This window comes from Lutra lutra, chromosome 10 (genome assembly GCF_902655055.1).
Source record: "Lutra lutra chromosome 10, mLutLut1.2, whole genome shotgun sequence".
Taxonomy (NCBI): domain Eukaryota; kingdom Metazoa; phylum Chordata; class Mammalia; order Carnivora; family Mustelidae; genus Lutra; species Lutra lutra.
This window is the reverse complement of record NC_062287.1, coordinates 82,954,720-83,098,898: the sequence shown is the minus strand read 5'-3', so window position 1 is coordinate 83,098,898 and position 144,179 is coordinate 82,954,720. Positions and strand designations below refer to the sequence as shown.

The 144,179-nt window shown below is 37.7% G+C and overlaps 1 protein-coding gene and 1 long non-coding RNA gene across 2 annotated transcripts; one reads left to right on the top strand and one right to left on the bottom strand.

Moving 5' to 3' along the window:
• Positions 1-21,731: 21,731 nt before the first annotated feature.
• On the top strand, positions 21,732-29,694 carry KCNA4 (potassium voltage-gated channel subfamily A member 4). The gene is made up of 2 exons (XM_047693981.1): positions 21,732-21,772; positions 24,884-29,694. The coding sequence occupies exon 2, from the start codon at positions 25,660-25,662 to the stop codon at positions 27,622-27,624; it is 1,965 nt and encodes a 654-aa protein (XP_047549937.1). The 5' UTR covers positions 21,732-21,772; positions 24,884-25,659; the 3' UTR covers positions 27,625-29,694.
• Positions 29,695-59,662: 29,968 nt separating this feature from the next.
• On the bottom strand, positions 59,663-108,514 carry LOC125079933 (uncharacterized). The gene is made up of 3 exons (XR_007121170.1): positions 108,446-108,514; positions 88,467-88,536; positions 59,663-59,908 (listed from the first exon to the last, which is right to left on the bottom strand). It is a non-coding gene; the product is annotated as an uncharacterized LOC125079933 (long non-coding RNA).
• Between the last annotated feature and the right edge of the window lie 35,665 nt (positions 108,515-144,179).

The window sequence follows — 144,179 nt, the reverse complement described above, 5'->3', positions numbered from 1 at the left end:
CCATCTTTCACAGAAGTTCTGATAGTATGATATAACTGCAAATGAAAGAAAGGGGAACATAAAATTACATGCTCACGACAATACGTAAGAAAATGTAAACATATGGGGTAAAACATGGATAAGGATATGGAAAATTTAAGTGGCCACTTTAAAGCATAAAATGTAGAAAGGTTCAACATATATCCTTAGATGTGGTTAGAATGTTAGCTTGGTAATAGTTCTAATAACTATAATACTATAATACTTTTAAATAATAATAAAATTATTGTATAGTAATAACAACATATAATTATAAAATAATAATAATGAATCCCTGTGCCATATACAGGGGATATAAATACTTATATGAATCAATTAATTGTCTAAAGCAATTTCCACTAATGATACTGGGGCTACATTTGATGTCAATTTCCCCTCTCATCACTCCTAGAAGGCTTTGCTTTGGCTAACCTACCTCTCATTCCTCCAAAATATCATTCCTGTTTCTACATTGCCTTCTTATTGGAGCACCTTGCAAGAGCCCAAGTGGGAGAATCACGGTCTCAGACGTCCTAGATAGGCCAAGAGACAGGTGGAGAAGTGTGGTATTCATGTGCTTGTGTAATTCGACTCCTTTGTTTGTGGATTGCATCTAGTGACTTGATTCTAAGGAACTGAATATGGCAAAAATGGTGGGATGTCATTCCCTATGACTTCCATTTCCATCTTGTCCTCTCTCTTGCTTGCTCTGATGAAGTCAGCTGTCATGTGGACAGGACCATGTGGCAAGTATTTCAGAGAGCCCTCGGTTCAAAACCAGTGTGAGAAAATGAATTCTGCCAACAACTATGGGAGTTAACTTGGAAATACTCTCCTACCTGAGCTTTAAGTTGACTGCAGCCTTGTGGGAGACCCAGAACCAAAACATTCAATTAAGCTCAGTGAATTCTAGGCCCAAAGAAACTGTGAGATAATACATCTGTTACGTCTTAAGTCACTAAAAAAAAAAATTACTTAAAGATGTTCCCCTATAGAAGGATGCCACTATAAGCAATCTACACTTTACAATTAAGGGTTTAAAGGGTGGTTTCCTCTTTAGGTTTCAGGTTTCAGATTGTGGTCTGGCCCTGTTATTTCTTTCTATATTCATATGTACTTTTATTGAAGTCATTTTACTTTTGGAACAGGAAAATTAGAATTATACAATAAATTCAGTACAGAGTAAAGTTACTCATCTGAAACTACATGAAAACACCAATTAGTTCCTTGGTTCTATCAATTTTGAGCCTAGAATCCCTTCAACAAATCTCTGATCCTTTCTTGGCTAAGATTTTATAAGTAGCTTAATTTTTTCATTTACCAATTTTGCATTTCATAGAAGAACTTGGACCAGGGAGTACAGAGATTAAGAGAAGGTTTAAAGTCTGACCTTAACCCTTGGCTCTAACAATTTTATTGGGAAGAGCTGACACAGTTGAATCCAATCACATTCAACCACAATGTTTTAGGAAGCTGAGTGTGTGAAAGACAGGGTAGGTGTACAGATAAATAAGAACAGTCCTGCTCTGGAGGGGTTGTGCATGCTGTAGGAAGTTGGACAGACAATAAGTATCACTGAATAAAAATGTAGATCTAACTGGGACTGTAGTTAGGGAAAACTTCCTGAAGGAGGCAGCGCATGTGCTGGATGCTGAGTCTCAAGTAGAATTTAATGGCTGAAGATAAAGGTAGGAAACAAGAGAGACAGTGTATTTGGAATAGACAGAAGAGCAGGAGACACTAAGATCTATTCTAGGCAGCAGGAGTCTGAATTAGCAAAACAAAGTAAGAGGCAAAGCTATAAATATAAGAAATGATAACAGAGATGTGACTGGAGCTCTTGAAAGAGGTCAGAGTTAGAGGTATTGAACTAAGAATTGTCTGCAAGGAGGTGGCATGCAAAGTGGACGATATCCCTGAGAAAGGAAGTAAAGAGAGGAGCTGAGGATGGAACCTTGAGGATCACCCACATTTAGCCACGGGACAGTATGTTGAAGCAGCAAAGCAGGATAAACGGTGAAATGTTTACTAGTTTTCTCAGGAGTAGGAACCCATTTAATCCCTGAGAATTTTGTTTCAAACTTCACAGCCTAACTTCCATCTGTAACCTTTTTTCTTCAACCACACATCCTGGCCATTAGCTCTCCAGTATTCATTTCTGCCTCTATCATAGATCTCAGTGTGTTTGTCAAATCACTTGGAATCAGGGGTGTGTTAAGTCCCAGAGCTGCCATATTAAGCTGGGCAGCTACGCACAAGTGAATGCACTTCTCTGAGCATCAGTTTTCTCATACGACAAAAGCTGACAATTATGTTTTCTCCATACGGTAATTGTGAGAAATAAGTAAGATACCACGAGGCAGTGTCTAGCACAGCACTTGGCATATAGTGAATGTTCTTTGAATCTAAGCCTGAACTGCCAAACGAGCTACCCTGTGGTGACATGATTCATCTGTAACTTTGGTCTACAGCTGAGAGATTTACAATTATAGCACATTTACTGGGGAAGAGCTATTTATCACAATGAAAAGTATGTTTTTCATATTCCAAGAGAATTAACTTTCCCCTAAGTTTCATTTCCTGTTCCTTTTTCCCCCCTTGTCTTGACCTTAGTGTATCATGGAAAACATTTTTTCCCTTGCTTATGCCTCATTTCATGATAGGCAGTCATGAGCATATAAACACAAACCACTAGAATATCAGGAAAATGTGTAATTAAAGAACTAGACTTCAACTTCATAACTCTGGTTTAGGGAAGCTTTATATCTTTTCTCTATGGAAATTTCATATTGGAGGGTACATAAAAGTGGTTTGCTCTAAGAGTTTAGGAGTGATTAGATAACTTATTCTCTGCCTCTGTCAGTATCTGCTTTTTGTTACATTTTATTCATAAGCTTTTCTTAAACACCTATTTATAATTGAGATGTTTTGTGGCCCCTTGTATACCTTTTATTGGCTGTTGAATTCACTTTAAATCTTCTCTAGGAATCAGCCTGAAAATAATGCTTCTTTATTTTTATCTTCAAGATACCCAACCCAGCTGGAAGGGGGAGAAAAAGAATATTGTAGGATCCTGTTAAACTTCTATCCTTTCCCCTATAGCTTCATCAAGATCAAACAGATTCTCCATAGCAGCAGCAACATAGAGCAGAGAGCAAATCAGATGCATATGTGAAGCTGTGATAAAATAGAACTTTACAAAAAGAGAAGAAAGACCTAGCAGGCATGCCTGCCTGGCAGCTGAAGAAAGTGTTACTGTCATTATTAAAGGGAAATGAATATACTGCCAAAGCTCTGAGAACATAGTATCAAGTATTGCCTGTGGACCCAAAGCTGAGTGACTTATTCATTTGGTCTTTCTGTACACGGGAAAGCCAAGTGCCCATTTAGAAAATCTGTTGATAACAAGGTATAATATAAAACACTTTAATAACTGTTGAGATTTGAAAGATCCTTACTTACTTTGTTAATGTTCCTTTGTCTAGTCCTAGCTATAGCTTTGTGATGGAGAAGCTAGCCTTAGTCCCACCTTATAGGTGAGAAAAATGCCCCCCCAAAAGTTTATATTTGGTAAATACCAGAGCCAGTTTTTAAACCAAAGCCCATTGGCACCAAAGACTATGCCCAACCATTCTGCTAAAAAGTTCACTCTACTTTTTAAGTTTCTGATTACTTATGGGCAATTCTATCCAACTAGGCTAAAACATTGTAGGAAGCCAGTACAACCATTAGAAAGAGGTTATGTCATTTGTAAGTTTATTAAATCATGTGTTTTAAAAAATTTATTTCAGGTATTTATTTTATCATATTTTAAGGTACTAATGCAGTTTCATGTTTCTCATCTAGTAGGCCTTGGAAGTCTAAAATGTATTTTGATTACTTATAAATCTAGTGCAATCAGAATTATATTTGATCCTTTTCTTCCCTCCCTTCCTTGTCTCCTCCTTCTCTCCTTTCCTTCCTTTCTTCTTTTTTTAATTTAACAAACACTTATTGCACTCTTACTAAGCTTTGGGGATAGGGCAATGAAAATTTTCTTGCATTTAAAAAGCTTTCATTCTAAAAAATTAAACAACAAATAAATACAAGTCTTTCAGATAATGATCAATGGCATGGAGATCATAAAACAATACACTGTGATGGTGACTGTGTGGTGGGCTTCCTCTAGATTGGGTGGGAAGAAAGGGCCTGTGACATTTGGCTGATGACCTAAATCATAAATAGAAGTTAGTCACCCAAAGAACTGAGGTCAGGTGTCCCAGGTAGAAGAAACTGCAAAGACTGAGGCCCCGGGGATGGAATGAGCTTGATGTATTAAAAGAATCAAAAGACAAATATGATTGGTTCATGATAAGAGTGAAAGAGAGCAGTAGATGAGACTCAGCTCAGAGACGGAGGCATTGTCTGGTCCTTAGAACCTCGTGTGTCCTTGCACGGAGTTTCGACACTGTTCCCAATACCTGGTAAATTCAGTTAAATAGGGTGGCAACATGATCCGATTTAAGTTTAAAAGGTTAACTCCTATGAGAAGAAAGAACTTAGAAGGATAAGAGTAGAAGTGAGGGGACACATTAGGAGACTTTTAGAATAAGGATGGGGGTGGACAGGTATAAGGCCACTCAGTCTGTGATATAGTTTCTAAGAGGGAAAGGACTAAAGGATGGTAGGTAAGGAACCAACAGTGTTCACTTCAGACAAAATAAGAGATGGTGAGAAAAAGGAAAGAATCATATTTAAGAAGTGAGAAAGTAATTAAGCTGGCTCATTCTGTATCATTTATGGATTACTGTTTATTATGACAAGAAAGAAAGTTCCCTGTGGATATCCCAGTCTACTTCAAAACTTATTTCCTTTTCCTTCAAGTCCCCCACAGATAATCCCAGGTAGCATGATTTTCCTCCTCCTGCCTTCTCTCTTACCTCTCTTCTAGACAACTTGGAAGTTAGGGGGACTTAGTGAAGTCTAGATCTAAGACTCAATGCTAAAGCAAACTTTCAATAAATGAGGTTCATATTTCCTGTAGAGGCCAGGAAATTTCCATGTTTAAAAATGATCATTCTGGTAGATACCACCCTAGCCAGGTGATCAAAGTTAATATCACCAGGAATACCTATGGACACCTTATGCCCCCAAGATATGTTACAGCAAGAAGGGCTCATCACTTCTGCAGTCTCTTAGTCTTGCCCCAAATTCATAACCTCAGTCTAATCATGAGAAAACCTCAAACAAACCCAAATTGATGGGCATTCTACAAAATAAGCAACCAGTACACTTTGCAAGTGTCAAGGTCTGGAAAGAAAGAGGAACTCTCACAAATCGGAAGAGACTAAGGAGATACCACGGTTTAATGCAATGTTGAGTCCTGGATGGGATCCTCGAACAACAACGCCAACAAAAGGACATTAGTGAGAAAACTGGTGAAATCTGAGTAAGTTTTGTGCTTTTGCTAACAGTATTATGCTAGTGAATTTCTTAGTTTTGATAAAGTTCACTATTGGTTACATAAGATGTTAAGGATAGGGGAAGCTGAGTGAAAGCTATATGGGAACTCTCCATACTATCTTTGAAACTCTTCCAGAAGTCTACAAATATATCTAAAAGGAAAGATTAACTGTTAAAAAGAAATTGCATTGCATCTTGGTTTCTGAGGGGTTTCTTGTGGGAATCATGTAAGAAAATCTGCTCCAGAAGTTCCCTTTTAATCCTTTTTGACTTCTCAATACCTGTACTATTTTTTGCTAATTCTCCAAATATAAGATTCTCAAGGCTGACAAAAAAAAAAAAATCATCCAAGCAATGGAATATTCTTCAGCGCTAACAAGAAATAAGGTCTCAAGCTGTGAAAAGACATGGAGAAAGCCTAAGTGCATATTTCTGAATGAAAGAAGCCAGTCTGAAAAGGCTACATACTATACAATTCCAACTCTATGACAGAGACAAAACTATGGAGACAATAAACATGTTAGTGGTTGCCAGGGGTGGATGGAGAAAAAGAGAGATGAACTGACAAAGCACAGAAGATTTTTAGGGTAGCAACAGTCCTCTGTATGATATAATAACAATGGCTATATGTATGTCATTATCTATTTTCCCAACTCATAGACTGTACAACACCAAGAATGAATACTAAGGTGAACTATGGACTTTGGATGATTATGACATGTCAATGTAGTTTTATTCTTGGTAAAAAATGTACCATTCTAGTGAGAAATGTCAATGAGGGAGGCTATGCATGTGTGGGGCAGAGGACATATGGGAAATCTCCCTACCCACCTCTCAATTTTGTAGTAAATGTAAAAGTACTCTAAAAAAATGAAGTATTAGAAATGAGCTATCATAACTATATATTTTTTGAGCATGCTGGAGAAGTTCAACTTCATTAACCATCATTAATTATTAGGGAAAGGTAGATTAAAGTTACAATGAGACGCTGTTATTCCACCATAACTACGAAAGCTAAAAGAATGGAAAATTCCAAAATATCATGAAGGGAGGATATGGGGCAACTGTATACACTCTCATACATTAGTGGGACTGTTAATTGGTTGAATTACTTTAGGAAATTGTATACATTATGACACAGCAGTTCCATTTATGGGTTCACAGCCCCCAAAAGTGAGTGCTTATAAAACATATTTACAAGAATATTTATAGATCCTTTGTCCATAAGAGCACAAAACTTAAAATAACCGAAATATGCATCAAAGTGAAATGAATAAATAGTGATATCATTATACAGTGGAATAACACACAGCAATGGAAAAAAAATCTACTGCATATACAACAACATGAATGAATCTCACAGATAAAATGCTGAGCAAAGGCAGCCAGAAACACACACAAAAAATAACATATGGTTCCATTTATATTAACGGGAGATGGTAGGAGGGAGTCTGCTGGGTTCTAGAATTTCATAACTGTATTTTTTAAATGATAAAAGTTGTGATCTCTTTTAGTATCTTGGGTTTGATATGAATAAAAATAAAGTGTAATAAAGTGTAATAAAAATAAAGTGTACTCATTCTACAAAAGGACAAAAAAGAAGAATTTTATCTTGTCTAAGGTAAGAGGTCATGTAGAAATTGCCCCTGGCAGATAATTTCAAGAACATTTTTACCATGTGCCTACAATATCCACCATGCAACATTTAAGATTTAGAAATGCACAAAAGCAAAAGGGAGATTTTTTTTCTTTTGATCAGTATTAACCTCACTAACATAGTGCTTTAACGTTCGAGTATATTCATTATTTTTGCAAATAGGTTCAACTTGACAAAGCTAGCCAAACATCTTCCTACCAGCTTTCACATAACTCTGCTTATATTGAAGCTAATATTGCTCCCAGATTTCATTATTATTGTGACTACAGGAACATGGCTGAATTTATTTGATAATCTTCTCCAAATTCAGTTAATTAAATGGAAAAATGTTAGTGAAATAAAACATTTGTTACTATAGTGAAAAGTTTATTTGAACTGAATTTTTCTCTTTTTTGGACTGGTGGTTTTGGCATTGCAAATCTGCCTTCCAAATTCACCCGCAAACATGTTTCTGTGGAAACAGAGCCACATTTAGAAGCGGTGGTTATTGATTTTCTTTTGGAGCTACCAACTGGTTTCTGAAAAACCCTGGAGAGCATAGGCCAATTTCCACGTGTATTTTGCCCCCTCTCCCCCGCTATCACTTCCATACCTGCGTGGCTTTAAAATAATCCAGGGCTATCTATTATTTATCAAAAGGCTACTGGATTGGCTGATAAAGCAAAGAGATTCTGATCTCTCCTTGTTATTAGAGTCTCCTAGATGCTGCCTCTCCTATGGCCGGCCTCTTTCTGTTTCTGGGAACCCTACCCAGGCCCAGGCATGATCTTCCTCATGCTGCCTGCCTTTCCAAACTGCTCAGTCTAGGCCATTTCATCTAGGCCCTCCACCTGCTTGTCGTGCCTCTCTGTTCTTGGGTCAGTTAACTCTTCCCCATCTAAATGATTGTACCTTAGACATTTCTTCCTTTGAGAAGCTTTTCTTGATCGTTCTTTATACTAGGTTGGATGTGCCTGTTAAATATTTCTGTAGCTCCTGTACGTGGTGATAATAACGCTTGTATTGTATTTTAGAAGACCGTAGAAAGCTTAGGTTGAACAAAGAGAAGGCGTGGCATAGTGTACTCATTACCTGTGACTGTTTTTTGTTTGTTTGTTTTTTGTTTTGTTTTGTTTTGTTTTGTTTTCAGCTTTGTTTGTCACACCAGTAAACAGAACATCACAGTTCTGGAGGGCAGGATTTCAAAACCAGTGTGTCTTTTTTTTTTTTTTTAAAGATTTTATTTATTTATTTGACAGATCACAAGTAGGCAGAGAGGCAGGCAGAGAGAAAGGAAGGGAAGCAGGCTCCCCGCTGAGCAGAGAGCCCGATGTGGGGCTCCATCCCAGGACCCTGGGATCATGACCTGAGCCGAAGGCAGCGGCTTTAACCCACTGAGCCACCCAGGCGCCCCAAAACCAGTGTGTCTTTAGGGGAGTTTCTGTGCCTTTCCTCTCCCAGCTTCTGGTGGCTGTTGGTAAACCTCAGCTTGTGACTGCATCACTCCAGTGATGCCTCCATGGCCATGTTGCCTTCTCCTGTTCTCTGTGGGCCTCTCTTCTGTTTCTTTTATCCAAATACTTGCTGGATTTAGGGCCCACCTGGGTAATCTGGGATGATCTCCTCATCTCAAGATCCTTGACATGATTTTATCTGCAAAGACCTTATTTCCAAATGAGATAATATTTATAGATCTGGGGATTAGGACACAGAAGACATAGCTCTTTGCAGGCCATCCTTCAGCCTACGACATATTGTAACTGGAACCTAAACACACTATAAGGATTAATATTGAGGCTAATAATGAAAATGACTTATTGATGGAGAAACTGAAGCATATCCCCCCTGGTTCTCTTCAGAACAGAGTCTCACCTTAGTGGACTATATCATCCTAATTCAAATGTCAGAGACATCAGTCCAGGAATTGGCTTCATTCGGGAGCCCTTTTGCTACCCTTGTTTTACCCATTCTTTAAGGTTCAACTCAAGTTTAACCTCCTCTACAGAGCCTGCTACAATCTAATAGCAGTGATAATAAAATCACCTAGCATTTTTCAAGAACTTACTACTTGCCAGGCCTGGTACAAAGAACACTAATTTCCCTATTGATATCCCCACTGCTCTGCCTTGCTTTGACTTGCCACTGCATTTATATCTGTGCCTCCATAAATATTATTTAATTACATACTGTCACATCTACTAATTGTAGGCTATGCAAGTAGCCTACATAAAATTTTTTGTATAATGTATATTCCTTATGTACTATTTTACTATTACCACTACTACTATGGCTAACATTCATTGGAGTCCTTACTATAGGCCAAGAACCGAGCTAAGCAATTAACTTTTCTCTTTCAATCCTCAAAGCAATTCTGCAATGTAGGTATTTCCTGTATTCTCACTTTTCTGATGAAGAAAAAGAAGTTTATTGTCAATAACCCCTGGTCTATCAGTGATAGAATCAGAATTTGAGAAGCAATTCTGCAATGTAGGTATTTCCTGTCTTCTCACTTTTCTGATGAAGAAAAAGAAGTTTATTGTCAATTACCCCTGGTCTATCAGTGATAGAATCAGAATTTGAGAAGCAATTCTGCAATGTAGGTATTTCCTGTATTCTCACTTTTCTGATGAAGAAAAAGAAGTTTATTGTCAATTACCCCTGGTCTATCAGTGATAGAATCAGAATTTGAGCCAAAGCCAGGTAACTTCAAAGACTACATATATGTATATATGTATGTATATATATATATATATATATATATATATATATATATATATATATGCTACAAATCCATGAAGTGTTGGCTTTGTCTTCTCAAGCATTTAGGTAGATTTGAAGCTTCTTAAGGCCATATGTCTGCTTTCCATAATCATCTATTAGGACGCTGAGTTCTTGGAATGAAAGTTTTGTCGTGTTTTTGAAGGCACCAAATGTACTGGATAATTTAAAAAGTTCTTTAGCCAAAAGCTGTAAGTTTGGTCTGCTTTGCAAGTCGGTAATATCCCTAAACTCCTTTGTGACATGGATGTGAAGTGGTTGAGAGGATCAGCTCAGAATGAGAAAAAATGCTCCCTCATCTCACCATCTCCTCACCCTTTTAAGTCTCTCCTCATCACAGGTAGGGAGTCCAGGAAATCAGCATAAATTATTTTCCTTCTTGATATTGTAAAGGTCATTAAATTAGGTAACATTAATAGCATCAGTAGGAGGCTGAGAACCGAAAGAGATACAGACTTTGAATCCTGTGACAAAGCTCTCCAAGCTCTAAGTAGAGGAACAGAATTGCTTGGTCATTCAAGAATTTCTAGGACTGCTTTGTTTGCTGTTCTTCAGCAACAAATACTTTGTCCTTCCATAGACAGTCATATGGTAAAATTTCCTTGCCATTAATTTCACTCATTAAAAGAAAGAGAAGATGACGAGATTTTAAACATTTTCTTCCTCAAACCACATATAGTTTGCTAGTTTACATCAGTTCAGCTGGAAAACAGCAGAATTATGAATTTTTAAAAGTACAGCATCATTGAGTTTGCTCCAACTTTGGTTTTGGTTTAATTTGTTAATATTCAGTTAAGTTTTTAGGGAACAACTTAACCTCCTGTTTCCTCTACAATAACATCATTTTTTAAAGAAATAAATCCAAAATTTCTCTCTTTCTCAATGAAATGATAATCACATTTAAATATTACATTAAGAAGTATCAAACTTTCTGTTAAAATTACCAAACCAATCGGACAATTAAAAAAGCAAATCCTTGTGCTATAGAAATGTTTACTTCATCAAGCGGATTTTAGGAATAAAACAGTGACCTCTATTTTTTAACAGCATTCACTCAGTCCTATGTGGTGATGAAAATAATAGTTAACCATTGTTTATGGGAGTGTAAGAGATGAAAACCTGGTCTTAGAATTTTTCATCTTTATCATATTTGATCTTCACAACAGCTTTATGAAGAGACCACTATTTTTATGAACTCAAAATAAAAAATCAGAGAAATTATGTAATTTCTCTAGAATCATACAGTTAGTAAAGGATAGTCAGTATTTGACTTCATGCAGAATATATAATTGTGCTACCATCGCCGTCTCCAGTAATAGCTGCTAATACTTTTTCCTTTATGAGTAAACATTTTATAAAACTGATCATTTGACAATGCTAAACTGTATCTGAGCCCTTTGGTCCAAAAAAAACAAAACAAAAACAAAACTGGTTTGGAAATCCTCCCACCCTTTATGGACCACCCTGCATCAGACTGTTTTAAGATAAGACCCATTTCTGTCCTCCCTCAGGACTCCCATAAAACTCTGAGATAACTGTGTTACTTGCCATTAAAAAGCCCCAGGTCCCCTTCTGTTTTTTGAGTCATCCCTTATCAATGAGCACTCTCCCTATTGCAATAGTTTAGATAAAATAATCTCCTTGCCTGGTGCATTTGTCTTTCACAGTTTGGTGCTGTAACTCAGATAGGGCTGAGAGGATCAGCTCAGAATGAGATCTTGCTTTGGGGTCCCTCTTTACTTACCCAGGTAAAGAAACCTTTGCGCTCTGCTCCTGACAAATGATTAGTGACCCAATGGAGAGTCTGTCTCCTGGTCCTGTGCTATGGACTCATGTCCATGAGTAGCATGGTAAGGTGCCAGCTTGATTTCTGGGGTCAGTCTTTGGGTTTTGTGGTCTTTTGCTGGTCTCTGTAAAGGAATTGATCATTTATAGAGATCTTGTCTCTTTCATGTGAAAGACAACAGAGACGCTGGAGTGTTAGTCTTTTGTTTGTCTTGTTTGTTTGAGTTCAGATTAAGAATTTATACCCACTGGGAAAGGAACAGCTCTTTAATGTGGATCAGTGAGTTCTGTATTTCTGTATTTCTGTTTGACCTATGACTGAAATTTTAGAATTGAAACTATGTTTCCTTTCTCTCTTTGGATATTTAGGTCGGTCATTCAGAAAGACTTCTACCTCTCATATAATGTAGTATTGCCCTCTTTCAGATGGAATTACGGAATTTGATTACAAGATCTCTTTACTGAGTTCTATTTTGATGGGCTTAGTGGTAAATTATTGAGTATATAAATTGAATATTCCTAAAGTTCCCAGAAATTAAGGAAATGGGATTACTAAGACTCTCAATGTGCTGGATTTAAAAAATATCCTTACAGAAAGCAAATCAAATATGTTTCATTATTTCAAGTTCACATAATTTAGGCAAATCTTTGACAAATGACAGTTACATAATATTTTTAGTTTAATAAAAATAGCTATGTTTTCTCATCAGTGTTAAGTATAATAAACAGCAGGTACCATTCTCACTTTGTAGATGAGAACATTACATTTAGAAAACTTAAACTTAATCAAGTTTATACATCTAGTAATGGATGGATATTTGCTGATTTTAGAGGCTGTGCTTTTAGCCTATACTCTATATATCACTGTAAACAAGCCAGGTTATTCTTTGCATACATCACATTCAACTTAGGAATGAAATATTCAATAATTTTCCCAAGTGAAAGAGAGTATATTATACTTTTCTTTAAGCTTAAAACCAGAGCCAAAGTTCATCACTTGATGGATGTACACTGCCTTGAAAATGGGGAAATTAATTATGTTATTAAATATGTTATTAGGGGCGCCTGGGTGGCTCAGTTGTTAAGCATCTGCCTTCAGCTCAGGGTCCTGGGATGGAGCCCCATATCAGGCTCCCTGCTCAGCGGGAAGCCTGCTTCTCCCTCTCCCACTCCCCCCGCTTGTATTCCTTCTCTCTCTGTCTCTCTCTGTATCAAATAAATAAATAAAATCTTTAAAAAATAAAATTAAAAAACACGTTATTAGTGCAGGGACTCTGTTAAACTAAGTTTGAAGTGTGTGACTAGACCACTAACTACATATACCTTAGTTGTGGCAGAAAGTCATGTGAACTGGAGTTCTTTTGAAAGATTGTGCTCAATACTGGATGGAAGAAACTATTTTAGATTATCACATATCAAGCCCACTTCTCTGTATGGTGATTTTAAATTTAATTATAATAATAGTATTATTATTGTATTATATAATAATTATATCATTATTATTATAGTATTATTTAATACAATTTTAATTGTTTCTAAAGTTTGGAATGTTACCCTTCCTAAGAATCCCGAATTCCCTTGCAGTTTTTAGGAAGTCCTTTGCTACAAGTTCCTCAACTTCCTCACTAAATATTTCTGCAACATATTCCCAGGCCAGAATGAACTTTGTAGCTCTAATTTAGTCTCCTTTTTTAGTTTTATTTTTTTCTTCCGTGTGAACCTGAACAAATAAAACACTAAACAATCATGATGTTATTTTGAAGAGTGGCCTTTACATTTTTAGCAATGTAGTATTCTAAAATAATTGCTAAAATAATCTTTTTTTAAAGTGCTCTGCTTCTCAGAAATGACGCTCTCTTTTAACTGATAGAAGAATATGCATGTGTAAAGCTATTCTAAGATCAAAGCAGTGGTTCAATATGGTCTTAAAAATAACTTTAATTTGGATCCAGTCAATTTTATGTCACTCTTATTCAAATTATCTGCCTTTGCATACAGAAGATTTAGTATACTTAGTAAAATTCTAAAAAACACCATAATAATATCCTAAAGAAATCTGCTGTTGTTTAGAAAACTGCATGAACAATTCCCATCTGCAAATGGTTATTTATTACTTAGTTATTTTTAGACTTTCTTTTTTTTTTTTTTTTGGATGCATCGCTCACAGTAGCCTCTGGGTGCGTTTGCCGATTTTAATAATTAGCTTTCCCATTATAGCTTACACACAACATGGAAGACAACATAAACACAGGATGCATTCACATACATCAACACATACTCGTGCGCAAATTAACAGGTGAGTGAGGATACCTTTAACCCACACTTTATCAGCCAATGAGATTATTTAATAATTCCTTAAAAACCAAGAATCAAGGAGCTACTTCTTTGTTCAGGGATTATGGTTTTTTTCTGGGCTGTGCCTTGTGCCTGTAAGCTTTTCACAAGGTTGAGGAGTGTTTATTCTCTGAAAATAAAATTATTAGCTCTGAAACACAGGAAAAAGAGCATAAAATACTGCAAAATGTCAGCATAATAGTGTCTACTAGAGTTGCAACTCAATTGTACAATAGTTGACATAACCTTTAAAGTGGAATGTGTAAGCACTTTAAATATGCTAGATATGATGCCAGTAAGGTCCTCTAAAAGTAAGAGTACCAAAGATTTCCCAAGATTGTAAAAACGATCTGGAATGTTGCTGTTAGAATGAGTTGGCTAGACTTGTGTTGGCCCCTGTTCAGAAAATTTCATCTCACCCACAAACTCAGATGAATGAGTCTTGGGGGCATAGGTGACTTGACCAGTTAAGCTGGTAACTTGTGACTTGAGCAACCTGGTTCAAAAAGATGAGCTAAATCAATCAGATTCCTCCTTGTGGGGACAAAGGATTCAGTTCATAACAGACGGTTATTATTTTAAAGCAACATTATCCTCTGTTTATGCAGTAGTTTTACTACATACATTTCCTGTATGATCCACACTCATGACTTTGAGACCCAGGACTGATAGTATAGTTTCCATTTTTACACACAAAAAATTGATGTTCACAAAGGTTAGGAGCCTTTCTGGAGGTTCCACAGCCAGGTGTTTGGAGGACAATCGTATAACCCAGTGTCTGATCCCTGCTTTAGCCCCTTAAGCAGTCTAAGAGTAATTTCTTTAGTCCAATGTTAATCCCCCCCAAGAGCTGCTGTAAATCATTAGAATTTCACTGTAACTATTATTAAGTTTAATTATTAATTATTAAATTTACCTTCAAGTTCGAATCTATGTATGAATTTGAAAAAGGACTCATTCTAAAAAGCATCCGAAGGAAACTGTTAGTTTTTGCAGTCTTACATGACCTATGATCTCTGTGCTTCTTCAGGGTAAGAGCTAGCTTGTGAGATTGACTAAGAAATAAATTAGAGTTGCTTCTAGCATATGTAAAACCTGATATGTGGTACCCTGTTCTCAGTAGCTGCTGCTGAGAAACCATAAGTTAACATCCTATCACACTCATACTCTCAGTCTTGTTCGTTTCGGCTTTTCATTCTAAAATATAATCAGGGGCGCCTGGGTGGCTCAGTGGGTTAAGCCGCTGCCTTCGGCTCAGGTCATGATCTCAGGGTCCTGGGATCGAGCCCCGCATCGGGCTCTCTGCTCAGCAGGGAGCCTGCTTCCTCCTCTCTCTCTGCCTGCCTCTCTGCCTGCTTATGATCTCTGTCTGTCAAATAAATAAATAAAATCTTTAAAAAAAAAAATAAATAAAATATAATCAGTTGGCTCATCCCCAGAATTGTGTTTTTATCTTCAGCTAGGAGTGGAGAAAACTGAGCAAAGAGCAGAAAATTTGAGGTGTATTTGTGAACTGATCTGTACCCAATAGAAATTTCTTCTACATGAGAACATCCTTCCTAAAACTATGACGCTTGTTTGGGGAAGCATGTACTAGACAAGGGCTTTCTAACCGTCAACCAAATCAGGAGAAGTAGTCAGGGCTCCAGTGGGTGAGGTGATCTTGGAGAAAGTGTATAAACATTCTTGTGCTACACAACAGAGACCTATTATAGGCTTTGATGATACCTGTTCCAGGGAGTGAATGGTATAGAACAAAATCAAAGTGGGGAGTTGGTGGAAGGAGTCAACTTTCATGATAACAGAATGTAGCCTGCCCTATGGTTACTGACTAAATTTAAAGGGGCTTTCAGAGAGTTTGGAATACAGTTTTGCCAGGAAGTATGGCATGACCTCTCATTTTTATGAAGAGGTTCATATGTAGGTATATGGAAAAGTTCCTTGATATAAACTATCAGGACGGGGCGCCTGGGTGGCTCAGTGGGTTAAGCCGCTGCCTTCGGCTCAGGTCATGATCCCAGGTCCTGGGTTCGAGCCCCACATCGGGCTTTCTGCTCAGCGGGGAGCCTGCTTCCTCCTCTCTCTCTGCCTGCCTCTCTGCTTACTTGTGATTTCTCTCTGTCAAATAAATAAATAAAATCTTAAAAAAAAAAATAAACTATCAGGAGTTACTACAGAGGGCAAGGTGCTGGTCGTGTCTGTGGGAAATGAAATACCATTTTATGCCTAAACCTTGCTCGATTCACCTCTGCCCCAAGTTTGCTCCTGATTGTGCCAAGACAAGGTTGTAGGTGATTCTTATTTGCACCCAGGTTCATTTTAAGTGAGCCTCCACGATTGCCCTGTTTTCCAATTATATAAAAGGAAAGCAGACTAAAGAGCTAAAAGGATGACTCTCCGTTGGTGGAGTAGAACTGACAGTGGATCTCAGTAGCAGTGTCACAGCAGTGTCACCCCACATCAGGTGGGGTGCTTTGCAAATTCTTGGTTGCTTCAATTAAAGAAGGACATTTTTGATCTATTTGCACTTAGAAAACTAAATCAGAGATGATTTAAGCTTATGCTAACTCAGTTTCACTCACTTGGCCTCTGAGATGCAATCATAGATGGCGAGAAAGGGCTGCCGTTACAGCCAGGAAGCGGAGATGCCTGCAACTCAGTCTAGGAGATGACTCTACTGCTGTTCTAGTTTGCCCAGGGGAGTGGGTTGTGCACATGAACTACATCTGTCCTGTGTGCGGAGATGGAAGAAGGGTTGTAAATGCTTTTATGCAGTGTTTTGTCACAGCCCCATGTTCAAACTTTTTTTTTTTAAAGATTTTTATTTATTTATTTGACAGACAGAGATCACAAGTAGGCAGAGAGGCAGGCATTGAGAGAGAGAGAGGAGGAAGAGGCTTCCTGTCGAGCAGAGAGCCCGATGTGGGGCTTGATCCCAGGACCTGGCATCATGACCTGAGCCAAAGGCAGAGGCTTTAACCCACTGAGCCACCCAGGTGCCCGCCCCCCATGTTCAAAGTCTTGAGCATGGCACATCCATGTCCACCTTTACTTCCCTTTCCTAAACCATATTGGACCTCTGCTTACCTTTCTCTGCTTATCCTCACAGGTGCCATTCTTGTTCAGTTAGCCTCTACCAGGGGGCTTCTCCTGCCCCATGGACTTTTCTTTCTAGCCTCACTTAAGTTCTGCTTCTCTCTGCCCGTTGTGTGTCTTCTCCCAGATCCCTCATCTCATACCCCTCTAAACTACAGTTGTCCACCCTGAGGCAGGTAGTGTTGTCTTGTTGCCCAACATGCTGGGCACAGTGCTGTGATCAGGAAGTCAGGAAGAAAGGGGTCCATCTTACTCTGCAGGGGTGATGTTTCCTCACCGTTTAAAAAAAAAAAAAAAGTGTTAAGACCTGACCAGTACTGGTACACATAAGATGGAATAGGGAATAGTAATGTACAGTCATTGAACAATTCATGAGGGATGAACTGTCTGAGGGATCCACATTTTATAAGGAATAATGGGTAGCTTAGAACATTGGTATACATAAAATCTGGGAATGGGAGGAATGGCATCAAGTTTTCCAGGACTTTCTAATTTTCACATCCTTCAGAACTTTAAAAGTCAGATAGTTGAGAGGCTGAGAGTAAGCAGGCAGAAAAAAAGAAACATCTTTTTTTCTTCTTTCTTTCTTTTTTTCCTCCCAACGCACACACTGAAATTTCTTGGTAAATGGAAACAAGCCTCTTCCATTATTCATTCATTTTATTACTTTCTTGTCCAGTGCCTACTCTGGGTCAGGTGTTGCGCTAGTTGCTTGGGATACAGCGCCTGTTTTCAGGGAGGTGTTGCAGGCTTCTCAGGGAGAGAGAGAAGTAAATAGAACACTGCAATTCACTGGGTACTGTAGTCCCCAAAGAGAACAAAAACATTTATAATGGGCTTAGTTTGTATCCCTCAGGGCCTCCTATCTGCTTTGTACAAAGGAGGATCTACTGCCCTTTGCCCCTTTCTATATAAACAAAGACTTCATAGTGTGGTCTGGAACATTTGTACCACCACTGAGAGAATTCAAAGCCAGGGAGAAATTATTTGTGGTAATAGATGTATATGGAGGTGAGGAGCTTAAGGAATGTTGACTAGTGGATGACTAAGAAAGGCAAGAAAATAATTTCTTTTTCTCCAAAGAAAATAGAGTTTGGGGACTGAGACAAGGTAGATTTTTTTGTTGGTCACAAACAAAGAATCTTCCTGCAACTGTTTATGTGAATTTCTAGGAATCTTTAAGAGAGTTTCAGGGAGAGAAATGGAATGTTTCTTGTTTGCTTTCTAAAGAAATTATTTACAAGGGCGAAGAGGTGTGTGTGTCTATGTGTGATATGGGGGGATGGGGAGAAGGCTGGGGGAGCGCACTGTTCTTCCCAGTTGGACACCACCTGTCTTTCAGGTTCCAGCTCCTCTTAGTCCACGCCAATCCCACATGTCTGCATAAATTTTATTCTTGCCGTTGTTCAAACACATCTCCCCTTTCCTTGTCAATCCTTGCTTGCTTCCTCCAAATTAGATGCTACTCCGTTCTTTTCATCCTTGAAACACCACTCTCATACTTTCATCATTGCACATACCCCCTTGTTTCCTCATCTGTCTATGTATCCATAACAGCCACTCATTTGTGAGGACGAATGGGTATAGAGCAAATGGCCTTATCATCACTAGCATGGGGTCCATTCTCCTTGCAGTCAGATGTTACAGGCCCAGTTCTGTTACATAGTCAGCTATTCAACTTATGGTACGTTTGTTAACCATCGTAAGCCTCAATTCCTTCTCTGTAAATTGTAAATAAAATAGTACCAACCACATAAATTGTTCACTTATGCAGATGAAATTTAGACAATATGCATGCAAAGAATTTAGCACAGACCCAGGGCCCAAGTGGGCACTCAGTGAGTGTTACTTGCCTTGATCAAGTGCTCAGTAAGTCCTGCTTGTATGACCTGAAGGACTATCTTGGCAAGAGTGGTTTTTCCTCAGGTGCGTTCTCTCATGGTACTTCAGTAATTCCTGATACCTAAGAAGTACAAGTATTTATAAAGTCCTCAGGCATTTTTAAACTTTAAAATTCTCTGGGCCATGAAAGGAACAAACAATAAATGGCACATGGAGGCATAATTCATAAATTCTTAACATGATCCAATGAAAATGTCCAAGATTCAAAATAACTGTCATCTTTTGTACTTCATGCAATCTCAGTTTTCATCTCTCTGAAAGCTTTCCACAGTTGGTCTGGAGAGATCTCACAAATTGCTTCCAGGAAGCTAGTCCCAAGATCTAGAGCTCTCAGACCTGCTTTCTACCATCCCAAGAAACATGGTTCTGGGAAGACAACAATAAACTCAAATATCTACTTTTGGTATGTATGAAACTGCACACTGTCTACCTCACACAATGGAGGTACAGAAAGAGGGTTTTAGGCCAGTGCATGGGACCATTTTTATTTTTGAAGAAATCCACCTTCCCTGCTTGCTGGAATGAACTATAATGGGGAATGAATTGCTGTAAAGAGCCTCTCTTGACCCAGGGTGGAGGTACCTTTTTCTCAATTAGCCCAGAAGATCACAGGTAGATTTATTCAGGACAAAAATTCAAGCTGCACTAGCTAGAAGAAGTTAGGACAACTAGGTCCCACTTCAGCTTCTTTCTTTCCTTCCTTCCTTCCTTCTTTCTTTTCTTTATTCTTCCTCCCTTCTTCCTTGTCTCCCTCCTCCCCCCCCCTTTTCCTCCTTCCTTGTTTCCTTTTTTCTTTCTTCCTTGTTTTTCCTTTTTGTTTCTTGTTTCCTTTCTTTCCTCCCTCCTTCCCTCCCTTCCTTCCCACTGATTACAATGTAAATGTTTTAGTTATTTTAAAAGTTTTTTTAAAAAAAAGAAAAATCAAACAACAACGAAAAGGAGTCCTCCAGGTGCCCTTCGCTGAGCCAGCAGCAGTTAGGTGAGACCAGAGCATATCTATAATTCAGCTCAGGAATATTTCTCTTAATAATTAATCGAGCGCCACAAAAGGAGGAGGCCCAATAGGGCCATCGAACAAAGATGCCAGCTGAGGCCGACAGTGGCCGCCTCAGCGCCAGCTGACCCGCCCAAGGTCGGATTTACTCCAGCAGTCCCGGTGCGCGTCGCCACTGCTTGCTTGGTCCATCAGAGGGAGCTGGAAGAGGTGCCTGGAGCCCGGGTCGTTACCTGGCCTTGTCTTTGTGTGCGTGTGTGTAAAAAATCGCACTTCCCACCGCTATTTTTCTTTGAGTGGATGTGTGGGAATTGCAATTTTACATCCATGTCTATGGGCATTTCATACGCCTGCCACCTAAGAAGCAATGTGGGGGTCCATCCCAGGGTGGACGCCAAGGCAGGCGCATTCGCCTGCCCCGCGGGGTACTGTGGGTTTTGTTTGTTTGTTTTTGCTATTTGAAGGGGGTGCGTGGTATTAGAGATCCGACTCTTATGATAAATACCTCCCTGGAGTCAGACCCCTAGCTGAGTTGTATTCTTGCAGCAACAGGTTCGGGGAGGGCTCCTTCACCCCTTCGAAAATCCTCCGGCCCCGGGCGGGACTTATAACCTGCTCAGAGTCCTCGGGCTCTCTCCCTCTTGCACTTGTGCCTCCCGTGCGCAACCCCTAACCTGGGCCTGATTCCCATTTCTGCAGCCCGCTCCTCACCCGAATCCAGCACACTTTGAAAGTCGGCCTCCTCTGCGCCCAGAGGCCAGACCCCCGAGTGGAGGCGGACAAATTGTACAAGGGAGGCGGAGACCAAGGGGAATCGGCCCGTTCGTAGGCGACTGGGGGGCTCCCAATTAGCGGCCTCGCCAGAGATGCACCCAGGCTCCCAACCCTACAAACCCGTTAAGCGGGGCTGTGTGTGAGTGTGAGTGTGTGTGTGTGTGTGCGCGCGCGCGTGTGTGTTGTATGTGTGTGTGGGCGCGCGCGCGCTGAGCTGTAGAGAAAGCGGGTCAGGGAGAGACGCGCAGAAGCACCCTGTTGGCGAGACTGGACCTCCCGTCGAGGTCTTCCCTGCCAACCTCTCTCTTGAGCTCCCGCTCTGCGGTGCGGACCCCATTTCAGCGCCAACCGGGACGCCTCTTCCTCCGGGATTAGGGCTTCTTCGCCTCTGGGGACGGCGGCCAGAGACTCCCGGAATCTTTCCCTGTTGCTCCCCAGCGTCGGGGAGTCGGCCAGGGGGGCGGGCAGCGGCGGCGTCGTGACTGTGCCCGCCCCGCGGCGCGGGGAGGTGCCCCGGGCTACAGCCCTCTCGCCACACCCTCGGCACAGCCCTGGCCCCGCCCCCGGCCGGCGCGCGCTCCCGGCCAGGGGAGGCGTGTGCTGCTTCTGCAGCCAGCGAGAGAGGGAGAGGGATGGATATTGGAGGAGGAATTCGGGCTTAACAAGTGATCGCTGCTGTCTAGGATTTTGTTTCTTTTTCTGGGGGAACCTTGACTTCCTTTTCCGATTGAGCCCTCCTCTGCTGAACTCCAGAGGAACCAGAAGTCTTGGGGTCTTCCCCGGGGTAGCCCTGATCCCCAACCCTGGCTCCAGCAGCGAGGACTCTGTGCCCCCCGGCCAGGCAACAGAACTTGTTTCGTGGATATTTTGGAGCTTCCACCTGCCGCACCTGAGTGATTCCTTCTACCCCCCAAGAACATTCTTCCCCTCCTCCAGCTGTTGCAGCTTGAGGGAGAAAGACAAACCGAGCGGGGGATTTTCTTTATATTTATTTTTCACTCCGCCCGGGAACGGTAAGTATGATACCTCTCTTATCTTTTCCCCACTGTTCTCTTTTGGTTGTTAAGAAACAGTGGACATTTGAGGGATAAATAATATCGGGAATGTGACAGAAGGGCATGAATGGAAGGCGGTTAAAAATAAACCAGGAGGTGGAAGAAGGAGGGTGCAGATGCTGCGCGGCGCTCCGGGGGGCCAACAGTTGTTATTTTCCTAACCCCAGGGATGGGGTGCGTGCGCCCTGCTTAATGTGCCCGAGCGGGAACCTAGGTCTGGAGGGGAGGGTGCGATTAAAGATGTCGTTTTCCAACGACATGGGGTTCAGATTTAGCATCGTTTTGCCTCATCCCAGACTCACCGGTTCCGTTCCTTTGGGAACAGCTGGCGAACGGGTTTGAATTGCTGCCTCTCCCAGCATTTGGATTTGCGTGCATTTTCCGAGCATTTCAGTAGAACATAGGGACTGTGTAAATGGCGTGCATTGAAGTGTCCATTTCTCACGGTGTTGGCTTTTTGATTTTTTCAATCTCTCTCTTTCTCTCTGATAGGTGCAGGTACCACCCTAAGACAGTTGCAGGAATTAGCACTGAGGGATGAAAACAGCCTTGTTGTTGGGGGGCAGGGGAGGAAGGCAGGGTTGGCAGGTTGGCTGTTGTTTGGGGGGCACAAGGATTGGGGGAATAGGTAGTCTGCAAAATCCGATTAGTTTAATGGTGTTAAAGAGGAAGGGAAATTTCTATGCAAAGGTCTCCCCCATCAAGGCTCCTGGTACTTCCAGGCTTGAACAGATTCCCCTAAGCATGAATACCTAGGGGAGGAAGAGAGATTTTTAAGCCAGTCTTGCTGTGTGGAAGGTTTTTCCTTCTCTTTCCTTTTTTTCTTATTCTTTTCTTTCTTCTCCCCCCTGCTCCCTCCACCACCTCCTCCTCCTCTTCTACTTCATCATCATCATCATCTTCTTGGTTGGGGATAGTGAGGTAACTGGTAGCCAATTAAAAGGAAGGTAATCTGCTTTTTGTAAGGTGGGGGAGGGAGATAAACAAAAATGACCAAACCCAAATAAATAAATAAATAAATAATTGGCGCAGAGCGAAGTGAGGGCAGGTCTCCATCTCCTGCAGAGTTGACGGTGAATTAAAAGACCTGCTAATTCATGACCTTCTGGGAGCACTTAGTTGGGAGAGGGGTGTGCATAGTATACAAAAATACAGATACTTTGGTTCTAGGGTTTTATTTAAATAGTGTATTCTAGCTGCTTTGAGGGAGTTGGAGGAAGAAACTGGGCAAACTCTCAGGCTCTTTGGCCTGTGAAAGTCTTTTAAAGGTGTTGGTGGCCTGACCTTCTAGAATAAATGTAACCCCAGGGTGGTTTGATAAATAGAGATTTGGAGACATCCTGAAGGTAAACGTTTCAATGTATTTCCTGTCATTAGGAGTCAGGAAAAGGAAGGGGCTTGTCATTTGAGATACCTTCAGAGGTATATTTTGTGTCCTAATCAAGCTCACCTCTTGCCTTAGGAGAACGTGTGATGATAACTGGAAAGTGCTCTGTTTACCACTTCCCTGCTTTGTCACTTCATAAAACTTGGGTGGGTTTAGCCTTCTAGGCTGACAGGATTCAGCAAGGAGCAGCAGCAGGTGGTCAAGGGCTGAATCCCTTTAATGGCTCCAGAAAGCCATTTCTCTTGTGCTCCCCAAGTGCTTCCAGTAATAGAAACTGGTAGATGCCCTGAATTCTGACTGTCATTATCCTCCCCAATTCTCTGGGCTACTCTGCATTCTTGGAAGTCCTGTTGGACAGAGTGAATGCAAAAGCACAGGAGACAGAAGATTAGGGCAGTTCTTTTAGGTCCTGGCTGAGGAGATGAATTAGTTGGACCTAGAGAGAGCCAACTAAGAAGAAAGGCCAGGAATACCAAGTGACAGCGGAGACAGATCCGGGCTCCAAGGAAGAAGTGATCAGCAAGTGGCAGATTGGAACTAAAAGTGGGCAGAGAGAGGCAGGGGAGGCAGCGGGGTTTGGGAGACTGGAGATAATGGATTATATTATGGGGGGGGGGGTATGATAGGCTGAAAATAAAATCCACACAAACTGGGATTTAATATATAAGGAAATATTCCCTTGAGAGGAGTGTAGGAGGAAGCATTGAGGGGAACATGGAGGAACTGCAAGGAGAAAAGATGATTATCAGAGAAGTGGAAACTGGGATTAGCTCCTAGGCTGTGGGTGGTAGGGAGTGTTCTGGAGTCTGGGGAACAGAAAAACAACAACAAGGACATGCTTTAGGGAACAAGGAGGTGCCAACCTAATATAGGCCATTGGTGTGTCTCAAAGTGTCCTAGATGTCCTCACATTCTGTCGTCCCCGTAACTGAGACTGTGGTTTAAGGACATATACATTTGGGCGTGAGTAGATTGACAATAAAATCTTAGGTTACAGTCACGTTATTCAGAACTGCCAGCATTTATTGACATTCATTACGTTTGTGTTATTCTATTAACATTCAGAGCCTCGTTCTGGTCCTCAGTAATCGGGATGGGGATGGGGGAGGTTGTATTATTACCTACACTTTGTAGATGAGGTGATTGAAGCTTGTTGAAGTGGTGGAGACTGGATTAAAAAAAAAACTGGTTTTTCCAACTGCTCTGATCCTGAATCAAGACAGAGAGGGGTGGAAAGGCACTAAATTCAGAAATATCTGATGAGTGGAAATTAAAAAAAAAAAATGCCTTGAGATCAATGAATGATGGAAGCAGCTGTAAAGTGACAGCATTATTATTGTGGAATGAAGAAAGTGACACCGAGAATTAAGACCTGGCATGAGTGAAAGGGAGAGCCGAAGGAAGAGCCGTGTGGGTCGAGAGTGGAGAGAGGAAAAATAACTGAGTTGCCATGAAAATAGACTGAGCTGAAATAATAACCAAAGAAGAAGGACAGAAGGATGATTTAGTGAGGAGATTTAACCACCTGCCTCACACTCCTTGGAAATTTGTGGTCACTTGGTGCTTTATGTGGTTTGCTTGAGGACAAGAGAAAGAAGGTGTATGGGACGGAAACACTGTTTGCTCTTTATGATTTGATTCCTTTTATTTTTCTCCTATGCTTGTTTCCTTTCCTTTTTCAGGTGAAGTGCTTCCTCTGCATGATTTTAGCTGAAGGATGCTCTGCATTTCCTTGATTTCTATGGAGACCTCAGAGCTGGGTTTGCCCCTGCTGACACCTCATCTTGTAACTTCTCTACCTCCCAAGGTCTTTGCCCCTGTCGATAGCTTGGCATTGGCCCTGGGTCCAGGAAGCCTGTGATGAACTTGAGGGGAGCACCTGGAGAATCACCCTGATAGGCTTTGAGCAGCCATGGCTAGACGTACTTCGAGCCACGCGTTAACATGGGTCAAGCCGTCACTAGAAGGCAAGTGCTAAGACTAAAGGCTTATTTGCATTTTATTTAAATCTGATGGACTGAGCTTTGGACAATTTCCATGGCAGAAAAATATATTCCATTTTCTAGGCACAACTGCGGGCTGTCAGATACTTGTCGCCTTTGAGTCCTGCGGCATCACCACCAACCACATCCTAGACGTATTTCCAAATTCGAACAGCCACCCGAAAACAGGTGTTTGGGAGACCCCAGCATTTTTTGACTTGGGCTTGAGAGTGCTAGGTTGTTTATCTAGACCAGCCAAGCTCTGGAGAGCAATGTTGAATCCCTGGGAACAGAGAGCATGGGGCGTACTGATTTAAAAACAGAAAATGCAAAGTTGGACTGAAAATATCCTTAGTCTTCCAAGCAATCTGCTTAAGGGTTCCAAACTTACCTTAATTTGGTGAGAAAAGAAGTTGCCCTATTTTTCTTTCTTCTTCTTCTACAACTGGAACCAGCCATTTCCAAAAACCACCACCATGGAGGTTGCAATGGTGAGTGCAGAGAGCTCAGGGTGTAACAGTCACATGCCTTATGGTTACGCAGCCCAGGCCCGGGCCCGGGAGCGGGAGAGGCTCGCTCACTCGAGGGCCGCCGCGGCTGCCGCTGTGGCAGCTGCCACAGCTGCTGTGGAAGGCAGCGGGGGTTCCGGAGGTGGCTCTCACCACCACCACCAGTCGCATGGGGCCTGCACCTCCCATGACCCTCAGGGTGGCCGGGGGAGTCGGAGGAGGAGGCGCCAGCGGCCTGAGAAGAAGAAAGCCCACCACCGTCAGAGCAGCTTTCCTCATTGCTCTGACCTGATGCCCAGTGGCTCTGAGGAGAAGATCCTGAGGGAGCTGAGCGAGGAAGAGGAAGAGGAAGAAGAGGAGGAGGAGGAGGAAGAGGAGGGAAGGTTTTATTATAGTGAAGATGACCATGGTGACGAATGTTCCTACACGGACCTGCTGCCTCAGGATGACGGGGGCGGTGGTGGCTATAGTTCAGTCCGCTACAGCGACTGCTGTGAACGTGTAGTGATAAATGTATCAGGCCTGCGCTTTGAAACCCAGATGAAGACTCTGGCCCAGTTTCCAGAGACTTTGTTGGGAGACCCTGAGAAGAGGACTCAGTACTTTGACCCTTTGCGTAATGAGTATTTTTTTGACAGGAACAGGCCTAGCTTTGATGCCATCTTATATTACTACCAATCAGGAGGCCGCCTCAAGAGGCCAGTCAATGTCCCCTTTGATATCTTCACGGAGGAGGTGAAGTTCTACCAGTTGGGAGAAGAGGCCCTGCTCAAGTTTCGGGAGGATGAGGGCTTTGTGAGAGAGGAGGAGGACAGGGCCTTGCCAGAGAATGAATTCAAAAAGCAAATTTGGCTTCTCTTTGAGTATCCGGAGAGCTCCAGTCCAGCAAGGGGCATAGCCATCGTCTCCGTCCTGGTCATCTTAATCTCCATTGTCATTTTCTGCCTGGAAACTTTACCTGAGTTTAGGGACGACAGGGATCTCATCATGGCACTGAGTGCAGGCGGACACAGTGGGTTGTTGAATGACACTTCAGCACCCCACCTAGAGAACTCAGGGCACACCATATTCAACGACCCCTTCTTCATCGTGGAGACAGTCTGTATTGTTTGGTTTTCCTTCGAGTTTGTGGTTCGCTGCTTTGCTTGTCCCAGCCAAGCGCTCTTCTTCAAAAACATCATGAACATCATTGACATTGTCTCCATTTTGCCTTACTTCATCACACTGGGCACCGATCTGGCCCAGCAACAGGGGGGTGGCAACGGGCAGCAGCAGCAGGCCATGTCCTTTGCCATTCTCAGGATCATTCGTCTGGTCCGAGTATTCCGAATCTTCAAACTCTCCAGGCACTCCAAGGGCCTGCAGATCCTGGGTCACACCCTCAGAGCCAGCATGCGGGAACTGGGCCTTCTGATCTTCTTCCTCTTCATTGGGGTCATCCTGTTTTCCAGCGCTGTGTATTTTGCGGAGGCGGATGAACCTACTACCCATTTCCAAAGCATCCCAGATGCATTTTGGTGGGCTGTGGTGACCATGACAACTGTGGGCTATGGGGACATGAAGCCCATCACTGTGGGGGGCAAGATCGTGGGGTCCCTGTGTGCCATTGCAGGTGTGTTAACCATTGCTTTGCCAGTGCCAGTGATTGTCTCTAACTTTAACTATTTCTACCACAGAGAGACTGAAAATGAGGAACAGACACAGCTGACACAGAATGCAGTCAGTTGCCCATACCTCCCTTCTAATTTGCTGAAGAAATTTCGGAGCTCTACTTCTTCTTCCCTGGGGGACAAGTCAGAGTATCTAGAGATGGAAGAAGGAGTTAAGGAATCTCTCTGTGCAAAGGAGGGGAAGTGTCAGGGAAAGGGGGATGACAGTGAGACAGATAAAAACAACTGTTCTAATGCAAAGGCTGTGGAGACCGATGTGTGAATCTTGTTCTCCACCCGCCACTACCCCCCCCTCCCCAATCCCAGTATCTCCAAATATATTTATGCATAGAGAGTGCAGTTACGAAAATGAAATATGCAAACGAACCTAATGCATATAGTAGTACACCATTTAATGGTTATACGTGGCATAATTGTTACCTTGTATTACATATCAAATAAATGATACATCTTGGAGAAGAGGGAGGCTAAAATAGGAGCAGATCTATCTTTATATTTTTTATTAGAATGCAAGAATTTTGCACATTAACTGGAAAAGATGTTAAAAGTAAAGATGGTTCCACGGAGAGAATGTGTGTGTGTATTTGTGTGTGTGTGTGTGTGTGTGTGTGTGTAAGTAAATTGTCAGCATTGTTAGTAATTGTGCAATGATGGGAAAAGTTGGCATTTTGAAGTATTTACTATGTAAGAACTAATGAATTCAAACCGTCATTTATTAGTGCTTTGATAGCATCTCATGTCTTCGGATTTCATGGTTGTTTTTTTAAAAAATTGTAAGAATTACTGTGTAGAAAAAAAAAAGAAAGTGAATTATTTAATAGAATATAGGTCACAGTTTTATCTTGGATTTAATTAAAGTTTATTTTTAACTAGAAATTAACTTTTAAAAAGGCTGCGGGGGCCTTTAGAAATTGATTATATTTTATTATTAATTTTGGGAAGATATGACAGCAAATGTCTAACAATATGGAAGAAGTGAAATTGGAGAAAATGTAACAAGTTTTGTTCACAGATAACAGGACTGGAATTTTTTTTTTTTTTTTCCTTTGCACTACTTTATATGCTGGAGATTGAGAGAGACTTCCTACTGTGAATGTTTACTAATGTAACAGTTCAATGACAATCATTGGAAGAATGATTTCTTAGTCTTATTTTATAGTTGTTTTCTTTGTGTGAGACTAATGGCCACGCAGATAACAGCACATGATTCCCTGTTTTTAAAATCTAAATAACTGATTTGCAAAGGGAATATGAAGTAAAATTTAGCAACTGAATCTGTTGAAATTGGACTGTTACAATGATGCTTCTGAAACCATCCTATTTTAATTATTCTTCTGCCTTTTAAATCCAGAATAATTTAACCAAAGTTAATGCATGCACTGAAAGAATTCTTGAAGAAATAAGATGCCAGCAGCTACAGTGATTATGGCTTAAGAGCTTTCTATTAAATGTGCAACATAAATGCTAGATTTATTAAGTTTATTTCTTTGTGCAGCTACCTAAAGGCATAGTGTGGGGAGTCACTTCAGAACTTAGCACTCTGTTTGCTAAAACTGGTATAAGGAATAATTGTGTCAGAACATTTGGTTTCGATATCACCATCATTTTCATTTTTGTTAACGGATCTTATGACACACATAACTGTGTTTAATTCATGACAAGGTGTTCTAGAATGTGAGGTAACAGCTAGCAATTAAATTAGACCTGCACTGTTAAGTCATAATGAGATATAAATGAGCAAATTTAACATAAGAGGCCTTATTCTCCAGTGTTTCTTCAACATTTATTTTTTATAAAATGGTTATCCTGAAGTTTGGGAAAAGTATACTATGTAGCACATAATGAACTCTGACAACTGTGAATATTAAAAAAAAAAAAAAAAGATCTAGAATAGCTTTTCTCAAGCTTTTAAGTCCCTGGTCATCATTTGATAATAACATAAATCTTCTTCAATGATATTTGAAATTCCAAGTAAATCTAATGTTAGGTTTAAAAGCAAAGTTACACCCTTTTCCCCACCCCTTCCCCACCACTTAAAGGAAGACACCTCTCAAGAATACCATTTGGAGAATGGAAAGCAGCAAGCCGGGGAGTTGATTGAATGCTCTGACCAAAGATCTCTAGTGGACAATAGAACGTGACAAAACAAGGAGATGCAGTCTTGTAATAAGACTTCAAAGATGGCATTTTAATGTATTTTGGATATGGAGCAAAAATGTGATAAGCATTAGACTAGGAGGTAGGCTCTTTGGGTTGGGTCACTATTCATTTGAAAAAGTCACTATAAATCTCTGCACCCCAATTTTCTCACTAGTGAAGCTTTTGTTACATCACAGAGTTGTTATGGAAAGCACATACGAACATGTGAAAACTCTGAAATGCCGAGTTCCATATAAATGCCTGATGTTGTGTCTAAATTGCTTAATCTTCCTTTGGGAGAAAGAGATTTAGAACCCATGAGTTACATCTGCTTTATTAGGATCTTGCAAAAATCATGGGTAATTTTTTAAATTTTGAGCTCCTTACAAGAAGTGGATATATGTAGATCCAAGATAGCCAGCCTATCATTGAATAATTACTGCAGTTTTTTCATTTGGGAGAAAGATCCCAGGTGTGTCATGGTGTAAAAAGTTGACTCTGTGAATAAGGTACCATGTGTCTTTGGCTGTACCCAACTAGGTCAGATTCTATCTTAAAATAGTTTAAATGCTTTCCAGCATTGCATGTTTACTGAACATTCTATAATAGCAATAGTGACAATTTGGCTGTGTTTAGAAAGGAAAAGGTATTATAGTCCCACAACGTCTCTTTTTTAAATCTGAAAGTTATGATAAATTTGGCTGAGATGTATTAGATCTGAAAATTCTGTGAATTCAAGAAATATAGTCATTTTGAGATCCTGGGGTTTTCCTTTATCTTACATAGTTTTCTTAAAAGAGTCAAATGGTCAAGAAATGATCACCATGGGCTTCCGAACCAAATATTGTTAGGCTATCACTTAATGTGTGTTTGTTTGTTTGTATTTTTTTTCAAGATGCATTTGTTTTAGGATGTCTGGATCTTGATTCCACACTAAGAAGAAAGCATTTAAGCCCTCAGGATTTGTATAGAGTACTTTTGTATGGAACACTTCTCTTGTAGAGAATGTGTGAAGGTAGAGAATGTGTGAAATGCAGCTGTGGATGAAAAATGTGGATAACATTTTTTTTTAAGTCAAAGCCAGGCAAAGTGCTTTAGTACCATTTGTAAAATTTTATGCTGAGAAATATGCTTGCAGAGACTATTTGTAACTGATTTAGGGAACTATCTTCTCAGAGACCACCATGCACATTTGGCTGTAAGATAAAAAAAGAAGTGGCCCCATTTAGAAACTGAATTTCAGGGGTCTGGGATCCTATAGTTACGTTTCAGATGATCATGTTACCAAAAGTACAGTATTTGAAGGTCATCCTAATCAGAGTCTTTTCAAGGGTGGATATATTGTTCTCTCTTTGCAAATGTTTGAAAAGGAAACATAACAGTTATGGAGAAGAGAGAACTCTTCCTTTTAACTTCTGTGAAAGAGAGCTAGTGGGTGCCAGAGGAATGATAGCTGGTCTTGGAGTGGAGAGCGAGCTCGTCGACATTGGCACATCATTTCATCTTCTTGATTCCCAGTTATTTTTGTTTTTGTTTTTGTTTTTGTTTTTTAAGTGTGAAAACAGGCTGTTGAGCTACATTATCACTTGATTCCTTCCAGCACGAAAATTCTCCGATGTTGAAGGAAGTATCAGGCTAGCTTGATATTCTCTAGATAATTCAAGTCATACCAGCCTTGATTTTATAGTTAAGTTGTAAGAGCAGAATAGCTTTAAAATCTCACTGTTGGGTTAAATGCAAGAATCAGGTGTTTGAGATTGAGGTTTTAGAATGTAAGCTGAATGGATAGGTGTCTTTTGAAGCTCTTTATTCTAACAACCAAAGGGAAGGGATTCCCTTAATAAAAAAATAACTCAGTCTCCAGTTGAATACATATGGTGAAAGTTGGTAAGTAAACATTTTGATTTCTTGCTTTGTTATAGTACAGTCTTGTCAGTAAACAGAGTGTTCCGACCTGTGCTGGGGAACTCATTTTATGCTCAAACACATGTAGTATTTCACAAGTGCTACTGCTTTCCTTGTCAAATTTGTTTTAAACAGGATCGCTGAAGCTTTGTGAAAATCTTTTCATTAAGCATGTGTTGAAATAGAATCCTCTATATGAATAAGACATTTCTATGGAAAGTACTATGAGATATATATATATATATATATATATACACATACACACACATATATATATGTATATATATATATATCCATTTTCTAGAAAGTCAACATGAACCAGCAGAAAGCTATTTTTGATTACATTCAAATCATAAGCAGTAGTATCCCCACAGCCCAACAACTCAGTAATGGTGTTCTCCGTTGTTGATTTTGAGGTTTTTGATGCGTTTTCAGCCATAACATTGCCGCCATTCCTAGGCAAAGTGGGAAATACACCTAGGTTCAGTTTACCTTTTTCAGTGAACATTTGATGTGCGCATGTGCACGATGCAGACTGTAACATCCCTCTTTATATTTTTTTTTTTATTGATACAGTATAGAATGATTACGGGTTGTCATTCAGTGACAAAGGGGCCTGTTCCAGGAAATCTTCCTGACCCAAAAGTCATTCTGAATTCTGCAAGGGACATTTGGTGTGGACAAAAGGTACTTCTTGGTTTTCCTGCCTGCAAAGAAGTTTGACTCAAAAGCACAGGGTCTTCCAAGCCAATGTAACCGTTACAGGTTAGAAGACAATCCTACTTTCTAGTATGGGGATCAGTATTTCTATTTGAAAGAAGGTTGATGGAATGGTTTGTGTTCAAGATTGAAAGAAGCAGAGCTATTTTTGCAGTAAATGGGAATGTGTACTTCTGAAATGTAAATTAAGATTAGGACTGTGATACGAGTTTTATTTCTGACTTGGTTCTCTGTTTCCATAGCAGTCCCAATTTCTTACAGTATCTTCATAAAAAAATATGCTAATACATATCAGACCATATGGCCCAATCTGGGGTACAGAAAATATGGTTACTTTATTTATGGGTAAATAAATTAATCCCAGGGCACGAGTTGGGTGCTTTGAAAAACATAGCACATATTTAATGAGCTCTGGCTCCTAAGTGAGGAGAGTCTCAAACATATCCCCTTTTAGGCCCGTTGGCAATACTAAGTGGTATCAGAATAGAGGGATCAGGCCAATGATGTGCTAAATAAGGTGTCTTGCTATTGTCTAGGAAAGGAGATTCCCACATTCACTGGTCATGGTGTTGCTGACCCGCAGTTAAGTTTTTGATCTATTTGCCATCATTGGTGTCTTGGGAGGAGAATTTGTATCCAGAGTACCAGGAGCTAAAATGATTTTGGTAGCCGATCCCCAAATAGTCAACTTTTGCTTCCTGACTTGCAAATTCTCTGTTGTATAGATTTTCCACAACTAGTTTCTCATCTGAGCTGACTTTACTCAGGCTCAAAACCATTGTCTACCTTTCAACAGCCCATCTAGAAAAATGCAAAATTGTAAACAGAAAGTAATATAGTACAAAGAAACAAATATACTGAAAGTAGAGAGCCAAGCAAAACTTAATTGGAAAGCCATGTCTGTTGTCCAGATCAATGTGTCATGTATATCAGAACGAACTAGGAAGGATTTAGGAATGACCTTTGCCATATCTCCTCACCATTAGCATAGTTAACCAGGAGGTGACTATTGCAGTGAATGCCGTAAAGCAGAATAAGTTACTGAAGGATTGTACAAGTTAACATTTTCTGTGAAAATGATAGAAATGCCAGCTTACCTTAGAAGTGGTCTTAATAGTAATTATTAGGAATAACTACTAAATCTGGAAAATATGCTGCTTTTTCCAGTTATTGGCATTATGTACATTGGATTGATTCTGTAAGATTTTTCATGATTCCTAGCATATTTTTAAAGCCACAGAGCATGAAGGCATTTTTATACACAGCTGCTTAGGCTTGTGGATATTGGAAGATCAGTCCGTCACCTCTTAAATCAGTTCAATAAATAGCCCCTGTGGATGTTGACTAAAGTTGTATGGATGCTGAGCCAAATAATCATATTTGTTTCAAAACGATTGGATTAATATGTTTATATATATCATACATTTAATATTCTGCCTTTATTCTGGTCAAAAATATATAAGCAAAATGAATTGTCTGCGGCATGGAAAGAGACTTCTTGAAATGAAATAAAAGTCTATAATTCTTGTGTGTTTTAGGGAAATAGTGAGACCTAAGGATTGAAAAACCTTTCTTTCACTCTGGATTGGACTTTTGCACCATATACCCTTAGTGGCTTAGGGCTCAGCTCTGAGACATTGTATGGAATAGGACACATGGGGTTTCATTCCCAGGAAGGGTTCATTTTTTGTCTTATGAAACATTGCAAAATGTTCACCTTATTTTTCTTGGTCATTATTTCCATTGTATAGAGGATGCATACAGCATGGAAACTAGACTATTTAGCCCCATAGACCTCCTTTGTACTCTCTAGAAACCAATTTACTGGAAGCCATGATTGTTCTGCATTTTGTTGTAGCTGTTGTTTGATGGGACTTCCTTCATTCTCTTAGGTTCAATTACAGTATTACGTTGTTTGTGTCTTCGGTGAACATTTCAGTATATCTCAACCTCTGAGGGTGCTCAAATACAAAACTATAAAATAATTAGAAAATCTTCAATATCTTCAATATCTCTTGGAGACCAGGCCTGTATTATCTGAACTCTTTCAATGATAGGGCCACATTAGTTAACATGGAGGTGGTATCTTATTCCATTTATAAACTTAACTTCCCTTATACCTGAATAGATTGATGATTCCCCTAGAGGACACTAATGTGTTGATAGCACCTGAACGAGTCTTTTTTTTTCTCCTTCAATTAGTAGGGATCATGATCCAAATGGGGCTTTTATTTGCGATCAGGCAGGGTAGGAAATAATTAATGAAGCTCCCACTGGACTGAAATCTATCAAGAGGTGATGGAATCTCTAGGGAATATAGTAGGATTTTTATTTATTTGTTTATTTGCCATTCATTGTTGGTGTTACTGTTGACATTACTGCTGGGGAATAGATTTTACTTTTAGAATGATTTACCTATTATTAAAATGGTTTTTGATAAGAAAATAGAGATCATAAGATCCACACTATCCTTACTAGCTTGAGGAGTAACTCTAGTTAAATATATTAAGATATTAATATGAGATTTGGAGATTGCATTCATATTTAGGGCCATTTATTTGGAGGGAGATTTATCCCATACATAATGATTCCTTTTTTCAGCTATCTTGAGAGGTTAATGGAATCTTTTTGTTTTTCTTCCCTATCTCCTGACTTTCGGACATTATACTTAGATTTATGGATTATATTTAAATTGGCAGATGCGAATGTTTTATCTTCTAGCAAACTTCGTGAAAGGCCCGGTTACAAAGTGATTAAAGAATGGCAAGATTGTCTGATGATCTTTTTTGCAACATTTGCCATTAAGCAGTCTAGCAGCAGATTCCAGTATATATGGAAAACAACATAGGGAGATGCATATATACCATATTAGAATCTAGATGAGAGAGAAGGAATACTAGGAATACATTTTCCTTCTGGGTTCCTAGATGTGTTCTCAGAGTTCTTGACCTGCTTCCTCCAGATCTGATCCCCCCAATGTGAAGCCAGTAAACTGCTTTTTTCCTGGCAACAGGATGTAAGGAGGACCATAGCTACATGGGGAGTAGGGGAATGGGAGGGATGTAGGCAAGGGGTGAGAGGTTATGCCTAAATAAACTCATTAATTTGATGGTGAAAATAGGCAGATCAGTCTAAAACTGTTTCATTTGGTAATGCTATTAATTTTTGTTAATTCAGGAAATCAAAGTGATCACTTAGTATTGGTACCAGATATAGTAAGCATGCATGTGTACATGTATAGATACCCTGACTCCCTTTGCTGGTATTTTGAGAGCACTCACATACTGTAAAATGGTTCCTGAGAATTAAAGCTCTGTCTTAGGGAAAAAACTCACCTTTCCCTTCAGAGCAAGAGAGTCACATTTTTAGAAGATTACCTTGTGGGCACTTATATTTCATAGGGGATAATCCCTCCCCCCCTTTAATCTAATGCAGAATGTTAATGTGGTAGTGTATTAAAACTACGACAGAATTAAGCAACCAATCAAAGCCCTGGGAGTGCATGTCACTAACACAGCTGAGTGGTGTGATTATGTTGGTTATTGCTGGTGTGCAATTCTTAGAGGAATGGAAAAATCACAAAATCTGTGCAACATAATTAGAACTCCTTACTGCCATCATATGCTCCTTGCTGATTTAGCTGCTGCTGCTGCTCATCCAGAGAAAAGGTGTCATTTCACTACTAGAATCCACATACTTCCCAGGCTGCAAGGCAGTGTGAGAAACTGGGGAAAGAAAGGGTTAGATTAGACAGATAAGGGGGAAGCAACTTACAGAATTTTAAGGTGTGAATCATCTTGTGACACCAGACTATTTTTACTCACTCAAGGGACTGAGACTCCCATCTTTGGATGGGAGAGGCTCTGTTTAGGAATTACCATCCTCTTTTTGTTTGTCTGTGGTAGCACTGTTGGAAATCAGTCTAGCATGAAATAAATACTGCCATCATTGTTAAAATAAGCTGAAGATTACATGCTGGAAACATGTTTTCATTTCAGTTGTGAAAAGCTGTTGTTGTGTTACAAGCTTTGTAAGAGAGATTAGAAAGTCACTCAACTTTTAAAAATTTTACTGCACCCCTGAAAGGATTTGGAAAGGAAATTGAAATAGAAGGTTCTAGTAGAAGTTCTGACCAAATATAAACTTGTTCAAAATAAAGTATTCGAAGGTCTCATTTCGAGTTTTTCTGTTTCAGTCTTTTCCCTCAGTTATTAAACCTGGTTTTTTGTTTTGTTTTGTTTTGTTTTTTTAACTGCAGAGGTGGATATTAAAATACTTGTCACCCCCGACTTCCCCATACCCCACTGCATCCCATTCACCTTTATTTCAGCGAAGGCTGCTGTATCCCAAGTTCACAGATTTCTCAGAGGGAGGTTTTTTGTATGATACAGGTAGATGTTTTCCCGCTTTATAAATCAGGTCATGCCAGTGCAAACCCAGAAAGCTTCTACAATCACCTGCAATGTGAGTCTATTATATTCTGTTATTATGTTGGGTGTTTTCTGCCTATTACTGAACAGCTGGGCTTTTAGAAACAGCTGGATGATTAGTTGTGTATTTTACATTTTTTCACTCAGATGCTTTATTACTGTGTAGAAACATCCTCAGTGTAGAATGAGCTGGGAGTATAATAGCGAAAATCTTGCTCTATGCAATTGTTGTTATTAGAATTTAATCAAGAAAATTAAGGGCAAACAGTTTTGACTATTGTTTGCTTTCCAAACATGTTGTTAGATACGGCGTACTCATTTCCACTCTTAGGCAAAACAGTTGATTTACCAACTTTTTTTTTTTTTTAAATTTTATTTTTTATAAACATATATTTTTATCCCCAGGGGTACAGGTCTGCGAATCGCCAGGTTTACACACTTCACAGCACTCACCATAGCACATACCCTCCCCAATATCCATAACCCCACCCCCCCTCTCCCAACCCCCCTCCCCCCATCAACCCTCACTTTGTTTTGTGAGATTAAGAGTCATGATTTACCAACTTTTAAAACGCCTCTTGGGATATTCCTTAGGCTACCGAAGCTACGCTTTGGCTGTTACATTTATTTGCTTCAGGGGAAATGTCTACACACGCTGAGACATCACCTGAGTTTTCCACTCACTGCTGGCAAGAGGAGCTGACAGAGCAGGCGGACTCTAGTCCTCTCACTCACCAGATCTATTTTTAGGTTGGTCCCTTTGTGACTAGCTTCAACTCTGACTAGAGGGGTTGAAATTTAAAGACAATGCAATCTTTTATTGTGACGATTTGCATGTTTATAGAACTGTTCGGTATTGTGAAGGGGACAAATTCAATTCAGGTGCTGTTCATCAGTTCCTCATCCAGGGCTAAAATTAGAATAAAAAGGGGGCACAGACTTCTTTTCCTTCACCAATTATTTTTTCAACAGATGTTTGTTAAGCTCATGCTGGATGACTGGGCTGTGCCCATGTTCCCAATCTCTAAATGTACTAACACTTCAGAGAATCGTAGTCCATGTAGAAGGATTTTTGAGTTACGATAAGATTCATTTTTCTAAAAGCAGGATTCTTATTTATTATTACAAGTACTTACCCCACCCCCACTGCCGAATCTGTATGTGTGACTGGGTCTAGTTTCTCCTCGGAGAGTGAATTCTCAGACTATCATGCTTTGATAATAATTTTTATAAATTATATCTTATGTTCAGTAATGTGCTTCATTTTCTATAATAGCTTCTGTATAAACTGCATAGTAAATGAGACTGAATTCAACTTGCCAATTTTTTATGATTCTTGCATGAACAGTAACAAGTCAGTGCTTTCAAATAGTAGAGGTGATTGTACAGAGTATCTACTTTTTTTAATCCCCAGAATTTATATTTCTTCTATTTAATACATATGATTGAATTACAACAAAAAGGGAGAGAGAGTGGATTTGGCTGAAATAATAAACATCTGTGAAACAGTAAATAAAAATCATATTTTTTATTCTAAGGTAGGTTTTTTCCAGGACCATGGTTCTTCTGCCTCTACCCCTACCCCCACCTCCAATTTTTTTTTTTTTTTTTTTTTTAACCCACCTATATTTTTCTCCTTGGGAAAGGTATGTGCACCATTGACAGTGCATTTGAAAGTTTTGACTTGAATAAAGACCTGAGTTTCTTTTTTGGACAAGTGTGAAAAGGATTTTTTTTTAGGGGGGCGGTGCACATTTCCAACTAGGCAAGCCAAATGAAATTGCATCAGTTCCATGGTTAAGTACGGGCAACTGAGGCAGACTTTTTGGGATTTTCCTGAGGTGCCTCCATCTACACTGATCAGATCCTATAGGTGTTCGCTCAGGTTTCCATTTACCTTCAAGATGATGTCTGATTTCTTTCTCTTGGATTTCAGGCTTTCACGTTTGAAATGCAGTTGCAGAAATATTTTCAGCTGTCTCTAACTAGCTTTAACTTCTTAAGAGCAATTCAGACTTTTCTTACGAATTATATCTTAAGAACTATCTTGTTTGTTTTCTGAGTGTTTTGGAATATACATCGGAGACACTGGCTTTTAGTCTTCATTCAAGCCAAACAACCATTATCTTTAATTGAAGCTGCTTCTGCTTGAAGCCAAAACAGTTGGTCGAGTCAGTGAAGGGAAAGAAAGAAAGGAAGAAAGAAAGAAAGAAGCTAAGGCACTGTGAAGTCATAGATTCAGTTCTGCTTCATTAAAGCCATTAGTCTCAGATGCATCCTGGATTCTCTTTAAATTGGAGTTTTCAATTGCTAACTATTCTGTCAGGGAAATACCTTTAATTGTAAAATCATTGTATTGTGGGATTTTTATTCCTGCTTTACCAAACTGCAACTATCCTTGTGCCTTAGATATTTGTGATTTCTTAAAACTAAGATTTTTTTTCCTTCACAATTTTTCATGAAAGTATTTGCAAACTGAAACTGTATATTTTAGCTTAAATTAGCAGACACATATGTGAAGATTTTTGGTCAAATATTTGAAAATTTGGGGCAAATAGTTCTAATTGCTCATTAGTTTACCATAAAGGAGGAACTGACTTAAATATATACGTATATATTTTTACACATTGGAAATTGGAAATGGAAGGACATATATTTTTCTACAATTTCTGTAAGAGACTGAAGATAATGGATGTCAAAACCTTCTGTGTGGTTCATTTACAAGTCTTTTAATGGAAGTCAAGTGCATTTAAAATATATCACACTTTTTCTATACCTAATCAGAGATATAATTGAGAAATGTGATATTATATTAAGTAGATTACATTTCTGAGATTTTAAATAAATTCATGTCCTATAACATCACCTCTATTTAGGGCATATTTAAAACGAACAAACAAAAAAACATACTAAATAGCCTAACAGGTTATGTGTGAATGTTCTTAGAATAGAGTTTGACAGTTTGAAGCCCTGTTGCCCTAGAAAAGCAGTATGTGTTCAGAGGAGAAGATCTCTTTATGTACACATTTGAATATGACTGTGTTAGCCTATCTTTAAGTTTTTTTTTTTTTTTTTTTAAAGATTTTATTTATTTATTTGACAGAGAGAGATCACAAGTAGACGGAGAGGAAGGCAGAGAGAGAGAGAGAGAGAGGGAAGCAGGCTTCTTGCTGAGCAGAGAGCCCAATGTGGGACTCGATCCCAGGACCCTGAGATCATGACCTGAGCCGAAGGCAGCGGCTTAACCCACTGAGCCACCCAGGCGCCCCCCTATCTTTAAGTTTTATTTTGGATCTTGATCTTACAGTTTGGTTCTAGGTTTTACTTTTTCTGGTATCAGATGGATGGCTTCTATGCCATTAAATAATCACTAATTATTTATTTCCATTAAAATAAAACTTTATATTAAAAATAGGAGGAGACTAATAATTTGTATCGATTGACTCCTAGGGAATTAGCACATAAAATAGGTATTCCTTTTTATATTAGTCATGCAAACCAATTACTTAGTAATCTTCTTTTTCTATCTTTTAAAAATTTCAAACTCACATGAATTCACTAAGTATTTATTGCAGCCTTGTCATGGTATTTACCTAAACCTGACCATTTGGCATAAAGAGTAAACCTCTTGGTCTCTGTAGAATAGTATTAAAAGCATCTTGTAATAAACTCTCATCAGAAAGACAGTTCTTTGGCAGATACTCAAGGACAGTATGATAGGCAGCAACAGGGTATCTAATTGAAAGTGTGGATGGACCACTTAAGTGATTTAATTTCATTTAAAAAAAAAGTTCAGGTACTTAACAAGTTGAATGTTGCCATAGCTCTAATCATTTAAATCACATTAGTTGCGAAATGTTAATTATTAGTGAATGGACAAATGAAAAATTGGGGAGGTGAGGTGTAGAGGTACAGGAGTGTTTTGCCATTAAATAACATAATATTTAATTTTTATTTTGACACTGTTGTTACCCCTATAAGCAAGTCATTGGTCTTGGTTTTCTTAATTAACAGATAACAATAGCAAGAACTTCAGTCAGATTCATCAAGAGGAGGCAAAATTTGCCTTTGTGTGTGTGTGCTGGTGGCTATAACACAAATCTGTTGTCTTATAATTTCTATCACTGCCATGCTAATATCATCATATTTTGATGATTTGTTCATTTCCAGTGAAGCCTAGGTGGTGAAGTCCGCTTGTGTGTTTTGCAGTAAGTAAGCTACTGTTAGCAGATGAGAGGTGGTCATAGAATCTGCCACTGTCCATTGCTGCTAGAACTATGAACGTATTTGGGCTGAAAGCTTGTTATATATATATATATATATTTTTATTTCTTAGATTCTCAGAAGAGGATTTAATTTTATTTAAGGCCATTTTCATTTTTGTTGTTGTTGTTGTTTATTTATTTGATAGAGATCACAAGTAGGCAGAGAGGCAGGCAGAGGCGGGAGGGGGAAGCAGGCTCCCCGCTGAGCAGAGAGCCTGATGGCGGAGCTTGATCCCAGGACCCTGGGATCATGACCTGAGCCAAAGGCAGAGGCTTTAACTCACTGAGCCATCCAGGTGCCCCAAGGACATTTTCATTTTTTAGGAGAGTGTATCCAATCATCTTTGAAATAGGGATCACATGGCGACAGCGTTTGAGAGAAGCAGTAGTATGTTTTTCTTGGGCTGTTTGTGCATACCTAAATCAAGATATACACGCTTTTTCTTGATGGGATAAAGTGGCTAATATACGCTTTGCATATATGTGAAGTGTTTTCAAAGAGACTCCTACACAGTTAACAGAAGGGTCTTCATTTGTATTCATGCTGGTGGAAGACAGCTTTGTACTTAGCCCGTTTTTGCTTTTTTGCTACATAATGATATTGGAAACTCAGGGTGGTGCGGTGTGCTCCATGAATTTCAGCGGTTTGTAAGAGGGTCTGGAAGCACTTGAATTGTGCCTTTATATTGGTGGGGCTGACCAAACGCTCTGCTCATGGCTTTTGAGGATGCTGTGCACGTGCTTTTGTGTATTTTTTTTAAAGCACTATTAATGCGTGTTTATCTCATGCTAATATTTCAGAGTGTGATAAAATGATCACATGTGACTCTGATGGCATGTGATCATAATGAAGAGAGTTGTAATTAAGGCCATTGGAGTTATTTAAAATTTTTTTTACTAAGATATTGCTCTATTATGTTCTTAATATGTACATAGAGAAAAGGGAGGGGGGAGGTGTTTTGTTATCCTAACTGTAATACTTTTATCACCTAAGCATTTTTATCCTACCTCATTGTAATTATAACATATTTATAATTTGAGTTGTATTTTTCCTTGAACGTAATATCTCTACCTTTTTCTTAGTGTTGCTACATAGTTTTTTATTTTTTACTTTTTTGTCTTGATTTTATGTCTGCACCATATTCTATCGGATCAATGCACATAGTTTTCCTGTTCATTCCAGTATGATGGATACTTTCTAAATTGTTTTTTTCTTCATTATAAATAAAACTGTGATGAATGTTTTCATGAATATAATATTTTAAAGTATCTTTTTACTATTTTTTAAAGCTATTTTCCCAAAGGAAGTTGTTTTTAAATAACGGGATTTTAATTTTAAATGATATTGCATTCTTTTCCAGTATAATGCAATATATTAATAATGAATCTAGCGGGGCAAGAAATAAATTTGGAAAATAATTCATTTGCTGTTCTCTGCCATGTAGCAAGCATTAATCATTTAAATATCAATAATGTAACGGCTATTTGTTGACCTCAGGTTTGCCTATTCATTCATATAGCAAATTGTTTGAGATGATAAATGTTGCTTGAGCAGCTCATGACAAAGTAGTTCACATTAGTTCTCTGCTCTCCTGTCCTGAGCAGACTCCTGGGTGTTTTCTTTGGGCTCACGGTGATCGGGTTAATTCTTTCCCTCTCTGACTCTGTCTCACCTGAAGTGCCCGCCTTCAGCTCTCCTCTCCCATAACTCTGCCATCACAAGCCCTTCATTTGCCCGTAAGACAGCACACTGTCCTGAACTACCTAATCTTTGTGCGGCTTGTGTATGGTCTTAAGCTAATTTCATCACAGGATACTTAATAACAGGGTACGGTTTATTTCCATTTTCTCTGCTTTCTCTTCTTCATTCTTTCTTCTTGTCCTTCAGTTTCCTTCTCTCTCTCTCTTGCTCTCTCTTTTGCATTGAATATCTAGCTTTTTACTGACACGATGTTTCAATGATGAGGGGCAGATTACAAGTGAGAAACCCTCTGCTCACTTCTTTCTTCTCACCTATGTGAAATTGGAAGTTCCCTTAGAAGAGCTTAAAATGGTTTAGGTCAAAGCCTACCAGCCCATTTTCTGGTAAGAAAACTGAGCTACATGGACTGTTGAGCTACACATAAACCTACGGGAACAAATCTTACATTCTTGTGGCAGTTGTCTCTGGCAATAGGTTATTCCTAGAAATATTAGTTCTTGCTCTCTAAGAATAATCTCTCTTTACCTAACTTCCTGAATTCAGTGCTTCAGTGAAAAGAGCCTGGGGGGGGGGGGGGGGTGAGGGTGGGTGGGGAGAGTGTATAACCTTTTCATTTATTTATTTTTTCTTAGCAGCTAAAGGCATATTTTTAGTTTTTTTTTTTTTCTGGAAAGGATTTCTGGAATCTTTGAAAAACTTTGCTTTATTTTGAACTGTGAGCCCATAACTCTTTCCTGTTTTCTTATCTGCTTAACTTTGGGAATGCTAGTTTGGGGGAATTAATCCAATTATATTAGAGATGTTTCCAGATACTCTCGGACCCAACCACCTCTTGTGTTAGGAAGAAATTGTAGAAACAAACAGGGTTTTTTTCTTCTCCTTTTAAAAATTTGAAACAATTTGTAATATCCTGTGGAGAGTTTGCCAAGTACATTTTTTCTAATTGTACCTTGCTTTTCAGAAAGAGAGAGAGAAGGCGGGGTGGAGGGGAGAGGTCTTGGTAACTTAAACTGTAACAATGGGGTGTTAAGGTTCAGCCATTTCAATAAAGAGGCAATAAAGCCAGGAGCCAAATCTCAGTTTCCAAAACAAATAAACAAAGAAATTAGAACATTTTAACTCGCTAAGTGAGACAGTGAAGTTATGAATAATGCTTCTGTTTTGAAAACTCATTGGTTGTGTTTGGAGCTGAGTTTTGTGAACTGGCATGGCATTGTTGAAATGCATCCGTACTGATTAGTAATCAGCAGATGGTCTGGTGCTCAGTAAGGGTCTCAAGGTCTTGGCCTCCTCACCTTAGATGTCTTCAGGATCCATGAATTAAAGGTAAACTTCTGGCACTTGAGGGGACCTCTAAAACTTAGTACCAGTGCTAGGGCTATGATTTACCTTAATTGTTCACGCTTTACCAGTTGCACGTGTATTTTAAATATTTTTCCCAATATGTACCAGTCTTTGGGATATCCAGTAGTTCTAGCATTTCTGGATTCTGTTTCTAGTTAGTTTTGACACCAACTTTAGCTTCAGATCTTATACATCCATTTACTTTTTCTATATCTTAGTCTACTCATTTGCACCCTGTGTCTGACGAAGCCAGATTCCTAAGAATGGTGAATACATCCCGGTCGGAATTTGATAAGTGCTTAAAAGTTTTAATTATAAATTGACTTATATGTTAGCATGTACGTGGTTAGCATTTTCCAGGTATCCAACTACTCCAAAGCTTCGTGGCTTGAAACAATAGTTAACAACAGCAGGTGGCCAGATTTGGTCCAATAAAGAACCTACCCCAGAACAGATATTTCAGAGAGTCATCTCTGTCCATGGAAAGAATGCATGAAAAAAGAATATTTTAGTTTAGCCTACTTATCAAACTCTCTTCTGCCTGGTGCACCTCAGGACATTGATGGACTCTGGATTATGATGTCTGCGAAGGTAGTAGTTTGTAAAAAGTGCTTCACAGTTATTTTTGTCTCTATTAGGTTTTTAAAATATCCCTTCCTGAGAAAATTATAAGTTTAAAAGGATAAAGGATTGTTTGCTTCTTCCAGTATTCTTTTCCAGTCTACTGGTCTGCATATAGTGTGATTGGCTAATCTATAGACTCCACGGGATAGGCAGAGACAAGAATTTCACATTAAGCATGATTATATCATTCTGTTTACTTGTGACTCAGTGCTTTTTAGCAGTTCTTTAAAACAATCTGAAAAAAAAAAAAAAATCTTTGCGTTAATGTGAACTCTTTCTTTGTGCCATGAATTTTGAGCCAAGAACATTGTTTCCCATTGTGAATTTAAAGCTTATCTACTGTGAGATTTGATTAGAAAGTGCATGTCCAACTTTGGATCTTTTTATATGTGGCACATGTGAATTTCATTAAGAGTAGATCAGTTCTAATCAACTGTCAATGAAACATCTGGTATTGGAATATGCTCAATTTGATATCTGGCAAGTGCATTATCAATCTTGTAACAAATTTTCAAGTGATTTCAGAGCATTCATATTGGCTAATTACTAACACCAATAATGGTTATATTGAACTTGGTATTTCTCTGGCTTTGTTTTTAGTAGAAGTCTTGCTGTCATTGCATAACAAAGCTGATTTTTTTTTTCTAATGTATCTGTAAGGAAATACTTTGAGAATTTCTATCCTCTTTCCCTACATTATGGTATAAAAATGTCTTTCCAAATGCATGTAATGGTCTTCTCTATCAGCAAATCATTAATATTTCGGGATTTTAGAAAGTATAATTAGTGGAGCAGATAAATCTGTTATTCAGGAAAATTATCATGGCTACCCATGTAATACAATAATAGTTGCTTAGTTCTCTCCCTTGCTGTGGTTGTGTAGACATGTACATGATTGTGTCTTTTTTCCCTTTGGCTCCAAAGTCTTTGTTTCTATCAATAAGGGATTTCAAATGATTCCTTTGACATGTTTAGATTTCATACCTAAAAATTGCCTTTTCATTTCCAAATATTTATTAGATGGCAGAGTCAGTGCTTTGGGTAATGTTAGGATTCTTTAAACTAAAGAATTTTTTTTTTTTTGGTGGATACCTCCATCAGTTGTATTTCTTGCAGCTATCACTTCTTCACACATACAATGTAATAGAGCTCTTGTAGTATTATTCTTTGGATGCATATAGATTAAATTTTGATTAATGATAATAAGTAGGGTTTTCTAAACACTTGTTAGCCAGGACATAGGCATATCCACTGCTTGATATGGGTGGCTTCATTGACTATTCTATTTTCAAGGGTTTCTTACAAAAAATGTAAGTGTGTATTTAATGAAAGTAGTCAGGAGTAGTCAAAATTTACCTCCTACATTTACCTTCTGTTTTCTTTTAGAATATTTATTTAGCTTCTCATAAAGGAACACATGGTATATTTATAGTTCTCTTCTCATGTATTCTTCATTTAGTGTTGCAGTTGCTACTATTAAAAAAAAAAGTCATAGGGGCGCCTGGGTGGCTCAGTGGGTTAAGCCTCTGCCTTCGGCTCAGGTCATGATCCCAGGTCCTGGGTTCGAGCCCCGCATTGGGCTTTCTGCTCGGCAGGGAGCCTGCTTCCTCCTCTCTCTCTCTGCCTGCCTCTCTGCCTACTTGTGATTTCTCTCTGTCAAATAAATAAATAAAAATCTAAAAAAAAAAAAAAAAGTCATATAAAAAACGTCCAGGAAAGAGAGGTGACAAGGACCAGTATTGAAGGATCTGGAAGAATTTGCAATGTGGAATAGTTGTCAAAAACAATTGTACAGCCTTAGACTTATTTTCTGTATCCTTTGCCATGTTGATGGTACTTTGAGACGTCTCTTCGTATTACAGTAAAAGGTGAAAAATCACATTCCAAAAGCAAGAGGGGAGCAGGAGACCGTTTTCTTGAGCCAGTTTTGCCATAGTGCCTTCATCTGCATGGGCTGTCCTATTCATGAGGTCTTCCATGCTTCAACCCTTTTCTTCTGATGGTGGAGACCATTGAATTTTGACCGTCCCACTTACCAAGTGGTTGTGAAGTAGCTGAGCTGATACTCAAAACTCTGAGGAAACAGGTCCCATCGTGCAAATCCAACTCACTAATGCTGTTATGGTAAATGTAAAACCTTTGCTAATTTATCTTGGAAAATATGGCAAGATTGGATGCATACCCTATTTTTTTCTATTTCCTACATTTTCTTTAAAATCATCTCTATTGAATGGTAAGTTTTGTATGATAAACAGTATTCACTTAAAACGTACGAGTCAGTGAATTTTGACAAATGTATACATCCATGAATCCACCATTACCAATGAAGGTACAGACATCTGATCCCTGATTCTAGCAACCAATTAAATCTGCGTTTTGTCATGATAGACTAGTTTGGAATTTCTAGAATTTTATATAAATAGAACCATACACCATAGACTCTTTAGTTTCTGGCTACTTACAATCAGAATAATGTTTTTGAGTCTTTAATTTCTTGGTAGGTATCAGTGGTTGGTTTCTTTTTATCACTGAGTACTGTTTCATTGTCTGGATATGCCACATTCTGTTTATCCATTCACCTGATGGTGGACATTAAGGTTTTCTAAACCCTGTTTTGATGTTTTTCACCATCTTGTTTTCAGTGCCACCTGCTAATTGTTTCATGTCCTTCAAGCTAAATTTCATTTTATGTCACTTACTCTACTACTTTGTTATATACTTTCTCTATATACCACAGGAAACCAATATATGATTAAAAGTTTATACAGGTTATGTATCTTTAAATGGAATTACTTAGTATTAAAAAATTCAGTTCTTAATGATTTATTTCTCAAATGAAATTGCTTCTAGTCAAGAATGCACAGTCTTATTCTCCAGAGGTCACTTTTATCTCTGGGCCATTTTGTCACTTCGATGGCAGCAATGATGAGGATTTCTGTAGAAATACATGTTGACATACAAGTACACCAGCAGTTTGCTGACAGAGCACTTCTTTTCAAAGAAACAGTCCATGACATTTAGATGGATTTTAGTTATAAAAGTTGATAAGTGAAGTGTAGAATTTTCTAGATTCCCCATTTGAAATTAAGCTCTTTGACACCTTTAGCAGTTCTCCTTTTCTTTTTCTCTCTTTCCCTTTTTAGGTGACAATCATTTTAACCGGAAGTTGCATTCACCAGGGGAGCTGCAGCCTCTCTTCTGAGGCAGATTCATGAAGAACAATTTTATCTCTGTCAAACTTAATATAGCTACTGAAGTTAAGAGCCATGTGAGTTTAGGAGTCCTGTTCTTTTAAATCTTTCTTTTAGATCTTTCCTTTTAAATCTCTTTTAGATGTAGCTTCTTGAATCTAATATTAATGTCCAAGTACATTCCCATTTTTAAGTTCTCTGGGGTCCTCTTCATGTCTATCCTCTCCTCTCCTCTGGAGTTGCTTCCTTCTTCATTTTCCATCTGCATTTACATTTCTCTTTTTTCCTTTCTCCCTCTAGCCATAAAGATTCTCCAGGGAAGGACTGAGTGCCACAAAAGAAATTCTTTCAGCTCTGCTTTGACCATCTTGCCTATGAAATTTTCCTTTCCTAACACAGAAATCTCAATGATATTGCTGGAGCGAGTTCTGTATCCTATACCCTGGCAAAGCTCCTAGAACCAGTCCCAGTGGGATTTCTGTTTTAGAAGCTGCCTTAAGATCTTTGTAGCATCATTCCGTTTGCTTTCCTAAAAGAATTTCAGCCAAATGCTCTCCTCAAAATGTTTTGCCAAAGTACTTGACCACTTCATCAGTGTAAAGATTATGTGTATAAAAATACAAACATATGTGTGTATAATATACTTAAATATATATGTGTGTATATACATATGTATATATACATTTTTTACATATATACATTATTTACAACTACACATACACACATACACATATCTCTAAAGTAATCCCGTGGAGGTACCTTCCTCTTCTACCCTAGAAACATTTTCTTCCTCCTACTCCATAGTTTCTTTGACGGCACTGACTGTATGGGGCTCCTGAGATTCTACCTCACTCATTCTATCTTATGGTAAACTAATCACAGCATTCTTTAGTTTTGTCATGGTGATAAAACAATCAGGCAGTTCTACTCTGCTTTGAAATGCAGGCTGGGAGCTTTATGAGCCAATTGGCTAAGTTAATGGGCGAGTGGAACAATGGAATAAGTAGAGAGAAGAGGTATTGATAGGCTGGGTTGAGTTGCCTTTGAGCATTAATAAAAGAAAATTGCCTTCTATTATTTTATTTGCAACCTATTAGCAATGGCTTTTCCAGTAGGAAAGAATACATCAGACTAGGCTAGTGGACAGTTAATGGTGTTAAAATATAGTTTAGTAAGTGTTCATGATCTTAAAATTTTAAAAATACTACTAATAGCATATGTTATGTGTTCATTAACTCAGTCTTCAACCAATATTTAGTGAACCTATATTATATGCATAATCCTGTGCTGTATCAATGGTATAGATGAAGCATACTCATAGATGAGACTTCATTGTATATTCAGGTCAAAGTCTTTGGCATTAATTTATTAATTTATAATTCAAAAAACTCTTAGTGAGTACATGTACGTACTCATTTATGAGCCAACACAATCTGATGTTATGGAGATGCATACAAATCAATAAGACTCTTATTCTCACTCTTGAGGTTCCAGTCTTGTGAGAGAGGCAGCTGTGGGAACAAATAATTAATTGCTAAGAGGAACACGTACCCAGTGCCATGGGAATCTTGAATTTCTTGTTGACTTGGCATTTCTTTATGCCAGACCTTTATGCAAAACTTATGGGAGGAAGAAAACGAATTTTGTCAGCTAAACCCATTCCATTGATTTAGTAAGACTTATTTAGAGGAAAACACAGAATTTTAATCTTATAGTTATTTTTATCTTAAACTCTTGCAAATATATATTTAGAACTGCAGTTTTCATATTCTTTAATAGCGTTAATTTTATTTTGTAACTTATTTTTGAAATAATGTTTCCTATTGGAAAGAATGTAGAGAATGTAGAGAATGTAAAGAATGTAGAGAAATACTGGAAGACTATTTAGAATCAGGTGAAAGAGGGTATTCTTGCAAAAAAGTATATATTTTCTTTGTATATGATTCTAAAATTGGATACTGGAGTTTACAACTGGGGTGTCTATCTTTGTTAATTATCATGATTTCTTCATGTACCACTAACTTGTTATTTCATCAGTTGATTGTTGTTCATAGAGATACAGCATCTGTCCCTTGCAACAGTGAAATTTCACTTATGGCATTTTGCTCTTCTGGGTAATTGAATTAAATGAGAAAGCACCTAACCCATTGCTGTGTTCTCTCTCTCTCTTTCTCTCTTTCTCTCTCTCTCACACACACACACACACACACACAGAGAAATGTAATATAATTATAAAATATATATTTTATAAAATATATAATAAAATATAATGGGCCCCAGTTAGGTAATGATAATATACTTCTTTTCATAGGAATTTTCAGGTAAGCTCAATTAAGCATTTATTTATTTATTTTTAAAATTTAAGCCCAATTTAATTAACATATAGTATATTACTAGTTTCAGAGGTAGAGTTTAGTGATTCATCAGTTGCTTACGACACCCATTGGTCATTCCCTCAAGTGCCCTCCTTAATGCCATCATCCAGTTTCCCCATCCCCCTTTCCACTTCCCCTCCAGCAGCCCTCAGTTTGTTTCCTAGAGTTAAGAGTTTCTTACGATTTTTCTCCCTCTCTGTTTTTGTCTTATTTTTCCTTCCCTTCCCCTATGTTCATCTGTTTTGTTTCTTAAATTCCACATATGAGTGCAATTATGTGACATTTCTCTTTCTCTGACTGACTTATTTCACTTAGCATAATATCCTCTAGTTCCATCCACATCGTTGCAAATAACATTCTTCATTCTTTTTGATGGCTGAGTAATATTCCATTATATATCTATACTGCATCTTCTTTATCATTCATCTGCCTATGGACTTATCAGGTCTTTCCATATTTTGGCTATTGTGGACATTGCTGCTATAAACATTGGTGTGCAGGTGCCCCTTCATATCACTATGTTTGTATCCTTTGGTTAAATACCTAATAGTGCAATTGCTGGCTCATAGCGTAGCTCTATTTTTAACTTCTTGAGAAACCCCCATACTGCCTTCCAGAGTGGTGCACCCGTTTGCATTCCCACCAACAGTTTAAGGATTGTTCTTTCTCCACATCCTCGCCAACATCTATTGTTTCCTAACTTGTTAGTTTTAGCCTTTCTGACCCATGTGAGGTTGAATCTCATTGTAGTTTTGATTTGTATTTGCTGAGTGATGTTGAGTATTTTTTCATGTGTCTGTTGACCACCTGTATGTCTTCTTTGGAGAAATGTCTGTTCATGTTTTCTGCCCATTTATTGACTGGATTTTTTTGGTTGTTTTGGGTGTTGAGTTTGATAAGTTCTTTATAGATTTTGGACATTAGCTCTTTATCTGATAAGACATTTGCAAATATCTTCTCCCATTCCATAGGTAGGCAGTTATTTTTAAGTTTCTGCTCTGTACTTTTAGGGGACGGCTTTTGAACAAGGTGTTTGTCTGAGCCTCTAATGGAAGAGAGGTTGTCTGGTATACTGTAGTGTCTGACTCGTCCGATGTGGAGTCTAATGTGAAAGCTGACCTCATATTTCATGATTATAGCATGAGTATTCTCTCTGAATTAAATCAGAAGAAAAATGAGCTCAGTTCTTCTTTCTGAAGAATTATCTATATTTACTAATCTTACCTTGCCTTCCTACTCCATGGTTCCCCACCTGCAGGTATCAGATGCTGTCTTGTGGAGCAGGTGAGAATGCAGTGATATATAAACAGTGACATCAGAGCATGCCACAATACAGATAACACATATAACATGACGAAAATGGCACCTACTGTATAATAAATGCTCACTTCTTATTTATTATCATGATTATTCTCATTACTCCGCTTTATTTTTACATGGATGTCTCATGATTATGTCAGATTAAATAGTGTAATTTCACCACCATTCCCCATAATCATTAGCAACACTAAATTTTCACCTTTGAATATATCTAATTGACACACATAAGCAAGATAACAATATATCTCCATATTTTTGTGGCCTATCTGATGATGTGTTCAGGTCTGTGTTAGTTTCCTATTGCTGCTTAAAAAAACCACCACCTTCTGAGTGGCTTGTAACAACACAAATTTATTATCCTATAGTTGTGGAGATCAGAGGTCTTTGATCAGAGAACAAGATATCTCCAGAGTTGCATTCCTTCTGGAGGCTCTAGTGTAGACTGTTTCCTTGCCTTTTTTAGTTTTTAGGGACTGCCACATTCCTAGGCACCTGAACCTCTTCCATCTTCAAAGTCAATAGTCGCATCATTCCAACCTCCACTTCACATTTCCTTCTCTGTCTCTGACCCTTCTGCCTCTTTCCTATAAAGATCCTCGTAATTGCTTTGGGCCCATCGGGATAGTCCATAATAATCTCCCTCTCTCAAGATCTTTAACAAAATCACATCTACAAATTCCATTCCACAAGTTCTAGGAATCAGGATGTGAATATATTTGAGGTCCATTATTGTGCCTGTAAGAAGGTCCAGGAGAAGCCATGGCCTTTACTTGTTGGGTAGAATCACAGAACTTTGGATCTGAAAAGTACATTAGATCACTCGTTTTAGAGATGAGGAAAATAAAATATAGCATATATACTAAACTCCAGGTCCTCTACTGCTAATCAGATGACTTTTTCACTGTTTTCATGCAGCATTTCTTAAAACTGTGTCCATTGGCCCAAATGATTAGTGGTTTAGAGACCACATTACAAAATTCCCAGTAGTAGTTTTAAACTGAATTTGAGGCCACTTTGAAATCCGAAGGCAGTCTAGCCTCTTGGACTTCATTTGTGGACACACTTACAAAAGAGCTGGATACTTTAAAATTAGCTCTGTAACATTTTTTTTTTTTTAAAGGGAAAGATACCTTAAGGCTTTCCCAAGAAGCTTATGAAATGTCTAAATGTGGTTCCAGTTGAAATTGTGCAGCATAGAATTCTTAGAGGGAAGGAATATGATCCTTGTGATACTTCTCATTTAGGCCACAATTAAGACATTTCTATACTAAAATGGCAAACATTTGGTTTTTATGAACAGAGGGCATGATGAGAGCTGGGCCATTGCTTGTTTTGATAGACTGTTTAATGGTCTGTTGAGAAAACTCGTGGTACCATCTAATTTCCCATGTTGCATCTGTATAGTGTACCGGGATGCTATAGTGAATTAGAACAGTGTGTTCTTATGTACAATGTATGTAGTTTTTATGGAGCTCACCCAAGGATAAATTAGAAACTGACTTGATGTCTCTATTTCCTTTTTCTTTTCCCTTTTTAAAATTTTTTTATTTTTTTACTCTTTTTACAGTTTGAATTTTTTACAGTCTATAGAGGATACACTTGGTCATTTTGATACTGTTTTAAAAATTTTCTGGGCTGCATTTCAGAAGACGACCTGAAATATAGACAATTGATCTTGTCATTTACAGTTACTAGATATGTCTGAATTATCTAACCCAACAAGCAAGGGTTTATTGAGCATCTCTATGTCCAAAGAACCATGCTGGGGTATTAAGATGAATTGGCTACAACTTTTTTATAACGGGAAAGCCATCGACTTCAGATTCAACTTCAGTTTTTATTTCCTTTTCAGCTCTTAGTAAAAGTCAGACTGTGAGCAAATGCATAACCGCTTTAAATCTGTTACCTTTCCTCCAAAAGTAGGAAAATGAGACACATTTTGTGTGGTGTTGTAAGGATTAAATCGAGACAATGCCTGTGAAAATACCAAATGCAATGTCTTGTGTGGAGAAGGTGCTTTATAAATGTTAGTTTCCATTTTTAAAGAGCTCACAGTCTGGTAAGAAAAGTATCTGTGAATAACTGTAGTAGAGGGCAAAGTCACAAGTGGCAGGAGAGGGGTCCAGATGGGAAGCTGTTGATGTTCAGAGGGGAAATATGTGAGGGGGATCAGAGAGGGCTTCTTGGAACATTTTCATGATAGTTAGCTGGCCCTTTAAAGAGGAAGCGGGATTTAGGCATGGAGGGAGATAGGCCCTGTGATCGGTGCTCCTGGCTCCTGAATGATCCCCCACTGGCTTGCTTTCTGTGCTGTAACCTGTGCGTTATCCAGTGCCCGGGTTTTTCGGTTTGCCTCTTGTAATCCAGCTTCTGGCTATGCTCATATATCATCAAGGATTAATATCCTTTCCTGCAAATGGCACTCTGGTTGGATGCTTTTATACTTCTCAAAGTTATATGTAATTTAAATAGACTAACTTTGTTAATTTTTTAAAAGGCAAGTCATTTTTTTTTTCCCATGAAATAACTTCTGGTAGTGAGATGGGTCCAATTAGAGTAATCTCATGCAGTTGGTTTGCAGAGATCTAAGCTCATTTTGGGGAAAGTCCTTGATGGGAATTATTCATGACCCATGGAATCAAGATTTTCTTTCAGAGAAAAAAGAAATAGTCAGATTTGTTTTTCTTTTAGGTGTGTGATGCTGGAAACCCTTTGTTTCCACAGTTGCCCATACAGCTGGTTCCATCTCTGTGATGCTGCATCTTAGCCCCTCTTGAAAGCAATACAACCTCCACTGGGCTCTGCAGCTCACTGAGGACCTGATTTAGAAAACCGACTCATTTTGCACAGACTACTGAGCAGCTGTTTGGAGGTGCTGCCTTCTAACGGCTTAAATTTGAACTAGATTGAGAGTCCCCAAATGTAACATTTCCTCCTTATTTACCACCTAAATCATGCAATCTTTACCAAATTTGATTCAAGATATTTCTCATACTCCTACTCTTGTTAATGTTAGAGTGACCACATTTTCCGGATCCGAAGTTGGAATGTATTGTATGTCATAGGGTCCAATTTGGGGGCCTATCGTACCTAATGTATGTATAAGTGTATAATATAATTATCTGTGCCTGTGTGGTTGTGTGTGTGCACACGCATATAGCTCAAACCTGATTGGTTGCTGTGCCTTTATTACTATTAAATGGACCCTTTTCTTCTCTTTGGGCTTCAAAAAAAGTTTAATATCTTTACATTGTAGCAGTGAAGTGTTGGTCCTAAGGTGGGCAAATCTGTGTACAGATACTAAGAGTTCTTAATTATTAATAGCTCTTAATGATGTAAGAGGTTGTGTTTATGTTTGGGGGAATGTTCAGATAAGTGATTGTGTGGTTGTTTATTCCTGGCTCATAATAAACTGTGCCTGGGGGCTCGATTAATTTTGATTTGGGATCAAAACAGTTGTTTGTTGATGTGGCTTGGTTTCCCGTTGTTATCTGGACATCCTCCACCCTTAAAAAAAATCACAGTCTCTGAGATCTTGGTGATGAGGTCAGAGGGCAATATGTGCCTCCCCAGGTAGGAGCCTGTGGCATCGTTTTTGTTTCTGTCTTTGCATTCAGGATCCAACAAGTAAGGATTTGTGGGGAAAGAAGTTTCTCTACCCATCTGAGTGGGAAGGTTGGTGATGCATGGGTTACAGTGTATAGAGTGTCCCTGGCTGCCCCTCCCCCACCCCACTACTCCCAACAATAGGCTGAAGTTTGCCTTAGACTAACTGTCCAGAAAATAAAAGTAAACCACAACAAAAGATTGGGGCTTTGTGATGTTTTAGATCCATTTGATGTATCTTTTGGAAGAGATCAGAAATTGAGAACTTGACAGAAATATATATATATATATATATATATATATATATACACAGGTGGGTCCATATAACCAGGTATTTTTTCTCTTCCAAGATTTTACTTAAGTTCAAATTAACATATAGTATAGTATTGATTTCAGGAGTAGAACTAAGTGATTCATCCCTTACATATAAGACCCCGTGCTCATCACAGCGAGTGCCCTCCTTAGTGCCCATCATCCATTTAGCCCACCGCCCCCACCTCCCCTCCAGCAGCCCTCAGTTTGTTTTCCAGAGTTCACTGTCTTTTATGGTTTATCTTCCTCTCGATTTTCATCTTACTTTAGTTTCCTTCCCTTGCCCTGTGTTCATCTGCTTTGTTTCTTAAATTCCACATTTGAGTGAAATCATACAATACTTGTCTTCCTCTGACTGACTTATTTTGCTCGGTATAACACACTCTAGCTCCATCCACGTCATTGCAAATGGCAAGATTTCATTCTTTCTGATAGCTGAGTAATGTTCCATCGTGTGTGTATGTGTGTGTGTGTGTATAAAATATCTTCTTTAGCTGTTCATTGTGTAACCAGGTTTTGACATGTGTATGGATGGAAGGGTCGGGAGGAGGGTAAAAAGCTGGATTAGTTTTCTTCACCCCGTTGTCACCCTATTTTGTCACCCCGCTATTGTTTCAGTACATCTTAAGCTCTATCTGCTTTCTTTAAATATATGGATTTAGGATTTAAATATATGGACTTAGGCACTAAATGTTAGTCTGGTTGAGTGTTGGGTAGTGCTTATATTTGACTGACTTATTGATTACAGTTCTCAGGAAGCAGTGATGTTCATATTGTGAATCTATACCCATAAGTGTATACTTCTGTATGCTCCCAAGTGAGGACAGATTTGTGAATCATCTTGAGGACAGATTTGTGAATCATCTTGAGCAACATCACTCACTCTAAGAACTTCTCTCTCTAAAGCATGGGGCTGATGCCTGGCTGGCTCCGTTGAAGGAACATGTAGCTCCTTAACCTCGGGGTTGTGAGTTTGGGTCCCACATTGGGTGTAGAAATTACTAAAAAAAAAAAAAACTTAAAAAAATAAAGCATGGTGCTGAGAGCATCAAAAATCTTTTGTTGTCAAGCTTTTAGATGTGCTGCTTTATTGACACAAGTCTGTTTCTAACTTTAGAACTTGATCTACTGTGCCTCTAGGCAAATATACAAATATACAGGTTCCTGTATACAAATAAATACAGGAACCTTAGAAATATAGTTTAATGTAGCCAAAACTCACTCTGAGGCAAGTTTTTGGGGGGCCCTAGCCCAGATTTCCAGTTTTCATTTACTTTTTCATTTTTTACCAGATATACCAAAAGTTCCTCACTGTACCTCAGTGTTTGCATAATATAAGGTGAAATAGTAGGAAGCCTACATATGCTGTGTATTTTTGTGGGCTGGAGGAAATGATAGTCTATGGCAGTTTTCCCAGAGCACCTCATAAGTAATTAATAGTTATTAATGAAAAAAGATGAGGTCATTTTTGAAAGACTGAGTTAAGTAAAACTAAGATGGTATTTCTCAGAGCCTGCAATATGCTAATGTTTCAGGTGAAAATTTTTTAAGATTTATTTATTCATTTAGAGAGAGGGAGACAGAGTGAGCAAGTGGGGTGAGGGGCAGAGGAAGAGAGAGAATCCTGAAGCAGATTCCTTGCTGAGTGCAGAGCCAATACGGAGCTGGATACTAGGTCCCCGAGATCATGACCCGAGCCAAAATCAAGAGTCAATAACTTAACCTACTGAGTCACCCAGTTGCCCTGCATAGTGAAATTCTATGGACTTCCTGATATTTTTAAAACAAACTTTCTTCCTCTACCCCTTTTTTTGCAAAGCATCTCATTGATTTCTTGTTTCACAGAACAGAATTTGGTCAATACAGTTTATAGAAACCTGCAAAAGAATTTTTGACAATTTTTATTAAAATTCCGTAATGTATCTCTTAAAGCTGGATTTTGAAGAGCCTAGATAAGTGCTTCTAAAGCTTTAATGTACTTGCAAATTTGCTGGGTAGTCTGTTCATATCCAGAATTTGATTCAGTTGGTCTCAGTGGGGGCAGTGATTTTGCATTTCTAACAAGCTCCCGGTGCAACACGCTTTGCACTCCCAGGTGAAAAATGCTTAAATAGTTTCTGCTGCCTGGAGTTTGGCAGGGAGCTGATTAGAGAGGCCTTTCCTTACCGGATAGAGAGTTGGAGCTGAGTAAGTAGTTATTCTGTTTATTTTTCTTTATAATTTTACCTGGCTAGGAGGGGTTCACACACACACACGCACGCACGCACGCACGCACACACACACACACACACACACACACCCCAAGTAGCTATCTGTATTCACACTTGCTGTGTGTGTCTGAAGTATTCCATGGCTTTTTGAGAAGTCCCTAGTGGGAGAGCTTGAGTCTCTGTTCAGTAAATAATAACTTTGAATGTTAAATACACATCCAGAATCCTTAGTTAGACGTATCCGTTTAACTCCGTACACATCTCAACATTCATGCAACCAGCCTAGTCCAAAGACTTGGCAGAGTCCCCGTCAAAGTTTACCAGAAGAGGTTTTAATTATTTAATCTAAGGCTAAAATAACAAGATAAGGTTTGTCCTTGGGTTACCACCACCATTTATTTGTGCTTCGATGTCCGAAGCGTTATCTGTAGAGAGGTTTCCAAGGCTATGGATTGAGCCTGATGGGAAAAAGCGACAGAAATGGTTAGCGCTCTCTGTGCTGGACGTGAGAAAGGAAATACCCTCACAGAAGCTGGGCTGCTTATTTGTCATCCCTGATAAAACATGAGGTTATGCTGACACCATGTTGTCAGCAGATGGTCTTTGCACCCTGTGCTTTGGTTCGCATCCATTGTCAAATACTTAAATATTGGCTAAATTGATTATAAAAATAATTTGCTTCGAATGCCATTTAATTTTTTTAGTACTAGAATTGCTTTTGAGGCTGTGTACTCAGAGTAACTGGCCAAGATTCCAGTGAAATATCTGGATTGTGCTAAAAATAAGTGCGATGTTATTCCTTTAAGCCCCTTCTCAGTGCTTGGACTGATGACTCCTCAGATTCCTTGCTAACGAATTCTTCCTAATAGAGATTTATTTGTAATTCAAAACTTCTATTTGTAAACAATTGATGGAGTTATGAAAAGTCTTTTCAATAGGTTAAACATTTTCTGCAATTGCTTTTACACTTTGTTACAAAGTTAAGCTTTAGTCTAATCCTTAGTCCAATCAAAAATTTTAAATTGAGTCTGAATCATGATTTTATTATATTCCTTATAATTATATATAGTATATAATTATATATAACATTTTATTATATGTAATAAAGCATTAATATTAACAATTAGGATCTTTCTTTTATGTGTTACATTTGCTTTGTTGAAACAGAAAAGATTCAACAAAATATGGAGGCCAGTGGGGCAGAGGGAACAGATTCAAATTATCCAGTGATTTACTCAATTATAAACCACAATTTTTTTTTAAGAGGGATATAAAATATCCCAGGGATTTGTGGATATTCTTGTGTATATGTTCTTGTGTTGGTGGTGGTGTATATTGTTTGGCTTTTGTTTTCTTGTTCCCCATATAAAAACTTTCTATACCTTCTCTGACTTGGTATAGAAAGTCAGGAGAAAGCTGGCTGAGCTAACCTCCATTTCTAAGTTGTATATATGATCTGTTGGGCTACTCTTGTGTCCACCTCTTCGTAAATTTAGATGGCTGGCTCTGACTGCTATAACAAGGTATGGATCATAGCTATGTAATAGAAGAATGCTAAATTTATCATAGCTGTACTACTGTAAATTCAGCGACCATTGCTGTATAATTACAATACTGCATTTGAAGAAAATAAAACAAATTCAAATACGTATACAGAATATTGTTTTCTCATTTGTGTATTAGGAAAGATGAAAATTCAGATTATCGGGCATAAAAAATGGAGCAATTGGTGTCAGAGCTACTTGTAATCTTATGCTTACATTCTTATGTTTGTGTATTTGCTTTCATGAAGCTTTATATAAATCACATTGTCTAATGCATGGGGGAGAAGAGCTCAGAGCATGATGCATAATCCTCTTTGAGAGCAGGGACCAAGTCTTCTATTTCTGTCCTTGCCCACCCTGCATCGGGCTCTCTGCATAGCAAGTATATTGACTGAGGAATCCCCAAATCACGTCTATTTGTCTTTGGACTATAAGCAGACATAGAGTCAGACAAAGGCAATAAACAGAGTCTGAAACATGAAACAATTCAAGGGAAAACGGAAACCAAAAGTTAGTTTTGGTGGGGGAGGAGCAAAGAAAAAATGAAAAGTATCAATTTAGTCCACACACATACTAAATCAATTATTGTAATAAAATGTTACTGGAATTTGTTCAGAATTTTACATCTTACTTTTAAAGAATAAATACAGTTACATTCTTTTTTAGTTTGTAAGACACGGCTACACAATTTCTTCGAGTTGTGTTTTTCCTGTTTTGTGAGTCACTCCTCTGGGCTCAGCTTTACTGTTTCGTAGGCAGCCTGAGAATTAGGGTTGAAACAAACGGATTATCCACTCATAGAGTCAGCCTTCAGTTATCAGAAGTCATTTCCACTTGTGAACAGAATGGGAGTTTTTAGCTTTAAAGAGAAATAAAAGGGAGTTTGAGTTTTAAGTATCCTTATGTAATACTTTATATAAAGAGGAAATATTTCACACTGTAACTTGATGCCAGGCAGTTTATTATGCATATATAATTGGTGCCTATGGTCAGCCCATGATATCATTGTCTTCTGTTGGTTCCAAGAGAATGATGGGAAAATAACATTAGAATGTGGAACTTTAGCCATGAATCTTAATTGAGTTTGCTTAAGTGCTACTTAAAAAATTTTTGCAGGAGATTTGAAACAGTGCCACAGCACTAATTGAAACATTAAACTCAGTTGTTTAAACATCTTTTTCCAAGGTCAAAGAAAGGCTTTACCGAGTTAAAGTATGCTACTATTCACCAGGGAAGACTCAGTATTTTATTCTCTGTACACAAAAAGGCAATGGATACTGTGATTATGTGATGTAAGTTTAGTCCTGGAAATTTATGGTTGACCTAAATTCTTCCAGTATAGACTTTTCTTCTTGGTTAGCCACCAAACCCCATTTTGTGGGGGGAAAAGTCAGTGTACTGGGAGATTTCCTTAATCTGCTCTACGTCAGGGAGTGGATTCATGTTAGTAAAAAATCAGTTCTAAATCCTGTGCTTGCATGAAGCTGTCCCTCAAGGCAATAGTGTGTGGTTATCAACTTACTAAAAATAGTTTACATATATTAGTCTTTATTATATGCCAGAGAATGTAAAGCACCTTATATGCATTGTGTCATTTTATTCCCAGAATGATATAATGAAATATATTATTATCTGCATTTTGTTAAAGAGAGTACAAAATGAGGTTCAGAACTTGTCCGAGGCCATTTGATGGGAAGTGGTTGAAATGGGATGTGACCCCAGTTGGTCTGCCTCCAGGGTCCTTGCTTCTAACCAATATGTTAATATTGTTAATATGTTAATACTGTTACACAATATGTTAATACTTCCTCCAATAATATTTAGAACCAGCCAAAAATATATATGTTTTTAACAGAACCAAAAATCTTCATTTAAACTGTGGTGGGATACATTTCTTTCATGAGGTGATTCATTTCTTTCATGAGTGGCATAAAATACAAAATATGGCATCTATGAATAGATTCAGCAATTTTTAAATTGCTTTTAGTCCTGTAAGTCTACAAATTAGTAAAAACAGTTTTGTTGCAACTATTTTTCTTTTCCTTAGGACCTATGTCAAAACACTTTTCAGATAGAAAAGCAAATTCAGTTCAAAATTCAATTTCCAACCCAAATTGTCTTTTAAAAGCAATACCTAATTTTCTCTTTAAATGAGCTTATGGAATATATATTCAAAAGGGGCAGAAAATGTCTTTTGAAAACTGTTCATGTATTCTCCTAAAAAGAAATCAGAAAACCAATGACGGTCTCAGTGAGATCTGTGCTTTTTCCTCCCTTTTCTTCTTCCTGTATAAGCAGAGTGCTTTGGTGGGAAAAGGGGGCTTAATTAATTTGAGAAAACATGCTACATCACATTTACTGAGATGCTATCATAAGTAATTAAAACAAAATGGCTCTTGACAAAATAGATGAATAAAATTGATGAGGCATTTTCTTTTATTTTGCAGATTTGTTCCACTTTATCACTAATTCATAAAATCCACAAAGGGTGGATTAGTTAAATTCTGCTGTTGTTGCACTGTTATGAAAGGAAAATAAAAATCATTTGGCCTATGCCAGGCCAAATGAATAGGCTAAGAGCTCATTTCTGTAAGTGTTCTAGATGAAAACATATAAGGCCATGTAGAATCTGAGGTCAAGGCAAAAATCATCACTAAAGTTCAGTATTTGTATGTAAATACTAGAATGATTTTCAACATAAGGGGCATTCAGAAAGTATTCAAAACAATACTTCTTTAATTGGAAAAAAATTGACTATCGTCTCATGATACAAACCATAGAAGTAAAGCTGATAGAAGTAAAGCTTGACCACATGTTCTGTTTCTAATAGGTGTTAGGGTGCTAGTGTGAGTGTTAGGTAAAAGGATATCCTATTGCGTATGACATACCATATTTGCATGTATCAAAAAAGGGCTGAGGTTAAGAATGTTTTAGTAACATGGGATTGATTTCTCCAAAATGAGGTCGATGTCCCTGATTCTGTAAGGAAAAGAAAGTAATACTGGGATAGGTCCTACTGTAGCTAGTATTTCTAATTTAAAGCAAGCAAGAGCTGAAGTCCTCTGTTTATTAAGTACCTATTATTTTCAAGACACTGTTTTAGGTGGTATGGCAATACAAAAACATCCTCGGCCCTGCTTTTCTGGTATATGAGATAAGCTATTTCAATAATTACAATAGGATATAAAACAGTATTTGTTGAAAGACATTCACACAAGATTTCTGTGGTCAGAGTTCTTTTAAAAGATGGGTTTGAGACTTGTCTTTCAAGAGTGACACCAACCTTCCAAGCTTCCTTTGAATACAGAAACTCCTACATCACCCTTTAGGATTATTCATTTTGGGTATTAGTCATGGGAAATCTGGCATTTTGACCTGGGCTCCTCCTAGCCAATCCAGTATTTCAGAAACTGTGACCGAGTGGTTGTCTATAAACTCTTTGTGTTTGAGCTTTTAATGTGAGCGTTGGGAAGCATGATAAAACCAATCTGGTGAAAACCCCATATCCTGTACTCAGGATATATCCTGATGTTCAACTTAAGCATTCATTCAATCAAATTACACTTTTGAACACCCTGTTGGGTGGTGAGAACACTGTTCAATGTTGGTAGTTTGAAGTTGAAGAATCATGTTAGACCCAAGGAAGAGAAAGACACATGAGTGAACATAGTTGACAGGTGCTAACATAAAGGTATCCAATATCATGGAAGCAGTAAGGAGTGACTGTTCAATAAATATTCCTAGAAGATGGCACATGTGATTTGAGGTTTGATGGGTAGGCAGTTCACTAAGCAATGGAGAAGGCAAAGGGGGTTCAGATAAAGGGAATAATCCATAAAAAGGCATGAGGAAGATGGCCTGGTCAGGGGAAATTGTGAGGTACCTGCATTATAGGGCAGGTGAAGGTGAATAATAGAAATTCATTGAGTCTTTTGGATATAGGTCTATTCAATCTCATCTCTGCTTTCCTTTCTAGCCCACTACCATCATCTTAGTTCAGACATTCACATGGAAAACTGACATTATATAAAAGAGTGTGAAGGTTATTTACCCCAAAAGTTACACCGTCTCAATGAATACAGACTGCTCTAACATTACTAAGCACAGTTAAATTGATTAAGTTTGGATCTATTTTCTTCTTCACTAGTGCCTGGTATGGAGTCTGGTTTGATAACTTGTTCTGGTCAAATGACTGAATATGAAATGTAGAAGAGTATATAAAAATAAAAACAAAATACTGGATAAAGATTCAAACTTCACATTTAACCTAGTGAGCTCGGCGGTGGTTTCTTGGAATATTGTGTTGAGATGGTATTTTGGAGTTACATACAGAATTAATGGGAGAGTGTAGTGGTTAATTGTCACATAGCACATTTACTGAGAGATGAAAGGATTATTCTGAGTCCAATAACTTGGAACAAAGAGCAGCTGGAAGGGGCTGCCTCCCCAGGGACCACCAAGAACTGCAGGCACCAAGTGCCTGGTGGGCTCTTGGTTTTATCATCGTAGGATGTGCAGTATGCAGAAGCAAGGAAAAAGCAAGCAATCACGTGAGGGGCTGCGAGGAACTGCATACGTGACTATCAGCCAGGGTCCTAGTGAGGGATTAATTAGGGGGCTGCAGGAGATGGTTGGCTTTTGCTATACACGTACGGTTTTGCCTTATACGTGTGTTGCTGTTCTTACTGTTTCTTTTACCTGCTGAGGTCTTGCTCTCAATTATGGAACTCTTCCAGGGACAAGGGAGGAGAGAAGGATGATGTTGCTCTTCTCAATACTCCCTGTCCCCCCCACCCCCCGACCCTTGCTCCCCACCAGTCTCTAACAGTTTTATGATTCTATGACTTTATGCCATAGATATGCTGGAAAAAAAATGACAGTGGCTTGTGATTGCCTATAAATTTAAGGCATAAAATATCTACTATAGCAGTGAAGGTTTTCTAATTCCTGACCCCTTTATACCTTTTCAGTCTCTTCTGTCAGTTTATATCTCAAAATAGGTATATTTTGGTAGCCATCTTTGGTCATCTGAACTGATCATTAACTTGTATCTCCTATAACCTTTACGGCCTGTATTATCATTATGGGATACAGTTGGATTACCTTCTTAATGTTTGTTGTATATTTATTTGCACTACCTGCACCCATTCCTCACTGTAAGTCCCTTGGGATTTTGAAATTCATGTCCTATACATATTATATCTTAAATGATCACTGGACACAGTACCTAACACATAGACATGCTCTCAAAGTATTGGAAGAATGAGAACATGAATAGTTTTCTATGCTTTTGTTTCCATTATACATATAATCTTATTTTTACTTTGTTGAAATCTTACATATTTTTTCCTCAGTGAGGGTAAAATGCCTTATAAAGGTTACCTGGGAAGTTTTTCTCAAAAACTGTTTTTATTCACAGTATGAGAATTTCTGTCCTATGGTGACAATGGATTATCTTTTTCCTGCCCTCATTTGAAAGTTAGATCTGATTAATATAATTCATCTATTTGATCGTTTAAGAGCTTAATTTAATTTTAAAATGTGCATTATATTTCCATTAAGATACTAGGAATATTTACCATTTTAATATTTATCTTTGTTTTTGTTAATTTAACTATTTTTCAAAATCTTGATTTTTATGGGCAGCCCATTAACAGAAAGAAATAGAATTCTAAAGAGAAAATTCTACAAGAATTTTCATATTTTATGAATAGAAGTTCTTAAAAAAGGAAATTAATGAGGGTAATATGTCTTCTGTGTTACTGCTATCCATCTTACTATGTATATATTTGGGAAAAATTTATCTTTCAATTTGTCTCTCATATTTGATACTTATCCCAGGTCAGTATCAGTATTGTGGCAATCACTTTGATTGTGGCAGTGATTGAAGTTTTAATGCTAGTAACACATCTATTCCCCCTTTTCTAAACCAGAGGCATTTGTTCCCTTTTCACTGTTGTCATGTCTATTATGAGAGAATTCTATTTCCTACAAATGTACCTTTCCAATCACATTCTAACCCCACCCCTATTAAAATACAGTATTTCTATTTATCTGGTCAACATTACAAAATAATTACTCACTTTTTTATTAACCCCCAAATATGTTACTATTTTTAATGTCTTAATTCTAAAGCTTTCCATCATTTCAAAAAATGAGGCTTTTAGTTGTTTCAATTTATATAATAAAACAGGGATAAATTAAAATTATGTATTATATTGCAATTATATATTTTGATGAAGATCAGTTTGATCTATAGTGATTTTATGATTAGATTAGCATTACTTTGAAAACACAGATGATATTTTCTTTTTTATAATTAATTATTTTAATTAACATATAATGTATTATTTGCCCCAGGAGTACAGGTCTGTGAATCATCAGGCTTACATACTACACAGCACTCACCATAGCACATACCCTCCCCAATGTCCATAAACCAACCACCCTCTCCACCGTACCCTCCTCCAGAAACCCTCAGTCTGTTTTGTAAGATCAAGAGTCTGTTATGGTTTGTCTTCCTCCTGATCTCATCTTGTTTCATTTTTTCCTTCCCTACCCTGCAAAGCCCCCACTCTGCCTCTCAAAATTCCTCATATCAGGGAGATCATACAATAATTGTCTTTCTCTGATGGACTTATTTCGCTCAGCATAATACCCTCTAGTTCCATCCATGTCGTTGCAAATGGCAAGATTTCATTTCTTTTGATGGCTGCATAGTATTCCATTATAGATATATACCACATCTTCTTTATCCATTCATCTGTTGATGGACATCTAGGTTCTTTCCATAGTTTAGCTGTTGTGGAGATTGCTGCTATAAACATTCAGATACACATGCCCCTTTGGGTAACTACATTTGTATCTTTAGGGTAAATACCCAGTAGTGCGATTGCTGGGTCGTAGGGTAGATCTATTTTCAACTCTTTGAGGAACCTCCATGCTGTTTTCCAGATTGGTTGCACCAGCTTGCATTCCCACCAACAGTGTAGGAGGGTTCCCCTTTCTGGATGATATTTTCTTATTCTGTATGACTTACTCTGTCCATGATAAGGTGGATTCCATGTGAAATGCTTAATAAGCACTTAAAAAATTCTGAATAAAGAATTATAGAGGTTCTGAGGAGGTCTATAGTATTATCTGCTTCAACTTCTTTTATTTTACTTTATTTTTAATTTTTTTCTAGTTTGAATTTGCTTTTTTTTTCTTCTGAGTTTTTATTTGAATTCCAGTTCATATACAGTATAATACTAGCTTCAGGTTTAGAATTCAGTGATTCATCACTTCTGTATAACACCCAGTGCTCATCACAACAGGTGTACACACTAATCCTCATCTCCTATTCCCCCATGTCCTCTCCCCACCTTCTCTCTGGTAACCATCAGTTTGTGCTCTATATTTAAGAATCTTGTTTCCTGGTTTGCTTTTTTTTTTTTTTTTTCGCCCCATATCTGTTTGTTTCTTAAATTCCACACATAGGTGAATTCGTATGGTATTTGTCCTTCTCTGACTGACTTATTTCACTTAGCATTATACTCTCTAGCTCCTTTATTTTATTTTATTTTTTAAAGATTTTACTTATTTATTTGAGAGAGAGAGAGTGCAAGTAGGCAAAGCAGCAGGCAGAGGGACAGGGAGAAGCAGTCTCTCTGCTGAGCAGGGAGCCTGACACGGAGCTTGATCCCAGGACCTTGGGATCATGACCTGAGCCAAAGGCAACTGTTTAACTGACTGAGCCTCCCAGGTGCCCTAATCCTATATTTTAGAGGTGAGAAATCTCTCATTCCCATATTTTCTCTCAAATATCCACAGCTTGCTATTGAATAAAAAAACATACCAGAGTTTATTTTTTAGTATGTTATCTTTATTTTTGATGATGTAATATTACATTTTCTCCCCTAGTTCAGGTGGTTTGAAATGCAAAACAAATACCTCTGTGGTATATTTAAAGTGAATTTAAATTTCTTTTCATTCAATTCTCTGTTGACTCAAACATATCCCTCAATCTTTCCATTCTCAACTCTACTACCACCACTTTAATCCCAGCTAGCAACTCCTCTTGCCTGCTTAGCATTAATTTTAAATTCCCTATAGTCAAAACACAGCCTGTGATCTCATACTACTTATTGAGGAGCAGTTATTATGAAGCACGGGCCCTGGCAATTGATATCTGATATCAATTGATATCATACCAGAACATATTAACCACCTCTTAGACCTTTTAGGAGGTCTCTAAGTTACATAAATAGGACATTGTGTATCTAGTCCCAGCTCCTGCTTAGACAGATGTAGAATCTGAGGTCAGGTAAGAGAAAGGATTTTAATACCACTATACAAGCAGTAAATAGAAGAGAAACAGATTCCAGTGTCCTTAACTCTGCTCATTTCCTTTTCATTTTGTTGTAGTTGTCTCTCAGGAGCACACCCAGACAATGTGCCTGGGTCACTTTGGTTGCTTGGATATGTTAAAAGTATATATTTGGTTGCTTGGTATGTTAAAGGTATATATTTGAGGATCCTCTATCATGATGTTTCTAAAACTTGCCATTTTAATGTACTTTTTTCTACTCTAATAGCTAAATATAAGAACCTCATTTTCTTTGTAAAATAGTGCCATTAATAATCTGTTGGGATTTTGTGAGGTTTAAAATGACCTATAAACACTCACCCATGTATACATATATGCGTATGTATATATTTGGTTAGAATTGTGTCTAGAGGTAGCAAATAAGTGCTCAATAAACTTCAGCGATTATTACCTACAAATCAGATCTCCACAAAATTTCATATATTTTTTCAAAATTTCATATATTTTTGATGTGTGAGTCCTAGAGGTAAGATTGGAATGATTTATAGGCTAGAAACAAAACGGCTTTCTCAAGCATTGCCATTCATTTATTTCACAAACATTTATAGAATGCTCAGTGTGTATTTGCCACTGTAGTAGGCAGTGTGGGTTTTAAGATTGAGATAGTTCTCACCCTTACAGAACTTGTATCCTAGTGTAGGAGCCAAGCAAAGGACAGACAAATAGGAGTATAAATAAAATAGATTCAACTATAAAGTTCAAAGAAAAAAAAAGCCCACAAGAAACAGAGTTAGAGAGTAACAGAAGGGACCTACTTTAAATAAAGTTTTCAGAGAAGGTCTTTATTTAAGCTGATTTCTAAAGAATGGGTAGGAGCTAGTCACGAAGTTGGAAGGGTGGGAGCATTCCAGGCAGAGAGCAACATGCAGTGATCCTGAGGTAGAAAAGAGCTTGGAATATTCAAGGAACTCCAAGTAGACCACGTGAGTTAGAGTATGGTGAACAAGGGAGGGATAGGGAGGAATTACATGGGAGAACTAGGCAGTGGGCTGACCTTGCGGGATCTTGTTACTCATGGTAAGGAGTTTGTTTTTTATTCTGCAAGTATCAAGGAAAGACATTAGATTATTTCTAAACACCCTTGATCTAATAAACTGAGGCATTAGAAAGGGAGGATTTCTGTTCTGTATTTTATAGAAACTTCATATCACTTTTTGTTTCCTGAGCGAAGTTCATATTTTTATCCTCTTCCCCTGCCCTCCTCTTCCTTTCATCTCTGTTTACATTTTCCCTTTCTTTGCTGAAAGAACAGCTTCTTGTGTCAAAATCCTTCTCACAGGTTTCCTCCACAATGAATTCCTATGTAACCTTAAGAGTGTTAAACAGTCCATCCAACAGCTTTTTGGAGATGGTTTTCATTGTGAAATTGTAACAGTTTAAAACTACCCCATTGTGGAATTAATTATATTCGTATTGTAACAGTTTAAAACTATCTGTCCCACTTTGTTGTTTATTCTCAGACTTAACTAAGGGTAGATTTGTTCTCTCGATAAACAGGTAATTTGTTTCAACATGTATTTATTTTCTCTTGCCCGTCCTAAAAGTAACTCACTTAGGAGGAGAGCTTTTTAAAAATGGCATTCAGTGTCTTGGGGCATTCAGTTTTGTTTTCTTATAGTCTCACAGACTTTTTCTGTACTCCTATATTTTTCTTCTTCACTATTGAGATAAATATGGACTTCTTCTCATGTGCTAACTGATCATTTGGAAGTCGTTGACTGTACTGAGAAGGATCCAGTATTGGTACGTGTTCTCAGCAAGACAGAAGACCATTATCAAATAGTGATGTCTGCTGCGGGCATGGGTGGAACAAGTGGGGTCTCGTGTGTTTGCCAGACGTTCTTTAGGACGTTAAACACTTTGTGTGGTGAATATCACACACTGAATTGAAATATAGTTTAGTATTGAATAAAGCACGGATTCCCACTTTAATGTTATATGTATGGTACATTAGGACAAATATATTTTTATATTAAAAGAACATGATTTAAGTTACCTAAGAAGTTGGAAATATTATTTTTAAATTTTTATTCATTTGACAGAGAGAGAGAGAGAGAGAGAGAGAGGGAGAGATCACAAGTAGGCAGAGAGGCAGGCAGAGAGAGAGGGAAGCAGGTTCACCGCTGAGCAGAGAACCCGATGCGGGGCTCGATCCCAGGACCCTGAGATCATGACCTGAGCTGAAGGCAGAGGCTTAACCCACTGAGCCACACAGGTGCCCCAGAAGTTGGAAATATTGCTGAATATTTGGAAGCACCATTCTCAATAGATTTATAGAATAATAGGAGGTAAGACATATATTTGTAAGCGACAGGAGAGGTAATCCTATTCAATATTGGCTTTGTTATCTAACAGCTATATGGGTGAAAAAAAATTCCTGCAACATAAAACACCAAAGTGGTCAAGAATATAGATTTTGCCATTAGATATCTGAATAATTCTGTCTCTGGGATTCTCCGACTATGGCAGATAACTTCAGTTTGCCGCTTCATGTCCAGTCTCTGCTCTTTTCTATCCTACTGTTTCGTTCCAGGAGGCTGATCTGCATGGATTACATTGATAGTCACTTCGTTGTCTGATTTCTAGTTAGTTTAGCCTGTGGAAGCCCTGGCAGGACATCAAGGAGGAGGAGGAGGAGGAGGAGGAGGAGGAGGAGGAGGAGGAGGAGGAGGCTAGTATATGTATTCCTCTTGTTTCCTTCTTGTGGTCTTGTTGAGGGCTGCCTTTATCTTCCTACTATAGATTTCCTCTCCCCTTAAGGTGGCCCATGGTTCTCTCCTTACATGTAATGGTTCCCTCTCCTCTTTTCAGACCCAAATCCCCAACTCCAGGGTACTGCACTATCCCTTACTGGTTTTGGAAACCCTGTCCACAACTTTGTAAATAGTCCCTTTGTTAACTCTTTAAATTATCTTGAATTTGGGTGTGCCATCTGGTTTCTAAAGGGACTCTGATGAACTAGCTGTATAATGATGACAAAAAAAGAAATTGCATTGTTCTTCAGTACCCTCATCTATACAGTACAGGCAAATCGATTTCTCAGACATTCTGCATCTATAAAATCAGGGGGTGGATTAGCATGATTGTGCTCAAACCTGATTTTCTGCAGCTCTAGAAATTCTGCTTTCATTGTCTTCCATACCCATTCCCCAGGACTAACTTTTACCTACAAATGTATACTGAAGGTCTGAACACTTTTTTATTTGAAACCAGGACTCTATGACTAAAACAGCTTGGAAACTGCTGTTCTCGGATTACTGTACGGATATTTCCCATCCTAAAAATCTATTACTCTGTCTGGCTGTTATTTTATGCACAGAAATGACTGTTCTTTGCATCACAGCCTCCAACCAGGGCTGATGATTTGGTAGGCTATCCAGGCTCATGATTTACCATCTGGGCACAGGGAAGAGTCCAGTTAATTTTCCAGGATCATATTCTCTTTTACAAAATGTTCTCATGGCTTAGGGTAGAAAGCCCTGGGGGCCAATGACTAGAGAGTGAGTAGGAGATCAAAGGCTCCCTGGATTGGTTTCACTGTGGTCTCATTGGCACTCAGAGCCCTCGGGCAGTGATTATCTGTCACTGGGCTGAACTCGGAACCTAGTCTAGAGTGGTTGTTAAATTTTGCATTTTGTTCAAGTCCAGGAACACTTTTGGCACATTCTACCTCTTGACTTTCTGCATCAACCCTCAGAGTTAACATCTTTTAGTTCCTTTTCTATGTAAAGGGATAGAGGAGAGGTATGAGCAAATTTCTTGGGTGTGCCGTAGGGTAGACATGCCCAGAGATTTATTGCAGTGTTGACTGGGATGATGAAACCCCCAGAAGCACGACCTATATAGCATGTTAAGGAAAAAATCTGGAAAATTATTAATACAGTGGTTTAGGTTTGCTCGTTACAACCATGTAAGTGCCTGGATGTTCGTTTATTTAACACGTACTTGGCACATGTTTCAGAGACCTACCATGTGCCCAAGAGTGTATTAGACATTGAGGAACATGAAAATGATTTTAATGAGGCCCCTGAGATGAAGAAGCCTCATGTTAGGGTGTATCCAGATACCAGCAATATGATTGGCTGCCTAGACATAGCTTCCTGATGTGCTTGTCCCCTAGAGGAAAACCTGAGGGAATGAGTAGGCTGGGACGCCTAGGGGCTGGTCTGGGGAACTACTTGGTTTTTCATTTCTTCAGTACATCTCTGGCTCTATCTCAGGACAAGAGTCTATTTTACTTGTACTTTCATTTTCCTATACCTTTCATTGCTAAAATCTAATTTACTTTACTTCACACATTTTTGCTGCCACAATATACTCCTATCCTTTTTAGTGCTTTCCCTCTGTGCCCTCCACCCCCCCATCCTCCTTCCCCTTCACCTTCCTTCCTTCCTGCTATGCTAGGGGGGATCTATCTTTTTTTCCTCCTTCTCATTCCATCTGTGACCCAGTAAAAGACCCTAATCATGCTTAAGTCTATATAGGGGAAGAAAGGTCAGAAGATTTGAAGTAAATTTAGACAGTGTCCTGCCTGCAACCACTGGGCCCCTATAATCACCATCAGGATTCAGCACACTTGTTTTCTGCTTCTCTTGTTTTTCTAAGTATGGATATTCAAGGTGTTTACAAAAAGTAAAGCTTTGTTGATTTATTAGGAACTTTCACTACATTTTTGGGAGAGGGCCCTCACAAAAAGGGGGGAGAAACATATCTACATGGTTATGAGGCATTTGAACTTAATGCTATGGGATATACTTCTATGATGATGGAATTGTGGGTTGTGGAAGGCATATCAGGCAAAAAAAACCCCAAACAAACAAAAAAATCCCACAAAAACCAAAAGAAAGAAATCCGTACTTACTGAAAACTCAAAGTTTGTCTTGGTTTTCACTCCACTTTGACCAGCGTGAGTTATGGCAACCACTTTTCTTGACTGTAATCAGTTGTTTGCCTGTCTGTCTGTAACACTCTACATTTTTTTCAAGAAGATGGGGGAGGGGTACCTCTTATTTGCATTTTTAATGCTTAACATGATGTCAGGCACATAGTAGATACTCAGTAAGTGTTAAAGAATGAAGGATAAATTGCAAAGTGTATATTGAGGATAGGGTTATCTAGTTTGACAGGAGCAAGGATAGAGAAGTGGGATCTAATGTTAGAAAAGTAGACTGGGATGGGTTATGGAGGCATTAAATAGACTATGCGGAACTATTAAGGTTTTGGAGTGAGCATGTATCAATAAGAAATTAGTCTTCAAGAAGGTGAAGGTGGTAGCAGGAGGCAGTATAGATTGGTGGAAGGGGTAGAGAGAAGGTATGGATACCAGTGACAGGACAAATAAAGAACTGGTGTCTAAAGGATACAAACATTATTTAACAGTTTAATACCCTGAATAACTAGCTTCAATCTGCTTTTCCCTCCAGAATACTATCCGTCTGCCCAGTCCTGAATCCTAGTCTGCCCCTTAGGTAACTTGTCCAAAATTAAGTGAATACTAAGTCCTTTAAATTCATTTCCATAAATTTAATATGAAGATTGATGGGAAAAAAACTAACATATTTGGCATGGTGCTTGATGAGTGGGAAATAGACAGTGCTTGGTAATAACTGTTAGTATTGCTTTTATTACTTGTGAAGGCTCCAAGTAACAGTTTAATGCTATAGGGAGGAATGAGTCTTCTACACAACTTTTTTCCAGTGTATTTTTTTTTCCCTTCAGTATATTCTAAGTCAAAGAACTGCATCATGATTCATAATATTTGATTGATTTAATGAAAATGATACCTTCCCTTTTATCTATTAGCAGCAGAAGGAAATGATTTCAAGCAAATATGACATATGAAGGACTCAAAGGTGATTAGGGGATCATAGAAAAACTAGGCCAAAATTTATCTCAGAGAAGCAGTGTGACCTTGGGCAAGTCACTTCATCATTATATGTCTCCATTTTCCTCAGCTAGAAAATAAAGGGGTTGAACCAAATGATCTTTTAAGTTCTTTCCCAACCAGATATTAAATTATTTTTCAAGTTGCTCATTAAATTTCCAAGCTCTATCCAACAGCTCATTATGTAGCCTACTTGCTCATTTGATGTCTATATTGTTCATACCATTTTTCAGTCTAGATTTTCATTTGGTACACTTTCAGTAGCACTACAGTTTTTTGAATATTGCTAACTGTAGATGATAGCTGTGAGTGTGTGTGTGTGTGTGTGTGAGAGAGAGAGAGAGAGAGGGAGAGGTGAGGGAAGAGAGAGAAAGAGAGAATGAGGGAGAGAGGACATTTTGGCTAGGCCCTAGAGCCCAAACATTGTTGGTAGAGAGGATTGCTTTAACAGTTTTCTCAAATATCTATACTTTTGCAGCTTGAATGCTGCAGGGTAAAACTAGGCAATATCACTCTTGCTTGAATTTCTTTGCATTTATTAATTTACATGAGAAGGAAGAGCTTCTAGTGAAAAGAGATTGGACCTAACTCTTTCTTTAGATTCAAAGAAAGTTATTGCAATATATCTGATGGATTAGGATGACCTTGATAAAGGCCAAATTGTGGAAAAGAGCAATGGGGTGTTTAAAAGGCAACTCCTCTTAGAGGCATAAAAAATCCTGACCTGATTTTCACAGAACTAGAACAAATAATCCTAAAATTTGTATGGAACAACAAATTTGAATAGCCAAATCTGAATAGCCAAAGCAATCTTGAGAAAGAAGAAAGCTGAGAGTATCACAATCCCAGGTTTTAAGATATACTACAAAGCTGTAATAATCAAAACAGTATGGTACTGGCATAAAAACAGACACAGAGATCAATGGAATAGAATAGAGAGCCCAGAAATAAACCCTTACATATATGATCAATTAATCTGTGACAAAGGAGGTAAGATTATACGATGAGGAAAAGACTGTTTCTTCAATGCATGGTGCTGGGAAAACTGGACAGTTAGGTGTGAAAGAATAAAACTGGACAACTTTATAACACCATACATAAAAATAAACTCAAAATGGATTAAAGACCTACATTTAAGGCCTGAAACCATAAAACTCCTAGAAGAGAACATGGGCAGTAATTTCTTTGACCATTGGGCATAGAAATGTTTTCCAAGATAGGTCTCCTCAGGTAAGGGAAACCAAAGCAAAATTAAACTAATGGGACTACACTAAAATTAAAAGGTTTTGCACCATGAAGGAAACCATCCTCAAAGCATAAAGCAGAAAGGCAACCTGCTGAATGGAAGGAGATATTTGCAAATGATATCTTCAGTACAGGGTTAATATAAAAAATATATAAAGGACTTATACAAGTCAACACCGAACCCCCCCAAATAATTCAGTAAAAAAAATAGAGGGCCTAAGAGACATTTTTCCAAAGAAGACATACAGATGGCCAATAGACACTAAAAAGATGCTTAATACCACTCGTCGTCAGGGAAATGCAAATAAAAACCACAGTGAACTATCCCTTAACAACTGTCAGAATGGCTAGAATCAAAAAGACAAGAAATAATAAGTGTTGGAGAAGGATGTGGAGGAAAAGAAACTCTTGTACACAGTTGGTGGGAATGCACATTGGTGCATCATTGTAGAAAACAGTATGGAGTTTCTTCAAGAAATGAAAAATAGAACTGCCATATCATCCAGTAATTTCACTACTGGGTATTTATTCAAAGAAAATGAAAATAATTTGAAAATATATATGCACCCCTGTTTGCAGCATTATTTACAGTAGCCAAGATATGGAAGCAATCCAAATGTCTATCAACAGATGAACTGATAAAGAAGTGGGGTGTGTACACACACATACATACACACACACACACACACACACACATAATGGAATGTTAGTCTTGAGAAGGATGAGATTGTGCTATTTGCAACAACCTGGATGGAGGAGAGAGTATTATGCTAAGTGAAATAAGTTGATCAGGGGCACCTGGGTGGCTCAGTGGGTTAAGCCTCTGCCTTCAGCTCAGGTCATGATCCCAGGGTCCTGGGATCTAGCCCCACATCGGGCTCTCCACTCACCAGGGAGCCTGCTTTCCTCCCACTCTCTCTGCCTGCGTCTCTGCCTACTTGTGATCTCCCTCTGTCAAATAAATAATTAAAAAAAAAGACAAAGACCATATGATTTCACTTATATGTGGAATCTAAAAAACAAAACAAATACATAAACAAAAAGCAGACCCAGACCCGTAATACAGAGAAGAAACAGATAGAGGAAGATAGGGGATGGGCAAAATGGATTAAGAGAGTAGGAGACACAGGCCTCCAGTTATGGAATGAATGAGTCATGGGAATAAAAGATACAGCATAGGGAATATAGTAAATGGTATTGTCATAGCTTTGTATGGTGACAGATGGTAGCTACGCTTGTGATGAGCAAGGGATAACATATAAACTTGTTGAATCATTATGCTGTATATGTGAAATTAATGTAATATCATGTGCCAACTATACCCAAAAAATAATAAAAATGCAAGAGAATAAAAATAAAAATGTTCAAATCAGGAAGCCTTTTCTCCTTAGTAGCTCATCTTTGGAGAGGAAGTCCTGATTCCATACCCAGGATAAATGACACTGGAACCGTTTTGGAACCACCCTGACATCATCAATATGCCTTGGGAAAACCATTTGTATATGACTTTTTAAATTTAAATTCAATTAGCCAACATGTAGAACATCATTAGTTTCAGATGTAGAGTTCAGTAATTCATCAGTTGCATAAAACATCCAGTGCTTACCACATCACACACCCTCTTTAATGTACATCACCCAATTCCCCCTTCCTCCCCATCTCCTCTCCAGCAACCCTCTGTTTCCTTCCCATAGTTAAGAGTCTCTCATGGTTTGTGTCCTTCTCTGATTTCCTCGGATTCCATTTTCCCCTCCCTTCCCCTATGATCCTCTGCACTGTTTCTTATAATCCTCGTATGAGTGAAACTGTATGATAATTATCTTTCTCTGATTGATTTACTTCGCTCAGCATAATACCCTCCAGTTCCAACCATGTCAATGTAAATGTTAAGTATTCATCCTTTATGATGGCTGAGTAATAGTCCATTGTGTGTGTGTGTATCTATACCACATGTTCTTTATCCATTCATCTGTCGTTGGACATCTCCGCTCTTTCCACATTCCACAGTTTCGCTATTGTGGATATTGCTGCTATAAACATTGGGGTACAGGTTCCCCTTTGCATCACTACATTTGTATCTTTAGGGTAAATACCTCGTAGTGCAACTGCTAGGTCGTATGGTAGTTCTATTTTTAACTTCTTGAGGAACTTTTTTTTTTTTTTTTTAAAGATTTTATTTATTTATTTGACAGAGAGAAATCACAAGTAAGCAGAGAGGCAGGCAGAGAGAGAGAGGAGGAAGCAGGCTCCCTGCCGAGCAGAGAGCCCGATGCGGGGCTCGAACCCAGGACCTGGGATCATGACCTGAGCCGAAGGCAGCGGCTTAACCCACTGAGCTACCCAGGCGCCCCTTCTTGAGGAACTTTTATACCGTTTTCCAGATTGGCTACACCAGTATATCATTGAATTGAAAGAACTTCTCCACTAAAACGGGGAAGCTCTTAGGCATCAGGCAGTTTTTCCTCAGGGACTACTGATTCAGTATAGCTGAAAGCTAACAGCATTATTCCTCCACCACACGTTGTAGAACCATCTTGCTCTGGGAATCCATGTAGCAATGTGAGAACGTATGCAGCAACACAACAGTGGGGGATAAAAGCCCAACTTCACCACCAGAAATACACAGTGACAATGCAGTTAACTAAAACAAGGAGAAATATTGGGGGTCAGCAAATATAAATTCTAATTTCAGTTGGTGTCATGTTCAAACTCAAGGCCTGTTTCCTCTCTTTAGACAAGGAGCAGAAGACAAGCAATGGCTCTTGGACACATGGAACTCTTGGAGATTCTTACAGATCTTTGGGAAAGGACGCTTGTAGAACACATTGGGATTAATGCTCAAAGAGTAGGTGAGAATTCAGAGCCATTGCAAATTATGTATTAATATAAGTATGACTTGATTTGAATATAGGCCTATGTTAAATTAATATTCATGCACAAACCAAGCATAGAGGAAGGTTAAAATGTTTTGAGAGTCAGTTATACTTACTAATTATTAGTAAAAGAGCAATGGAGCATTCTGGTTTTAGATAATAGTTAACATGGAGCCATCCCCCTGAGAGACATATCCTCTCATAGTCTATTAACAGGCAAGTTTTTTTGAGTCTACTCTAAGGCTGAAGAAAGTGGCTTATAGGTCTGTGTGAGTGGCCAGACAGTCTTTTGGAATATCTAAATTCCCTACAACTAACTTTCTTTCTTTCTTTCTTTATTTATTTATTTATTTATTTATTTATTTGAGAGAGATCACAAGTAGGCAGAGAGGCAGGCACAGAAAGGGGGAAAGCAGGCTCCCCGCTAAGCAGAAAGCCTGATGCGGGGCTCCATCCCAGGACCCTGAGGTCATGACCTGAGCCTAAGACGGAGGCTTAACCCACTGAGCCACCCAGGTGCCCCACAACTTTATCTTTTATCTGCATCTGTAGTCATCTGAAAATCCTCATGAGTTGGAAGGGTGGGGGGGTGGCAATATTTTTATCCATTTTAAATGGAATTAAACAAAGGCTCAGAAGGCTAACAGTCTGCCTGAAGTCCCACTGGGGTTAAGGGTGGAATGGGAACTCCAGATTTGGTATTCTGACTAAGTACTGTGTTGTTTAATTTCTTCTCTTCTGTGGCTAGTGAGACAACCTGAAGCTGGAAGATATAGATGAAAGAGGGGGAGGGAAGTTTCTTTTTTCATTGGAAAGGGGCAATAATTCTAGACAGATAGTTGAAACTAGAGTTAAGCCTCTTTAAAAAAAATGATCTTTTTTCACAACCTGTTCACCTTCCTGGATCAGACCTCCCTGGAAATCCAGGTGTGTCTGTGTGTGTGTGCGCGCATATGTGCGCGTGTGCGAGAAATCCTGGAATTTTATCCCTGTGACTGAATTCCCTTTACAAGTAGCTCTGATAAGCATAGTAAGATAATACTTCATCCATTGTTGATTCCAGATGCAAAGGAGGATTTTATGGTTTTATGGTCTGGATCATTTACTTCCCTCTTGAAGATTGGAAATTCAATTATTTTTTCCCTTTCCATTGTAATCCATGTGACTTACTATTAATTTTCCAATGCATTTAAAATCTTTTTTTTTCTCATTGTAATAGTGTTACATATGAATTTGATCATCAGTGAAATCAGATAATGGCTGAGTTTGGATGATCTCTACAGAGTACCTAACAATATTTGGATTAATACCTTTGAAAATATGAAATACAGAATTTCATATATATAAATACATATAAATCTATCATCTTAATGCATTATTTTAGTAAGTCCTTTTGTGGTTAAGGGAGTATATTGTTGCTTCCTTCCTGTTGAATATAAATGCCCCCAGAGAAGGAAAACGCATGAATCCTCTCTTATTCCATAGGGATTCTCTTATTTCATAGGATTTGGCTTTTTGAATTAACTAGTGGCCATTGCAGGAGGTGCTGAGAGAATTCAACATAAAAAAGTACATCTCCAGGAAGGGCTAGCTCCAGAATGTGGGTACCTACCCCAAGCAAGACAGCATGGCAGTAAAAAGAAAATGTGTTGGGGCTCAGAAGAACTAGATTTGAATCATGATGCTGTATTGTGTACTGAATATAACATGTTGGACAATAAAACTCAGTAATTCAAACTTGAATTTCTTTCCCTATAAAGTGGGATTGATAGTATTTCTCTACCCAACTCCAAAGGATTTTTCTGGGGGCAAGTTAGATAAGGAATCTGAAACTGCTTATGAAACCTTATATCATTTAGGATTCTTTGGATATAATCAACAGATTTCATCTAACTTAAGCCCAAAGGGAACTTACTGGAAGGCCCTTGGGTAGCTTACTAAATGAGAGGACAAAGCTGGGATTCTAGATGCAGAAGCACAGTAACCAGGGCTGGACCAGGGATCCAAATGACAGGAACCCGTGGGTAGCTTTTTCAGGATGCGATGGCCAGGAGGAATCACTTCGGCCTTTCTCTCTTTGAGACCTTCTGCTCAAGACTCATAATTCCTGGAGAGAGAGACCAAGATCAAATGTCCACTTATTGGGGCAGAAGCCCTCTACCTGGATTAGCCTAGGGTAAGGCGCCTTATTTACAGACCATCAAGACTGCTAACACTGAGGAAAAGGAAATGCTCTCAGGGGAAATCTGGGGATGGACACTGGCTGGTAGACACACTGCTCACTGGAAGGCTCATGGTACAGTTTTTTGTTCCAGTGGGAGGACAAGCTGTGAAAAGGATGCAAGGATGACTGTGGTGGAGGTGGGTTGGGGGCTTTGGTTCTGAATGGCAGGACTGCATACTCTGGAGAAAAGGGTGAGGCAGTATGAAGAAGGCAGAAGGGGCAGAGTGTTTAGGGAAATAGAAGTGGGAGGACACTCAAATGATAAACACCAGTAATTTTGCTTCCAGAACCATTTTGTGCCCTCTGAACTTCATATACCATTTCCAGAGAAACATGGACATTTGCAGCCAATTTTTTGAATTGTTTCTTCTAGTTCTTTAAAAGCAGATTTTTATCTTGCATGCGACCTAGGGTTGCAGGTAAGTGCCCAAGGGCACGGGGAAGGGATGTTTGGAATGGCTGCGCTCCTGCCACATGTCAGCCAGAAATGCTCCTAGTTACAGGTTTTATGAATTAGGATTTTTTGTGTGAATCTTTTTAGGGTATAGAGGGAAAAAAAAAAAGATTCTGGTGCTAAAAATAACATCAGAAAGCCAGCGTCTGCTAAAGGAAAACATGAAGAATTTTTTTGAATAGCGTGTTCAGACTCTTCAAGCTTCGGCAGCTGGGTACACAAGCGCAATATTGCTTTATTGTTTGATTCATATCAATATTACTTCAGTATTGTTCACACAATTCATTTTTCAGTAGGCAGAAAGAGCCACGGTCTGCAGAAAATGTTTACCTGCCAAGATGATTTGTTGAAATAATCCTGAATCATGCTTGATCTATTTGGTCAACAGGGGAATTAATAGGCTCAGACAGATTGGTTTTCTTTGCTGAAAAATCTCTCTTCCTTCTTCAGTGTGTGCCCCAAGAAGCTGGGAGTTCATCTGCCCTGGAATTCCCAATCCTTCTTGAAATCTGGGAGTTCTTTTAGCTCATTCATTAACCCTCCCCATCCATTAACATTCCTATGTTCTCAGGAGTAAATGGAGCTGACCTGGGGAACTGACATGAGGTTAGGGGAGTATGGGCTACTTTGGGAGGTGGGTATTCTTAGCTTTGCCTGAAGCAAAACAAATTGTCTGAATATTCTTAGAATGCTCAAAATAAGCCAAGCAAACAGTTGCATTTAAGGTCAAGTCAGAGCTTGAGCCAATGATACCTTAGACGTACGACCTACCCTTGGCTTTTAAATGCTCCATGAAATTACTTATTCAGTTGGATATTTAATTATGTAGCTATGCTCCCAGTGGGGAGAGTGGAAGGAATGTTTTTCTCTATTTGTCTATCTCCTAAATAATACCACTCTAATGATTTTAGTCTGTACATTCTGTTTGGCTATAAAATTTTTAAAATGAATTATACTTGTATATCTAGATACATGTATATACAGGTGTCACTGGTATGGGGCTAAGAAAGTACTTGGGTGTTGTGATTTATACTTGCTTGCTAGAGATTGTCCAGTGGAGAAGAGACCAAGCAAAATAATATAACAGGGCATTGATGGAAAAAGGAAAGACTTGGGAAAATGTTGGAATGGATATTGTAGAATATAGAATACTATTTATATTCAATAACTAGTTTTCTTTTTTTTATGTTAAATTTGAAATACATGATCATTTTCCAAAACATTGAAAGTATTAAAACATATAAAGGAGCAGATAAATCCCAACATGAAACTTACCACTCCAAGGCAACTTGATGCCATTTCTATGTATTTCCTTCCAGGATTTTATCTTTTTTTCCTTTCCTTTTTATTTTTATTTCCTTTTTACATAGTTGTGTTCATTCAATATATACAATTTTTTACTTTCCTTTGTTCACTAAATAGTATATCATAGAATCAGTGTTTTTGTGAATAAATATTTAATATTTTAGATTATCTCAAAATTTGGATTTCCAGAAGTGGAGTTACTGACTTAAACATATATGTATTTTTGAGGCTCTTAACCTCCAGAAGGTTCCGCTAATTTATATTTCCATTCTATATTCGAATTTATACTCCCAGTTATACTTTCCAAAGCCCTCACTGGGAATGCCTATTCTCTTGGGTAGCATAATTGAATTTTGTCAACACTGAATTGATAATTTTTATTGAATGTATGAATCTGATAAAATTTATAAGTAAAAGTTATCTTCTTTTTACTTCTGCATGTCTTTGATGATTAGTAAGAATATTTTCCACATGTTTATTGACCATCATTAGTTCACTTTTGTGAATTATCATCCATGTATTTGTATATTTTTCTGTTCATTTGTATATTTTTATTCCTGTGTATTTTTATTTAACTTCACATATTTTAATATTTTCCATGCTTATGAATTCTTAAGAATTTTAATACTTTGTTAAATGAATTGCATGTATTTTTTAGAGCTTGTCAAGTGCTTTTTATGTTTACTGTTAAATCTATTGTGTCTTTTAATGCATGGGAATTTTTAACGTGCCATGCGATCATATAATCTACCTCTTCCTGTATGATTTCTACCTTTAATTTTATGTTTAATGAGGTTTTTGCCATTCTAGAATCAGATAAATAACCCCCTATACTGTCTTTTAGTGTTTTTCATATTTGATATTTAACACTTTGATCTTTCTGGAGCTTACCTTGGTGTGGATAGCATAATGTAAGGGCTACTTTGACTTTTTGTCCCTAAGCCTCTTGTCCTAGCCCATAGCGCCCTATGTAACCTAGAACTGCCTGTCCCTAAACTCATTCATGTCCCTCACTCTCCCTGAATCATTACTTTGTGTCCACACTATCTTTCCTCCTCTTTACACTCAAGCTGGTTCCTCCCTTAAGATTTTGATGTTTTCGATTGCTTAGAACCCCTCTCCAGATCTCCACATGACTTATTCCTCATCACACCTATTTCTTTCAAAGAGGCTTTCCTAGCCACTCTGTTTAAGGGCTGATCCCCTATCACTACTGGTGCCCTGACCTTGTCTCCCTGGGACTTAGCAATACTGAAAATTACTTCTCTGTTTACTTGGACATCTGTTAATTCTCTCCAACACCAGAATGTAAACTCCATGGGAACATGGACCTTGCTTGTGTTTCGTTGCTGGTTCCACAACATTGAGGATTAGATTGGCCTGGCACATAGTATGCATTCATTTAATATGTTCCTCGATCAAATGAACAATTAGATTTGGCATGTGTTATTAGCCAAGTACAATAGTATAAAGATAATGACAACAGAAACAGCTAATGTTTACTGTGTGTTTATTCTGTGATAGTGGGCTAAGTGTTTTACTAAGCATGATTTCACATAATCCATCAAATAGGATCTGCTTATTGAGGACATATTGAACATTATTACTGCAAAAAGTACTTAATAATAGTGGGTGCTATTATATCCCCCATTTTTAGGGAACAAAGCAGAGGCACTGAGAGTTTGAGTAAATAATTAAGGTCAAACAGATAGCAAGGGGGTGTGTTGTAGCTTTATAATATATTTTGCATATTTCTCTACCAATTCCTCTGGGGAAACATTTTTTAACTCATTTTAATTAGTTTATTGTACTAGGTGGACTCCTGGATCTTCTTTTTAGCCTCTCCTACAGTTTTCCAGATAATCTTATTGAAGTTTTGATTAGAATTATATTAAAACTCTTCATTAATTTGGAAAGAGCTTCATCTTTTCAAAACAAAGTCATTTTCTGTTAGGAACATTGTCTCTTTATCTCTATTACTTTATGACCCTGGGAAAAATTTTGTAGTTTTTTTCTCACAGGTGCAGCTTATTTTTTAAAAAATTGTAATAGGCCATTTTATATTTTTGGTTTTTGATATAAATGGGATATTTTATGTTACAGTCTTGAATCATTTTTTGTCAATTCCTGCCTTTAAGTGATTGTGCAAAGCCATACAGTTAGGAGGAATGGATATTTGTTTCAGAGTCCTTATATGCTCCATTGACATCTTCAGAGAAAAATGCTCATTGTCCTGGACAGATTGGTAAAAACAAATACCAAAGTCAGAAAACTTACCAACAGAATGACATTAAAAGTATGGGTTTAGAACAGGGTAGAACTGGGCTGGATTCCTGAATAAGTTAACTTAGCCTTTCTGGGCTTAATTTCATCTACAAAGTAGGTATAATGATAATTCCCACCCATAAGGTTTTTATAAAAATAAGTTAGGCAGTGATGTCAAATGTGTGGCTACCGAGGGATACACACTGGTTACTATTAGCTCTTGTGCATAGGGCTGCCGGTCTATATTTGATGTGCAAATCTTTTCCGTGATTTTAAACTAGGAAGGGGCATCCTATTGTGAAATTTCATGTTCCTTGCTTCTTTTTAAACCTCTAATACTGTCAGTATACACTTGATCTTAGCCAAAAGGCCGAGAAGCGATCTAATACTGTCAGTATAAAACCGTGGCTGTTGGTGGGAGGGGTATCGAACTAGTTGGGTTACGGTTGACTTTCTCCATGCCAAAACCCCTCCCTCTGATCGTGAGCTGTTTTTGTTGTTGCTTTTGTTAGAAATTTTGTTCTATATTATATATATATGGGTCAGTCTACCTTTTTCTCTTAATAAATAATATGCAGTGACCATAATTTGAAAATTGAAACTATTGCTTTGCCTGAGAAGATCCTCTCCAATTTGCAATTGTTTGGTCATGCAGCCACAACTTAGGACTGTTTGGGGTGACAAGGACTTGCAAAGTCCTGCAATGGGTAGAGTTGTTGGTGAATGGAGGTCAGCTTAGTCCCATGGAACAAGCGCAGGATTTAAAGTCATAATGCCCTCAGCACAGATTCTGCTTCGAGCACTTATAAACTGTTATCATGAGCAATTTAATCTTCCTGAGCTTTAAAGATATTATTTATTTGAGAGAGAGTGAGAGCAAGAGCCCAAGCGGGGGGAGCAGCAGGCAGAGGCAGAGGGAGAAGCAGGCTCCCCGCAGAGCAGGGACCCTGCCATGGGTCTCCACCCCAGGACCCTGGGATCACCACCGAGCCAAAGACAGATGCTTAACTGACTGAGCCACCCAGGCGCCCCTAATCTTCCTGAGCTTTAATACCACAGTTATTATGTGGGAGACGACCAGTGTGTTTATCATGGGGATTAAACAAGACCACGTAGGTAAAGTGCTTAACCCAGCCCCTGACGCATGAGACGACAAAGACCTTGAGACACTCGCGGTTATTCTATTCATTCAGATCAGGTAGAGGGAAGAAAACAGTCAGGTTCTGATAAAGAGCTGTAGCTTGACTGGTTTAATATATGCTCTGTGGTAGAGCCATTTTCCTTAAAGGGAGATGGATCTCTCCAAACTGTGAATATACAGTGTGTGGGGAAGAAGGCAAGGTGACACTCAGCTTTCCTATATTTTGGTAGCTTTGCTTGCAAGTGGTGACTGGTAAATGTTTTCTAGAATCTGCTGTCACACTGACATTTGAAAGTTTCTTAATAATTTTCCTCGTCTTCAATGTGTTAAATCATAAACTATAGCTATTTTGTTGGTCCATGGCAGTCCTATCTGTGGTGGTGAGTAATTGCTTGGCACAAAGAAAAGATTGCCTTCTATATTTAAACATGTTTATCAATCAAGCCTTCCAGACACCATCTGCCCAAGGAGGGCCACAACACGTGGAGGCCCAGAGAAGGATGACTTTGGGAGGAAGCCTTTCCCAGGAGCATAGAACAGAACCCGTCTGGCTCTAATGATTGTTCAAGGTGGATGAGGAGAGGGAAAGGGGGAATGTACACTCCGATTAAACCCTTATTAATTGAGCAAGGCAGGTGCCAGGCTGCTCTGAATTCTGCTGGCAGGCTGTAGAATATGCCATTTTCCCTGCTAATAAGTCCTTCAACACAGGAGACATCTCTAGCCATCTTTACAGCAAGCAATAAAGGAAAAATTCAATTAATATGAACCCTGAGGTTAACGTTAAAAATCGCTTAGCTTTTTCTTTTACAAGTGGAGGGTTGAAAGGAAAGATAAGAAAAAGCAAAGAGAAAAAAATGGAGCTTACTGTCATTAGGGATTCATTCAATAGTATATTTGCCAGATTTAATCCAGACTCCTAATGGCATTCAAGGTCACTTTTATGTCCACAGTGCACTACCTGGGACACGGTCTCTGAAGCCTTGGTATTGGTGACATGTCCCAGGGAATGAGGCTAGAGGGGAAGAAGGCTTGCTTTGCCCTTGTGACACCGCTCATCCTTATAGATATTCTCATTTCTGTTTATTAGCTAATACTCAAAGTCCGAGGAACATGATCAAAGAATACAGGCAGTGAGTGAAGGAAGTAGCATTTATTTCCACTACCATCAGAACTACTTGCTTTCATATCTTTTCCCTCCTAAATATCTGAATGTTCCTTGGGCAAGGTTTATTACTAATATAGCATTTTCTGTTTACTTTTTATGAAAAATACATTCAGAGAACTTGATAGCAAAGAAAAGCCAAAGAAATTCGAGCATTTAAACTTCCATGCATTTTCATTAATGATTTGATTTACATGCTTCCATTCATTGGGATTTGTGTGAGGAAGTACATGTATATAATTACACCATTTGGAAAGCTGCATAATGGCTAAGAGTAAGTAGACTAGCAATCAAACCTAGACCTGGATCTAAATCTTTTACTGTTATAGGACACTGGGCAAATTTCATAACCCTTTTGTCCCTAACTTTTCTCATTTGGGGAATATAATGGTCTTTCTAAATTTCCTCATTTATAAAGTGGGAACAATAACACTTATTTCATAGGTACTTTCTGAGAACTAAACCACTGTTTATGTAAAGCACATAACACTGGCCCATCTGATTAGCTATTGTTATAATAAGAAGAACAATGACTATTGTGGTTATAATTTTTATCAGAAGTATTTTCTTTAATAAATGTTCTTCTACAGTAGTATTTCTCAACCTTTGTTCATTTTTGTTTTAAAATTTTAAAGATTTCCCTTCCCCTAATTGCCATGCCCCCCAAATTTTAATACCACAAATATTCTATGTATCTGTTTATATACCTTACATTTATCTGTCCTTAATATACATGAGGAGTGAGATTTTCTTCACCTCCACAAAACAGTGTCTTTAACTCCCCATTGAGAACACAGGTTCTACATTGTGATTTATAATAGCACATCATATTCTCTTACACAGATAAATTATAATTTAGAACATCAAGACTATTGTAGAACATTTGGGTTATTTAAAGTGTTTTCCTGTTCTTAAGCTACATTATAATTAGCATAGTGTACATATATATATCCTTGTACATACAAAAATATCTTTGTGTATGTCTTTTCTTCTTCTTAGGATAAATTCCTCAAAATGAAACCTCTTGACCAAAGTTACCAATTTTTATAGTAATTTTTGATGTGTTTTGTTAAATAAATCTTCAAAAATTTTGATACCAAGCTACACTTCTGTTAGCAGGATCTAAATTGCCCATATCACTAAATCTTATCTAAATGATGTATTAAAAGTTATAGTTTTTAAATTATTTCTAAAAATCTTGAGGAGTATTTAGGTTTAAGTCATTTTTGCATTCTCACTACACCTAGGGCTGTGCCTACCTCCAGGACATGGCTCAGAAGGGCTGTCAGGATTCCAGTTGCGGCTTCCTACCCCATTTTCTTTGCTACCTTCCTGGCCCTTCATACCCAGACCCCAACATAATGAATACCATGAAGCTTCCAACCAATCCATGCATTTCTTTTTTTTCCATGTTCTTGTATATTCTACTCACTGGTGGGTCTTCCCCAAGGGTTGACCCTAGGTTAGACACAAAGAATTCTAATTGATTCAGTATAAGTGTCCATATTTCTGCCCAATGACCCTACAGTTTTGAATCTGTATCCCAATTCAGAAGTATTTCTTTCAGCCTAAATGAAGCTAGATTAAAGAGAAAAAAAAAAGGCAGGAAGATTGTACAGAGATAGAAGATGGGGCTCCTGGGTGGCTCAGTGGGTTAAAGCCTCTGCGTTTGGCTCAGGTCATGATCTCAAGGTCCTGGGATTGAGCCCCGCATTGGGCTCTCTGCTCAGTGAGGAGCCTCTTCCTCTCTCTCTGCCTGCCTCTCTGCCTACTTGTGATCCCTGTCTGTCAAATGAATAAATAAAATCTTAAAAAAAAGCCAGTTTTGTGGAAAGGAAAAGTTTTTTTGGGAAAAGGATATTTGTTTGCTTCTGCATCAGATGTTTGTTGAGTGACTACAGTGTGCCAAGCACATAGTAGTTCTAGTTCCTGTGACTGTGACCATGAACAAGACAAATGGTATCATGTTCATAGGGATGGAAGACATCAGAAAGTTAGATCCCATTAGCCTGGCAAACAGAACAGTGCGGAACAGAAAAATGTGGATAATGCAAAGAAAGAAATTGAAAAAAGGCTAAAACATTGGCCTGCTAAGGATTTTTATCAGTTCCTTAGAGAGGAGGAAAGTAAAACTTATTATTAGAATCACACTGTAAATCTTTTGTAGTTTATTTTATTAGGTTGCCTAGTTTAGCTGTGGTATAAAATGTGGGTCATTCCTATTTCATAGCAATAACGCAGGCATCCTTAATGAAACCTTTTGTATATTTTATAAAGCTCTGAATTAAAGAACTTTTAGAATTGAGAGGGCCAACCTGAGAATCTGAAATTAAAAATTCTGGTGCTAGGTGGGCCAGATCAGGAAAGCAGTTCCTTATGGGCACATGGCCTTAAGAAGGCATATTTAAGGCTGAAAGTGTTGTGTGTTATACTTAACACAGTCTTTGGATATCTGTGTGTTCTTTGATGGTTCGGCAACATCTTAGAACATACCTGTCATGACACTGGTTTCGCATTTCATCACTACTGCTTTATGTCCTTTCCCAAGTAGACTGTGACTTTCCTGGAAGAGAATCAAAAACAGTAAACTACTATATCAAACACAGGGCACAGTTTAATCACAGAGTAGTTGCTCAATGTAGATTTCTTTATGAAAAGGAAAGGGGGAAAAAAAGGAAGGACAGAAGGCGGGAATGAGGGAAAGAAGAAAGAAAGGTAGGTTCTGACTTGATACTAGTTTGGTATGTTTTACACATGCAGTTCTGGCTTGGTTTGGTGACTCTGAGAACGTACTAGATCATAAATGTCTTCTACTTGCTGGAGTAGGAAAGGCAATCAGCAGATTTTAGGAATCTTACCCATACTGTATCTGCTGATTGGTTTCCTTTAAAAAAAGAAATCAATAGTTTCAATAGTTGTTATTGAGCATTCATTATATACCAGGTACTAAACTGTAGATATTATGATACCACCATTGCAGCTTAATTTGCAGTAATTATATAAGTTAAGTATTATCTTCTCTTTACTCAAGAGGAACCTGAATTTTACAGAAGAAAAATAACTAGTCTTAAGTTCACGTGGCTATTAAATTCTAGGGTGATTTAGGTAAGCCCTAACTTGTCCTTACGGGAGAGTCCACTTCAATACTAAATGTGTGGCTTATTTCTTATCACATATACATTCCATTCAATCAGTGTTTCAGCGTGCTTCTAAAAAAAGAAAGGCTTTGGGAGCTTCAAACAAGTACATGACTTATAGAGAGACACCGTTATTCTTTTTGACCCTTTGTGTAGCTGTGTATGGCTCTTAAATTCTTTGGCTTCAGGAAAAATATATAAAATAAGTATGTGGTCTGTCTGAAATAGAGAAATGAAAGAGGGAGGAGAAGAGGGAGGGAAAGAAAGAGGTAGAGGATAAAATAGAATTTATATCTCCCTTTCTCCCCAAAATACTTACTTAAAATGAACTTTAAAAGCTCCTTTCCTTTCTTTTCCTTCTGCTGCATTTATAGTAAATTTAATCAATCACGGCTTTGAATGAATGAGTCACTAGTAGGGGGTCCAGCAGGTGCTGAGTCATTGCAATAGGAGACCTCCTGGCCCCCAAGTGCAACCAAACTGTGGGAGTAAAGAGTGCTCCATCTTTTTTTCTTATTCTCAGCAGGAATTCACCTGCCCTCAACATTGTCCCGCTTTATAAGATAACAAAGGTGTGGGGGTCAGATATTTCAAGACCTTATGTTCTACACAAAGGTACTGTATTTTTCCTTTACTACCAAATTCCTTTGTGGATAGATACTTTTTTTCTTTAATGGAAGTTCAGCAGGAAAATATAATGGAACTTGTTTGGTCTGCTTTTGGTTGGTGCCCAGTGTATTCTCATATATAGGGCTGGTAAACCTGACTTAACTTTTCTGTCTTTCCCAGAAGCTACCTTGTGAATATATTGTGTGTGATTGTGATCCTTTGGGGAATTCAATCAGCAAAGAAGCAGAATTCTAAATTAGAAGTTTAATTTCACTTATTCCAGTCTATTCTGATAAACAGTTCTTTGCAGGAAGAGTCTGTGTTCAGATCTGAATTCCTTACTACAACTTACAAGGATCTTATCATTTATTTTCTTAGGTGCTTACTTAAAAAAATAAGTAAAAATAAAAATAAGTAAATATATTTACTTATAACTAAAAATAAGTAAAAATAAATCATCGTTTTGGAATGATGATTTTTTCAAAAAATTTTAAATGATATGGCAATTAGAGAAAAGTCATAGATTTATGAGGGGGAAGGTCATTGTGAAAGATATTGTTGTAATACATGATATTGAATTTCTCCAGATTGAAATAGGTTGGGCTTCTATAACCAGCTCTAAATTTTCTAGAATTTTATATTCTGAATGCTATTTTTGTATGTGCACAATATATATAATATAGACTATTCTTCAAATGTAGGAGAAACAAAAAAAAAAAAATAAAAGCTTTCATGTCATGGAAAGATTTAGCATTTTATCAAGCCCTGAGTTTTTCTCCAGTAGAGAAATGGCAGAGAGTTTGTGCAGCCCAGCATTTTAGTCCGTCGACAAAGTTTGGTAATGAACTTTCCTGTTGTTGCCTGTGAAAACACTGAAGCCTTGGTGGCCACTTTCCTCAGAGGATAATAGCACCAGGTATTAGTAAAGAGAGACACTAGATAAAATCCTGGTTTAAAAAAAAAAAAAAAGAAAAAACTGTAGTACTGGGACAACTGAACAATTAATTCAGCTCAGAAAAGTACAATAAAAAAAACATTAGAAATATGACTCAATCAAGTAAGGTCTAAGAAGGTCAAAGTATGACATATTATCTTCTGCTAATCTATGAATGCATAATTCCTCAGTGTCAGGGGACGTTTCTGCCAGCGAAAGACTTTCCGGTTTTGAGTCCTTGTTTTTAAATGACCCATGTGACACTATGTTGGTGGTTGATTTAAGACTCATTCTCCCTGATTCTCTTTTCTTTTTAATAAAAAGTGTACATATTTTAAGGTGTACAACATGATGATTTTACATGTACACATAATGAAGTGACTACTGCAGTTAAGCTAATTAGGATAGCTGTTTCCTCACATACTTTTTTTGGTCTTTCTTTCTTTCTTTCTTTTTTGCGCTGAGAGCACTTGAAATCTACTCTTTGCACATTTCCAGTATTCAATAGAGTGTAATGAATTATAGGCACACTAGACCTCTAGATTTATTCATCCTACATCACTGCAACTTTGTATCCTTTGCCCAACATCTCACCATTTGCCCCACTTCTCTGCCCCTGGTAAACACCACTTTACTCTCTGCTTCTAAATATTTGGCTGGTTAAGATTCCACATAGAAATGAGGTCACCTGGGGCCGCTTGGGTGGCTCGGTGGGTTAAAGCCTCTGCCTTTGGCTCAGGTCATAATCCCAGGGTCCTGGGATGGAGCCCCGCATCGGGCTCTCTGCTCAGCAGGAAGCCTGCTTTCTGTTCTCTCTCTCTCTGCCTGCCTCTCTACCTACTTGTGATCTCTGTCAAATAAGTAAATAAAAATCTTAAAAAAAAAAAAGTGAGATCACCTAATCTGTCTGTGTTCATTCATAGTACTGTGTGTGTGTGTGTTCTACAAACATTTTAGCTCAGAGGCGTTTTTCCTGTTTCATTTTCAGCTATATAGCTGAATTGATGTGACCACAAAGACTGCTTTAGTGGAATTTGTTCTGAGGATAATATATAAAACTCTGCTCACAGAAAAGGAGCCGTGAAATGACCAAGAAAACATGTATCATTAAAATAAATGTAAAAAGAGAAAAAACTCAAAATCTAACCTAGATGGTTTCTGCTTTGAAGTGCAGGATTTCAAATGAAGCCGAGTTTTTATTTTTTTCTTAGGAGCTCCAGGGTCGTGTACCACCTAGTGCAGCTTCACAGAAAAACAAAAATTTTATGTCCTTAAAGGATCATTTGTCATTAGAGATGGGTTTTCTACAATACTAATTTATAGAAAATCTAAGTGTTTGTAATACATCTATTTTCATATGAGGAAATACGTATCTTACGCTTTTTTCCATCAACCCCCTAGTTGAGATAACAAACTGTAGACTGCAACTTATATAGTTTTTATAAAGAGAACCTGAGAAGTTAGGTGACATAACATAAGCAATGAGAGTAAAATTGTCATTGTAGGGCTAGATAAGTCCTGCTGGGAATGAATTGGAATATATCCTTACTATTTTACGTGCTAGACTTTAGGGTCTGCAAATGATACATCTACAAACTAGGATGTGTAATAGAGACAGGAGGGAATGATTCAGTTCCACTTAATCTGACATGCATAGGGTTTGACCAAAATTAACAGTGCTTTATTCAACATCTGCCATTAGCTTTGCACATGGTAGATGACAGGGACAGCTATAGAAGGAGGACAAGAGTTGGTATTTTCTTTTATATTTTATAATTGAGGGGCTGTGAGAAAGGAAACCAATATCTATTGTGTAACCTATATTCAGTACCCTGAAGATACCTGTGTCCTAATCCCTAGGACCTGTGAATATACTCCCTTACGTGGTAAAAGAGACTTTGGACATGCCATTGAGCAAAGAATCCTGAAGAGATTATCCTGGGCTATTCAGAAGGGCTCAATGTAATCACAAGTTCCTTAGGAGTAAAGAGGGATGCAGGAGAGTCAGAGAGATGGGACCACGGAAGCACAAGTTGGAGTGATAGGGAGCTATGAGCTAAAGAAAGTGTGGGGCGCCTGGGTGGCTCAGTTGGTTAAGTGGCTGCTTTCGGCTCAGGTCATAATCCCAGGGTCCTGGGATCAAGCCCCATATCAGGCTCTCTGCTCAGCAGGGAATCCGTTTCCCTCTCTCTCTGCCTATTTGTGATCTCTGTCTGTTAAATAAATAAATAAAATCTCAAAAAAAAAAAAAGTGTGAAGCCTGTGGAAGCTGCAAAAGGCAAAGAAATGGGTTCTCCTCTAGAGCCTCCATAATAAGCACAGGTTTGCCTCCCCATATAATTTTAATTTTTAAATGTAATATAATTTTAATTATTGAAGTATAATTTATATGTATTAGTTTCAGGTGTACAACATATTGATTTAATCATTCTAAATATTACTTAATGCTCACCACAATAAGTCTAGTCCCCTATGTTAGTTACTATCATATTATTGACTATATTCCCTATCTATACTTTTCGTCTCTCTGTTATTTTATAACTGGAAGTTTGTACTTCTTAATCCCCTTCATCTATTTTGTCCATTCCTCCCATCCATCTCCCCTCTGTGTTTGTTGGTATTTGAGAATTTATTTTGTTTGCTCATTTTTGTTTTTAGATCCCACATATATATGAAATAATATGGTATTATAATATGGTAATAATATGGTATTATCTTTGTCTCGATACCCTCTGGGTCTATCCATGTGTCACAAGTGGGAAGACCTCATTCTTTTCTATGGCTCAGGAATAGTCCACTGTGTGTCTCTGCATCTGTATACCACATCGTCTTTATTATTCATCTATCTATGGATTCCTGTGTTGCGTCTATAACTTGGCTATTGTATATAATGCTGAAATAAACAGAGGAGTACATTTATCTTTTTAATTAATCCAGTACTGAAATTACTGGATGATACCTACCCATTTTAAGCTTTTGATCTCCAGAAATATAATGGATTTACATGTTTTGAGCAACTAAACTTGAGATGATTTATTGTAGCAAAAATAGTAAACTAATATATTATTACATCATCTTATCCCTATTCCTATTAATGCCATGGAAAGGTTATTGGTATCCCTTTGAAGAAACTCAAACTATGCTTATATAGGTATACAAATTTTGGCAAGCCATTCATCTAGCAAATAGCAAAGCAAAAATTTAAACTCAAGTTAGGTGAATTTTGAACTCCATCAGAATGGAAACTAGTGAATTAAGAATCCGTAATTCTAGAGTACATCATTAAGTTTTTCTTTTTTTTTTTTTTAAAGATTTTATTTATTTATTTGACAGACAGAGATCACAAGTAGACAGAGAGGCAGGCAGAGAGAGAGAGGGAAGCAGGCTCCCTGCTGAGCAGAGAGCCCGATGTGGGACTCGATCCCAGGACCCTGAGATCATGACCTGAGCCGAAGGCAGCGGCTTAACCCACTGAGCCACCCAGGCGCCCCATCATTAAGTTTTAAATTACATTACAGTAACAAAGAAGTTAGATAAAAGAAATGTGTCTTTGGATTGGAATGTTGGTTGGGATCACAGAAGAAATTGCTTTTGTTCGAGTTTAGAGGAGTGGCAGAAAGAAAGACGGTGAGGTTAATAGGGAAAAGTGAGTGTGACCAAGTGAGAGGGCAGTGAGATAATTAACAGGATAATAGAAAGTAATGTATATCTTGGGGAATAGTAGGTTAACTGGAAAGAGTGGTTTCAGATTACAAAGAAGCTCAAATCCAGACACAGAAATTTAAATTTGATTTAGAAGGCTGTAAGGAATAATAGCCAATCCAAGTTGTTTATAAAAGGTTTTTGTTACTCCTTTCCAATACAATTTTATTTAAAAAATAGGGCTTATAGTGTTTAAGTACTATACTATAAAAATTTGGTCTTCCCAGCATTCTGTAATAAAGATTGATATCAGGGAAACTAACTGAAGGCCATTTAAATAATGTAATCATGAAATGAGGACCTTGGTGAGGGTGTTGTTTAGAAATTTAGGGGAGGTTTCTGGAAATCATGTTGAAGGAACAAATACTAGACAAATCAGAGATGAATCAATTTAATTTAATTTTAGTTTAATTCCTTGGGTAAATGGTTGGGTCAATGAAAGTTACAGAGAATTTAGAGGAAGAGGCAGGGAAAACTAATTAGATTTTGGAAATGTTGAGTTTTTGTTGAAAACATGACATGGAAATCAAAATATTCACTAAGTTTCTGAAAAAAAAGTTTTAAACTTCAGGATATAAGGATAAAGGATATAAGTGGAAGGACATAGGTAACTAGCTTTTCAAAGGCAAAATTGTTAGGGACACGGGGATAGGATAATGCATTGAGTTTTGGGGAAACCCACAATTTAGGATGTAGGAGAGGAAAGTGGAGTGATGCACAGAGTTGACTGAGAGAGTAGGAATGAGATTGTATGTATCATAGAAACCAAGGGTTGAAGGGATTCCAAAAATGATGGGTCAAATAGTGCTGTCAAACACAACAGAAGCTTCTTGGCAGGGAAGTCTGAAAGATGCCGCTGGACTCGAGGATTCTGTATTAAGGAAGTTGTTAGTGAATTTTGAAAGAGAAATTTGTTGAGGTTGGAAACAATGTAATCGATTGAAGAACTGAAAAAAATTTTGAGAGGCGCCTGGGTGGCTCAGTCAGTTAATTATTTGCCTTAGGCTCAGGTCATGATCCCAGGGTCCTGGGATTGAGCGCCATGTCAACTCCCTGCTGAACAGAGTCCGCTTCTCTGGCTCCCTATGCCTGCTGCTCCCCCAGCTTGTACTCTCTCTGTGTCAAATAAATGAATAAAAAATCTTTAAAAAAAAATTAAGAGACTTAGTATGCTATTCACTTTGTAAGTGGAAGTAAGACGAAAGACAGTAGTAACTAGAGAGGATAGTAGAGATAATTCCCACACAACTTCCCTGCTAGTTCCTTCTCATCCTTCCCTCTTCTTGTGTGTGTTACTTGTGTGTATGTACACATAAATACATGTGTGTATGTTGATATGTATGTGAGATTATATATATATATATATATATATATATATATATATAGAGAGAGAGAGAGAGAGAGAGAGAGAGAGAGAGACCTTGTTAGAGGATGGAGGAGGAATAGTAAAGTATCCTGCCAACTAGAAGGTACTTTGAGGCCAAAAAATGAAGAAAGTCACTTCATATCATTTACTATTGTATTCAGGGTAACTTACAGACGGGGGCATTAGGCGAGATGATGATTCAGGCATCACACAGCTATTCTCTGCAAAGTCTCAACCGTAATCCACAGATTTTATAGAGTGAGGAGATGTGCAGAGGTCACTGTGGTGAGGCCAAAGAGTTTAACCTTTCATAGACCTCATGGTGCCCTCTGTTGTGCCTGAGAGGAAGAAACTGTGTGATCTCTGTGAGTTATCTAAACAACTTTAGGGAGGGTCAGAATAAGCCTTCCAGCATGTAGCCCCAAGGGAGATCATTACAGGAGGGCCAAAGATGGAGTTAGTGTTGTCAGCATTCCTACAGACCTATTTATATTACAGAGCAGTTAGGGATGTAGAAGAACTTGGAGAAAAGAAGTCAAAGAAATAACAGAAATACCAATTATAGTATGGGAGTCCCTTGGAGAGCACTCCTCTGAGGGACTTTCAGTCTCTGGAAGGGAATCTGAATATTTCCGTCTCTTTTCTTTACTCTATTTCCTGGGGATGAAGAGCTGGCTAATTCTTGGGTTCTCCTACAGTGCCTTCTACATTTGTGGTATATCCTACTTATGTCAAGTATTGCTCCAAAGAGATAAGAAAAACTATCTGAAAAAGGAAAAAAAAACAGAGCTTCAAAACATGGGAGGTTTGTATGAGCAAAATGTAGATAGTTCATTGAGAAGTTGGAGTGCTTTTAATCTAATGGAAAGGCCATGAGCAGTTCAGGCATTCACTGGTCAAAATATTTGGACCTATGTTTCTTATAAAGACAATTTACTTTGACTCCTTTTTTGTGCCAGTGTGAATTAACACAGCACTGGGTTAAAAATGTGTATGTTATTCTCCTGAAAAGGTGAGGAAAAGGATTTGGAATTGGAGTGAGTTCAGAGTTGCATTGGTCAGATACTTATTGGCACTAGATATTTTATCTAATTTAATCTTCACAACCCCATAAAGCAAATGCTTTTCTTACTCTGTTTTAAAATATACATTATATTTATGATATGTAATAAATATATTTATAAATACTTACATATTTATATATATAATTTAACATTTTAATCCCTTTTAAATGTACAGTTCAGCGGTATTAAGTACATTGCAATGTTGTACAATGATTCCCATTATCCATCTCCAAAACTTTATCATCATCCCAAACAGAAACTGTTCCCAATAAAAAGTAACTCCCCACTTACCTCTCCCTCTCTCTCACTCTCAGACCCTGGTAAGTTCTGTTTTTTGTCTTTATGAATTCACCTATTCTAGGTACTTCATGAAGGTGGAATCAAATGCTATTTGTCCTTTTGTGTCAGGCTGATTTCACTGAGTGTAGTTTTCAAGGTTCACTCCTTTTGGAGCATGTATCAGAATTTCCTTCTTTTTTGCAATTGAATTATATTCTATTGTTTATAGATACCATATTTGTTTATTCTTTGGTGATGGGTGATTGGGTTGTTCTACCTTTTGGCTATTGTGAATAATAATGTTATGACAATTATTGTACAAGTATCAGTTTGAGTTCCTGCTTTCAATTCTTTGGAGTATATACTTAGAAATGGAATTGCTGGAGGCAAGGGCTTTTATATGTTTTTCTTTTTCTAATAAAAAATCAAGACTGAAAAAATATTAACTTTCCAAGAACCATGTAAGTGGCAGAGCAGGGATTCCAACTTGACCAAATGTTTCTGATTCTAAAACCCATATGCCCTTTTTCTAATATGTTGACTTATGAGTTTTAATATATTTTCACTTTGATATTATGAAAAACTTGTAGGTTCTTATAGAGCACTTCTGCCTTTCAAATTACCTAGAATGCATTGACATGACCACAAAAAAAAAAAAAAATAAAAAGATCTTGTTAAAATAGTAACTATTAATATTGTCATCATCATTTTTATTGTGTCTAGAAAATATGTTATAAAAGTTAAAATATAAAAAAATGGGAACAACACTTCAGTTTGTTCTCTTAAAATTTTTGTAACTAAAAATAGACTAAACTTATTCCCAACTCATTCAGATTGCACATTGTATGTCCTGAGGGAGATTGCTTTACAATACCATTTTTTGTACATATATAAATAATTAAGTAGGGTCACCTTTTCATTCTATAATTTACATTTGCCTCATATTAATCACTGAATTATTTATGTGCAAGAAGAAACACAAACCAAACCAAATGTCTGTGAATAAGATGGAAAAGAAGAAAAATGAATATTGCCCAAGAGACCAGTCAAACATCAAAGTGTATTGTTACCTACAATGGCACCTCTCATGAGATGGATTTTTTTCAAATACTCCTACAGTCTTCCAACAGTGACAGTGAGATGATGGGTGTCATGCTTGTACAGTACGTGTACTAATGCTTAGAACAGAAAATGACATCCACTCCTACTGTTCTGAATTACGAGGAGTCAACTTTGAACTTCCCCCTCACCCTACACCTGCTTCCCAATAAAAGTAAACTTTCTATCTAATAATCCTGAAATGCAGTTCTGCTTCAGGATTTATTTCCCTGTATAAACCACTAGAAAAACATACACTTAGTTTCTGAACAACAACCTTGTGGATTATGTGTTTTCAAAGTACATATCAGATGAACCTAATTCGGGCAAATCCAGGCGAGGGGAACATAATGAAAATTGGGTTTTGATTGTGGAATTAGTATCTCATTATACATTACTCATAATAATAACTCTGACCAGCTTTGAAATGCCTATAACTTTTATTTTTTGTTTCTCAAGAGACCTAAGAAATTTAAGTGTCGTAGGCAGTATATCCTGTCATATTTGTGGCTTAGTAATTGATAAGGCATAAGAGATTTTCTCTACCCATGGTTACTCCATCATATACCTGAAGATTGCTACTGCTCAATTTGAGATGCTCAATTTGAGATACTTCTCAATTTGAGGACAATTGTCAATAGTTTCAAAATTGTCAATAGTTTCACATTTTCTGTCTGGCTTGATTTCAAGGCTTCTTTTTTCTTATGGAGTGATTGGTAATAAGCTATTTTATTTGAGTGTATGTGCCTAAAATTCTGAACAATCTCATTTTTCAGTCTATCTATAGAAACACCAAAGATAAAGATTTGCCCTCAATTTCACTGTTATTTTCTTTTTTCCACATTGTGCTTAGAATACCAGTTGATTCTATTTTATTTGGACATATTTCTAACCTCCTGGTGATGAAGTTGTCTGGAAAACTTAAGTACACTTATATTTTAGCTCTTTCCCTATGGGGTGTATTAAGTGTTTTCACATTAAAAATGAAATACATTCCTACGTTTTCTTACTTAATTTAACTTTCTTATAACAGTGGTTTGCATCTTACATATTTTATATATCACAGTATTTGTAGTGCTTTTTATGGATTTTAGCTCATAAGACTGCATATGAATATAAAATGGGTTTTATTTATGATTACTCTCTTTAAAACGTTTATCACAGGATAGGAAGTATACATAACATTTAATGGAACACCAATCATTTTTACCTTCTAATTAAACATATTCCCTGAACACCAGCATGACCAAAGAGGTTCTCTTTTTTGAGTTCTTTATGGGAATATATACATGACAAGGTGAGCAAACTGTGATTTATTTTAATCATTATCATCATTCTCACATTTACTAACATGTGCTATATTCTTACTATGCCTCAGTCCTTGGCTAAGTTATAGGTATCATTTCATTATTCTTCTCAACAACCTTTTGAAAAAATTGTTTGTTACCCTGAGTTGATAAGTAAGGAAACTGAGGCTTGGCAAGATTCAGTAACTTGCTCAAGGTCACATAACCATTAAGTGATAGAAACAGGAGTTGAAGATAAGTTTTTTTACTTCAAAGAATGATGTCAACTCTTATTTTCTTCTGCTCCTTAAGGTCTGGATGGACATTGAGAAATTGGTCAGGATAGATCCCAATGATTAGTCTCAGATTGAGATTTACTAATATTTAAGGTTAAACTGTTTTGTTTACATAATATACCATATAGGAAGGGAAACATACTTTCTTAGAACAGAGTCTACCATCAGTAGAAGAGTTTAGGAATGTTGGTTGAGTATTAGGGTTGAAGAAAGGTGATTTTGAGTGTCAGTTTCTTGTAAGGGTCTTTGACAATTGCCTTTGAATCTGGTTCCTTAGGAAACCTACCCATTTCCATGAGAGAAACAAGTAACTGAGAATTGACAAGAACAAGGCAATCAGCAAATTTGAAACAGCATAGACATGATAAAAATCTAAAAGAATGAAACATTCCTGTTCGGGGTCTGATACGAGTCCTAATAATGTTGAGGGGAGCCCCTTCCTTTCTCATCAAGAAAATAATTGGTGTTGCCATGGGGATAATAACTTTAATATCAGAATTATGGAAGCCCTGGGATTAGTGCTAGGGATTAAGAGAAGAGTGATACTCTGAGGAGTGTCTGAGGAGACACCAAGCTTCAAAGTGCTGACAAAGGTCAGTAGAGACCAGAAAGAACACGGTAGCTAACACTTCCCAAAGGGTGTGTTAGTTGGCTTAGACTACTATAGCAAAATAGGACAAACTGGTGGCTAATAAACAACAGAAATTTATTTCTCACTGTTTCAGAGGCTGGAAGACCAAGATCACAGTGCTAGTATAGTTGGGTGAAGACCTTCCTGGTTGCAGACTTTTCACTTTATCTTTACACAGCAGATAGGACTAATAACTCCCCCCAAAGCCCTCCTTCCTAATATTATCACTTTGGGTGTTAGTATTTAACATATAAGTTGGGGGGGCACAGACATTCATACAAAGGAGGAATGGAAAAAGGGACAGCTTCTTCTCCAAAAGTCTATGTTAATAAATCATCCTCAAAATGATTTATTAAAAATCCTAAAAATTCCTAAAAATCAAAATGATTTATTAAAAATCCTAAGAATTCCTAAAAATCTAGGAAAAGCCTAGATTTGGGAGGATTGAGGTTAAAAAATATGCTGATGAGGGCGCCTGGGTGGCTCAGTGGGTTAAAGCCTCTGCCTTCAGCTCAGGTCATGATTCCAGGGTCCTGGGGTCGAGGCCCACATCGGGCTCTCTGCTCAGCAGGGAGACTGCTTCCTCCTTTCTCTCTGCCTACTTGTGATCTCTGTCTGTCAAAAAGATAAAATCTTTAAAAAAAAAATATGCTGATGAGATAGTAAAACAGAAACTGCTTTTAAATTCTCTCTTGTTACATCCAGATTGCAATCGTACAGTACAAACATTCATATTATTGTCCTGGTATATGTTGCTAATATCTCCTTTCCATTTGAGATGCAATATTCATCTTGATTTAATAGTTAAAACTTTCCTCAATTTTGATAGTTGATGGGTTGCCATTTGGTGGGTGGAATGCATTAGTTTCCTTAGTATCTCTCAAAGTTTTGCTTTTGAATTAAATAGGATTGTTCGGGAATAAATCAAGTAAAAAATATTTATTATATATCTCACCTCCGTGCCCATTGGATTACCTAATGGATAGTACTTAATTCATGACTTGAGTTGAAGGTTGCTATCTGAATACTCTCTTGGCGTAGACACACTCTGCATTTTTCACCTCTGTTTAATTATATCTTCCAAAGCTGAAATGATTTCAGAGCATGGTCTTATTTTGCTGAAATTTTTTATTCTTTTTTCTCCTACTTCATCAAATAAACAAGTATGTTCTGGGTATGCAGCAGATATATATTACTATTATCATTTCCTTTCTTAATCCCTGTATCTACTCCTTCAGCCCACACATAACCACAGAATGATTCAGTTGATAATTTTAAGTGCTCAAACAAACTACATTTCCCTTGATTAACTATACAGCAAACTTCACACATGGAGCTATAACTTCTCTTGGTCCTAGGCTGCAAAATTTTGTATTTGAAATCTGAGACTTCTGGGACTTATATTTCAATGATGTTTTGGATAAAAATTTCTTCAGTTCACCTAGGAAAGAAATTACTGTGATTGATTCCTTTAGTCCTGATACTTCTAACTGAAAAGAGACATTTTCAAACATCAGTGCACATAAATGCAAAAGGGAAAAATGTCAGGAAGAAAGGTTGTCTCATTGATTTTAGTTTCCAGCATTCCAAATCTTAATCCTCTTGTCTTAATTTGGGATACCCTAGACTGGATGTCTTAAATGACAGAAAGTTATTTTCTCACAATTCTGGAGCCAGAAGCCCGAGATCAAGACTTAAGACCTCAATGAATACCATGATCATGGGCAGTTTTCTGGCTTGTAGATAGCTGCCTTCTTGCTGTTTTCTTCTGCGTGGCAGCGGCGGGTGGGGATGGGTAAGCTCTCTGGTGTCTCCTCTCATAAGGACATTAATCTCATCATGAGAGCCCACCCTCATCATCACATCTAAATCTAATTCTCTCCCAAACATCCCATATCCAAATCATCACATTGGAGCTTAGGGCTTCAGCATATGAATTTTGAGGGTTATGATTCTGTCCATAGCACCTCTTTACAGTTGTGAATGGCTTGAAACAATTACTAATATTCACTGAGAAATTGGTATGAGCTCACAACTACACTGGATTCTGTGGGAACTATAAAAAGAAGGAAGAAGACATGAAAAGATGATTTGGATTTTAGTAAATTTAGATAGATCCTTTAGTACAAAAACATAGATACAGGACTTCATTCCCTATAAGAATTTTTTAAATGGCAGAATGCTTTTGGGTTTCGTCATTGAGGAGGAAAATCTTTAATTTCAGGTTCACAAAAAGGCATGGTGGGAAAAATAGAACAGTTCTTCCTTTAAGATACTTCCTTTATGATTGCTAAGAATTGTCAGAACATAGACCAGAGTAGGCTAAAGAGTTCTATCAATCTATCAGGCCCCCCCTCTTTTTTAAAATTGTGCTCTTTAAGGTATTTATATGGCTATATAAACTGGAGATAGAATGCCTATAACTTATGTTCTTGTCAGTTCATCTGGGTCTATTATTTTATCCATAAAATATAAAATTGCTTAAGAGAAGAAGTAAGGTAACTTAACCAGAAAGGAAAAGTATTATTACATGCCTACAAGCAGACATTTTTATACTATACTTGGTTTAATTCTCATAATCACTCCTCCAAAGTAACTATTTTTATCCCCATTTTACGCACAAAGACATTAAATTCCAGGAAGATTAAATAACTTGCTTTAAACCAGTTTTAAAAAGCACTTGTTCTGCCAATAAGTGGTAGAGATAGAATTTTAGTCAGACCATGTTTACTCCAAAGCCCATACTCTTTTCATCATACTATTTCCCTGAGAAAACTACACTCAACTTATGTTTGGTAACTGAGTATCTGTTTGGTTCTGTACGCTTCTCAAGCTCATCTGCATATTCACAGTGTTTGATTTGCCTCTATCTCTTCATCTTTTCCAACAGTTACATCAGATATCTAAGCAAGTTGAAAAGGATACAAATTCATCCTTCCATCATTCTACCTATTGTTCCTAAACAATTCCATGCAAAATAACTAGAATGGTATTTGCTCTTTTGTATTGCGTGGAGATGTTCTAAATAATGTTCTAAAAGAAATATAATAGATATCGTATGAATATGAGGATCTATGGTAAAATAAATTTGGGAAATTCTGGTTTAAATGGATAAACAGATTTGTACCTTGCAGGACTTCTTACATCTTAAAATGCTAATGTGTGGTGTAGATTTCCAAGAGGAAAATGACCTGCTGTGTTTCCACGAGTTATTTGACCACAAAACCCTATTTTTATTGAATAACTATTAGAGTCTTACAGAACCTAGAATTCTCTAGAGTACAGTTTGAAGCACTGACTTCTGGCAGTGAAGGACACCTGTTTCATCTAAGTGGTTTTCCTATGGTCACTACGAGAGTACATTTATCTTGTGAGTTAAAACTTAAAAGCCCAGAATGCATATGTGGATGAGCTAGTTCTTTCATTTCGATTGGTAAAGCAGTTTGGGGGAGATGATAAACCACACAAACATGTGCACAGAGTTCTATTTGTCTGTGTAGTTCAGAGCAAGGTGCATTTAAGATTGAATTGCTCTGGTGGAGTGTGAGTGTGGGTAGGGTGGGAGTATGGGTGGGCGGCATTCATTTTAGGCCACCATTATGAAAGTAGAACTCGCTTGCTTTTACTATCAGCACAATATGTGCCTTTGTAAACAGGACACAATCTGGAACCTGATTCCTGTATTAAACACTTTTCTGTAGTTCATTTTTAGAATTTTGAGCTTAGATTCCTCATGCTGTTATAGAGCAGGCTTAATTTGTGCCTACAGAAGGCAGTTCTCTTGGAGTCTGGGGGTATTATGGGAAAGCAATACATGAATTGGCATTGGTGGGGAGAGAGAAAAACTGATTGCCACAGATCATTCTCTTGAGCTTCCAACCATCTGGAGGATGCCATATGGAGGAGGGAAGAGTTCAGAGAAGACCAGCACTTAAATCATCAGACCCATTTTAGTCTCCATTGGACTAGATTTGATCATGAAGAGCTGACTATAGTTCTATTATGGCTACTCGACTCATACAGGAGTAGGTTAAAATAATGAGTTCACCTTTTACTAGCTGTATGTCTATTTTCAAATTACCTGATTTTTCTAAACCTTGTATTAATCATCAGTAATAGGAGTATAATTCTCATTTGGACTTATTGTTATTATTAATGGACATAAAAGCACCTACATTGTGCCTTGCTTATAGTTGATAGTGAGTATGGCTTTCCTTTTGATCCCAGACTTTTGGGTGGGGTTGGAGAAGGACTTGATCAGTGGGTAAGAGGAATTCACATAGGGGGAAAATATCCTGGTGCTTTCCTATATTTGATACTGTTTCTTTGTTAAGAGGGCTGGTCAGTTTTACATCCTAGATACTAGATGCCAAGTGCACTTAATTTCCAGTGAACTTTCTTCAGTTCTCATTTTACTTTTCCTCTCTGCAGACTTTGATAATGAAGAGTACTTTCTCTTAAAATTCTTTGACTTCTACAAGGATCTACTCTCTTAGTTCTACCTAATTATATGCCTACCATTTCCTCCAGCTTTTGAAAAGATTGTGTTCTGGTTATCCATCACTGCATAACAACCTGCCTCCAAACTTTCTGATATAAAACAATAACATTTTATTTTTACCCCTTATGGTTTTGGAGGTTGACTAGCTCGACTGGGTGGTTCTCAGGTTCTCCCATGGAGTTGAAATCAGAGATGCAGGGTTGGAATCATCTTAAGACTTATTCACTCATATCTGGCTCCTAGAAGAAGTGGGGGGGATGTGAATCGATGGGGGCTGCAGCAACTGGGGGTCTTTGGGCATCTATTTGTATATATGTAGTTGCTTTTCATAGTTTTTAATACAGCAGCTTCAGGGTACACATGCTTCTTACATGGTGAATCAGGGCTTCAAAGATACATTTCTGAGCTAGGTAGGTAGATTGAGAGAGATGGAGAGAGAGACAGAATGATAACATTTTATGACCTAGCCCCAGAGGTCATGCATCATCACTTCTAAAACATTTTATTCATCAAGACCATCACAAAGGCCTGCTCAGTTTCAAGGAGAGGAGAAATCAACTCTGCTCTTGCTGGCAGGGAGACAAGATTCTGAAATCAAATATTTTTGTTGGTACTTTGGGAAAATAGAACTTACCACAGTCTGCCCTCTGGCCCCAACAGTGTGCATCCCTTTTACATCCAAAATAGACTCACTCCATCCCCTAAGACAATCCCCCCCGCCAAATGATCATGCCATTAATGAAAATTGGATCACTCTCAAGGGCAGGATCTTATAATGAGGTTTAGACATGGGTGAGGCTCTTCAGAGTGGTTCCTTTTCAGAAAGAGGCAGAATAGCAGTCATTGGTCTGTAGCAATTTAGAAAAAGGAACTAGGCATATGTTGCCAATTCCTTGATTAAAGTTTAGGTGTACTGTCTGGGAATGATTTTTCACATTTGTCTTTGCCCTTCTCATAAAAATAGTTCCTGTGTTTGGAGACTGCCCCCCCCCGCCCCCATTCCCCAAGTCTGTTTCCTTCTGGTAGAAGCTCAAGCATGATCTCTTTCATTTGGTGCACATTGTGGTTTTGTTTTGTTTTTTTGTTCTTGTTTTGTTTTGTTTTGTTTTTCCTAGCCAACCTGATATAATTCTTTTTCAAAATTTGGTGTCTTTTTGAATGTATCAATCTCTAAACCGTTACGTTGGACAAAAGTAACACCCATGGATCTCTTCAGGGAGATAATCCCTGTGGTGTCTTGAGCTTCCTTTGAGACACTTGTGGGATAACACACTTCAGAGTCTTAGAAGTCCTACTGTGTGATTGAAAGGATCTGTGAGGCATGTCTTGATATTCTTAGAAGGTCTTTGTCTTTTTCAGGTGTTACCTTAAATTTTTCTTTTCTTTCTTTCTTTCTTTTCTTTTTTTTTTAAAGATTTTATTTATTTATTTGAGAGAAAGAATGAGAGAGAGAGAGCAAGTGTGACAGGGGAGAGGTGAGAGGGTGAAGCAGACTCCCCGCCAAGCAGGGAGCCCGATGTGGGACTCGATCCTGGGACTCCAGGATCATGACCTGAGCCTAAGGCAGTTGCTTAACCAATGGAGCCACGCAGGCACCCCTTAAATTTTTCTTAATACAGGTTTTTATACTTATACTCCTTCCTGGCTCTATCATTACACCATGTTTTCTAACTGCATGCTCGATGTTTTCTATATCCTAAAGTTATTTCTTAATTTTAGGATTGTTTTTCTTCCAGAGAGACTCAAAATTAAAAGGTCCTATTTACTCAGCAAGCCCTGACTCCTTTATGTTTAAGAATTCTTTCTTTTGGTGATGGCTGTCCTCATGCACTTCACCACAGTCAGCTAGAAGGTGGGCAGCCACTTCAGTGCTCTGTCTGAGCTCTTACATCATCTAGTTCATTAAGTGCGCATTTTCCCTATTTTCCACATTATGGCAGGCAGTGGTGTGGCTAAACTTTCTAACAATGCCTTCAGGCTTGCCAGACTTTCTGGCAGTTCATAGAGTCGAAGATTACATGTCTCAAGATAAAAGGCCAACTTTTCATGACCTTTCTTGGAAGTCATGCATACTTCTGCATTGTATTTGTTTAGGTGATCACGAAGGCCCACTGAAGTTGAAAAGGAAGGGAAATAGACTCTACTTCTTGATAGAGAAATGGCAAGAGTGTAGAAAATATGTGGGAATAAAAATTCTGTGACAATTCATGCAAAATATAATCTAAAATATCCAGAATATAGCTCTTCCCAAATGTTCTGTTTTTTTCTCCACTCCTTTTCTTTCAATGATTGTGCACCTGGTGATGCACTCATGGCTTCAGTAAAACACTATGTATGACTATCTCCAAAATCATTATCATCACCCTAGTTATAACCATTATCAAATAGCTATCACATTTTGAACACCTGTAGTAATCCATGCACATATTATTACAGTGTTGATAATTATGAAGTTTAAAAAAATAATGGTACGAGCAATAGTAGTACCTATTTCATATAGGTATGAAAATTTAATGAAATGTGGTGTCATAAAAAAGTTAGCCTTGTGAATTTTTAATCACCCATGATCTTTTTCTTCCCATCCCCAAAGCCATTGCAAATAGGCTATGTGGTCTAAATAAAATTAGTCATTAGTTTGTTATTCAAACACGGTTTCAAGAACTCTAGCACCACAACCTATATTCTGTCTTGATTGCCAATCTCTGTTCTCCCATATAGAAATGCTTGAGCCATCACTAGAGGGATTACATATGCAATATTAGGCAAGATGTCTACTGCTGAGTGAATGCTTGGTACCTTCTTTTCCTTTACAGAGAACCAAGTTGAGTACTAAGAGCCATAGAACATTAGTGATGGAGGGCATGCAATGATGTCATGGTGATCTTAGACACTGTCCACTGATGCAGAGTAGTTCACTTGTTGCTCTCCAGAAACTATAGGTATCCAAGAAGATGTCTTTTAGTTGAGACTCTCTGCCAATGCTTCAACCTGAACAACTCTGTTTTTGCTTGTTTTACAAATTAGGATTCTATTCAAGATTTTCTTTGGGAGAACTGCAGTTTCTACTTTCAAAAATTGAAAAATCACCAATAATAATCACCAACCCACTTTTAAAGATGAAGAAACTGAGACTCAGAAAATTGACCTCATCAAAGTCACATTCGTAACAAGAGGCAGAGGCAGCACCATCATTAGACTTCATAACTGATCCTTTTAGAGGGCTCTGTTGGTGCAGGGTCATATCCTCCTGGCCCCTTTCACTCAAAGCTCCAGGGGAAGACTTTGAATTGCCTTCACTGTTATCTTTTTACTTGAAGACTTTCACTAGGGAGGCTGCTCTGCTGGAATGTAGGGAATGTTGGAAAGCCTGAAAAATTAATAGCCTCCAGGATCAAGCCCAAACAATAAGTAACAGAATTTTGTGTAAAAATACTCCGGGTTCCTTGTTCTTTACATCTAATAACGCTGAGGTGTGTGTTCTATAATGCTGATCTGGGACTTGCCCTGTGGGATTAAGCTGTAGTTATCCATAGGGGTAGTTTACTTGATAATATTCTTAAGTACTATACCTATTTGTTTCCTTATTCCCCTTCCAGAGTATTCTTGAGATTAGAGTACTGATAAACTTCTTTCACTGGAGTCCTTGTCTCAGGACCTGTTTGGGGAAAAAATAAAATTATGACATCTTTTGACTCACTATATAGTTCTGGGGCTTGAGTTAACAATTGGTGGATGAGTAGATTGGCAAAAAGCAAATTGAGTGGAAGACTGGGTAGAAGTTGGAATGTGACTAGCTTGTGTTTCCCATAGATCATGAAGAACTACGCCACCTTGGCACAGGTCCTTCCAACTTGTGCAACCCACTTTGCTAGCTTCCTGTTTTATATTTTCATTGTACTTTATGTCCACTCAAACATTAACATTCTACTTTGATAGTCTGTGTTCTATCTTCCCTGGCTTATCATGACATTCTCAAAGTTAGCAGCCTCTCATTCATGCAGCATGTCATGCAGTGCTTGGCACTGAGTTCACTGGGTTGGTGGGGGCTAAGTGAATCACCTTCCTTGTATACTGGTAAAATGGGTCAGAAGCTCATCTAACAGAAGCAAGTAGAAAATCAGGTGCCTACACAAGATCAGGGGAAAGAGCTTAGCTGTGAAGTTGTAAGAACTCACAAACCATAAAAGGTTTTTAAGTACAGGAGCAACATTATGAAAGTGCTATTTATGGAAGAAAATGCATTGAAGCTATACTTAAAATAGATCAGATCAAGTGAGCTTAAAGTCAAGGAGGCTGACAAGAGAGCTCTGCTGTAATTCAGGTATGAGGGGATGGCTTGTGGGGAGGGGGAAAGTCGTGTCCAGGAGAATGGACAGAAGGAGATAGAAGAAAAGAGAGATACTGCACACAATTTCAACAGGAAATGGCAAGTGTTGGTAGGTAACAATATGTCAGATTATATATATGTAGTGCTTTCTCTTTTTATAGTAATTTAACTCAAAAGTTTGGAGCCATGGGGCAGATAAGACGTTATTGACAAAGGCAGACATTAAAAGCAGGAACTGCTGTTGGAAGTGGTTAACAAGCTCAATTTAGTTGCTTTAAGTTTGTGGTGAGACCAAAGTCTTTAAGTAGTAATATGCTATTCAAATATAGAAGAAGCCAGGACTCGTTGACTGCTGAAAGCCTCACAAATTATTGTTTCAGAAATGCCTAGATTTATCAGCTAATTTTTAATGGAGAAAATAAATAAGAATTGCTGTAGTAAAATATTTATCACATTTCTTTTTAGAGTATTCAATAAAAATTCAATGATGTCAGTTTAAAGACTGTGCTTTCATATAATATACTAAATTGTAAAATACATGAGAAGGCATTAAAAGTCATTATCAACATTCCTAATTTTTACATGTCCTATAAGGTAGCATACATATCAGTTAGGCCTAGATTAAAGAGTTGGATATAATTTATGCTTTTATTTCACTTTATTATGTATTATGCACCCACTGTGTACTTTACAGTTTGGAGGAATATAGAATGAATAAGATCACATTCTTGCTCTCAACAAATTTAGACTCTAAACAGTTTGTTGAGACCAAGTCAAGATACCTCCTTGGCCAAATCAAAAAGGCCACATTAAAATGTCAAGTGTGCAAAAAAAGTCTAGTGTGCATAAATAGTGGGCTTGCGTTGTCCTATGGGGGTGGTGGCTAATGAAGATTGTCAGTTGACTGGGGTCATCTGGAAAGGCTTTGCTAAAAAGGTGGCATTTGAGATGGTCCTGGTATGGGATAGCTAGACTATTAGTAGGCTGGAGAGGATGTAGCAAGTGGTGGGTGAGCTGTGTTGTCTCAATGAGGTGAGAAGTATTGAGGTGTCCTTGGGCCAAGTGGTGGACATATGTGTGTGGAGTTGTCAAGGCACTTGTGAACATCGCAGCCCAAGGGCTGTGGCATCACAGTGACTCAGACCTGAGAGCTTTACAGCCTCCCATTGCACAAACCTGTTCTGTTTCAGAGCAACGCCTGAGTCATCACAGGGAACAGTTGGCCATGTTGTTACCAGTACACTCTGAAGCAGTTACAGAATATTTATGCCTGTTGGCAAAGGGAAATCGGATCTGGGGGCTCAGGATTCACTCCTGTATAAAGGAGTGTGCCTGAAGTCTGTTTTCCTGTTGAACCTTGAGAGATAAGAATTGATATAAGAATATTAACAAGTTATCAGTGCCTCCACTTATAGAATGCCCTATGCTGTTCAAAGCATAAAAGCATGTTAAATACATAATTCACTGAAGCTAAGTCCACAGACACCCTGCTGTCAGTAGCCCTCGTTCATGGATATGGGACAAAGTCTTAGAAAGCTGGAGTAACTTTCCCATAGTCATGTAGTCCAATAATCAGTTGGTATATGATTTCAACTGATTCTGACCCCAAATCCCCTTCTATTTAAACAATTGTAACTCTTGTGAGTACCTAAGAGTCATAAGTACACGACTGATGGGCCACAGAAATCGTTCATCTTGGCGCTGCTCTTTGGTGAGTTTAGTGTTTTAATATGCCAAATATTATAATTATTAGTAAGCTAAAAGTGCTGCTCCTAAATGTCCTATTTCTTCCTTATCATAATAACCCTGTAAGGCCAAGTTAAAGTTCAGAGAAACTGCTGAACATGACCAGAGTCACAAAGTAATCCTATGTGGTCACTGGTGCCTTGAACACGAAACACAGGCTCATTCTACGAGTGGTTCAAAGTAGGAACTCATTCAAATAAAATATTCATTCAAATAAAATAAATAAAATATTTATTTTATTTATTCAAATAAAATATTCAAATAAATAAAATATTATGGAGAAGCCTAATATATGATGAAAGCAAAGAGAATGGGGCTGCTGAGAGTGAACTCGGGTTTTAGAACCTTCGGGATCCTGCCTGTTCAGATTCTTCCTCTTGCACTTACTGTCCCGTTCCAAGGCACCTCAATAGAAACCTGGGCCTTGAAGGGCTCGAGTTCTACTCTTTTGCCTTTTGTATAAAGGACACAGCCACCTCATTTAAGCCTTTTATCTTCCCTCTCCCCATACCTATACTCGCCTTTAGGGAACATTTCCTATTCTTTGACTCTTGTGTTTGTCTCTGCTATGTGAACTTGGAGGTTCTGTGTCCTAATGTGCAGGTTTATGGCTTGCCCTATGGAGATATTAATATCTGGAGCAAGAACTTCTTTCTCTTTCCTAAAAGAATATAAAAATATCAGGCATCTTTATATGACATTTTAATTATCTTATTCCCACCAAGAAAACACAGAAATTCTAGTGTCAGATTGCACAGGTTCAGATCCTTGGTGTTTAACTTAATATGTTGAAAAATAGCCTTTCTGTTCTTCTCATCCCTAAAATGGGGATAAGAATGGTAACTGCCACTCTGGACTACTTTGATAATTAGCGCTTCATGTAAAAAATGTAGAACAGTGTCTGGCACAAAAAAAGTACTTGATAAATAGTAGCTATTACCATGTATTAAAAACTGTTGGGAGTTTTTAGTCTCAATGAGTTGGTGTGACTAAGTAGACACACACACACACACACACACACACACAAACACACACTTGTTGCTCTGAGACTGTACTGATCAAAAGCATCCTATAAAAAAATGAGTCTTAATTTTGCCTTTTTAGAAGCAACCATGGTTGAGTAGTGAAGGTAGTGTTTGCTGCCACACCATAGGATAAGCACTGAAAAATTATAGTATGTCTATAGGGTACATGGTATAGTGCCCCTGGGATGGTGAGCAGAACTCAGAACATGAGGAGTGAAAATGTTTCAAATATGATGAATGCAGTGAAGAGAATACTGAGTATTCAGCCTAAGGGATTTCAGGTGGAACAAAAATCCAATAGGTGGGGACTAGAAAGAAGGAAGGAAATACTTAGTATCTAGGATGTGTTAGGGATATGTTCCAAAAACACATTTTGTTTAGTTTTCATAACTATCTCATAAAATAAGAATTATTGCCCCCATTTTTACAGATTAGAGAAGCTGGAGTTCAGGAATGCCTGTCAATGGGATGATCTAGAATTGGACTACAAATTCTGAGTTCCTTCTGCTGCATCCCTTTATGTAAGTTGGAACTGTCCAACAAGAATTGGGCTGCCTTAGCCATCTTGAAGTGTATACACAATACAGTGGGTTGGTTTCTGATACTCTTGATTCTAATCCTCAGTATATGACAAAAACATTTTAATCTCAATTTTTTTCTAAGTTATATTTCATATTCCATATTGATTTTTTCTTTCAAATTTGAGTTCTTCATTTTCAGGAAATCTGTCAAGCTGCCATTGAGTTTCATTCAGATATCTCTATTAATTTCATCAGAGTGCAAATTTCAAGATAGAGTACTTCACTAGGGGCTTTGCCTTGTAGACACTGTTTTAACAGACTAAAAGGAAACAAAGTTAGCCTTGACTACTGTAACAATCCTATTATATTGCTGGAAATCCTCCAGACATTCAAGAAGTGAAAACAGTAACTGCAAAATTAGCCCAGAGCTAAGCTAGCCCAGAGCTAAGCTTCTCTAAGTGGCTGCTCTTGTATTTCCTTCCTTGTTACCTGAATCTATAATTTTCCAGAATACTATGTGCTTTCTCCTTGCTCTGACTTAAGTTTTCTCATTTGTATGATAAGGAAGTTGAAGGAGAGGTCCTTGAAAATTCATCCTCATACTGATATTTTGTCATCTGAAGATTAACCGAGAATGAATTTCCTATAGTTTTCCCTTCTTTTTTTTTTCTTTTCCTCTTTGCCGTTTAAAAAAAAATTTGTTTGTTTACTTGCTTGATAAATGAGACTTTAGTTTAAATTCAAACCCTTGTTGTTTTTTTTTTTTTTTTTTTTAAAGATAACCTTGGGGGCGCCTGGGTGGCTCAGTGGATTAAAGCCTCTGCCTTTGGCTCAGATCATGATCCCAAGGTCCTGGGATCGAGCCCCAGATCAGGTTCTCTGCTCCACATAGAGCCTGCTTCCTCCTCTCTCTCTGCCTGCCTCTCTGCCTACTTGTGATCTGTCTGTCAAATAAATATATAAAATCTTAAAAAAAAAAAGATAACCTTGAAGTGTGTAGTTCCTAGAACAAGCTGGCACTCCATAAAGAAAAGAAATGATTCTCACTTCAGCAAAACAGCAAAGTTACAGATTGCAGCTATCATCGCTAATTAGCCATCCCAGATGGAAGGCTGCCTCACCTCAAAGCAAGAGCTGGACAGCTACCTACAGATAACTGGGACAAAAATAACTTGCTCCATTCTCTGTACAACAACCATGCCATATTGCTTTTCTTGCAAGAGATGTCCATTTTAGAACTGGGGCAAAATGGACCAGATTTGTAATCAGTTTTAATAGAAATTTTTAGGTGTAAAAATAATAAATGCTATTGCAGAATGGTTAGGTAATGTAAAAGACAAAAATAAAATTATCCACGGTTCTATCTAGTCATAAATATAGTTAAGTATATTGTTATATATCCTTTCACTCCCACTATGATATATGTATATGAAATAGAAGTTTACACAGAATATTTTCCAAGCCTTTTTACTTAACACTTAAAAACATTTCTAGGTCATTACTGTCATCCCACTGTATCATTTATGAATGATGAAGAGCATTTTGTTATATGAGTGTTTCTTATTTTAGCCACCTCTAACATTTGACTCTTAAGTTTTTCATTTTTTCACTATTATAAGCAATGTTGTAATGATCATGCCTGTACATAGATCTCAACACACATCCACAAATATTTCCTATATTTCCTATACACACATCCACACACACAGAATCTATATTCAGAACACAGCCCTTTTGGCTATATGGCCTTGAGTGAGTTTCTGAATAACCCCATGCCTAAATTCATTCACCTATAAAGTGGAGGTAATAATAGTATGTACCTCATATCGTAAGAATTAAATGGGGGTGACACTTGAAATGTGTTTAGCACAGTCTCTGGTAAGTCACAAGTACCCAATAATTATGAGAAAAATGTTGCCATTAGCTATATTTATGTTACTGGTCTGTCAAGAGGGTGCATGCTGGGACAGAAACTTCACCTTCTGACCTACTTGGGTTTATATGGAGGTTAGAAATCATGGGCGGGTGGGAGGATGGGTGTGTATTCCCAGACATCTCTCAAAGATGCCCCCATATCCTTCTTAGCCTTAAGGCAGTGCCAAAGACAATGTAAGCACATGTTATTTTAAAAGGCCCGTGATGGAGAAGAGTTTAGACACTCTGGGAGTGCGGTCTGGGACGAGCAGATGAAGTTACAAGTCCTTTAACTTCTCTGTGCTTTGTTGAAGGTTAATCAGTTTGCATGTTTTATAATGAAAGATGCTGGCCCTGAGTGGAGAGGCAGTTAGCCAAGATTTGGAAATCTTTGTGAGAGTTAAAAGAGGAAAGTGAATTAGCAATATAATACAATAAACGGTTTAAATAGTAGGCCTGGCCAATCGGTCATCAATGCAGAGATATTCAGTCAAAGGCAGGCCAAGTCTGTAAACGAGGGAATAACACGACTCATACTGTATTGCATAGAGTGACATTGAGTTTTGGAAGCATTTTACAGTTCCCAGAGATAATGATGTATCAGTGGAAATGCTTTTAAAAAGCCATAAAGTCCGAAATGCCTAAATCAGGGTTAGTGGTGAGATCACAAGAATGGTCAGCATGGCTGAATTGTTAGGGAGAATAAACGCTAATTTATTCCTAGAAATGCCTGTTGATATTTGGCACTTCATTTAATCATAACAGTAGTCCCTTATTTTTGGATAGTGCCTGTATCTGAAAACCTGAGTCCCAGTAATACCAATTGACACTCCCATTTTATGCAAAAAGACATATATACACTATGGAGTATTATGCCTCCATCAGAAAGGATGAATACCCAACTTTTGTAGCAACATGGACAGGACTGGAAGAGATAATGCTGAGTGAAATAAGTCAAGCAGAGAAAGTCAATTATCATATGGTTTCACTTATTTGTGGAGCATAACAAATAGCATGGAGGACATGGGGAGTTAGGAGAGGGGAGTTGGGGGAAATTGGAAGGGGAGGTGAACAATGAGAGACTATGGACTCTGAAAAACAATCTGAAGGGTTTGAAGAGGTGGGGGGGTGGGAGTTTGGGGGAACCAGGTGGTGGGTATTAGAGAGGGCACGGATTGCATGGAGCACTGGGTGTGGTACAAAAACAATGAATACTGTTATGCTGAAAATAAATTAAAAGATGATTAAAAAAAAAGACATATAAATTCTTGTTTGTTAGATGAGGGAGTAGGAAGGCAGAGATTATGTAATTTGGAGTTAGATAATGTATGCATCCATGATGGATGTCACTAGCAAGAGAGTCCACAGTCCTTTTCAGAGACTTGAGTCTTCAGCAGGTATGTTGGCTAGCACTCTAATAATAGAACCTAGGTGGTGTAGCAGTTTTTTTCAAGGAATCAATTTATTTCTAGGGATTTGCCAATAAAAATATGGATATTTTCTACAATGTGCAAGACACAGCTTACATGAGGAATGAGCTTTTCAGTTGGTTGCAAGGTAGATGCTATGTGAATGTAAGAAGTCCACACTAGGTGATTTCACAATGTAAGTAAAAAAAGAGTCAATATGCTTAACACTAAAGGAACTTCTAAATCAGTTAAAAACATTTTTCTAATTAAAATGTGGACTGAGAACGTGAATAAGCAAGTTGTAAGTGAAGCAAAATAAATAAAAATAGTCCTATGAAAATATAAAATCTCATTAATAATAAAGTAAATTTAATTTAAAATAAACTCCTTTTTTAACCTATAAGAATTGGCATTTAAAAAAATGATACATCTACCTTTTGGCAAGATTGTGATAAAATAATATAAATGGTAGAAATGTAAAGTATTTAAAGAGGGAAATTTAGTAATGTATATCAAAATTCTTAATGTATTTTCTTTTTCATTCAGCAATTTCATTTCATGGAATCTACTCTAGTGTCCTGGTTTAGGTTCACAAGGACAAAATATCAGGGATAAAAGTTCAAATGCTTTTCGTTTATTAGTCAATAAGAGACTGCATTAGCTACAGTGGGCTTTAGAAGTTTAATTCAGTGGAGAATCTTAGAAATGATATGAATAAATGCCTCAGAATTACTTCACCTAAGGGCAGAGGGAGTTGGGATATTTATATACCAACTCTTGATAGTCATTTTTGGAGAGCTTCTTGTGGAAGTAATTCCCTGGACTTCTAGCCTGCTGTGAAATTGGGCTGAACGACTTGCACAGTTTTGCAAAAAACACTCAGCCATAATGATACAAAGAGTAACAGAAACAGTTTATGCTCTTAAAGATAAGAACAAGCTAGTGACAATGTCTGCTATATTAATCAAGTGAATTACAAATACATACATACAAATCTATTTATTATAACATATGCTTTATATTAGAAATAACATAAGTGCCAAACATTTGGGAATTGGCACAGAAATCGTGATGTATACAATAATATGGAACTTCTAGATAACTACTAAAAAATATGTTGCAGAATACTTACTGACATGACAGTGTTTTTTATTCAAGGAAAAAAGCAAATTACAAAGCATAGGTAGTATGATAGCACTTTATTTTGGAAAATAAAATCTAATCAAAAACAATTTGCAAGGATACAAAACAATATTTTAAGCTACTCTCATTGAGTAGTATAGTACTGAATGTAGTTTTCTTTTTCTTCTTTCTTTTTTTAAAATTTCTACTATAAGCATATATTGTTTCTGCAATAATGAGTCATTTGTAAATTTAAAAAATGAGCCATCAATGAGTTAAAAATAAAATGATTAAAAATGGCTTACTAAATCCAGAAAATTAATTTTAAAGGAATTAATTACTGTTTGGTTTTCTTTTTTTTAAACTCCAGATTATTTCTACAAACAAAATCATTTTTTCCCTTGCAGTTTGACAGGTCATGTCTGTCAATTAAGAGATATAGTATATGAAAACAGGTTGAATTTCATCTTGTGCACTTCAAAATCAGCATTACTTTTTCAATTTATTATGTTGGCAATATAAAACTTGAATAATTACAAGTGTTCAAATTCAGGCATAGAGAATTCCATTAAAAAACACCCTACTTTAATAAGGAATAATTAAGCATAAAAATGAAATGAGAAATGAAAATCTTTTGATGTACCCCAAAAGACCAGTGAGACGGACTGTAAAATTCTTTCTTGAATTTCTAACCTGAGAGAAATTAGGAATTAAGAAATTATTGAGTACTAATAGGACACATCTTTAGAATTAAAATTAGCTAAGGGCAAATTTTTTCTTTTTCACAGCCTGAGAGTGCTAGTCACAGTATGCTAATATAGATCTAATCAAATGTCAAATGAATCAATTGTGTAGTGGATTATACACAGTATGTCCTCAAAGATACTTACCCAATAAACTAATATTAGGTTTGGCAAAAGATCTACAATAAATATGATTTACAGATTCGTTGGATGGTTCATGTTAAACTCACCAATTCTTTTTTGCATAAGGTTTTCTTTTTCTTCAAAAAGAGAGTGGGAGATTGTTGTTCTAATCTCTTTTTAAGAGCTCATCAATAATGCACCAGATCAAAATTTAGAACAGGCTGTGTATGTAACGATTGGCATATGGGGGATGAAGAAAATTAATTTGATACAAGAGAACAATCAGACAACTTCCCCTCAATAATTCTTCTACTTCTGTAAAGAGAGGATTTAGAAGGAGGTGAGGAGGGGTGAGAAGCAGAGCTTTAAAACCTACCCTGATGTGTTAACTACATAAAGAGCAGATTGATATAATTGAAATGTATGATTCCCAATTTCCTTCATCTCAATGGCCAATCAGTTCTGTCATATTGATCTTACCTCTTCAGTTTTACTAAAATATTTCCTTTCCTCTTCATTTTGGACGACTTCTGCAGGTTCAGGTTCTCTATCTGTGGTTTATTCCAGTGGGACCCATTTTTTCTGCCCCCATCTTTTCATAATTCAATCTATTTTTTAAGTTAATATCATTGCTAAATTAATCTCCGAAGGCACAGTTCTCTTCATTTTGTTGTTGGGTAACATTTTATCTTCTGTTCTATGTGAGATTGCTTGCAGTCATTGTAGTTACCTTATATTTCATGGATCAGGGCTAATTTTATCAGTGTCTGGGTTCAGAATAGTAAAGCTAGAGGTGGGACACTGGTATTGCAAAAATGCTTGTGAAAGAAATGCCCACTCTCCCTCAGACAGTACCTTAAAACATCAAGTCATGTGAGGGAAGACCCTTGAGGAAAAGCACCACTGTATTGTGGACTTTCTCTTCTTGACTTTAAGCTCCACAGTACAACTGTGTTATAGAACTCAATTACTGGTGAAAGACTAGGACTAAGAAGCTTGGGTTTTACTACTGATCTCTTTTCATCAGCCTCAAGAGGTCAGGACATGGAAAGATACATTCATTAATTCATTTATCCTGTAAATGTCTATTGAGTATCTCCTCATTACAGAAATCCTGTGAGTACATAATAGGCTCTTTTTTTTTTTTTTTTTTTGACTTAGTCAAAAGATTTATATTGCTCTCAAAGAACTAGGGGAATGTTGATCCCTAAGCATGTTTTCTTTAGTTTTTTTTTTTTTTAATTTTATTTTTTATAAACATATATTTTTATCCCCAGGGGTACAGGTCTGTGAATCCCCCGGTTTACACACTTCACAGCACTCACCATAGCATATACCCTCCCCAATATCCATAACCACACCCTCCCCTCCCAACCCCCCTCCCCCCATCAACCCTCAGTTTGTTTTGTGAGATTATGAGTCACTTATGGTTTGTCTCCCTCCCAATCCCATCTTGTTTCATTTACTCTTCTCCTACCCCCTTAACCCCCCATGTTGCATCTCCTCTCCCTCATATCAGGGAGATCATATGATAGTTGTCTTTCTACGATTGACTTATTTCACTAAGCATGATACCCTCTAGTTCCATCCACGTCGTCGCAAATGGCAAGATTTCATTTCTTTTGATGGCTGCATAGTATTCCATTGTGTATATATACCACATCTTCTTTATCCATTCGTCCGTTGATGGACACCTAGGTTCTTTCCATAGTTTGGCTATTGTAGACATTGCTGCTATAAACATTCGGGTGCACGTGCCCCTTCGGATCACTACGTTTGTATCTTTAGGGTAAATACCCAGCAGTGCAATTGCTGGGTCATAGGGTAGTTCTATTTTCAACATTTTGAGGAACCTCCATGCTGTTTTCCAGAGTGGTTGCACCAGCTTGCATTCCCACCAACAGTGTAGGAGGGTTCCCCTTTCTCCGCATCCTCGCCAGCATCTGTCATTTCCTGACTTGTTAATTTTAGCCATTCTGACTGGTGTGAGGTGATATCTCATGGTGGTTTTGATTTGTATTTCCCTGATGCTGAGTGATATGGAGCACTTTTTCATGTGTCTGTTGGCCATCTGGATGTCTTCTTTGCAGAAATGTCTGTTCATGTCTTCTGCCCATTTCTTTTCTTTTTTTTTTAATATTTTTTTTAAATTTTATTTTTTATAAACATATATTTTTATCCCCAGGGGTACAGGTCTGTGAATCGCCAGGTTTACACACTTCATAGCACTCACCATAGCACATACCCTCCCCAATATCCATAACCCCACCTCCCCCTCCCAACCCCCCTCCCCCCATCAACCCTCAGTTTGTTTTGTGAGATTATGAGTCACTTATGGTTTGTCTCCCTCCCAATCCCATCTTGTTTCATTTACTCTTCTCCTACCCCCTTAACCCCCCATGTTGCATCTCCTCTCCCTCATATCAGGGAGATCATATGATAGTTGTCTTTCTCCGATTGACTTATTTCACTAAGCATGATACCCTCTAGTTCCATCCACGTCGTCACAAATGGCAAGATTTCATTTCTTTTGATGGCTGCATAGTATTCCATTGTGTATATATACCACTTCTTCTTTATCCATTCGTCTGTTGATGGACATCTAGGTTCTTTCCATAGTTTGGCTATTGTAGACATTGCTGCTATAAACATTCGGGTGCACGTGCCCCTTCGGATCACTACGTTTGTATCTTTAGGGTAAATACCCAGCAGTGCAATTGCAGGGTCATAGGGTAGTTCTATTTTCAACATTTTGAGGAACCTCCATGCTGTTTTCCAGAGTGGTTGCACCAGCTTGCATTCCCACCAACAGTGTAGGAGGGTTCCCCTTTCTCTGCATCCTCGCCAGCATCTGTCATTTCCTGCCTTGTTAATTTTAGCCATTCTGACTGGTGTGAGGTGATATCTCATGGTGGTTTTGATTTGTATTTCCCTGATGCCGAGTGATATGGAGCACTTTTTCATGTGTCTGTTGGCCATCTGGATGTCTTCTTTGCAGAAATGTCTGTTCATGTCCTCTGCCCATTTCTTGATTGGATTATTTGTTCGTTGGGTGTTGAGTTTGCTAAGTTCTTTATAGATTTTGGACACTAGCCCTTTATCTGATATGTCATTTGCAAATATCGTCTCCCATTCTGTCAGTTGTCTTTTGGTTTTGTTCACTGTTTCCTTTGCTGTGCAAAAGCTTTTGATCTTGATAAAATCCCAAAAGTTCATTTTTGCCCTTGCTTCCCTTGCCTTTGGTGATGTTCCTAGGAAGATGTTGCTGCGGCTGACGTCGAAGAGGTTGCTGCCTGTATTCTCCTCAAGGATTTTGATGGATTCCTTTCTCACATTGAGGTTCTTCATCCATTTTGAGTCTATTTTCGTGTGTGGTGTAAGGAAATGATCCAATTTCATTTTTCTGCATGTGGCTGTCCAATTTTCCCAACACCATTTATTGAAGAGGCTGTCTTTTTTCCATTGGACATTCTTTCCTGCTTTGTTGAAGATTAGTTGATCATAGAGTTGAGGGTCTATTTCTGGGCTCTCTATTCTGTTCCATTGATCTATGTGTCTGTTTTTGTGCCAGTACCATGCTGTCTTGATGATGACAGCTTTGTAATAGAGCTTGAAGTCCGGAATTGTGATGCCACCAACTTTGGCTTTCTTTTACAATATTGCTTTGGCTATTCGAGGTCTTTTCTGGTTCCATATAAATTTTAGGATTATTTGTTCCATTTCTTTGAAAAAAAAAAAATGGATGGTACTTTGATAGGAATTGCATTAAATGTGTAGATTGCTTTAGGTAGCATAAACATTTTCACAATATTTATTCTTCCAATCCAGGAGCATGGAACATTTTTCCATTTCTTTGTGTCTTCCTCAATTTCTTTCATGAGTACTTTATAGTTTTCTGAGTATAGATTCTTAGTCTCTTTGGTTAGGTTTATTCCTAGGTATCTTATAGTTTTGGGTGCAATTGTAAATGGGATGGACTCCTTAATTTCTCTTTCTTCTGTCTTGTTGTTGGTGTAGAGAAATGCAACTGATTTCTGTGCATTGATTTTATATCCTGACACTTTACTGAATTCCTGTACAAGTTCTAGCAGTTTTGGAGTGGAGTCTTTTGGTTTTTCCACATAGAGTATCATATCATCTGCGAAGAGTGATAGTTTGACTTCTTCTTTGCCGATTTGGATGCCTTTAATTTCCTTTTGTTGTCTGATTGCTGAGGCAAGGACTTCTAGTACTATGTTGAATAGCAGTGGTGATAACGGACATCCCTGCTGTGTTCCTGACCTTAGCAGAAAAGCTTTCAGTTTTTCTCCATTGAGAATGATATTTGCGGTGGGTTTTTCAGAGATGGCTTTGATAATATTGAGGTATGTGCCCTCTATCCCTACACTTTGAAGAGTTTTGATCAGAAAGGGATGCTGCACTTTGTCAAATGCTTTTTCAGCATCTATGGAGAGTATCATATGGTTCTTGTTCTTTCTTTTATTAATGTGTTGTATCACATTGATTGATTTGCGGATGTTGAACCAACCTTGTAGCCCTGGAATAAATCCCACTTGGTCGTGGTGAATAATCCTTGTAATGTACTGTTGAATCCTATTGGCTAGTATTTTGGCGAGAATTTTTGCATCTGTGTTCATCAAGGATATTGGTCTGTAGTTCTCTTTTTTGATGGGATCCTTGTCTGGTTTTGGGATCAAGGTGATGCTGGCCTCATAAAATGAGTTTGGAAGTTTTCCTTCCATTTCTATTTTTTGGAACAGTTTCAGGAGAATAGGAATTAGTTCTTCTTTAAATGTTTGGTAGAATTCCCCCGGGAAGCTGTCTGGCCCTGGGCTTTTGTATGTTTGGAGATTTTTGATGACTGTTTCAATCTCCTTACTGGTTATGGGTCTGTTCAGGCTTTCTATTTCTTCCTGGTTCAGTTGTGGTAGTTTATATGTCTCTAGGAATGCATCCATTTCTTCCAGATTATCAAATTTGTTGGCGTAGAGTTGCTCATAGTATGTTCTTATAATTGTCTGTATTTCTTTGGTGTTCGTTGTGATCTCTCCTCTTTCATTCATGATTTTATTGATTTGGGTCCTTTCTCTTTTCTTTTTGATAAGTCTGGCCAGGGGTTTATCAATCTTATTAATTCTTTCAAAGAACCAGCTCCTGGTTTCGTTGATTTGTTCTATTGTTTTTTTGGTTTCTATTTCATTGATTTCTGCTCTGATCTTTATGATTTCTCTTCTCCTGCTGGGTTTAGGGTTTCTTTCTTGTTCTTTCTCCAGCTCCTTTAGGTGTAGGGTTAGGTTGTGTACCTGAGACCTTTCTTGTTTCTTGAGAAAGGTTTGTACCGCTATATATTTTCCTCTCAGGACTGCCTTTGTTGTGTCCCACAGATTCTGAACCGTTGTGTTTTCATTATCATTTGTTTTCATGAATTTTTTCAATTCTTCAATTTCCTGGTTGACCCATTCATTCTTTAGAAGGATGCTGTTTAGTTTCCATGTATTTGGGTTCTTTCCAAATTTCCTCTTGTGATTTAATTCTAACTTAAGAGCATTGTGGTCTGAAAATATGCAGGGAATGATTCCAATCTTTTGATAATGGTTGAGACCTGATTTAGGACTGCGAATGTGATCTATTCTGCAGAATGTTCCATGTGCACTAGAGAAGAATGTGTATTCTGTTGCTTTGGGATGAAATGTTCTGAATATATCTGTGATGTCCATCTGGTCCAGTGTGTCATTCAAGGCCTTTATTTCCTTGTTGTTCTTTTGCTTGGATGATCTGTCCATTTCAGTGAGGGGAGTGTTAAAGTCACCTACTATTATTGTATTATTGTCGATGTGTTTCTTTGATTTTGTTATTAATTGGTTTATATAGTTGGCTGCTCCCACGTTAGGGGCATAGATATTTAAAATTGTTAGATCTTCTTGTTGGACAGTTCCTTTGAGTATGATATAGTGTCCTTCCTCATCTCTTATTATAGTCTTTGGCTTAAAATGTAATTGACCTGATATAAGGATTGCCGCTCCTGCTTTCTTCTGATGTCCATTAGCATGGTAAATTCTTTTCCACCCCCTCACTTTAAACCTGGAGGTGTCTTCGGGTTTAAGATGAGTTTCTTGTAGGCAACATATAGATGGGTTTTGTTTTTTTATCCATTCTGATACCCTGTGTCTTTTGATTGGGGCATTTAGCCCATTAACATTCAGGGTAAGTATTGAGAGATATGAATTTAGTGCCATTGTATTGCCTGTAAGGTGACTGTTATTGTATATTGTCTCTGTTTCTTTCTGATCTACTACTTTTAGGATCTCTCTTTGCTTAGAGGACCCCTTTCAATATTTCCTGTAGAGCTCGTTTGGTGTTTGCAAATTCTTTCAGTTTTTGTTTGTCCTGGAAGCTTTTAATCTCTCCTTCTATTTTCAATGATAGCCTAGCTGGATATATGGTTGCATGTTTTTCTCATTTAGTACTCTGAATATATCATGCCAGCTCTTTCTGGCCTGCCAGGTCTCTGTGGATAAGTCTGCTGACAATCTAATATTTTTACCATTGTATGTTACAGATTTCTTTTCCGGGGCTGCTTTCAGGATCTTCTCTTTGTCACTATGACTTGTAAACTTTACTATTAGGTGATGGGGTGTGGACCTATTCTTATTGATTTTGAGGGGGGTTCTCTGAACCTCCTGGATTTTGATGCTTGTTCCCTTTGCCATATTGGGGAAATTCTCTCCAATAATTTGCTCCAATATACCTTCTGCTCCCCTCTCTGTTTCCTCTTCTTCTGGAATCCCAATTATTTTAATGTTGTTTCATCTTATGGTGTCACTTATCTCTCGAATTCTCCCCTCATGGTCCAGTAGCTGTTTGTCTCTCTTTGGCTCAGCTTCTTTATTCTCTGTCATTTGGTGTTCTATATCGCTAATTCTTTCTTCTGCCTCATTTATCCTAGCAGTGAGAGCCTCCATTTTTTGATTGCACCTCATTATTAGCTTTTTTGATTTCAACTTGGTTAGATTTTAGTTCTTTTATTTCTCCAGAAAGGGTTTTTATCTCTCCGGAGAGGGTTTCTCTAATATCTTCCATGCCTTTTTCGAGCCCGGCTAGAACCTTGAGAATCGTCATTCTGAATTCTAGATCTGACATATTACCAATGTCTGTATTGATTAGGTCCCTAGCCTTTGGTACTGCCTCTTGTTCTTTTTTTTGTGGTGAATTTTTCCGCCTTGTCATTTTGTCCAGATAAGAGTATATGAAGGTGCAAGTAAAATACTAAAAGTGTGGGAACAACCCCAGGAAAATATGCTTTAGCCAAATCAGAAGAGATCCCAAATCGTGAGGGGGGAGAAAGTTCAGAAAGAGGTTCAGAAAGAAAAAACAAAAAACAAAAACAATTAAAAAAAAGAAAACGAATAAAGAAAAAATATAAAAAAGAAAAAAAATATATATATTAGATAAACTAGTTTAAAAACGTTAAGAAAGAAAAGGGTAAAAGTTAAAAAAAAATTGGCAGGAGAAAAAAAATTGAAAAAGAAAAAAAAGTTAAGTTAACTGCAAGGCTAAAGATGCATGGGGAGAAAGCCATGAGCTCCGGCTTTGCTTTCTCCTCCTCTGGAATTCCGCTGCTCTCCTTGGTACTGAAACTGCACTCCTTGGTAGGTGAATTCCGTCCTGGCTGGGTTTCTTGCTGATCTTCTGGGGGAGGGGCCTGTTGTAGTGATTCTCAAGCGTCTTTGCCCCAGGTGGAGTTGCACCGCCCTTACTCGGGGCCGGACTGAGTAATCCGATTGGGTTTGTTTTTGGGAGCTTTTGTTCCCTGAGCACTTTCCGTAGAGTTCCAGAGGATGGGAAAGAAGATGGCGGCCTCCCGGTCTCCGGCCTGGTGGAGCCGAGAGCCTGGGGCCCCACTCCTCAGTGCACCCTCAGAGAACAGCGCCCAATTACTCCTGTCACCCTGGCCTCCGTCCGCGCTCCGAGCTCACCGAGCCTATGACCGGTTCAAGGCAACCCCGAGTTTCGAGCTCACTCCTCGGCTCTGTCTCTGTAGCCAGCTTCCCCGTTCTAATACCTGTAAGCTCTGCGACACTCAGATACCCCCGATCCTTCTGTGACCCCGCGGGACCTGAGGCCACGCTGACCCTGCATGGGCTTCACCCCGGTTAAGCCTCTGGAGCGATGTTACTCAGTGGAACAGACTTTTTTTTTTTTTTTTAAGATTTTTATTTATTTATTTGACAGACAAAAATCACAAGTAGGCAGAGAGGCAGGCAGAGAGAGAGGAGGAAGCAGGCTCCTGCCGAGCAGAGAGCCCGATGCGGGGCTCGATCCCATGACCCCCGGATCCTGACCTGAGCCGAAGGCAGAGGCTTTAACCCACTGAGCCACCCAGGCGCCCCTTAATAGGCTCTTAATAAAGGTTCAGCTAATAGGGTTTAAAGCTTATTTGTCTACATCTTTCATTTTTATAAAAGATCAATTAGGTGAACTGACCAAGGTCTATGACAAGCAATAAAATAATTATTTATAGATAATATATAAAATTCCTTCCATTCTCCAACATAGGACTATTATTGTATAATACTGCCCTTCCTTTTGGAACACTCATCTTTCACCTTTTAGCATTTGTCCAATTTAAAGATTTTATTTCAAATGTTACTTCTGCAGGGAAATCTTTCCTTATTTCCTGAGATTAGATTTAGCTCCCACATAAAAACTTCATAACATCCTGCTTTCCCTTTATAGCATTTATCAGAATGTTTAATTATCTAATTCATAGCGCCCTGACTAGACTGAGTACACAAGACCTTCAGTTTTGCCCAGTATTTTGCTTAATGCCTGAAACAATAAGCTTCTCAGTGGACATTTGTAAGATGAATAAAGTAATGAATGGAATTTTTCATCTCTTAATCTCTTATGATTCTTGCAAAAAGAGATGGGTAGTAAAACCATCTGTTACTAGTAATTAAGGCCTCTCTGGGGTCACTATAGTCCTTTCGTGAAGACTGAAGTCGTGTATACAGGGTCTACAATACAGTGTTCAAGGGTCTTGACTCAGGTGGCCCTGATGTACTGAGGTAGTACAGTATGGATAAGCAGCTGAATGCTTCTTTTATATGACTTGGCAATACCACTCTCCTGCCTCCAGTTTTATTGTTTTGAACCCAGATATCTCTGTTTGGCCTTGATCTTTGAAAACTAAGGTGAACACAAAGATTGTCAACAATTGCAATATAGAACAGAATGTAAATTGTTATTCAGCAATAGAATATTACAAAGTATCAAAGAAATTGCTCCTAGACATAAATGATTTAAAAAAAACATAAAAAACAAAATAAAACAAAAACAAAATCACAAAAGCTAGAGGGTAAAAATGCCTGCCAAATTGGTCAAGGATGCATCTGTGTAGACTTTGCCACCTTCCTCCCTGTTCCCTATTCCAAGCAGTAAGGTTTGCTCTAACTTTGTTTGGTACTCTTTTATGAGCCCTCTGAAAATCCCTCCAGACCTCTTTTCATCTCCATCATAGAATCATAGCATTCTATATTTGTTGAAGAATGTATGTATGTGTCTTACTCTGGCAATGGAAAGCTAATTAAAATTTTAAGTGGTTTCAGCTGTGGTTCTCAGAAATGACTTTCCCAAGACTTTGGGTATCACAGCAGTGAATAATGCAGATGAGGTACTTAATCCTGTAGCATTTATAAGAAGAGATAATCAATAAGCAAGCAAAACAATGAATAGCCAGGATAATTTCTTGGAGTACGATGTGAGATGTAAAGAAAACAATACAGGCTGGTGTGATAGGTGGTGACTGGGACTGCTAGTTGTTGATTTAGATTTTTAGATTGGGTGGTCAAGGAGGACTTTCCTTACAGAGGTGACCATTGAGACTTCACCCTTTTCCCCTACAGCAAGCAGTGGTTCTCAACTAGGGATGATTTTCTATCACCTTCCCAAAGAATATTTGACATCTGGAGATATCTCATTTGTCACAGCTGGAGGGGTGTTCATTACTAATATCTAGTAATTAGAGGCCAGGGGACCAGGAATGTTGCTAAATACTCTATAATGCACAGGACACCCCCCCTCCCAAATTTATCTATTTCAAAATACCAATAGTGTCAAAGTTGAGAAACTGATCTATTCTGATAACATCCAAGTTGATTCTTTAAAGTCGTGTATCATAACACGTCAGTCCTCTGTTCTAAACCGTTTGTGAATCCCCATGTCTCCCAGATCTCCCCACTATCGCCTGGCTCCATTTTCACTTCCTTTATTCGTGACACTTCAGCTTCTGGCCTTTGTGCTGGCAGGTACTCATGCATGGAATGTTCTTCCTTCTGATATCTGAAGGCTATCTTCTGACCTCTAGCAAATCTACTCACAGATGACCTTGCCAGTTGCAACTCTCTTCTCGTCCTCTAATTGCCTTAGCTAGATTTTGTTTTGATGGCATTTACCATCTTCTAACGTGTTATATTGCTTACTTATATAATATGATCATTGTTCAGGGATACAGGAAAGTGTCTGACACATCACGGGTGACTTGTGAATATTTGTTGAAGGAAGGAAGGAAGGAGAGAACAAGAGTTTTTCTTGTGGCTACCAAGAAAAGCCCTGGGGGAAGAGTTCATGTAGAGACCCTAAGAGTGAGTGAGACTGGTATGCTTAAGTAACAACCAGAAGACTAGTACCTAGATTATAGTAAGTGAGAGGGAGAGCAATGCAACATGAATCAGAAATTACCAAGGTCAGTTAATGTAAAGCCTTATAGCACATAGTGTCCAGGTGTATTTTGTAAAGGAAGAACTTCTATGTCATATTTAGGATAAGATTTAAATATTTTTCCACCTAAGTATTTTTATTTTTATGTCCAACTTAAGTAATAAACATGAGTGATCCAAATGACCATTTTTATATTTTGGACTCAGTGGTTTTCTTGTTCGCATGCACAGTGGAGCTACCATCCACATGGTATAAAACCTTTGTGATACTCAAAGGTCCAACTACCCCCAAAACTGCCCCCATTTCCTAAATGTCCATCACTATTTTTTGTTTTAGCCATTGTTTCAGAGGCTGCTATTCAGAAGTAAATATATTATCTGAAATATAACACATAATTTTACTAATAACTATGATGCCATCAGCAATTGATTGTACTGTCTTCTAAATAAAGACAGAATGAATGAAAGTAGAAGAGAAGGAAGAAATCTTCTGAATGGAAGTATAATGAGAGGTTGAAAATGTCAAGAGAAGAAACTAACGTTTACTGATCAACTAGTATGCAGCAAGTGCTTTGTTAAGTAGTTACATGTGTTCTCTCATTTTGGGTCCAAAATTGTGTTCATCTACTCAGGGGCTGCTATAACAAAATATCATAAACTGGGTAGCTTAAACGTTAGACATTTCTCATCATTCTAGAAGCTGAAAAGTCTAAGATCAAGGTGCTGGGAAGTTTGGTTCTTGATAAAAAGCCTCTTCCCAGCTTAAAGATGACCATTTTCTTGCTGTGTCCTCAAGTAGGGGGAGAGAGAGAGAGAGAGATCCTTGTGTCCCTTTTTATAAGGGTACCCATCCCATTGTGAGGGCTTTACTTTCATGACCTATTTATCTCCCAAAGGCTCCATTAGCAAGTACCATCACATTGTAGCCTAGGGTATTAACATAGGAATTCTGGAGATGCACATTTTGCTCCATAGCAAATGCCAGTGTTGCTTCTGTGATATTAAGCTTACTTCCTACTAAGAAGAAAGAACATGACTACCTCAATATTTTCCAAAAGTAGGCCCTGGGTGAATCACTTGTGAATTTGGGCCTAGATTCATTCCCTTTGATTAAGTCAGTTCCTAAAGTCTTTACTTAATGCTTAAAATGTATGTGTGTGTGCCTGTGTATGTGGTGTTTAACATACTCCTATGAAAGACATTTTGACACGTTTAACATATTTCTGTGAAATAACTTTTGACAAATTCTAAATGGGTCCTTTTTTCCTGTGTTTTCTGAAAAGTCAAAGGTTGTCCTATTGCAACTTTTCCCCCTGCTAGTTGTAAAGGGAGCATCCGAATGCCAAACTCCTGTATTTGGATTTTTGTACAACTTTTATGTCTGTTAATAAAAACCAAGATTTATATTGACTAGAGAAATTAAACACTGCCCTCAAACATCGAATGGACAAAGGGACATTTGTTATTAAATAAAGACTGTTGGTTACAATTCCTAGCTCTTCCAAACAAAGATATAGTAGAGAATAATTTAGAATTTTTTAAAAGCTCCTGATGAAGGAATTATATGAGTTTGATTAGTTCACAAAGAATTGCCCATCAATCTAAGTAAGAAACTGAAAGGAATGGCTTATTTTATTTCTTACAATTTTTTTTTAAAGAAAAGAGGGTTCTCTTTTGCTCCCCAAATTTTCTTTGGAGAGTCTAGATTTGTTATTAACTTTGTTTTAAGTGAAAACAAAACAAAACAAAAAAATAAACAAAAAACCTCTTTCTGTTAGGATGTATGAAAATTACCTATTAACACAGATTACATGAAATGGCTGTTTGCAGTTGAAATGTTTTCTTTTTCCCCAGAAATCTTTGCAGTTTATGAGTATAATTTAAAATAGAGAAACATATTAGAATAAGTTTAAAAAGACATCTATTCCCCTAGAATTCTGCTTTGTTGTTTTTCAGGGCATCAGAAATCCAACTGAAAAAAAAACCATTGTCTTCCCCATGGATGTGCTAAGTCAATTTATAAAAGTTGCCCCCCCCAAAATAATCAATTTATATTGGGTAACATTCTGGTTTCCAATCAAAAAAGTAAATTCCTGTAGGCCTTGGATAGTATAGTGTTATACCAAGCTCACTGCTTATAGTATAAGCATGTTTAAGAATGTTATTTTCTTGTTCTGGGAAGATGAGTAATAGAAGTCTTCATATATGAGAATGTATGGCCATTCTGAATCGCTAGAGTTAATGCATTGTTTGAAATAGTTGTCTTTGATTTTGTGCCAATTTTAATTGCCTATTTAAACAGAAATGCACTTCAAGCTATTTTTAGCCCTACAAATTGGATTTAGAATTCAGTGAATTTACTTTTCACCAATACAAATATCAAGAGTGTTATATTTGCAGCAAGCAGAAGGTGTAACCTCTATTTTTAACCTCACTAGTCATCAAAATGATGCATGGCACTAGTTTAAGAAGCAACTAGGTAAGGGGCACCTGGGTGGTACAGTCCATTAAGCGTCAGACTTGATTTCAGCGTAGATTATGATCTCAGGCCATGAGATCAAGCTGCACATCAAGCCCCAAGTAAGGCTCCACACGCCCAGTGTTGAGAAATCTCTCTCCAAAACAAAACAAAACAAAACAAAACAAAACAAAACAAAACGCAACTAGTCAAGGAAATAGTCTATGAAAACACACTCCTCAAAAACACGCTCCTCAAAGGAAACACACTCCACTTCTATAAGAAATCACTATATTCCAGCACTTGAAAAATTCCAGCTTGATAAATTTACATGTTAAGCCTGTGAAAAGTGAAATGTCTTCTTTGGAGAATAGGTATTGTCATATGGGTAAACTCTGTATTTCTTTGCATGAAAAAGATTGCCACTCATGTAGATGTCACAGTTTATGCCTGTCAGATAGGTTTGGACAGTTGGAGGTTGCAGTTAAAAATTGTCACTCTGCAGGATTTTTTTTAAAAGTAGTTCATTTATATAACTCTATTTTATTAAATAAGAGAATAGCTTGTTAGAACAGATTCCCCCACCTGCTACAATTCAACACTTATGTTCCAGATAATTCTAATTCTTTATAAAAGTAAAGGATCACCACAAGATCTCGAAACTGGGATGTGACCATGAGCATAATTCAATAATGTGGTTGAGTGGCTAGACTATCTGCCATTAGAAATGGATAAACATGGGGCACCTGGGTAGCTCAGTGGGTTAAAGCCTCTGCCTTCAGCTCAGGTCATGATCCCAGGGTTCTGGGATAGAGCCCCACGTCGGGCTCTCCTCTCGGCGGGGAGCCTGCTTCCTCCAATCTCTCTCTCTGCCTGCATCTCTGCCTACTTGTGATCTCTGTCTGTCAAATAAATAAATAAAAATCTAAAAAAAATGTAAAAAAAAAAAAAGAAATGGATAAACTTGATCATAACCCATGCGGAGCAAATACCAAAAGACTCATATGGCAGCTGCTCTTCTGGAATGGTGGCATGAGGAACTCCATGGACCTGTTCTCCAGTGAACCAACCACACTGCTGAAAATCATTTAAAGAATAACCATTTATTCAAGAAAATTTTGTAGAGACGGTAAGTCTGTGGCATTAGAACAATGACATGCTTCCTCTCACAGAATCCCTTAGCTCAGTATAATGGGAGATTCACTGTGAACAGATGTAGCTAAAGGGATGAAATTGTCTCCCCCTCCAGATTTCTGCTGAGAGTTATATCTCAGAAAGAGGTCACGAGAACTTCTCCTCCTTCCCTGCTCCATGTTGCAGAGATTCTCTTCCAGGAAGGAGCAGCTGAGAGGTGGGAGAAAATCCCTTTCTTTAGTACAGTTTCTACTCATAGGGCAGAGGTCCTACACAACGCAGGCTAATCATCCTCACTGCAGCTTGCTCATGGGCAGAAGTAGTGGTTCAAAGGTTTTGCTTAGGTGGAGACAAACGTCATAAGAACAGAGAGCTCTGAAGCACTCTCTAAGATAATTTACATTATTTGGAACAGAATTTGGAAGTTAAAGCCTAATGGTGCTCTAGAAAATAATGGGGATTTTGATGGTAAGCAATTAAGAAGAGGTAGGTACTTTATAGGAACAACAAGCTAAATCATGCCAAGTGGTTTGCCAGAGAGCTCTGAGACAAGAAGTGGTTAAGACGATCCTTCCTGGGTTCAGAACAAACCTCGAATATTGGTCTCAAAAACTACTCCTGTTAAAGAGCTTCGAATTTAATTGGATGGACTGCAGAGCAAGTTATGTGATAGAGTAATCATTTGGCAGTTAGCAGAGCCTAACAGCTGATGTGATATGAGTGAAGATAGATAGCTTCCCACAGAGATAAGGAAATGACAGTCAAAGTGAACCCTGCTACCCTGTTATACCAGGTTGACTAAAGGCTGTGCTTTCTTAGGAGCAATATCCATGTCTTCATACTGTGGCAGAAATAGACTTTATTCATTTCACTAAAATAGTTCAGTCAAGTCACTATATACATAAACAAACACCAAATCTTGGAAGTTTCTCCCTCTCCCTCTCTCCCTGCCCCCTTCTCCCTCCCTTTCCGTGTGTGTATGTGCACTCAAAGTTTTTTTTTGCAATATAATACCTAAAATGTCTAATTTTTAATAAAAAGTTGAGACATGGAAAGAAACAGGAAAATAACCAAAGAAAACAGAAAAGTAAAATGGAAGATGTAATTCCAACTATATCAATAATATTAAATGTGAACAGACTAAATAATCAAAAGGCAGAGATTGTTAACTGTATTAAAAATAACAACAATGGGGCACCTGGGTAGCTCAGTGGGTTAAGCCTCTGCCTTCGGCTCAGGTCATGATCTCAGGGTCCTGGGATCGATCACCGCATTGGGCTTCTGCTCAGCGGGGAGCTTGCTTCCTCCTCTCTCTCTCTGCCTGCCTCTCTGCCTGCTTGTGATCTCTCTCTGTCAAATAAATAAAATCTTTAAAAAAAAATAACAAGATTCCATATGTGTTGTCTATAGAACACAGACTCTAAAGATACAAATAGATTGAAATTAAGAGAACAGAAAAAGGTATGTCATGCACATAGCAGGAAAACTGGAGTGATAACATTACAACCAGATAAAACAGACTTCAAAACAAAATTGTCCTTAGAGTTAAAGGATATTTTATACTACTAAGTCTATATTTTTTATTAATCTATATAGATTGATAATCACACATTTATGCATTTAGTAACAGAGCTCTAAAATACATGAAGTAAAACCTGTCAGAATTGAAGCAAGAAATGATAGTTACACACACACACACACCCACACACATACACACATACACAATTAACAAGAGCTCATGACAATAACTATAATAATTAAACTTGGGGACTTTAGTGCTTCCCTTTCAATAATAGATGGAAGAACAACTGAAGATAAGCAAGGAATCAGAAAACTTGAACAACGCTGTGCAGACACTTGTCACATAGCTCCAGTAATCAAGGTTGTCTGGTACTGGCATAAGATCAGTGGAATAGAACTGACAGTCCACAAATAGACCATCACATTTAGTCAATTGATTTTTCACAATGATGCCATGGAGATTAAATGGAAAAAGACTAGTCTCGTTAACAAATGGTACTGGGACAACTGGGTATCCTCATACGAAAAATGAAGTTGGACCCCTTCCTTATGCCATACAAAAAATTAACTAAAATTATAGACTTATATGTAAAAGCAAAAGCTATAAAACTTTTAGAAAAGGAAATTATAGGTAAATCTTCATTATCTTGGGTTAGGCAAGGCCTTCTTAGCTATGATGCCATAAGTATGAGAAGGGAACATACATAAGTTGTATTTCATCAAAATTGAAAACTTTTGTTTCAAAGGATGTCCTCAAATGCTTGAAGCAAAACAGAGATGGAATAAAATACTTAGAAATCATGCCTGGCAATGGGTATGTATCTAGAATATATAAGGATATCTCACATCTCAATAGGAAAAAGACAATTCAATTAAAAATGAACAAAGTATTTGACCAAACATTTGTTCAAAGAAGATATACAAATGGCCAAAAAGCACATAGAAAGATGCTTATCATCACTAATCATCAAGGAAATTCTAATGAAAAGCACAATGAAATATCACTTCACACCCATTTAGGTGACTGTAATAAAGTACAATAAAAAATATTGGTGAGGATATGAAGAAATTGGAACACTTACATAATGCTGGTCAGAATGTGAAATGGTGTAGTGACTTTGGAAACCAGTCTAGTGGTTCTTTAAACACTTAAATATGGACTTACAATATGACAGAACAATTTCATATAAACAATAGAGGTATGAAAACATTGTTCATAATAGCTAACATTGGAAACAACTTATTCATCCATCAGTTGGTGAATGGATGAGCAAACTATGGTATATACACATAGTGGAGTATCACTAAACAATAAGAATGAATGCTACAACATAGATGAACCTTGGAAACACTACGCTAAATTTAAGAAGTCAGTCACAAAAAACCACTTATCACATGATTTTATTCATATGAAATGTTTAAAATAGATTGTACAGAGACAAAAAATAGATTAGTTTCTCCTTCCACCGGAAAGGATTGGTAGGAATGGGAATGACCCCTGACGTGTATAGGATTTCTTTTTTGAGAGTATGGAAATGTAAAATCGATTATGTTTATGGTTGCATAACCATAATATTCTAAAGAATATTATAAAATCCACTGAATACTTTAAGTAGGTAAACTGTGAATTATATTTCAATAAAACATATCTATCTATATACTTAATACCAGCTTTAGGATTGAATGTACTTCCACTATCACGGATTTCCATAGAAGAATTGTATCATATAAAAATATTTCATCCCTTGAGCCTAATTTCCACTAAACTATTTTTATTTTTGTACTTGTTTTAATTCAGATTCCAGTATTCTGCACAGATTCTAAAAAACTTGATTTATTCTTCAAAGATGAATGTAATCAATTTCCCCAGCAAAACACATTAGTTGCCAGTCTTTTAATAGCACATCAAGAAAAGGATTTTTAAATAATTTAATTGTTAATTAAATTGTTTAATTAATTCATATACAATGCACATTCTATAACTGTTACAGGTAGCAAGGTTATATTGCTGTAAAGTTTATTTTTGAGATGTGACATATCACTTTTATGGAGTACACTTGCTCCTTCTCTTTCTGTCCCTCTGTCTCTGTCTCTCTCTTTCACACACACACACACACCTCACCACACCACATTTCTTTATTAGTAATGTTACAGGGTGCCTGGCTCAGTCAGTTAAGCAGCTGACTCTTAAATTTGGCCCTGATCTCAGGGTTGTGAGATAAAGCCCAACATAGGGCTCCATGCTCAGCCAAGAGTCCATTGGAGATTCTTTCTCCATCTCCTGTTGCCTCTCCCACACTGCGCATGCACGCAGGTGTGTGTGCATGTGTGGGCTCTTTCTCTCTGAAAAGTGCATAAGTCTTAATAAAAAAGAAATGTTGGGATCTGACATTAAGATGTATGCTAGCATTTGAGTCAATTATCGGGTTTCTCAAATCCCCCGGTAAGTAATCGTAGTGGGCTACCCAAGTAAGGGAAATGCAACATTCCAGTTTCATTCAGTTAGATGAAATTGAATTTGGAAGTACATTTGGAGAAGTGATAAAATTGCATTATAATAGTTCTGTAAAATGACTGAACAATAACCATGTACAATATGTATATCAGAACTTCAGTCCAAAGAGTGAACATATAATAGATATTTAAGCTATATTAAGAAAACCATCAAGATTTGAGATACCAGCAACCTTGTTTTTTTTTTTTTTTAAGAATGATAAGAGATTATAGATCTCCATAATTCTCAGTAATTATCTCCTAAGGAGTGATGTATTTGCAGTCAGAAGTGCATGGAAGATACAGAGCCAAAGGGAGTATGCAAAAACGTCAGTATCAGAGGGATGTGTTATTTCTATCAGTGGAGAGAAAGAAAAATTGTACTTGTTGATAACACTGTAATGGCTCAGGAATTTCCTGTAGATATATTTTCTTTTCCTTTAGCTTCATATGTTCTTTGAAAACTGCCAGACTATCTAAAATTTCTGTAAATAATTGCAAACAACTCAGGAACAATATGCAAATAATAGAAACTCTGCTAGTGTGGTCCTTGAAAACAAGCTATATCTTTTATACACAGAGAACAACTCAGGCAAAATCAATGGAAATGGAAATTTAGATAAAAATTTTCTTCAAAAATGAGTTCACAAAACTTGTTTTTGTGTGTGTCTGTGTCCTATTCTTGTAATACTTTTGAGGCCATGCAAAGAGGCTAACAAATTTTAATTTACATGAACCCTGGGCAAGTCCTTAGTTAATTCAGACAATATTTACAACTACCACTTAGAATACTGTCAACCAAAATCAATATAAGAAATTAATTTTGCATGTATACACTTTAAGATCATAAGTAAAAACAAGGTGGTATATGATTTTAAAGTCCTTGGTCTAGTTCATGTAAAGTCAGATATCTACCTTTTTTTTTTTTTAAGATTTTATTTATTTATTTGACGGAGAAAGATCACAAGGAGGCAGAGAGGCCAGCAGGGGCAGGGGCGGGGGGAAGCAGGCTCCCCGCTGAGCAGAGAGCCCAATGCGGGACTTGATCCCAGGACCCTGAGATCATGACCTGAGCTGTAGGCAGAGGCTTAACCCACTGAGCCACCCAGGTGCCCCCAGATATGTACTTTTAAACATAGCTTTAATATTGTTTGTTTTTCTTTCTTCCTTCCTGTTCCTCTTTGAGTTTAGGGAAATACATTGCCATATATCCTGGTTAGTCTTGCTAATGTGGAGTAGAAAGTATTTGAATTTAATCTGCAAGATGATTTCACATTGGTAGTATAAGTGGTCCATTTTTCATGTTTGCCTTTTTTGACCCTAAAGATCGAAGATATTGAGAATTGTGTTAGTCAATAGAAAATGTAGTACTCAAGGCAATAAAACTAAAATGAGGGAATTTGGTATCAATTATTTTGCAGAGCATGTAGAATCATGGCCAAAGACTTAACTTGATTACTGCATCCATCATGACTGTTTCTGAGTAGAGATTTAGATATATCAGAGATAATTTTAATGGAAAATATGCACTTTTGGAATGGTGACATCTATAGACCCTATCTGTGCCACAATGTGCAAAGTACTTAAAACGTTTGGTATATTTTCTCTTCATTTAAACCTATGAAATGATGCATTCTATTATTTAATTAACAGCGTTTATTACCTTACCAACTTCTTTACAAAGCACAGTGACTCGTATAATCAAATGTTCTATGAAATGTTACGTGTTAAAAATGAAATCCAATTATAGGGCAATTTCAATGTCATCCCTTAAGCCTAGCAGATTTCTATAATGAAACCCATCAATTGCTCTTTCTTGCTATCAAATTTGAGATTCTCAAACAAAATATTTCAATTTTGTGTAGCAAGCTTCTTTCAGCTGTTTTAATTTTAACTATTTGGTCCATAGTGTATGGAGTTCATTAAAAATAATTTGTCATGTGTGTGTGAACCATTAAAGAATGAGACCAAAGGGAAGTTATTTGAATGAAGTTTCAGAAGTAAAATGCACTTACAAACTAACCAGAACATAATTTGTTAAAACTTGAAAAGGAGTATATATTCTATTCTTGTATATTTTCTCTTCTATAATATACATACCGTCTCTATTTGGTTTTCAGAGAAAGAGAAATTTATTGAGTGCCTACTTTATGCCAGTAATTATTTCATAAAACACACTGGAAAAACTCCTTTTTTTCCCTAATGGAAGTGAAGTTGGCACTTCACTTAATTTTAGGTGTACAGCATAGTGATTCAACAAAACTCCATGTCATGCTATGCCCACCACAACTAGCTACCATCTATCATCATACAATGCTAATTAAATGCCATTGACTATATTCCCATGATGTACCTTTGACTCTCATGACTTAAGTCATTCCATAACTGAAAGCCTACAACTCCCATTCTCCTTTACCCATTCTACCCATCCCTTCACCCTCTGGCAATTATCAGTTTTCCTTTGAATTTACGGGTCCACTTCTTTTTTTGATTTGTTTTGTTTTTTAGATTCCATGTGTAAGTGAAATCATCTGGTATTTGTGTTTTTCTGTCTGACTTATTTCACTTAGCATAATACCCTTTGGATGTGTCTGTATTGTGACAAATGACAAGATTTTATTTTTTGTGGTAATATTTCATTGTAGGTTTGTGTGAGTGTGTGTGTGTGTATCACATGTTCTTTAAACATTCATCTACCAATGAACACTTGGGTTGCCCTTAGGTTGCTTCCACATCTTGGACATTTTAAATAATGCTGCTATAAATATACATTTATCTTTTTGACTTAGTGTTTTGATGTTGTTGTTTTTTGTGGGGGTGAATATCCACTAGTGGAATTACTGGATCTTATAGTATCTCTGTTTTTAATTTTTTGAGGAAACTAAATACTGTTTTCCACAATGGCTATATCAATTTACATTCCCACCAACAGTACAGAAAGACTATTTTTTTCTCTATATCCTTGCAAGCACTTGTTATTTCTTGTGTTTTTGATTCTAGCCATTTTGACAGGTGTAAGATGATATCTCATTTTGGTTTTGATTAGCATTTCCCTGATGATTAGTGGTGAGCATCTTTTCATATGTCTGTTGGCCATCTGTATGTCTTCTTTGGAAAAGTGTTTATTTAAGTCCTCTGCCCATTTTTTATTAGATTATTTGCTGCTTTGGTGGTGGTGTAGAAGTTACATATTTTGGCTGTTAATCCCTTATCAGATATTTCATTTGCAAATATCTTCTCACATTCAGTAGGTTGTCTTTTTGTTCTGTTAATGGTTTCCTTTTCTGGGCAAAGGCTTTTTATTTTGGTGTAATCCCAATAATTTAATTTTACTTTTGTTTCTCGTGCCTGAGGAGACGTCTAGAAAAATGTTCCCATGGCTGATGTAGAAGAAATTATTTTCCGTGTTTTCTTTTTTTTTTTTAATTATGTTAGTCACCATATAGTACTTTAATAGTTTTTGACGTAGAGTTCCATGATTCATTATTTGAGTATAACACTCAGTGCTCATTGCAATACATGCTGTGTTTTCTTTTAGGAGTTTTATTTCAGTTTCAGGTCTCACATTTAGGTCTTTAATCTATTTTGGGTTTTTGTATATGGTGTTAGAAAGTGATCTAGTCTCATTGCGCTGCATATGTCCGTCCAGTTTTCCCAGCACAATTTGTTGAAGAGACTTTCTTTTCCCTAGTGCATATTCTTGCCTCACAGATTAATTAATTGATTCATCATATAAGCATGAGTTTATTTCTGGACTCTCTATTCTGTTCTGTTGATCTGTATGTCTATTTTTGTGCTACTACCATACTGTTTTGATTACTACAATATTTGAAGTATATCTTGAAATCTGGAATTGTGCTACATCTAGCTTTTTTCTCCTTTCTCAAGATTGCTTTAGCTATTTGAGTTCTTCTGTTGTTCCATATAAATTTTAGGATTGTTATAGTTCTATGAAAAATGCTCTTGGTGTTTTGACAGGGATTGCATTAAATCTGTAGATTGCTTTGAATAGTATGAGTATTTTAACAATACTTAATGAATATTAAAGCAGAAGTGAATGGAGACTTTAAAAACAATAAAACAGATCAATGAATCAGGAGCTGGTTCTTTGAAAAGCCAAACAAAATTGATACACCATTAGCCTGACTCACCAAGAAAAAAAGAGAGAGGACTCAAGTACAATCAGAAATGAAAGAACAGAAGTAACAACTGACACCATAGAAATATAAAGAATTCTAAGACAATAGTATGAAAAACTATATGCCAACAAATTGGACAACCTAGAAGAAAGGAATAAATTTCTAGAAACATATAACCAAACTCCTCCATTTTTGTCCCTTAATCTGAGTCAGGAGTAGCTGTTTGTTACAGTTACTATCTTTGTGTTTTTCATATTAAGTTTTCTAACACCTGTGTAATCGATCCTCTATATTAATTGATTTTTTTAATGGCTGATATGGTTTCTGTTTTTATAACTAGACTCCAATCCAATATAAACCAATATGTAATACAAACCTATCACACTTACTATAAAACAACCACAGTCCTTTTCATTGTTTTTAAAATTACTCTTCAATTTCCATTCATTTGCCATTCATCAATAGACAAGTCACAACATATTACATTTTATACCATCTGATTTACAACTGTTGGAGTATTTTGGGTCTTAAGGCAACTATGTTGAAACAATGGGTAGAAATTTAAACTGAGCTTTTACCTTTTTTCCTTTTGCATATTTTGGCATATAAAATATCTTAACATAGTATGGAGCACACATTTTCCTAGCAATACACTTGGTATTTTTGAACAGCTCTCAAGAGTTGAAATGCTATATGGTTTTACATTTAAATGTAGACTTTTTGTGGGGGAAGGCATCTCTCCCTGCTGTGGAACTGAGCAACTGTTTCATTTCTTTGAAGATGACTAAAAATCCCTTTCTTTAACCAAAACTGACTTTCTTTCCTATGCAAGTTTCAGAGAAAGAGTTCATGAAGTTTCTAAAAACCTACACTCGCCTTTAATATACTCCCTTAAATACTGACAATGAAGGAATCATTCCTACTGAAAATATTAATCTCTCGGGAGATATATAAGTATGTAAATTATATAAGTTGCTGTTTCAGACCTTTATAAAAAGAGCATTAAACAAACAAAATTACACAGTCTAGGAAGAAAATATCTAGACCTGAATAAGAGAAAAAATATAGTAGGTTTTCGAGATAATTATAGACAAGACCTTCTTTAAAGCTTTATCTTAGTAATCAAACCTTTTTATAGAATCCTTGTATTATTCAGGATGATCCTCTATTTTAATCATAAAAATTGATCAAGTCTGAAAGAATTAATCCAATAATCTCTATATTTTTCTCTTTGATGCTAAAGATTTTTTGCTTTCAATGAATTAATCTAATTAAATAAATATATTATCATATGGATTCAGTACACACACAAATCCTAGATTTTACTAGAGTTTTCATTTCACACATTCTGTACCATTTGGGGGAGGAATTATGATTCTGTTTTAAATATATCTCTGTGGTCTTAATCATCTTAACTACATGAAAGACTCTCATTTTCACAGTCCTTATCCCTTGTCCACAAAGATTAGATCCTCTAGACTCCTAAGTATTAAAAACAACTTGGCAATAAAGATACAATGCAAGCACAGTGGTTATAGCAAGTACCATTGATTGCCTCTCCAGCAACCATTTACACTGCTTTCCATGCTAAGAAAACCTGATTTTTAGATACTTTGGGCAAAAAAGTTCTTGAACAAAAAAGTTACTTGAGGTGAAACTTATAAGAAGGTGAGTCTTAGAGATGTGACAGTAGTTTTAGGAGCATGATGAGGACATACCTGAAGGAAGAAATCAATATGCTGAGGCTTGTTGTGTATGGCAGACTAGTACAATGGAGACACCCTGAGTCTTGATGATATTGCAGAGCCATTTCACCGATCCTGGAATTTCTCTACCTCCAGAGCTCTTAACATATGGGACAATAAATGTGTAATACTTAAGCTGCTTTTCATTGGATATCTTGGGTTCTACTCAACTCTGATAGATCCTGTAGTTTATGATTTGGCATTAATTGATTATAGGGCCAAACTAATAGTTAAAGATGTTTATATCTTCCTGTAGTCCATATGTAAAAGTCATATTATAAATTCTTCAACTCCAAGTCCCCAAATTTGTGTTTTACTTCCTGCCCAGAATGGAATGTCCCTGCATGACAACTTTCCACCACTATAGTAATAAAAGCTCTGAACCATTCTTTCCCCTCACTCCTTCTGCCTTCTGACCAAACCTGTTGACTCCCATGTGGCCCTGCATGATATGAAATTCATCTTCTTAACCTGTGAGTAATTAACTCTTTTGAGACAGCTGGTACAGTGAATGGGTGGCTTGGTGTTTGATGGAGGGGCTTGCCTCTAGCTTGCTCTTGCTTTATTGATTGGATTCACCAGGGAATGCTCCCTGGGAAGATTTGGCTGGTGCTTGTGCTGTAGCTGTCCCAGCTTTATGTTGTGTGTGTCATATATTGTCATGGTGTTCCAATCTAAACTTTAAGAGGACTTCTAAGGCCCATGCTTCTATAGTATATCTCATTTAATTTAGTTTTAGGCAAGGGTTGGCCACCTTCTGGGATATATAACTGGATCCAGTGGGTCTTGTTTCATGCTTTATGCCATGCTCAGAAGGGGCAATTAGGTTGATTGGTTAACATGGAAGGCAAAGGATTCCTGAAGGGAATGAGTAGAAGCTTATTCTGGAAGGATTATGTTGGAGGTAAGTCCAATCCACTGACTCAAAAACAGTGAATTCAGCGGAAGATTCAATTGGTTAGACTGGGTTCATTTCTCCCCAAGTTTTTATATTGGCCTACACTTTTGGAGAACGTCTCTGAAAAAAATCTAGGCACAGTATCACCTGGAAAGCTATGGGGACCTACTGGCAACACAATAGGAGGTGCCCTTCTCATGGGAGCCTTGGCACTGAAGAGTATTAAATATGGCTGTAAAGGCAAATCTCCTTGTTGTTGCTTGTCCTGCTGCTATACAGTTTGTCCCTTGACCTGGTGGGGTATGAGAGATTCCATCCTTGGAGACATGGTTAATGAAAACAAAAACAAAAACAAAAGAGAGAGAGAGAGAGAGAGAGAAAGGAACATTTTGTTCTCACTTCCCCTAAAAAAACAAAGGGCTTTTCTCAACTCATCTGAGATTGTAGATATGCTAGGTATGCTTAGGTACTCTTAAGTATTGCTGCTTACTAATATGCAAAAATAATTGCCTCCTTAAAACCAAAATGTTGCAAAATAAAGAATTTAAAAGATAAAGCTGAGGGGTACTTGGGTGGGTGACATAGTTAAGTGTCCAACTCCTGGTTTCAGCTCAGGTAAGGTCGTGAGATAAGTGCTGTGTTGGGCTCTACACTCAGTGCAGAATCTGCTTGAGATTCTCTCTCCCTCTCCTTCGGCCCCTCCTGCTCACTTTCTTAAGTAAATAAATAAACAAAAACAAGTAAATCACTAAAGCAAGCAAGCAAGCTGAGGCCACTGTTGCTCTCCTGGATGTTGATCCTAGCCCCTCTGAGGTTGATTGGAACCCTCTAGAAAGTGAGATTTCACAGCACAGTTAACTTGGGACCACCAGTTTTCTAGTTTTTTTTTTTTTTTTTTTTTTTAATTCAGAGAAAGAAGAAATGGGTAAATGTGTCTGGTAGTCATATATTATGACTGGTGTAAAGATTAAATAAAATCGTATATATAAAACACTTAGCACAGAGTCTTGAAGGTAGTAAAATGAATAACTATTATCCTATTTTATTGCAACTCAGAATACACACAGTATTGTTAATTTCTGAATTCACAATTTTAGCCTTTGGGCCATGTATTCTGTATAAGATGGCTCATTTTAGCCTAGATACTCAGTTGTCTCAGATTCAGTCTTTTACAGCTATTTTTTACCTGTCATTCATATGATAATCTTGACATTCACAGTTAATAGCTAAGATTTTAATCTCACAGTGACATTTATGACACTCATTA

Coding starts and splice junctions, on each gene's coding strand:
- KCNA4 (XM_047693981.1), top strand. CDS start 25,660: ATGGAGGTTGCAATGGTGAGTGCAGAGAGCTCAGGGTGTAACAGTCAC.